The sequence below is a fragment of the Schistocerca cancellata genome, chromosome 6 (genome assembly GCF_023864275.1).
Source record: "Schistocerca cancellata isolate TAMUIC-IGC-003103 chromosome 6, iqSchCanc2.1, whole genome shotgun sequence".
In the NCBI taxonomy this organism is placed as follows: Eukaryota; Metazoa; Arthropoda; class Insecta; order Orthoptera; family Acrididae; genus Schistocerca; species Schistocerca cancellata.
The window spans coordinates 333,671,971-333,816,149 of record NC_064631.1 but is presented as its reverse complement, the minus strand read 5'-3'; the positions used below and the strand labels follow the sequence as shown (position 1 = coordinate 333,816,149).

The 144,179-nt window shown below is 42.7% G+C and overlaps 2 protein-coding genes across 4 annotated transcripts; one reads left to right on the top strand and one right to left on the bottom strand.

Annotated features, from left to right (window-relative positions):
- Positions 1-9,000: 9,000 nt before the first annotated feature.
- LOC126088313 (piggyBac transposable element-derived protein 4-like) lies at positions 9,001-10,755 on the bottom strand. Its single transcript, XM_049906444.1, has one exon. The coding sequence runs from the start codon at positions 10,753-10,755 to the stop codon at positions 9,001-9,003; it is 1,755 nt and encodes a 584-aa protein (XP_049762401.1).
- Positions 10,756-45,200: 34,445 nt separating this feature from the next.
- LOC126088564 (basigin) lies at positions 45,201-117,854 on the top strand. Of its 3 annotated transcripts, XM_049906752.1 has the most exons (8): positions 46,400-46,430; positions 46,635-46,949; positions 87,142-87,250; positions 88,702-88,850; positions 91,887-91,997; positions 92,122-92,313; positions 114,892-115,027; positions 115,909-117,854. In XM_049906752.1, the coding sequence occupies exons 1-8, from the start codon at positions 46,415-46,417 to the stop codon at positions 115,955-115,957; spliced, it is 1,077 nt and encodes a 358-aa protein (XP_049762709.1). In that variant the 5' UTR covers positions 46,400-46,414; the 3' UTR covers positions 115,958-117,854. The 3 variants fall into 3 exon arrangements, with proteins under 3 accessions (XP_049762711.1, XP_049762709.1, XP_049762712.1); XM_049906754.1 differs by lacking the exons at positions 46,400-46,430; positions 46,635-46,949 and adding an exon at positions 45,201-45,418; XM_049906755.1 differs by lacking the exons at positions 46,400-46,430; positions 46,635-46,949 and adding an exon at positions 82,937-83,003.
- The last annotated feature ends 26,325 nt before the right edge of the window (positions 117,855-144,179 follow it).

Sequence of the window (144,179 nt, the reverse complement as noted above, 5' to 3'; positions counted from 1 at the left end):
TGGCACAAATGGTCATTTTTATCTACCACATTTACATTGATATCACAACAGAATATAGATTATGAAGTACCAAAATCAAATACCAGTTAGGCCTACTAAAAAGCAAAAAGTTTTATGTTAGGAAATAGTTCCACATTTCATTCATATGCTCCATTTCTCAAGTAAGAGATCGAAAAGTAGTAGTAGTAGTAGTAGTAGTAGTAGTAGTAGTAGTACGAAATTTTTATGTAAATCTGGAATTGTCATATTCTTCCATATAATTTGTGTGATGTCCCTGTTTCTTCTCTTTCCTCATTCTAAAGGTACCTTCACCCTGAAAACCAACTCCAGTAAACTCAGTTGACAACTGTTTTCAACTCAAAGTTTGACATAGTTTTCAACTGTTGTGAACAGTTGTTTGAAGACACGAGCCTGAACAACTAGTTGAGAGAAGTATTGTCTCGAATTTGTAGTTTTTGGTCAGTGAGCGAAAGCATGGCAAAGTTGTGTGACTTGCATTTACTGTGTCATCTGCTGTGTTCCTTTCGACAATGGCAATCCACGAGTCGTCAACAGATCCAACAATTCAGTTTTTTTTAGAAATTGAAATGAGGTTACCTCTGTAGGATTATTCAGATTCTGCATATAAAGACATATAAAAGGAAAGATTTGTTGAAAGCAGTTTCGGATAACCACTTGTGGAGTGTGAAAAGAAATGGACAAATATAAAACACAGTGCAATCATGAGCGTTTAAAATGGTCCAAACTAAAAGTGGGTCTGAGACAACTAAGATCTACATTCCGAAATGGATATTTTACGAGCAATTAAGTATTTGGGACACGAGAACAAGCCAGGGAGAAAAATATTTACAATCGTGATTACTGAAACTTTAAGATTGTTGGTAGGAAACTTTGTAATTACAACCGTATTTTCACGGAAATTTATTTCTTTTGTCATATCATTTTGTCAAAATATGATATAAAGTAATTTGCAAGTTAATGGCTTAAATTGTTAATTAGTAAAGCTATAAGGGTTTTGTTTGGATGTTTTTCATTACATTTGCCTTTTCACTCGATATTTATTTATTCATATTCCTAATACCATTTCACTTTATGAACATCCGATACAAAGTAGACTGCAAATTTATCCCTTATATTCTTTGCGGTTCTTTTGCGTTGCCTTCCTTTAGCTGAAGTCATTTATTTTTCTGAGATATCCTGCAACTGCCATCCGAAACTCTGCCTGTTTCTGGATCTTCAACATCAGAACTGCCATCTGGGGAGTAAATTGTGGCACTTTCTTTAGTTCTTCTAAGGAAACTGTGCAAAGACACAGTTGCAGAAGTCACTAATGTTGCTTTTTCAGGATTTAAGTGCATAGTTGTTGTAAGTCACCGAAAAACTGTTTACAATATTCCAAAAAACATTCTCCATACTTCTTCTAGCGCACAGTATTCGGTAATTAAACGTTATTTCCCGGCTGCCTTTCTCTTGCCATCCTGCATATGGTTTCATCATGTATTCAAAGAGCAAAAGCATCATCTCCCACCATAACAAATGGCAAATCTTCTGTCAGATTCCATTTACATGCTTTTCTGTAACAAAAAATAAAAACGCCAAACTTATGTTTACAAGAGTTTGAAACTGTTGCTAACCTTTTTCAACAAATTTACAACTTTTGTATGGCTTTGTTTGTGGGAGTTGGTTTTCGATGGGACGGTATCTTAATAAGCAATCTTGTCATCACTAGTTCTGTAACTCTTCCTCCTATTGTCCAAACATATTCCCTGGTTAACTTCACTAAACCTGTCAGAATCGCCAGTTTAATTAACCCACGTTTATTCGTCACTTATGAGTTAGTATGTCTCCATATAATGCATGTTGTTGTTGTTGTGGTCTTCAGTCCTGAGACTGGTTTGATGCAGCTCTCCATGCTACTCTATCCTGTGCAAGCTTCTTCATCTCCCAGTACCTACTGCAACCTACGTCCTTCTGAATCTACTTAGCGTATTCATCTCTTGGTCTCCCTCTACGATTTTTACCCTGTACGCTGCCCTCCAATACTAAATTGGTGATCCCTTGATGCCTCAGAACATGTCCTACCAACCGATCCCTTCTTCGAGTCAAGTTGTGGCACAAAAATCTTTTCTCCCCAATCCTATTCAATACCTCCTCATTAGTTATGTGATCTACCCATCTAATCTTCAGCATTCTTCTGTAGCACCACATTTCAAAAGCTTCTATTCTCATCTTGTCCAAACTACTTATCATACCTGTTTCACTTCCATCACGCACTACTCCGGGAGTAGAAATTAAACGGCAGCTAACCAGGGACTTTACAACTGGACCTTAGTGCACCAATCTGCCAAAAATTTTCTGTCAAAATTTAATTTTCTTTGATACACCGAGAAGATAACATGTAATCTTTCTTAGCTGTTATTCCTGTCAGTCGTTTATTTCCCCTCTGTTCGTCTGTATACACTCCTGGAAATTGAAATAAGAACACCGTGAATTCATTGTCCCAGGAAGGGGAAACTTTATTGACACATTCCTGGGGTCAGATACATCACATGATCACACTGACAGAACCACAGGCACATAGACACAGGCAACAGAGCATGCACAATGTCGGCACTAGTACAGTGTATATCCACCTTTCGCAGCAATGCAGGCTGCTATTCTCCCATGGAGACGATCGTAGAGATGCTGGATGTAGTCCTGTGGAACGGCTTGCCATGCCATTTCCACCTGGCGCCTCAGTTGGACCAGCGTTCGTACTGGACGTGCAGACCGCGTGAGACGACGCTTCATCCAGTCCCAAACATGCTCAATGGGGGACAGATCCGGAGATCTTGCTGGCCAGGGTAGTTGACTTACACCTTCTAGAGCACGTTGGGTGGCACGGGATACATGCGGACGTGCATTGTCCTGTTGGAACAGCAAGTTCCCTTGCCGGTCTAGGAATGGTAGAACGATGGGTTCGATGACGGTTTGGATGTACCGTGCACTATTCAGTGTCCCCTCGACGATCACCAGTGGTGTACGGCCATTGTAGGAGATCGCTCCCCACACCATGATGCCGGGTGTTGGCCCTGTGTGCCTCGGTCGTATGCAGTCCTGATTGTGGCGCTCACCTGCACGGCGCCAAACACGCATACGACCATCATTGGCACCAAGGCAGAAGCGACTCTCATCGCTGAAGACGACACGTCTCCATTCGTCCCTCCATTCACGCCTGTCGCGACACCACTGGAGGCGGGCTGCACGATGTTGGGGCGTGAGTGGAAGACGGCCTAACGGTGTGCGGGACCGTAGTCCAGCTTCATGGAGACGGTTGCGAATGGTCCTCGCCGATACCCCAGGAGCAACAGTGTCCCTAATTTGCTGGGAAGTGGCGGTGCAGTCCCCTACGGCACTGCGTAGGATCCTACGGTCTTGGCGTGCATCCGTGCGTCGCTGCGGTCCGGTCCCAGGTCGACGGGCACGTGCACCTTCCGCCGACCATTGGCGACAACATCGATGTACTGTGGAGACCTCACGCCCCACGTGTTGAGCAATTCGGCGGTACGTCCACCCGGCCTCCTGCATGCCCACTATACGCCCTCGCTCAAAGTCCGTCAACTGCACATACGGTTCACATCCACGCTGTCGCGGCATGCTACCTGTGTTAAAGACTGCGATGGAGCTCCGTATGCCACGGCAAACTGGCTGACACTGACGGCGGCGGTGCACAAATGCTGTGCAGCTAGCGCCATTCGACGGCCAACTCCGCGGTTCCTGGTGTGTCCGCTGTGCCGTGCGTGTGATCATTGCTTGTACAGCCCTCTCGCAGTGTCCGGAGCAAGTATGGTGGGTCTGACATACCGGCGTCAATGTGTTCTTTTTTCCATTTCCAGGAGTGTAGATTTCGCTAATAACTGTAACAACGCTTATCATTCCCACATCCAGCCAATCACAGAAATAAACAGTGATTGGTATTCACCCGTTCGGGTTTATTTGGCTGAGCTCAAATAGCCCCATCTCCTTTTGTCTTTTTTTGCGTCAGGGATTCCCCTGGCAGAGACTTCACATACACTATGAACGCATTCAAAACATCAACTTATGATTCGTTAAGAAATGAACTTAGAATGTGTTAAATAGCAAATAGGGATGCATTTCAAAATCATATGAATAATCAATACACCTACATGTGCTGGATACTAGGCTCTTTGTGTAACAATCCTAATTTACACAATTGTGACTCCACGCTCGTCGAAAGCAGTTTGTTGCTACAAAATCTTGCACAGTCTAAGTACATTTTGCTTTTGGCAGACGCTTGTGTGTGCACTGTGTTTCTTTGTTGCAAATGGCGCACTTTCTTTGAAGTTTTATACTGATGTATCTCTCTCTCTTACGTTTTATTGCGATAGTGTTATTCTGTAGTAGCAGGATACAATAAAATTCTGTTAAGAGTATCAGTTCTTACCAGTCAAAATTACTAAAATTTAACTGAAAACTGAAACAATGAAAAATTCTTGGACTTCTAAAATGTTCTCAGGTTTCCCTTGGCTGAAACAATTCCCACGTTTTTCCCGGGACGTATATACCCTGATACGGCGACTGCTCACATAACATGGGAAATCCAGTTTTGAGTCTCAGTCCAAAAATGAATTTTGAACTTTCGCCATTGAATCATTTGATTGCCTAATGTGGCTGCCATTGTTACCTTCCCTGAAATATTCCTGCAGTGTCTTAGATAAATTGTGCATGGTTCCAAGTAACATTCCAACAGGAATTTTTGCAATTACTGAGCAGATCATAGCTTTCAATTCTACTGTTGAAGACTATAAACTGCAATACATTTTGCATTTAAAAAAGGAAATGCATGCTTACGAATCAGGGTATCTTGGAGATCAGTGGAATGTCACCGTTTCTTGAAATTGTACAGCTGTTTAACAATTGGGGAACAGCAGCCAGTGATATGCTTTGTGTGACGTCTGTGTTGCCGAACTGAGCCATTATAGAAGTAGTAGTAGTAGTAGTAGTAGTAGTTTATTCATCTAGCGACAATGTACCTTGTATGGATTTCGTTAAAGAACATAGTATAACAAAAATAAGTTAAGGGTGTACAGTTTCCTACATAACACAATGGTTCATTGTACCCATCACAATATTTTTTTGCACTACACCTTTGATTACTGTAATAACATAAAAGTATGAGAAGGATCTTTTACATTAAATACATTACAAGTAAACAACTGATTTAACACATTTTTAAGGCCTTTTACATGAAATATATTACAAGTAAATAATTGATTTAACACTTTTGTTCAGAACAATTAACACTGAGGCTATGGCAATCATTTGATTTATGGTACTATGAACATATAGTAAATGAACATAATTACTTGCTACAAGGTTACTGCACGGATTCATTTATACTATAATAGCAGTTGGTCATTAAGAATTTAAATATTGTAGACAATATTTTTATTTCTTGTAGCTGAACTGTACGTTTGTTGTACAAAATAGTAACTTGAACGTTGGTCTGTTTTTGTGTTAAAGCCTTGTTTACCCTTTTTATGTAGATGTCATTGCACATTCTTGTATTGTACGAGTGAAGATCTGAGTTGGTTTTATAATTATCAACGTGCATTTTCATATTAACAACACTATTTAATAGAGGCATGGTAAGCGTAGAATATTTAGGTGTTGAAATAACTGTTTGCAAGGCGTTAGCCTTTTACTTTTTGAAATTATTCTAACAGCTCGCTTTTGTAAGGTGAAGATGGTATTCATGTTTGATTTATTGTGACCCCAGAAGGGTAGGTCAAAGGTGATAACAGAATGGATGTAAACATAGTAGACAGTTCAGATACACTCTCTGCTACACATAGTACTAATTATGCATAATGCAAAGCAAGCAAAGCTTAACTTGATCGTGAGATAGAGAATGTGGGCTTTCTAGTCTAAATTTTCATCAATTTGCACACCTAAGCATTTTTTGGCAGCTACCCTTTCAATTTGTTTATTCTGAATGTCATCATGAGACTGTTTTCTTGTAATGTATATCATTAGTCTTTAAGTATTTAAAGTTGGCCTGGCCTGTTCAAATCGGTTTTGTATGTATTCTAAAACTCTGGTTGCAGGTGTTGGCAATACCCTATTTATGTCTGTTACAATATTTGTGTAATCAGCAAACAAACTTATGTGCATACCACTGATTGGGATCTTGATATCGAGGTGCTAGAACACTGCCCTGAGGTACTCTGACTGGTACAATCTGCATGTTCGATCTGTATACAATGATTTGGTCTTTATTGTTTACTGAGGTAATTTCTACTACCTGTTTTCTATTGTGGAGATATGACTGAAACCATTTTAATGTAACTCCTTGGATACCTATAGCTTCTCTAGCAATATATCATGATCAACAGTATCGAATGCCTTTGATAAGACCAAATTTATTCCTACTGTACTGTTATTTCTGCCAAGTCCTATTAGAAATTTTTCGATTAATTGGGTATTTGCTGTTTCTGTACTCACGCCTTTGCGAAAACCATGTTGGTTTACAGACAAGAGATTGAATTTTTCGAGGTAGTTTGTAATTATATATTTCATGACAGTCTCTATTATTTTTGAAAATACAGATAATAAACTATTGGTCTATAGTTTCCCACTTCATATGTATTACTCTTTTTTACAATAGTTTTATTTTTTAAATTTTGAATCTTTGTGGAAACGCCCCTTCTGTTAATAATATGTTTACGATACGTGAGGGTGGCTCTGCTATGACACAAGCACATTTAGTTATGACTGAACCTGGTACCTTGATAATTCCAGAGGACATCTTGTTCTTCATAGTTTTTATTATCTTAAGAACTAATTTATTTGTGGGACATAGCAATACTGAACTACCACTTTGCTCTCTTTGAACTGTAGTACTACTATTACCAGCAGAAGTTTTACTCAGATTGACTGGAGTGTTTATGAAATAGTCATTTATGTAATTTGCAAGAGTACCATTTCTGAGCAGCACACCACAATCATCTCATAATACAGTTTAATCTTGCTTTTCAATACTTTTCTTTGTTTCCTTTTTTACTATATTCCATATTGCCTTCGACTTGTTTGCTGTCCCTATGATTACTTTGTCATTTTGCATTGTCTTGGCTGTTTTAACACGTTCGCTGCGGTCGCCAGTGCGAGCCGCTAACGCGCGAGGCGGACGCTTGTAAGCGCACGTGCGCTGAGAGCTGAAATCATAGCCCTGCGAAACCTGTAAGTTTGTGGCGAATAAACTAGATGCCGCCAGCTGATTCGTTTGGAGTTCGTACGCTGGCTACCAGAGGCGCAGCGTTCCACTCAGTCAAAACAGTTCGGGGCCAGCTGCCAGGAGCGCTGCAATCACTTCTCTTTGCAGCCGCACGGCCTTCTATGATTTTTATTTCGAGGAAATAACTTTACATAGTTACCGACTTAGCTCGCCACTGTATCGTTTCATAATTCTTATGGATGAATAAAACTTTGTTCTGCAAGGGAAGTCAGCAGTTGCAAGTTATAATAAGATACTGCTGGAATTTATATTTCGTAATCCATACCTGGCTGAATACAAATTATGAACACGCCTAAATTTTGATCGCAAGACTAATGTCTAGTTTTGCGACAAATTCATGTTGTGCACGAACGTAATATTGGCAACGAATATAACGTCTGCGGAAGAGGTGCTAGATATAGAAATACAAGTACACTTTAGCTGCATGCCGATCATGTGATAAATGCTGCCTGCTGTCTGTCGCTTATAAGCGTTACATGCATTTATTGCAAACAATTCTAACAAAGCCCCTTATTTATTTATTGTATTGCTAACTGGACAGAAAATGCAATTCACACAAGTGACAAATCCACTCCATTGAAAAAGAATTAGTCGGAAAACACCAAAAGATGTATAAAACGAAGAAAAAGAAACAGGACTCGTCTGCAATGTGGTGCTATGGAAACCCAATCACAAATATATACATATTTTAGAAATGACTGTATGTGTATGTATGTATGTTCCACATCTCCTCCTACTGGACCGATTTCAACGAAACTTGGTACACATATTCCTATTATCGGAAAACTATCACTGTAGGGGTAAGAACCACATACGACACATACGTCAGGAGATATGACGTCATGAACAATGTAATTCGTCAAAAACGGCCGCATCATGTGACGATATTCCACATCTGCTCCTAAACTAGTACACCGATTGCAATCAAATTTGGTACAAATCTTCTCTAAGGTAATGAATCATTTGCTATCGTAGCAAAACCTACTTACGATATATAGTTCAGGAGATATGACGTCATAAACAATTCTGTTCGTGAATAACCGCAACATCAGGTTTGTGATTTCTATTTATTATGTCATTACTACTAAAGCTATTCGCGAAGAATTTTGCAGAGGATATGCATATATACCACTAAATGTAGCTTTGAAATTATATCATAGTATGACACGTAGTACAGGAGATATGACGTCAAAACTATGAAACGCACGAAAATCCGTCCCACTATGCATGTGGTTGTAATGTATTACGTCTGTAATACCAACTCCATTCGCAACGCATTTTGCAGTTTCCTAATATTCTTCCCGGGGAACATGGAAAATTATATTCTTGTGGGACACATAGTACAGGAAATATTATGTCATGAAGATTGACCTGTGTGAAAACGGAACTGAGATGAATGGAAAATAGATAGCGATAGAACAGGAGGCGATGGACAGAGAGAGAAGAAGCAGATGGACTAAAATAAGACAGGAATGAATACACACCCGGGCAACGCGGGGCACTGCAGCTAGTAACAAATACGTTTTCAAGGTGTAGAGGTGATGTTTGTATAGCAAACCACAAATACGTCCACATACGGTACTGTACAGAAACATCATATTCTGAGCAACCAATGTAACTATATTTACATGGCTATCAAATAAAACAAACACTTTACAAATCAAACACAAACAGATCTTCCTCTGTAGATACGACGTCCCATTACATTATGGATGTGTAATTGTGCAGCAGTTCAAACAGAATCCAGGTTGGTTTGGACACGTTATACACACGTATGGTGTATCCGTACGCTTGCCCCGTGCCGCGCACGTTTTACATCGCTTCCGCATAACTTGCTTCGTCCCTTCCGTTGCGTCCCGCTTTTGCACAACATGTGTGTCTTTACATTTGTTACGCACACCTTTTGTAACGTCCATTGGTGGAAGTAGTCCCTTTATTATTTGTATTCTATAATCATACAAAGTCATATTATGCCCTGAGTATTTATTATATAGGTAATGTGCATTGAACATTAGCATGTCAACTACATGGAAGAATAGTTTCTTTGGCCAGCGGATTGTCTTTCGTTCACATAAATAATAAGACAACATCTGGTCCTGCCTATCGGTCCCAGACATACAACTATTATATCTGATAATTGGCAGTGGTTTCGCGACTATTTGCTGGCGTGCATTCTGCACACGTTCCATTGTATTGGGGTATTCTGTGGAAATATAGGAGACCTCTCGTCTATCCTTCCATTTGCCGATCATTACCCCGTCCGAATATCGTGCTATGGTGTCCCCTTTCCCCAGCTTGGCGCATACCACGTCTTTAGGGGTATTTTTCCTATTTACCCTTAGTGTCCCGGTGCAATGTGTTTTTGCATTCAACAGGGTTTTAGCTAAGGCAAAGCTGTTGTAAAAATTGTCCATGTAAATGTGATGGCCAACATTCACCTTCTCTTCTAACAAATGCAATACTATCTTTTCAGCATGCCCTTTTCCCCCCATATCACCACGCATCCCTGTGTACACAGCGCATTTATTGATGAAGCCGTCTGGGTTATTTAGCATGTACAATTTGATGCCATACTTATTTCGTTTGTTTTTTATGTATTGTCTAAATGACAATCGTCCCCTCCAAAGAATCATTGATTCATCTAAAGAGAGATCCCTACCTGGATAATACACATTACACATTTTGTTGTTGAAATAATTCAATATAGGGCGTATCTTATACAGTCGATCATTTGGTTTCGGTTCTCCTGACTCTGGATTTTTTGCAAAATGCAATGCGCGTAAGATCAGCAAATATCTGTCTCTGCTCATACTCATCGTTATTCCTTTATTTTCGAACAGCGGATCCCTCTTCCAGTAGTCTTGTAGTCGGGCACATTTGACATTACCCATATGTAATGAAATCCCCAGGAAGACACGTATTTCTTCTATACTTACGGGTTTCCAATTACTAATTCTAGAGCCCTCTTGTGTATTTGCGCTCGCAAATATATTCCGTGCGTTATCATTTGTTTCGTCAACTATGAGCTGCAGTATGTCATCTGTAACCAGTAGCCTAAAGAAATCCATTGGCGTATTGCCAGCAGGCTTCATCAGCAAACATTCTGCTTTCGTAAACGGGTGATACTGCATCCCATGTGGTTCTTCATGCCACGTAACACCTGGTTTGCTTACCTCTGCGAGCGCTGGTTCTTTATCGTCGGCGATTTCCTCATCATCGTCGCCCGTATCGTCCGATTCCGAACTGTCACGAAACATACGGGACAGTTCTGCTTCCACACTGTCATCACTGTGGTCTGTTTCTGCAGTCTCCAAATGCCAGTCACCCTCATCTGGTTCGTCCTCTCTGAACTCTACATCACTATCTTCTAACACACGTAGTAACTCATGGGCAGTATATTGGTCACTCTTCCTACACTTTTTCGCGTTCGAAGGCCCCGGTGTCGGTTCAGTCGCCGCCATTGCAAACAATGCACAACACAGACGACAAAAAACGAAAACACACAACTGCAGACAGGAACACGTTACGTGATATGTCGTTGGTTACTTGAACTAACACGAGTGCACAGCCGAACAAACTAAACTGAGAACTCTGCTAGTGAACGCGCCGCTTATATGCGTCAGCCGCAGCGAACATGTTGACGGCGTAGCGTAATGGTCAAGCGCATTGCTCACGAAACAGTCGACCTGGAATCAATCCCAGGTGCTTCCTAATTTTGTGCAATTGTTGTCATTCTTATTTTCCTTGGTTTCGTCAGATTGTTCAACTATTTACCGTAGAATTTAAATACATTCAAGTAGTATATTTATATAACTAGGCGAAAGGTTTAATGAAAATAAAGATTTTAACGATTCTTGTGATTACGTGCGCTACTTTTTATTCATTACGACAGTAGACGTTTTGCCATTTTTATGGTGACATATCATAGAAACATGTGAAACATATATGTTTCACTCTAGGCACATTTTATGAAGGCATTGTTTGAGCAGTTACATTTCTCTGCAACATGCTTCATTGGAAAGCACACTTAATTCAAGTTTTAAAACTAAGGTGTTTCCTCTAATAGTTTGGATGCAAACCAAGCGTACTAGATCATAGGGGTGTCCACAAGAGCACTGAATTGATGCAGCACGGTCGAATGTATTTTAATTGCATCTTCTCTTGATGATACCTCTCGCTGTTGTTGGAGTTATTCAGGGGCACTTTGTAATCTTTTAATTAGATTTTTGACTTGACGATAGAAATATACATCTACCGTAAATAACCGAACACTCTGAAGATACGGAGTAAAATAGAAATGAGAAAACAAAATCAGGACGGACCTGGGATTGATCCCAAGGCGCCTGTTTCGTGAGCAATGCGCTTGACCATGACTCTACGCCAATAACGACGAACAGAGCGCTAAATAGGGTATAGCCTCCTATAGTGCTATCGGAACAACTTTCGAGAGCATGTTCTCCTTTCCTATGGCCAACTCAGGCGAAATATTTCGGGCACGTTATGTGGAGTCCCACCTCTTTCTAGAAACAATTCGGACGAAATCGGCGTGTCCCAGTTGGCGACCTCCCCTAGTGAAAACTCAGCTAGCGAGCGCACCGCTTATAAGTGTTACCCGCACTGGCTTGCTGATCGCGGCAACGCTTATGAGCGTCAGCCGCTCTGGCGTGTTGATCGCGGAAACGCTTATGAGCGTCAGCCGCTCTGGCGTGTTGATCGCGGAAACGCTTATGAGCGTCAGCCGCAGCGAACGTGTTAATTACTTTCTTATAAGTTTTAACACATTCTGCAATGTGTTCATCTTAGTTGTCTTGTCTCAGGTGATTGAGAAGTGTTAGCTTTTGACTGGATACAGGTGTTATCCACTGGCTACTGTTTCTTGGCATGACATTAATTCTTGTCAGTTTTTTTGGAAAACACATCTCAAATATGGATATGAAAGTATTATAAAATGCAGTTTATTTTGAGTATACATTTTCCAGATTTCTTTTGCTAACGACTAAATAAAAATATTAACCTTTTCTGGGTATAAGTGTCTTTTATATTCCCATTTGTATTTAACCACCTCAGGTACAGAAGGATTGAAGCATGTTACTAGTGTGTGGTGGTCTGAAACACCTAAGTTTACGTTTTGTGCCTCAGTAACATCATTTTCGATGTTTGGGGTCTGTGAAGAGTTGATTCATGTGAAAGCTGTTTGGGATACTAAAAACCTGTCTCTTTTTCTTCATTTTCAATTAACAGGTTGATGCTAAAGTCCCCACATAGTAATAAGTTCACTTCATTGTTATACAGAATGTTTGGCACTGCTTCCAAATTTAAAAAAAATGTTTTTGTCGCCTAGTGGTGACCTGTATGTTGATATGACAATTATCTTTTTATGCTTCTCATATTTTAGCTCTATGGCACATGATTCAAAATGTTTCTCGATATTTAGAGGATATGTTTTAGATCTAACTTTATACTGCAACCCAGCTCTGGTGTATATGCACACTCCACCATTTTTACAAACAATGCGGCAATAATGAGACGCTAATTCAAAATTGCTTATATTTGTAAGATTTAATTCACTGTTCTGATAGACAAATACAAGAGAAAGCTGCAAAGTTGTTTCTGGTGACTAACACTTTGTTTTTGAGACACTGAACGTTTTGACTCATTATCGTGAAAGTTTTGCAAGTATTTGTTATTTTGTCAATACCTGGTGACGTGCTGCTTTCTTTCTGACTTTTGACACTTATCTGCAATTTTTCAGGCTGATTTGTCGCAGTCTCTTCCTTTTCTTCATTTGGTGCCATAAAAAAATCAACGCTAAGTGGAGCAGCTGTACTTAGTCTTTGGCTCTTCAGGCAGTGTTGACCAGCTGCCACTGTTGTTGGAAGTTCAGCAGCTGCTGCTGTTGGTGACATGGTTTCTCGTACAATTACTGATTGCTTTTTTTACTGACGTTTTTTCTGCTGGAGGTGGGGCTGCTGCTGTAACTGATGTTGATATAGGTTTAGTTGTTACTGCTGTTTCTTCTGTTGTTGTTGTGGGGGTGGTACTGTTGCTGCAGTCATGTGTGTTGTACTTGCTACAGCTGGCTTTGGTGATTTTACTAATCCTGCTGTTTGTGTTGCAGATATTTGCAGGTGCTTCTTGATTTTTTCCAGTAACTTCTGGATCACAGTTTATTCCCTTCACTGTTCAAGTGAAGGCCATGTGATGTACGAAACCTGTGCCCAACGTTGGTAATATCACCAACACCAACGTTTTTCAATTGCTTGCATGTATCAGAAAGGTCGTTGGCAGCTCTGAACTCCTTGTTTACACAACACCAATGTGGCAAATCGTAGCGGTGGGAAATGGTCATAAAGAGAACATTTGTGTGCGACATGTGAACCAGTTGTTTTCTTAATTCTGAGCAAGCTGCAGATGTTTCGTTTCTGTATATATCGTTTGAGCCGCCAGACAGAGCTGTAAAGTCCCCTAAGATAACTCCATAATTTCTTGGTAATGGATAACATTCATTATTTCTGTGAGGGGCGCTCCTGGCTTGACAAGCTCGTGGCTTTCACAACTGCTGTCTCATTAACACGTCTCATTCCGCGTCCATAAGTACATGTTGTCTTAGTTTGCGAGTCTTCAGGGTGCAGAAAACGTTTGGTTTGGGTATCTGAATGTTTGCAGTAGCACTTACTGTAATTTGGACGTCATATCGGTTTTTTAAAGGAACTGGTGAATTTGGTAACACATTGCTGTTTCCGGTATAACATTTCCATTCCGGTATTGTGTTTTCGGCTTTTTTTGCGACGGACTGAGTTTTTCGTACCGTAAATTGAGCTCTCTTTCGCATACAATGCATATGACGCCATTTTTGCCACCTCTCGTAGTTTTTACACACACTGTAGCTTGTTTTAGTGTTGATACAAGTTCTTGTATCTGAGTGAAATTTATCATACGATCTACTTGCGTTCTGTTGTGTGTCTTTGTCACAGTCGTGTTTTAAAGCCTCTCTCTCCTCCAATAACACAGAGATAACTTGGTTTGAACACCGAACAGTCTTTTCCGTTAAAGTTTTTGAACTAAATCGTGTGCGAGACATTTTGAGCAGAACCATATCTTACGTTTTGGATCTGTATTTACACATTTCTAATGGAGCACAGTTTTACATACCGCGCATATTACACCTTTTGCTGCACGTTTCTCACAGATACAGGGGTCCGAACGTATTATTTAACTTGATTCGTCGTATGACGATGTGCACGCTCCATGTGTGAAGTTTTCTTCATATGTTCTTCTGGCTTCATTGTTCTTTTCCGATGATGTACCACGAAAAACACAAATACTCGTGATATACATCGATACTTTTACACATGTACACTTTTCCTCGTTTGTCTGGGTAGCATTCATCTCACGCTAGGTGAGGAGAACTTTACGTCATAGTGACGTAAATAACCTAAATCGACTACATAAGTGCCTATATCGATCTTTGCGGTTGTACCGATAACGTCAAAGCTAAATGTAAATACATGTGTACAAACAAAGTGACAGGAGTTATCTGTTACACTTACCCCAGTTGAATTAATTATTAAGGTGTAATCCCAACAATTTGGGATGGTATTGTGTGTTTCAGGAACATAATGAATGTCTGAACGAAGGAACCATAACGAAAGGAAAAAAAAAAGCTTTTAGTCAATAAAAAAAATCCGACAAATTTTGCATAAATCGTGTGGATAGAAACGTGAAATAATTAACTATTAAGCTGTAATCCAAAGAATGTGGGATGTTACTGTGTGTTTCAAGAACATAACGAATATCTGAATGAAGGAATCATAACTATAACGAAAGTGTCTAGGCAATTTTAGTCCGATTAATCGTGCATAAATGATGTGGATAAAATCGTGAAATACGTCACGTTGACGTAGGACTCTCCTCACCTAGCGTGAAGTGAATGCTACCCCGTTTGTTCGGACCAGGTAGCATTCATCTCACGCTAGGTGAGGAGAACCCTACGGCATAGTGACGTAACACTACGTCATCGTGACGCAAATAACCTAAATCGACTACATGGGTGCGTATATCGATCTTTGCGGTTGTACCGATAACGTCAAAGCTAAATGTCAATACATGTGTACAAACGAAGTGACAGGAGTTATCTGTTACGCTCATCCCAGTTGAATTAATTATTAAGCTGTAATCCCAACAATTTGGGTTGGTATTATAAAGCAGGACAGCAAAATGTAGGATATGTAAAAGGGAAAAGGTCAAAAAAACCATGGGTCACACAAGAAATGATTTCCAATGTGGAGGAGAGAAGAAAATTGAAAAACAAGAACACTGAAGATGCAAGAAAGATATACCGAAGGTTAAATAACGAACTGCGAAGAGAAACAGAGCAGGCTAGGAAAAAATGGCTAAAAGAGGATGTGATGAAATTGAAGAACTGGACAGGAAGGGAAGATACGACTTACTATACAACAGAGTAAAGACTATGACATGGGAACAAAACAGAGCAGGAAGTGCTACTAAGGAAATTTTGAGTAAAGACGAAGAGGTAGTGTACAAAGATCGTGACGATGTCCTCCAGAGATGGGAAGAATATATAAAAGAGCTATATGACACAAATAGCAAACCAGAAATTCTGGAGCTTGAATCACACAACAGTGTAAGTGCTGAAGAGAAAGGACCGACCATCATAATGAAAGAAGTAAAAACTGCCATTGCTGCAATGAAAAATGGCAAAGCAGTAGGTACAGATACAATACCGGGAGAAATACTAAAATGCTTGAACCACAATGGAATAAGAGAAATATTGAGATTCTGTAATAAAATATATGACAGTGGTGAATGGCCTGAGGACTTTTTGACAACAGTAATGATTCCATTACCAAAAAAACAAGGAATCAAGAAATGCAGCGAGCACAGGACAATCAGCCTCATTTCACATGCAGCCAAAGTGATGTTAAGAATAATTAATAAAAGACTTGAAAAAGTAATAGAGGAGAAAATCTCGGCGAGGAGCAGTTTGGCTTTAGACGGAATACGGACACCAGAGATGCAATAGGGCTCCTACAAATCTTGGGAGAAAGGTTTATTGAAAAAGGAAGAGACCTACATACACTCCTGGAAATGGAAAAAAGAACACATTGACACCGGTGTGTCAGACCCACCATACTTGCTCCGGACACTGCGAGAGGGCTGTACATGCAATGATCACACGCACGGCACAGCGGACACACCAGGAACCGCGGTGTTGGCCGTCGAATGGCGCTAGCTGCGCAGCATTTGTGCACCGCCGCCGTCAGTGTCAGCCAGTTTGCCGTGGCATACGGAGCTCCATCGCAGTCTTTAACACTGGTAGCATGCCGCGACAGCGTGGACGTGAACCGTATGTGCAGTTGACGGACTTTGAGCGAGGGCATATAGTGGGCATGCGGGAGGCCGGGTGGACGTACCGCCGAATTGCTCAACACGTGGGGCGTGAAGTCTCCACAGTACATCGATGTTGTCGCCAGTGGTCGGCGGAAGGTGCACGTGCCCGTCGACCTGGGACCGGACCGCAGCGACGCACGGATGCACGCCAAGACCGTAGGATCCTACGCAGTGCCGTAGGGGACCACACCGCCACTTCCCAGCAAATTAGGGACACTGTTGCTCCTGGGGTATCGGCGAGGACCATTCGCAACCGTCTCCATGAAGCTGGGCTACGGTCCCGCACACCGTTAGGCCGTCTTCCGCCCACGCCCCAACATCGTGCAGCCCGCCTCCAGTGGTGTCGCGACAGGCGTGAATGGAGGGACGAATGGAGACGTGTCATCTTCAGCGATGAGAGTCGCTTCTGCCTTGGTGCCAATGTCGGTTATATGCGTGTTTGGCGCCGTGCAGGTGAGCGCCACAATCAGGACTGCATACGATCGAGGCACACAGGGCCAACACCCGGCATCATGGTGTGGGGAGCGATCTCCTACACTGGCCGTACACCACTGGTGATCGTCGAGGGGACACTGAATAGTGCACGGTACATCCAAACCGTCATCGAACCCATCGTTCTACCATTCCTAGACCGGCAAGGGAACTTGCTGTTCCAACAGGACAATGCATGTCCGCATGTATCCCGTGCCACCCTACGTGCTCTAAAAGGTGTAAGTCAACTACCCTGGCCAGCAAGATCTCCGGATCTGTCCCCCATTGAGCATGTTTAGGACTGGATGAAGCGTCGTCTCACGCGGTCTGCACGTCCAGCATGAACGCTGGTCCAACTGAGGCGCCAGGTGGAAATGGCATGGCAAGCCGTTCCACAGGACTACATCCAGCATCTCTACGATCGTCTCCATGGGAGAATAGCAGCCTGCATTGCTGCGAAAGGTGGATATACACTGTACTAGTGCCGACATTGTGCATGCTCTGTTGCCTGTGTCTATGTGCCTGTGGTTCTGTCAGTGTGATCATGTGATGTATCTGACCCCAGGAATGTGTCAATAAAGTTTCCCCTTCTTGGGACAATGAATTCACGGTGTTCTTATTTCAATTTCCAGGAGTGTATGTGCTTCATCGATTTAGAAAAGGCATTTCACAATGTGGTTTGGGACAAGCTGGCGACTATTATGAGGGAAAAGAGAGTGGACTGGAAAACCAGAAGACTTATAAACTCATTATACCTTAATCAAAAAGTTTCAGTTAAAGTGAGAGGAGAAAGTACAAACTGGATCAGACTAGGGAAAGGAGTAAGACAAAGATGCTGTTTATCACCTACTCTTTTCAACCTGTACTTGGAAAATATGAGTGACCAATGCTCATTAGATGACAAAGGAGTAGAAATTGGAGGAAGAAGAGTAGGGTGCTTGAGATTTGCTGATGACATGGTCCTTCTAGGCACAGGGGAAAAAGAATTACAGGATTTGGTGGACACCATTGCAACTAACGGAAAAAAATATGGAATGAAAATTAACACAAATAAAACAAGAGTATTGGCAATAGGAGGAAATAAGAAAATAAAAATTGTGCTGAATGGAGAAACACTAGAACAGGTGCAAAATTTTAAGTATCTTGGAAGCAGGATAGACACCGACTGGAAGTGCACCACAGAAATTAAAACAAGGATAACAATGGCAAAAGAGGCGTTTTATAAGAAAAGGAGAATCTTCTGCAGCGGTCTGGACAGAGAACTCAGAAAGAGACTCATAAAATGTCTTGTATGGAGTGTTGTTCTATATGGCGCTGAAACATGGACTATGAGGAAAAAAAGACAGAGAAAGGCTGGAGGCTTTTGAGATCTGGACATGGCGGAAGATGGAAAGAATAAGTTGGATGGACAGAGTAAAAAATGAAGAGGTACTGAGAAGAGTGGGAGAGAAAAGACAGTTACTAGATGTAATAAAGAGAAGAAAAAGAAATTGGATTGGGCATATATTAAGAAAGAATGACGGACTGATAAAAACAGTTTTAGAAGGTTATGTAGAAGGGAAAAGGAAGCAAGGAAGGAAGAGATTCCAGATACCGGATGACATGATGGACGGTGCAACATACAGCAGCCTTAAGAAGGAAGCAATGAATCGCAGAAAATGGAGAGGCAAAGGACCTGCTAATATAGCAGATAACTGATGATGATGATTATGTGTTTCAGGAACATAATGAATGTCTGAACGAAGGAACCATAAGTAAAAAAAAAGCTTTGGTCAATTTTTTTTTAAATCCGATGAATCGTGCATAAATCCTGAAATAATTAATAATTAAGCTGCAATCCAAAGAATGTGGGATTTATTGTGTGTTTCATGAACATAACGAATATCTGAAAGAATGAATCATAACAATAACGAAAGTGTCTTGTTATTTTTCTAGCCTGAAATGACTGCTACCCCATTTTCAAAAAAAATCCGATGAATCGTGTCTAAATGCTGTGGATAGAAACATGAAATAATTTATTATTAAGCTGCAATCCAAAGAATGTAGGATGTTATTGTGTGTTTCATGAACATAAAGAATATCTGAATGAAGCAATCATAACCATAACGAGAGTGTCTAGGCATTTTTAGTCCGATTAATCGTGCATAAATCATGTGGATAAAAACGTGAAATAGGGAGAAATTAAAGTGTTTCGTATTTTTATAAAAGCCAATGAATTGTACGTAATTCATATGGGCAGAAACCTTGAGAAACTGAAGTTCGAAGTAATTCCGAATGTTGCTGGAAATATTAAACCATCTAGTTCCATTTAATCTTGCCTTCGTGTTGTAAATCAACTAAGAACAATGAACAGTGCAGATTCAAGACGCACACAACAGTCGATAGGACAACTCGTGAAACTCATGATGACGCGTGCCTACGTCACGCTAACGTAGGGCTCTCCTCCCCTAGCGTGAAATGAATGCAACCCGTTCGGACCTAGTAATCTGCAAATCTACACTCCGCGCCATGTTGCAATGCCTGTCAACAATTTCTGAAAATGTTTGTAGTTTTTGCGTAACAAATATTTTGAACATGGCGATGTACCGATCCGATGCAATTATAATTACAATGTCATTTTCGTCCTCAAACAAAACGAGGCAACTGAAGGTGTTAATACCATTCTGATTTCATACTGTGACTTTGTGTCGCTGTGCAGTGGGTTTCCTTGTGCAAAATAAATAAACTTATGTTCATTAACAAACCAATAAAGAAGGAAATGTGGTTCGTCCAACATCCACTGATTGTTAACAAACTCACTGTTGTCTGCCTTTTCCATCATTCGTTCACATAATTGTTGTTGTATTAGGTGACCATTGAGTTTCAGTTCCTGGACAATCTACAACTTTTTTGGGCGGTAATGCAAATCCTGTACTAATATTCTCTGAACACTTGAACTCTTCAACTGTAAAGAAGATGCATGATGATGGACTGAACGATGTGGGCTTCTTATGACCAGCTTGAACCTCCCATATCTCTGAATCACTCTGCATACTGGTAAAGACCCTTTGTCATATGCTTTATATTGGTTGCAGAGGTTGGAATTAGGCCATTTGGGTGTTGACCTCATGAGTTGCTCAAAAGGCATGTATTCAGAAATTTACCCAGTACTTCGATGTATGAAAAAGAGTAAATCTGAAACATTTGGCCCCAATGTACATAATGCGGCCTGCCAAGTGGAAGAGATGTTCTGAAAATTCACATTAGCTGATCAAATGTAAATATTTTTAATTACTGTTAATGAACTACAAACACCTGTGTGGTTTAAATGACTGACTTCCATGCATTATTTACAGCTTCTAGGTAAAATACTGTAAACCATCCACTGATCCATACCACCCTAGTTGCATTTCAGTTAACTATCTTTGTTCTTCATTACATTCTTCAAGCACGTGACACAATGCCTCCTGGTACTCTGAATATCTAATCAGGTGTAATTAACTACTTCATCTGAAATGCTTATAAACACTACCAAGGATCTCTAGCATCATTGTATGCTCTATTTGGCACTTTTAAGCCCAAAATGAAAAATTTCGGGAATATTCTTGTCGTTCTAGTGACTTTTCCATTATAAAACTACCTGCTCACACATCAATAGTTGATCTGTCAGAGATAGAAAAGCAGATTATAATTTCTATAGAAATATTTTGACACTAGACAAAGAGCAAAGAGAGAAACATAATTTGGAAATGCGGGATACTATTGTCATACCATCATGAATAACAAACTAAAAGATGAATGAGAGAGGAAACTGATTAGACACTAATATAAACTGACATTTAATCAGCTGAAATAATGAAGTCTGCCCATCTCTGTTTACATGTTAAAAGTAAGAAAGATTCAGACGGTAAAAACCTTGAAAATTTTTCCGCATTGATACACTCGAATCGAGCATGCAATAACTAACTTACATATTCTATAACAATGGAGAAAGTGTAAAAGAAGCTACACATAAGATTGAAGTAAAAGTAAAATGACAAAGGAGCTATAAGAAAGGAAAAGGAAAATGTCACTGGCTGACCACTTACAATAAACTTGAATGAGCCAGTTACCCTGTTAACGCATTAAAAACATCTCCCTAAACTGTTGTTAAAAATGGAAAATTCACAAAACTTTAAAACTTGAATCACATTCATTTGAACATCACTTAAAATAGAGGGCAGATCCATCGGCAAATCCACCACAGCCCACTGGTCAGACAATAAAACACAGTCCAATAATATGTGACACACAGTTATCTGTACTCCATATGCACCACACGTTGGAGGGTCCTCTTGTCAAAGCAAGAAGCCATGCATCATATGGCTGTGGCCATGTGAGACAAGTAAGGAGAACTGCGTACATTCTACGTGGCTGGAAGTATGTCCCAGTCATGTTGTGGGCTTTACTATACACCTGTTATTGTCAGTCATTTCGAGGCACTCGCCTTCCCACCGACACTTAAGTTTGTTCCTCAACAGCAAGGTCATAACATGCAAGGGTATGGCACACTGAAAAAAACTGAGGATCACGAAACACCTCCTTGGCTGCTAGATCTGTCCTTTTGTTCCCTGCAATACTCACGTGCTGTTACCAAGCAGAAAGACACCTCCTTCCCCAGTCGTCGTAGTTGGAGGAGGGCATCCTGGACATTCCAGATGAGTTTATCTGCTAGGTACAAATGTTGGAGACAGCGAAGAGCATTTAGAGAATATGAACAACCAAGAACTTTAGCACTGGAAGAATGTCTCATCTGTTGCAGTGCCCACAAGATCACATGTAACTCTGCATCAAAGACCGTAAATTCTTGAAGGAGTTGCACCTTGAGGACACGATATGGGGCAACGACAGAGCAACCAACGGAGTCCCCCTGCTTGGAGGAAGGGCGTTCCAGACCCAGACAAGTAGCAGTATGGTATGCAGGCGAAGTCACAGCTACGAGGAACTTACAAGCCTGACACACCATGAGGAGCTGCCACTGAATGGTGAGTGGCGGTTCCCCAGCCTCAGCACACAGAGTATGGGACTGGTCCTATAATCAGCTCTGGTCAGCGAAATCTCCTCATGGTGGACAGTGTCAGTGATATTCAAATAAGAAGGCATCGCCAATCCATACACCAAGCACCTATACTCCAGCCATGAATGCATGAAGGCCCTATAAAACTGAAGCAGATATGATCTGTATGCTCCCCAACACCTTTGGCTAAGGCACTTTATGATGTTCAGTGCCTTCGGGCTTCTGGCTTTCAGGTCTCTCAGGTGAGCTAACCACGACAAACTGCAAACAAATATGAGGCCTTGAAACCTCGCTGAATGTCTAAAATTTAGGATGACGTCCCTCATATGCACAACAGACAAATTAAAAATACAATGATAATGATTAAAATGAAAACTCACACACATTGGCAGAAAACTGAAACACTGTCTCTGCAGCCCACTCATCCAACCTTTGCAATACAAGTTGCAACTGACAGCTCTCTGTTACAACACAGGAGGAGGAGCAGAAAACAGCAAAACTGTCCACAAATAAGGAGCATTATACCGGACTCTTTACCACAGATGTGATATTGTTTATGGCTATGGCATAGTGGGTCACACTTAAAACACTGACCTTAGGGGCACCATTCTCCTGCTCGAAATGACCTACAGCAAGTTACCAAATTGCGCCCTAAAAAACCGCCGAGATAGGAAAGACCATATGACAATGGGGAGCTGGTCACGAAAGCCCTATTGATGCAGTTGAACGAGAATGTAGTGACTCAAAGTAGTACTGCATGCCTCACTGGTATTGAAGAACAGACCAATAATGTGATGTTTACATAGGAAAGCATGCTGAATAGCCACCTCTAGCAGGGTCAGGTTGCCGACAATAGAGCAGAATCTCCGTAATCCATTATGAGAGTGGCTAAGTAATTGCCTGGTCTCTAATAACCAGAGCAGATGATGGATAACCATTCACTCCAGGGTCTGTCTTACACAGCTCATTAAGGCAGTACACCTGCAACTATTGGGACGTGTGTGGTCCTTCCCTGGTTTGAGGAGAATTATCAATAGTGCCTCTCTCTCTAAGTTGGGGAAGTAACCTGTCTGCCATATAAGATTAAAATATTCAAGGAGGATATCATTTGACAATGCTGGCAAATACCAAAGCGGATTTGATCATGAACAGATGTAGTATCATGAGTATCAGACATGGCTAATACCAGCTCCTGTTTGGAGGAAGAGTAGTTGTAAGTTTTACAACTGCTGGATCTGAGGTCCAATTTTCCCCTCTCTACAGTTGCACAGTGACGACAAAGTGCTGAATCTTGGCTGGCACTGACAGTAGTTTGTGCACGATTTTCTGCCGGGGTCTGAGCAATTTCTCCAGGCGCTGTTTGGTGACATCCCTGTTTCAGCACAGCTGCTATTGGTAAATGGCTTCATTTACCGGAAATCCTCCTAATGTCTTCCCAGACTTTTGTAGAACAAATGGAACAATGGATGGAGTCCAGGAGCGCTTGCCATGACCTTTTATTGCCCTCCTGGATTACATATAGAGCCTTGGCCCTTGTGACACAAAATGCTGTGACGCTCTCTGTTGTCAGGCAGTACTTGAACTGTCAAAGTTCAGCATGCCTGACCCGGATTGCTGAGTGGCACTCATCTGTCTACCAACACACAATTCACCACTTAAGATGACTTCAGAACTTTGGAAAGGATAAGTCAATGACATGATGGATCATCGTGTGATGTGGTCCATCCATCCCTGGACAGACACAGTGTTCAAATACAGCTAGCTGGCTAATAACATCCAGTTAGCCCTGCTGACCGTCTATGTTGGTGGCTTCTCTTCAGGTAGTGCTCAATCCAGCAGGTGAATGCGGATTGGGAAGTGGATAAAAAGAGATTGATGGCTGAGAATAACCCAGTAACAGAGGGGAAATGAGTAAGAATACCTGTGTTGAGTAGGCACAGCTCATGAGATGGCACCAGGCTCTCCAAAACCCGACCCAGAGAGCAAATAGAGGTCGAGCCCCACTACACATGATAGGCATTGAAGTCTCCCTTGACTCTGTCCCCAATCAGGTCATCCTTTTACTGAAGGGTATAGCCCCTTAGAACAGGATTGTCAGCTGCTTTAAAATGGGTTCCTTGTAAACACAGGCACAGGGGGTGTTCTCGCACTAGTAGTTTCAGATCCTCCACGTGTCCTAAACCCATTAATGATCCACTGTAATTTGGAAGCTATCTATCATGGGAGTTGTGCTTTCACCCTGTCTTTCCGCCTAGAGAGGGGAGCCCATAGTGGGTGGGGGCTGTCTTGGGGTGAGATGACTGCCCCAGTCTGCCATCAGACTCCATTAGCTCTGCCTGAACAACACATCAGGTAGTATGATGGCAATGTCATGAAACTGTTCACTTCCCAACTCCATCAGGGGGGATGCTTGGCCTTTGATTTTTGTTCTGGGCAGACTTTGGAGCCACAACCACACTGGAGATAGATAGAGCACTGGATGGTGTACCAGACTGAACCATTGGGGAACAGGGAGCTCTGCAACATTAGTGACCACAGACTTTTTCCACTTTTGGGAGGAAGTGTAGGCTGCAAATTAACTGCAGCAGTAGAAGTACATTGACAATCACAGATACTAGTGCTAACACTAGCTGCCTTTGTCTGTGTAGCAGCACCACTTTTCTGTTCTGAGTGCTTAATAACTGACACAAAAGAGGTAGCGAATGTTGGGGTCTGCATGACGTTATAAATTTTCTGATGGGCCCTACCATAGGGGATCTATCGTGTGGTTTTAAGTCTCCTGTATCACCCATTCTTCACAGAGTATCTTCCGTTCTTCACGAAGACACAGAAGTCCTTACTCCAGATAGGGTGAGCCCCAGAGCAGTTCACACACTTTGGAGGAAATGAACATCTGACTTCTTCATGGGCATTCTTACAACATTTGCCACTAGTGGCTTCTCCCTTACATCCAAGTGTGGTGTGTCCAACTAGCTGGAATTTAAAAAAGCACATTGGATTGGGGACATAGGGCCGCACAGTTAAGCAAAGAAAACCTGCCTTTGTTCTGGGAGTTTTGTGTTACTAAAAGTGAGGATGAACAAGTCAGATTTAATCAGGTCACCTTCCACCCTTTTCATAATATTCTGCATATCTACAACGCCTTCTTGGGGCCATTCAACTTTCAGGTCGTCTTTGAGGATATCCATTAAGTCTCAACGCCTTTACTGTAGTTAAATTGAGTGATCTTCCACTCATTTTGAATCAAATCGTCAATGACATGGTATGTAATGATACTGTCCAGTGAGCTCTTCAACCTCCGAACCCAGGTCCCTACAAGGTTCCCATCCATTTGGTAAACATATTAAACATTTTTCCAAAGGGGAAGTATCAAACTGTCTCTGATCACTTTTGGATACAGTCACTGCTCCAGAGGGGACGGCCGATGACAACGTGAACTTATACGTGGCTCCATATTTTTCTAGTGACACACCTTCCAGTACACCAGTTTAGATTGGCCCTATGTGTGATACACTTAACCCACAAGAGGATTTGCAACTGCATTAGTGCCTTACAACCACTTCCCCCTACATAGTTGACATAACAGATTTCTGTCCTGAGCAGATCTGCAACTAAGTAATCGCATACACCTGGTGCTTTGCTGACACTCCTACTGCAATCGAGTATGTATTATCTCATTGCAACTGCCTGCTGCACTCTCACCAGCTTCCTACCAACATGGAAAAAGATAACAACGCAGCTCACATCACTTATAATGGCCACCTTCATGTTACTGTCCCATCATGGGCAACTGCACAGACATGAGGTACTTTGATGGACCTCCCAAGCTCTCACATGGGCCTACGTTTATGCCCATCTCATTTGGGGACAGGATTCCATCTGGGCAGATATACATGCTCCAGACAACCTCCAGTCCCCAACAAAAAGTCCAGTCAGCCTTTGGGACAGGCCGTGGCATGGCTGGTCAGGCAAACTTGCTCACCACCTCATTGGCACCGTCCCATCGCCACTTCCTCCTAAGTGACCTCACTCCAGTTCTGGTGGTGCATCCTTTCCCATGTGCTCTGCACTACCAGGGAGGGGGGACCCTCTGTGGCGGTGATCAAAAGTGGATCAACTATGGACTTCACCGACTCGAGTGATCTCTCCGAGGCTGACGGTCCCTGGACAGTTATTTCTTGACTTGCTTTGTATACACACACTCTTCACTCTGTTCTGTAAACTATCATCAATAAAATGTGTTTATCCAAAATTGCTGTATTTCTATTGTACATCAGTTGTGTGTAGTTCGGAACATCCAAAAATATATATAATACTATAAATGTGCTTGTGAACATGTGCCATTTTGATTTCTTCCTCACAGTGGATTTTAACTACAATATCAGATCATTTACAATATTAGACAAATTTTCTTGCATGGCCAATGCTATGTTAACTTTGGACTGATTGTTCAGAAAGCCAGATCATATTGTTACCACACAGTTTCCAAAACAAGAAAAATGTATATTCTGAAGTTTTGTAATTGTACCATGCAAATAAATTAAGAAACCTTATAAACAATAAAAAAGAAAACAAAGGAGTCTTTAAGATTCACGTTCTTTACGCTGTTTTTGAATTCCATAATCTTCAAAGATGACAAAGAGGTTACGAGGAGCTACAATTTGTGTCCTGTCACAATTCCCACAGATCTACAGATTAGAAGGTGTATCCAATTTCCACAGATACTTAGCAATTGCAAAGCACTGATGGGTTCATTAGTCTGTAATCATTCTCAAACTTTGTGCAGATTTTCTAATGTGTTGCCATGGTTCTTTGGCTGTAAGAATGCCTATAGAACTATCAAGTTAATTAGGCATGCAACATGAACTTTGTTGTGTACAACTCTCTTCCCTGGCAGCAGCCATGAGAAAACTGATGAAGTATTAGGTTGCTGCATAACTCAGTAACATTTTTCTGCAAGTTTAACAAACACAACAAACACACCTAACAAAGGCTTTAGTCACCAATAATATATTCTCCTTCACTATTTAAAATAGCCTGCCAATACTGGGGCAACTTCTCAATTCCCTGATTGTAGAAATGATGTGGTTTTGAGGCAAAGAACTCACTGAGCCATGTTTGGAGCATATTTTCATCTGAAAAGGAAGTTTCTTGAAGGTTCTTTGATAGTGGGCAGAAAAGGTAAAAATCTGAGGGTGCTGGGTCAGGTGAATAAGGTGGACGCAGAGTGACTTCCGAACCCAACTCCTGTATAGTGTTTTTGACATTCTAACAGGATGCAGGTGGGCATTATTGTGAAGTAGGATCACTTCAACAGTTTTCCTTCTTGTTGTTTTTGGATTGCGTGTGCCAGATGTCAGCAGTGATGGTTACACTTCAGGGAAGCAATCATCGCTGTTCCACCAGATGCATAACATCTTTTGTGGATGTGTGCAGGTCTTTGTTTGGGCTCAATCATTCCTTTGTTTTCCTCATATCAGCATTAAGACACCATTTCTCGTCAGCAGTAACGATACTGGATGGGAATGGTTGGCACTGTTCATGAGCCACCCAATGACATGCAAGCAGAGATGCACATAATGCCCAACCTCTGATGTTTGTGATTTTGGCTTGGTGCATGCAGTACCCATACACCTGATTTTTGAATCTCCTCCATTGCATGCAAAGGATGTGCAATGGTGTAATGATCACAATTAATCATGTCTGCCAGTTCTCCAGTACATTGACATGGATCATTATAGATTAATGCATTTAAATTATCTTTATCAAACCCTTAAGTCTTCCCGAATGTGGAGTGTCACTAATGTCAAAACAATCCTCCTCAAAACAAGAAAACCATTTTCTTACCATGCTCTGTCCAGCAGTTTTATCAGCATACATTGCACAAATGTTTCTGACTACCTGTGCTACTCTCACCCCTCTATTGAAATCAAACAGAAGAATATGTCAGAAATATTCCAATTTCTCCACTTGACACTCCATTTTCTAGTGTCCACAGCTGCACTTACTATCTCCAAATCACAACATGTAAACTCATAGAGCAAGAGGGATCTACAATTAATAATGACAATCTGTAAATAAACCCATAACAGCAGAAGTTCGTAAATGCAATGAACTTATGTATCAACCTAACAGTTTTAGGAAAAAGAAGCACAGTGAACACTTTTGACAGACATAAATGATGTACTTGAAGGTACTGAAAAACCAAAACTTTGAGCAAAACTTAGACAGAAACCCTGATTTGAAAGGCATGAAAGTCAACAAGAATACTGATTCTTATTTAAAAACAAAATACCCACATCGTGTCAGTTTATGTATGTAAGTGGATGTATAATGTTCCTTTTATACTTAACAACATTTGCTGAGTGAACATTGACATTGGCACCTTTTTTTGCCTAAAACACCACAACTTATTCATTACATTTTTGCCCTACAAATACTAAGTCTAGATGTAATTATCAGGTGTTGAAAGAAAGTAAAACCTTATTTGTAAGGGCTAGGGGTGATGGGTGACGCAGTGGTCAGCTAATTTCTCCCCATGTCCATACTATTTTCAGTTTTTCCACACACACTGATTTTGACAGTGCAGACTGTGCAAAATGCAAGTACTGGCTAAATGTGACCGATGCAAGGACTTCCCTGTGCCGAATTAGGAAGAACGTAAACAAATATGGAAGAAGAGTGAAGGAAGATATTGTGGCATTTCTTGCTTGTTTCTCACAGGCAAGTGGCTCTTGCCTGTCATACTTTGAATGCACACACCAACAGTATACTGAAATGAATGTGAAGTACCAAAAAGGTGTGTGGTTGTTAATCAGTTGTCTGCACTTTTTTCTGAGAGTCTAAAAAATATTTAGCTAGATTTAACACATAAGCATTAAAGAAAAATGTCAAGTGTGATAGAATTTAACATTTTTGTTTCACAGTCAGTGAGAATGTTGCCAAAGAAAGGCAATGTTTTGAGTTTGAGTCCTAGTCTTGCACATAGTTTGAACCTGCCAGAAAGTTTCAAACACTGCATAAACTGGTGCACAGTGAGTTCTGCGGGACATGCAGCTAGGATTTCTGTGAAGTCTAGAAGGTAGGTGTTAGCAGAAGTAAAGCTGTCAGGATGGGTTGCGAGTGTTCCCTGGACAACTCAGTCATGAGGAGCATTGCCCACGAAAGGCAAGATTCCAGGCTACAGCCCCAGTCCAACGTACAGTTTTAATCTTCCAGCAAATTTCAATAGGGATCTTTCCAAATTTTTACATGACGGACTTTGCCAAATTTATCATCGATACCCTCCACAAGAAACATAGGTTTTGTTACTGTGGAGCAATCACTGTCTGTCTTTCTGCAAAGTAAACATTGAGAAAATTATTTGATTACTATCTTTCATCCCAAGTTGCGATTATGGAAATGAAGGGTGAGGTGTAACAGGAGTCTACATTAAACTTCACATTAGTCACTGAGAGTTCCTGCACTGCCATTATCTGGTGCCACTTTAGCTTTTTTATCTACGAAAGTCCACTTACTGTAGCCAAGGCCCCTCCCACAGTTGACATCCAACGACTGCAGTGAATGTTTCAGTTGACAGTCACTGCTAAGAGCTCCATTGGCTTACATGAGAATGTGAGCCACGTGTTGTCAGAGGACTGTTCCAGCACGAGCTCCTGCAGGCAGGAAGCTGCTGGACACTCATGGACACAGGTGAACATGGATGGGCAAAAAGCTGACACAAGGGCAGTCAGGCAGCATAATTGGAGCCTATGCAACTGTTCTGCACTGGCTGAGCGCTTGCAGGAAGGTTGGCCATGTGGTTAGCATATACGTGCCAGGGATGCTTGGTGGGTAGCTTATACTTGTTGCGCTTGCCCACAAGCAAGCTGAGGGGTGTTCAGCACTGTCTTCATCCTATGGGGCAGTGTCAGAACAGCCTATCTTAGAGAGAACCTGACAACCACACCATGTTAGATTTCTTACCTCACTGGCTTGATGGCAGGAGTAGTTGTAGTTGTACTGAGAAAGGGAAATTGATTATTATATTTTGTGTATAAGAGCCACCTATATGGAGCCATTCCACAAACAAGCTGCACTACTGTCAAAATTTAGGGAAGAAGGGGGGAGGGGGGGGGGGGGGGAGAAGGATAGTCAAACCCAACAGTGGGGAACAGTCTTTAATTTACTGAAAGAATGATATATCTTTCCCATTATATTTACATTCTGACAATTGATGAGTGTTTTACTATCTGTATCTTCTCTAATTTTTGTTGGAATCTGTTCATGGTTGTTGAACACACAATTCTCTGGCTGAATTAGTTATTACAGAATGGCTCATCCATACTGCACTAAGTATTAGTTAGAAATAGTGGTATTCATGTGACTAATTCTTTCCAATAGTTTACAGATTAGGGCAAAATTAGAGATTTTTTTAAAAGTGCTAAAATTAGTATTTTTAGTACACTTTTACAAAAAAAGTATTTTCACACTCTTTCAAACCTTTTTCATTAGAAAGATCATGTTCTAAACCACCTGTAAAACTAGAGTTGGTTTAGCAATGCCAGCATATAAGACTTGAAAAAATATTGCTAATGTGAAGGTGCAGTGAAAATACACCCTTATTTTGCTGGTACACAAATTAATTTTTGATATTACCTTCCCAAAAGAGTGTTAAACAACTGTAAAAGAAAATTAAAAATGTCAGATTTAATTTGAGTACCAGCACAATATGGGCATATTTTCACTGCATCTTCGCCTATCATTATTTTTTAAAGCCTTAATCAATGACATCAAAGTATTTTAATGATGTGTTTGTAAGGGTCTATGGGTTGCATGCAGCCGTACAGTACATAAAATGCGCCAGCCGACCTGTTTGGAATGCTGACAATTTGCTTGGTCAGTACACGTGTATCCGGCTGCAGTGCAACGCAGGGAGTAAGTGACTAGCCGCCGCCCGCAGTGCGCTGTATTAACTACCGTGGCCTCAGGTGCGAATATATCTCTTTTCTTAGTTCTCCATGGAGCCTTTCGATACGACCGTAATTCGCTGTAATTAGGATGTCAGACACAGTGATGATGGGTGCGTGTAGCATGCATGTTTTGTAATCAGCCTTTGTTAATAAAACTGTTTAAACTTACTTCTCGGTGTTTACGTATTGCCGTACCTCAAGGACCCACTGCTTACAAATCCTGACAAATATTTCATCTAATTATCATCGGTGGCAACAACTTAAATCATGTTTAATGATTTTTAAGATGCAAACACTTCCCATAATCATAAAAATTAAATCTCTCAAAGACTGTTTATTCTGGATAGTTTGTCTTTCGTTTCTAATCACAATCATTGTCAGTACATTCTCTGCACACTAACATATGAACTTGCAGCAATTATTCCAAGTAGCTTTGGTTTTGCGATCCTTTCTCCTGAGACACTCCTCACATCTCCCAGAAGACGGCCTAGCTTTCTTCTGCCTTGGTCTTCCACTCCAGTACAGGGCTCACAGAAGATTTGATAAAATAGGCCAAGTGTTTCTTGGTAGTGTCAAAGAAGGCCATCATTTCTGTACAGGTTGCTTGAGATAGTGCATCCACATGCTCTGAAACATCGTTATCTACCTTTTGCTCAGTATATATATTATGATTACACACTAAAATGTGATGATTTTCATTCTCAGATTTATTATTTACCTCATATTTGTATTGTCTTTATGACGTTCAAATCTGCAATCTATTCCCACAGCTTGGTGGCTTCATTATCACATGTGCAGCAGATTTTTTTTTTACCAAGGCACTAGAAGACACCCTTTTACTCAACATCGCAATGTATCAGATTGGGAAACTTGCACACTGTTACAAGGTGGGACAGTTGGTTGAAACTGTATGTGGAAGGCCAATGTTGCAGAATTTAACTAACAATGCTAATAACATATCAAAGTTACAGTGGGACATATTTTACCCCAGACTTGGGCGTACAGACTGCCACCACCAGGTTAGACAAATCCTGGAAAGTCTGACAGCACTCCCTGATTTGCTCAGCATTTGACACGACTCAGGGACTACACGTAGGTTATTGACTGCTATGGGATGCAATGATACGAAGCGTGTTTTTTAAGTAGGTACAGAGGCCTCTGTACTTCCGCCTCGACTGACATCCCTGCCCAAACTCTTTGCCTTTACAAATGTCTGCTTGTGTCTGTATATATGCGGATGGATGTGTGTGTGTGTGTGTGTGTGTGTGTGTGTGTGTGTGTGTGTGTGTGTGTGTGTGTGTGTGTGTGTGTGTGTGTGTGCGCGCGTGCGCGTGCGCGCGAGTGTATACCTGTCCTTTTCCCCCTAAGGTAAGTCTTTCCGCTCCCGGGATTGGAATGACTCCTTACCCTCTCCCTTAAAACCCACATCCTTTTGTCTTTCCCTCTCCTTCCCTCTTTCCTGTTGAAGCAACCGTTGGTTGCGAAAGCCTGAATTTTGTGTGTGTGTTTGTGCGTATATCAACATGCCAACACTTTCGTTTGGTAAGTTACATCAGCTTTGTTTTTAGACATATTTTTCCAACGTGGAATGTTTCCCTCTATTATATATATACACATATGAAATAAATGAAGTATACAACCTGTACAAAGACCAAATAATTTGTTTTTCATTCAAAATTAATCTTGCAATCTAGGCAGCTAGTAAGCAAAATATACAAACTGGGTCGTCCATGCGTAAGATAGGCAATATTAAGGGCAACGTGAGGCGAGGAGCTCCGTGGTCCCATGGTTAGCGTGAATAGCGGCGGAAGGAGAAGTCCTTGGTTCAAATCTTCCCTCGACCGAAAATTTTAACTTTTTATTTTCAGTTTATGTGAAAAACTCTTATGTTTTCATCACTTTTTTTTTTGGAGTGATTATTACATCCACAAGAAAACCTAAATCGGGCAAGGTAGAAGAAACTTTTCACCCATTCGCCAAGTGTACTAGTTAGGTGGGTCGACAACATATTCCTGTCATGTGACGCACATGCTGTCACCAGTGTCGTATACAAAATATCAGACGTGTTTTCCTGTGGAGGAATCGGTTGACCTATGACCTTGCGATCAAATGTTTTCGGTTCCCATTGGAGAGGCACGTCCTTTCGTCAACTAATCACACGGTTTTGCGGTGCGGTCGCAAAACACAGACACTAAACTTATTACAGTGAACAGAGACGTCAATGAACGAACGGACAGATCATAACTTTGCGAAAATAAAGAAAGCAAAATTTTCAGTGGAGGGCAGATTTGAACCAAGGACCTCTCGTTCCGCAGCTGTTCACGCTAACCACGGGACCACGGCGCTCCTCGCCTCACATTGCCCTTAATATTGCCTATCTTACGCATGGACGACCCAGTTTGTATATTTTGCTTATTTTTTCATAGTTCCACACAACTTCTTCCTGTTTTCTCGATTGATCTGTGTTCAGTTTTTCAAGGCCTATCCATTGTGCCAACTTATAACTAAATCTGAGGGGGGGTGCGATGGGGATGTTCCCTTGTAAGGACATCACACACATTCATGCCCGAGGCAGGATTCGAACCTGCGACCGTAGCGGGCAGCAAAGGAACTGGAAGTGCTACAAGCAATGTGTACCACTCTACATGGTATGCTTTTGAAAGTATGCAGTTCATAAGAGACAATTACAAACCACTCTTTCATAGGAGCAAACATGAAGTAGTACCAGTAAATAAATTTGTTATATTATTTTATTAATCATATATTTGGCAACATTTTTTTGTGCTAATGCTTTACATAATGTGAATATTTACAACTTCACTGAAAAACATGATTCTCCATACTGCTATGGTTTGAAGTCCTGAATACTGCAGGATAATAGAGTATATTCCTTTATGTCATCATTTAACAATGATGTGGAACTTATTTTCCATACTGCCATTGGATGGAGCCCTGAATACTGCAGAAGTATTCAGCATATTCTCTTCTGTTGTCATTCAGCAATGAAGTTCTTCGACCAGTTCTGGGCAGTGGCTCCAGCACAGTAGGGGTTTCCCTCCAGGACCCAGGTATTACATTGCCATCATCTCCCTCTTGTCGTATGTTCCTGCTGGACAATACCTTTGAGATTTTCTGTTTTGAAGAAAATTATGTAAATAAACACAGGCTAGTGCCATCACTGTAGCCCTTTCCGGACTGAGAAGCATTTGCTTCCTCAGCACTCTGTAAACAGCACTTATAATCCCAAATACATTTTCTATTACTCTTCTTGCTCTGCATGCTCTATAGTTAAAAATACGTTGCCAACTATTTTTTTCATGCAGGCCTGGAAATGATTTCACAATATTTTCCTCTAGGCCAAAGGCTTCATCAGCGACGAAAACATATGGAACAGGCTTGCTCCTACAAGGAAGAGGAGTTGATGGTGGTATACTTAGAGTTTTGGTTTCTAACATTTTGTAAAATGTGTCTTTAAGGACACCACCATCTGAAATCCTCCCCTGTGTGTCAACATCAGCGTAAATTATTCTATAATTAGCATCAGCAATTGCTAGCAAAATAATGCTGAAGCACTCTTTATAATTAAAATAAAAAATAAACTGTTCCACTGTTGGGTGGTGCCACAATGTCAATGTGCCTCCCATCTATAGCTCCCAAACACCTGGGGAAACCCCACAAGACATTGTGGAAGTGGAAACCACTCCAGTCATCTCTGTGCCTCCACATGAAAGTGGATGTGCAACCGTGTCACCCTGTACCACTCCAAGTCCGAGTGGAAGTGGTAGATCAAGTGCACTGAAGAGAGCCAGGAGAGACCTGGATGAAGACCGAGAAGGTCTTTTACAGACCTTAAGAAAAGTTGGCGACAATTTAGCAGGCAGAAAAAGGGACCAGTTTACCCACTTGGGTGACTTGGTCACCAATAAGCTCAGATTTCTTTATGAAAATGGCCATATTAGAATTATGGCAAGACTTTAGAACGGAATATACAGATGTTTGCAGGAGGCAAACGATGAACTAATAGATGCAAATGCATCATAATTTATGGATTCTTTAAAAACATGTATAAATGTTGAAATATGCATGTAATGTGCTGTCAAGTACTACTTAATAAAACTAAATACAAATTAATGTTGTTAGATATCTTTACTGTGCAGAAAGTGTCGTCAGATATTGTGATATTGTATTACTGGGTGAAGCATGTCAGTTGTTCCAAAGAACTAAAAGCTAACCCATTTCAGCAAAATTTGAGAAATTTATGGTGCAAAATGTATGTGCCGTTAAAATTTTAGTTCCTATCCCAGCAGCCTCACGTGGTTATGTTGGCAACATCAACGACGCGGTAGAAAATTTGTGCTGCTGTTCCTGGCTGACAGTATCCTCGCCCGCTCGTTAAAAGTAATTGCCCTCGTAAAACGAAGATTTCATGACAAAACATTTGCATTGTCGCGCGATTGCTAATGCCAACGTCTCACACACGATTGTCGGAATTAGCATCCGTTGTCAACATTATCACGCAAAAAATTGATATACGTGCCAGATGCATGAAAAAATTATATAATGTATTACATCCTCTGATATATATAAAACTTTTACCTTCACTTCTTGGGATAGAACTTGCACAATGGCCTCGCAAACACGAAGAATAATGTTGCGTATGGCACTTTTTGATATTCTATGCAGATACATTAACATCTAAAAGGAATCCCCAGTGGCCAAAAAACGGAGTGTTACTGCCAACTGATAGTCTGGTGGAATCGCTTTCCGAAAGTTTGTGTTGGTTTTGGACACAAGAGGAGCCACAAGAGATAACAAACCACGGAAATCCTTCATACTCATCCTAACATAATTTCTAAAATATGCGCCATCCTCTAGCGTTAATTCTTGAACGAGCATTACGTAAGCTCCGTGAGTAGCGCGTTTGCGAAGAAACACTCTCTGCCACCATCTACGCTTGCTCCGCCTTTTCTTCCTATCATCTTCCAAAAGAGCAAGTGTACCAGAACATAAAAATGTGAAATCTTCAAAATCGTCGTCGGAAGCCATCGCACAGTGATACAAATCAACCAGTGTAAACGCACGCTCATACATGTATGAGGTTGATGCTTGTCGACTCATACAAGTCGCGATACATGTCACAAAGTCACATATACATGTATCTCATACATGTGCCGATACAAATCGCAGTGTAAACGCACCTTGAGAAGCACATGGTGCTTAATGTGTATAAAACAGAACTTTTACCTCCAGAGCAGTCGATGAGTGATATTGTTTCGAAAACAGCTGCAGCTACAGGTGTTGGACGTTCTTCAGTGTATCGTGTGATAAGTGAGTACAAGGCCACACACTCTTTGAAGTCTACCAAGAAAGGAAAATTACGACAAACTTTCTGAAAATGTTGATGACTTCGATGGAAATGCGATACGAAGGAAAGTACACAATTTTTTTTTTTTCGTAACAAAATGCCATCAATTGACAAAGTGGTTACAGTCGTGAACGAAGATGCAGATCTGGCCAATTTTCGGAGAACTACATTTTATAAGTTATTGAGAGAAATGAATTTCATATATGTCCGGCGTGCGCGCGATAGCATGCTAATAGACAGGGATGACATCTTTTTATGGAGCTGGCGCAAAACGAGCGTTTCTGTCCGGGTTATCCACCGGAAGCAAGGGCCCATCAGGTAAAGGGAAACGTCTGATTATTGCACACATTGGCAGCAAAGCAGGGTTCGTTGAAGGATATTTGTGGTCTTTCGAATCCAAGAAAAGTGGAGATTATCATGAGGAGATGTGCGCCGAAACCTTTGAGAAGTGGTTTCAATATGTTCTTCCTCGGCTTCAGGAAAATGCAGTTATTGTTCTTGATAACGCGCCGTACCATTCTCGGAGAAAAGAAAAAGTTCCCAATGCGAATGCCAATAAGCACGAAATGTCAGAGTGGCTAAAATCTAAAAACATCCATTTCGAAGACACTATGTTGAAGAAAGAACTTTTATAGTTAAAAATCACAGAACAGCGCACAACGAATACGCAATAGATGAAATGGCGAATAATGCAAGGAAAACAGTTCTCATAATTCCTCCGTACCACTGTGAATTAAACACCATCGAGTTAGTGTGGGCCTGAATCAAAGGCTATGTTGCAGCGAAAAGGAAAACATACAAAATGCCGGAAGTTGAAGTACTGCTAGAAGAAGCAGTAAGAACAGTGACTGCAGAGGATTGGAACAAGTGCGTCCTCCATGTCGTAGAAAAAGTGGAAACTCAAATGTGGAAATTAGACTGCATTATAGAGGAGAGAGAGGAGCGGTTTGTTATAAATCTCAATGAAAGCAGTTCAAGTTCGACAGAGTGAACCTTGTTTCATCCTTTCTCATTATTATTACTGGTATTGTTATTAAAATTAACAATTAATTGTGTTTTAATGGAGCGTTTTGTTAGCAACCTGAATGAAAATAAATCTGCTCCTACAGAATGAACTCAGTTTAACATTATTGTTAAATTTATTTCGTACATTGTTGCCCAGGTTTCAACCGGTCCGCTGTGACAGCTCGGTAGCCAGCCGAACGCTGCCAGCTGCAAAGTGTGCGCCAAGGATTTTCCACACCCCTATGTATCACGTGAACACCGAATGCTTTCTCTGGAAACAAGCGTAGTCGCTCACGTGACACTGTTTATGTTTCGTCCCAGCTCTCGGTGAATAGACTTTAGGTCTAACACTTTATATGGATATGAAATGGAATGATCATATAGGCTTAGTCATGGGTAAAGCAGGTGGTACACTTTGGTTTACTCGTAGAATACTGTGGAAGTGCAATCATTGTACAAAGGAGACTGCATACAAATCACTTTCGTGACCAGCTCTAGAATATTGTTCAAGTGCGTGGGATCTGTACCACATAGACCTAACGGGGGATACTGAATATGTACAGAGAAGGGCAACATGAATGGTTACAGGTTTGGTTAATCCATGAGAGAGTCACAGACCTCCTGAAGGAACCAAACTGGAAGACTCTTGAAGACAGATGTAAACTATCCTGAGATAGCCTATTAATAAAGTTTCAAGAACCGTCTTGAAATGATTACTTTAAGAATATACTACAAGCCCCTACATATCACACTCATAAAAATAAGACTGGAATAACTATTGCATGCATGGAGCGATCAAACAATAATTGTTCCCATGCTCCATATGTCAGTGGAACAGGAAGAAACCCTGATAACCGGTACAAGGGAACATGCCTTCTGCCATGCACTTCACTTCAGAATGGTTTGCATAGTGTACATGTATAAGTGAGTGTTTTTACCCAGAAAGTTATGGTCATTTCAAGTTTTGATAGTCATGAAATATTTTATTGCCACGTTGTAGTGGCAAACACATGAATAACTCGACAAAACTACAGGAATGTTCCCAAAACTTCGCAAGCCCATGTCATATGCAAAAGACCACGTGTCTGTGAAACAGTCTGGATGCTGAACAATGATAATGTACAGCCGCGTACTGCAAATGTTCTTATTGAATATCTTGCAAAAATCAATGTGAAAATGACCCTCACCCTCCCAATAGTCCGGATTGTGGCCTGTGTGACTTTTCTCTATTCCCTAATCTGAATAAACACCTCTGTGAGAGGCATTTTCATTCATCAGAAGCAGTAGTCAAAGCTGCAAAGGAAATTCTGGAGGACTTTTAAAAAAAATGGTTTCCTGGACGTCTTAGCAAACAGGTAGAAACTCTGGGACAACAAGTGCATTGCATCAAAAATAGACTATTTTTGGAAGAATCATCTAAATTATGAGTATCAGTATTTTTTTTAAATAAATAATGATCATTCAACATCATACAGTCATAATATAGTCACAAAACCATGCCACAAATTACAATAGCTACAATGCAAATTCTGAGCCATATTTTCCTTGTAGAAATCAGAAGCACCAATATGCCTGGAAGCTTTAGTGAAGCTATAGGAGTATCAGTATTAATTAATAGTAATTGAAGTTTGATACCTTTACCTTTTTGTTGTACAATCTTTTAATTAAGGCAGTCAAAAAGATGCAATATTTCTCAATTTACAAAAACATTTCACTTAGTAGCACATCTGTGCTTCTTAAACAAAAGTAGAATCATATGGGGTATCAAGCACAATTTGAGACTGGACTATGGATTTTTTTGTTGAGGAGGAAGCAGCACATTATTGTGGATGAAGCATTGTCAACAGGTATAAAAGAGTGTGCCCCAGGGAAGTGTTTTGACATCATTCTTGTGCATGTTGTATATTAATGACCTTGCAAACAATGTTAATAGTAATCTCAGACTATTCATAGGCAATGCAGTTATCTGTAATTAAGTACTGTCTGAACAAAGCTGCACAAACATTCAGTTTGATCATGATAAGCTTTCAAAGTGGTGCAAACATTGGCAACTTGCATTAAATGTTCAAATATGTAAAACTGTGTGTTTCACAAAAAGAAAAACACACAGAACCAGTATCACTCGACTACAGTAACAATGAGTCACATTTGGAATCTGTCAACTTCTGCATATACCTAGGTAGGGTTATGAAGTGGAATAATCAAATAGGCTCAATTGTACGTAAAGCCAACAGCATACTTCGGAGAATGCAGGAATACAAAAGCTTATGATTTCACCCGTCCGCATGGTGTCACCAATATGGCGGAAATGACCATTCTCAACGTCTCCAATATGGCGCCTATGACGTCATTAAATAAACGACAACAAACAGAAAATACATATCAAACACACACACACACACACACACACACACACACACACACACACACACACACACACACCTCTCCCAAAATATAATCAAACTAATGGGACCAGTGCGGGAAATTGGGGGTTTTTGGGTGGGGACAAACTAAATATAAACACATACAGACACACACCATGATCACAAACCACACAAAATGACGACATAAACACACCACAAAATTCCCAAGTTCCGCTACACTTACAATATATACAGGAATTGGTCACTTCCCTTCACCTACATAGCTCAACCGCAATTGCCGATACCACAAAATAAAAACCAAGTACCCCAAAAATTATACACTGCAACTATCGATACCACAAAACCAACACCCAAAACAACAAAAATTGGAATCGGACACTTCCCTTGATCTATGTAGGTCAACAGCAGCTCACGATACAAAGACACAAAGCTACAATGATAAACATGGGAAATAAGGAAGCGTCCGATCCTGCCCGTCTGCTTTGACTCATGACGTCACAAATATGGCGGAAACGACCATAAACCACGATTCCAATATGGAGCACATTAAGTCGTTACGTACACATTATGAGGGCGAAAATACATCGAAAAGCAAACACACCCATGTTCCACAAAAAGCCTAATGACACTAATGGGACAAGCGGGGGAAATAGGGAATTTTTGGGTGGGGACAAACTAAATATAAACAAATTTAGACACCCATCCCCATACGAAACCACGCAAAATGACGAAAAAAACCGACATCACAAAACTCCCCAAATACCACTAAACACAGTATCATCTGGAATCGGACACTTCCCTTGACCTATATAGCTCAACAGCAGCTCCCGATCCCATAAATTAGGACCTAACACTTTCCTTGACCTACATAGCTCAAAAACATCTCCTGATACCAAAACCAACATTCACAGCCACAAATTGGGATCAAACACTTCCCTTGACCTGTTATCCTTACATCATCTCCACATACAGCCATGCCTGGTCCGAGACGCCGGAACTTTAAGTAAGCCTCATTTCTTCACAGCATACTTAACACTTCACGACTTCATCCAAAAGTCCGAATAGTTGAAGAAATTTTATTAGAGACAATGCACTGTCCCCCATCATAGCCGACAACCGAAAACTGTTGACCCTGTCAGTCATATCCATACCTACCAAAGACATAAAAAAAGCAATTTGCCAAAATTCACACACGACGCCACACTCGCAAACTAAACCAAAAACATCACCTAACACACCACCAGAGAGCATCACCGATTGCATCAAAATGACACCTACAAACACGCCACTCTCACAAACTAAATTCCGCGCGGTCGTGAGGTCACACACCACAACAGCCTTACGTCACGGGTCAAAGCCGACGGGTGGGATCGGACGCTTTGGTCGACCCTACACATGGGTATCGCACAGTTCCCTTGAGTATATAGGTCATCAGCAACTCATGATACCGGGTCGACAGAAGCGTCCGATCCCACGTGTCGGCTTTGACCCGTGACGTAAGGGTGTTGTCGTGTGTGACGTCATGATGGCGCGGAGTTTGGTTTGTGAGTGTGGCGTGTTTGTAGATGTCGTCGTGTTGTGGTTTGCTGTCTCCCTGGTGGTATGTTCAGGGTTTTCATTTGTGTGGTGTAATGGGCTCAGTTTGCTTTTGCTCATTATCCAGAATTGCTTGAGTGTCGGCTGTGTTTGTAGTGGAATTCGTTTCAGTGAGTTAACGATTTTGTGTCAAGGTTAATTTAGTGTTGTTCGCTGTACATCGTGTGGTAATTTTAGTAAAATTAATCGGATAAAATTAAGTGCGCAGGTCAATGGAAGTGTTCGATCCCAACGTGTGGCTGTGTATGTTGATATTGGTATCGGGAGATGTTTTTGAGATATATAGACCAAAGGAAGTGTTTGATCCTAATTTGTGGGATCGGGAGCTGCTGTTGAGCTATATAGGTCAAGGGATGTGTCCGATTCCAGATGATATTTTGTTTAGTGGTATTTGGGGAGCTTTGTGATGTCGGTTTTTTCGTCGTTTTGTGTGGTTTTGTATGGGGGTGGGTGTCTAAATTTGTTTGTATTTAGTTTGCCCCCACCTGAAAACACCCCATTCCCCGCGCTTGTCCCGTTAGTGTCATTAGGCTTTTTGTGGAAAGTGGGTGTGTTTGTTTTTCGATGTATTTTCGACCTCATAATGTGTACGTACAGACTTTATATGTGCCATATTGGAATCGTGGTTTATGGTTGTATCCGCCATCTTTGTGACGTCATGGGTCAAAGCAGACGGGCGGGATCGGACGCTTCCGTATTTCCATGATACCAGAACACAGAGGTATGACACATTGGAATCATACGCTTCCCTTGACCTATATAGGTAAACAGCAACTCAAGATACCAAAACACACACAGCTACAACAACGCATTGGTATCGAACACTTCCCTTGATCTATATAGGCCAACAACAGCTCACGATACCAAAACACACACAGCTACGGTGACAAATGGTAATTGGTTACTTCCCATGACCTATGCAGCTCAAATACAACTGACGATACCAAAAAAATTGATATCAAGTACTTCCCTCTAAGATACATAAATCAACCACAAGTGCCAAAACTAAAACATCAGCCACATGCAGTAAATAACACCGACCGAATAACACACAAAAACCGCACTGAACATCATAACACACGAACAATAGACCCAAAAAAATGACTACTTACCATAAAAATCGCATATACACCGCATTTCATTATCTCCGTCACAAGCCCAAGAAAGTTGCAGAAACTTAATGACAGACAACATGTCGTCCCCCATTTCAGCCCGCAGTTGCGCACTATTAAACTTAGAAGTCACAAATTTAATTAAATGACTTACCGTGGAGAAACAGCAAACCAATAACATCAAACGACACCTACAAACACCCCACTCTCACAAACTATACTCCGCGCTGTTGTGACGTCACACAACAACAGCCTTACGTCACAGGTTAAAGCCAACGGGTGGAATCGAACACTTCCGTTATCCCGAGAATTCAAACGGAACAATTACCAAACACAACTAATGGGGGACACTGAGTGTATACACAAATTTGTCTGATCTGTTGGGAAGTGCCAACAGAGACGCTGAAGAAACTGAACTGTTATACACTTTTAGATAGACGCAAACAACCCTAAGAAAGTTGATCGCACAGACAAGATTACACTAATTACAGAATGCTGAGGCATTTAAACAGTTATTCTTCCCACGCTCCATATCTGAATGTAAATGGATGAAGCCCTAATAACTCGTACAATGGGAAGTACCTTCTGCTTGCACTTCATAATGGTTTGCCGAGGGTGAATGTAGTTGCATGAAATTTTGATCAATGCACTGCTTTTGTCAAACTACTGGTATATATATTCAGATTGCTATTCAACATGCTATTTTAATGTCAGTGTACTGTGTACCGGACCAAGACTCGAACTCGGGACCTTCGCCTTTCGTGGGCAAGTGCTCTACCAACTGAGCTACCCAAGCATGACTCATCCTCATAGCTTCAATTCTGCCAGTACCTCGTCTTCTACCTTTCTAACTTCACAGAAGCTCATCTGCGAACCTTGCAGAACTAGCACTTGTGGAAGAAAGAATATTGCGGCACACAGTTTTAATCTGTCACGAAGTTTCATATCAGTGCACACTCTGCTGCAGAGTGAAAATCTCATGCTGGAAACATCCCCATGACTTTGCAATATCCTTTCTTCCAGGAGTGCTAGTTCTGCAATTGCAAAAGAACTTCTGTGAAGTTTGGAAGGTAGGAGACGAGGTACTGACAGAAATGAAGCTGTGAGGACGGATCGTGAGTCGAGCTTGGGTAGCTCAGTTGGTAGAGCACTTACCCGTGAAAGGCAAAGGTCCTGAGTCCGAGTCTCGGTCCGGCACACAGTTTTAATCTGTCAGAAAGTTTCAACTAAGAAACGCACGTGTTTGGTCGCTCTTTCTGTCCTGTACACAATTATGTCACTCTTCTACCTGAATGACAACTGTGGCCTGTAACTATATGCTTTGTTGCTCTATTGATATGTTTCTTTTAGAGAATGTGCAAAACTCCACAGGAAAACGGTAAGACTATTATGAGCCTGCAAAGAGAACTCAATATTACATGTTAGTGGGGTACGTATGAATGTTATCAGTACGGAACTGTTCTGCTGCTGCTGCAAACTGACAATATTCCCCCTTTCCACACTAAGTTGTCAATCACTTTGCTTTGTGCAGTAGAAATCTATTGTAACAATGTTTTACTATCACTTGCAGAAATATAAGCCTTGTGTATTTCATTCTTATCCTTGGCTTCATTCACTGTAGATCTTGTTATCAGGAAGCATAATTTTTAGCACTTTTAATTTGCTAAGCAAAATGGCCGTAGTTCTGAATATCAGAAATTAAGGGGTGAATCATTTATTTATTTAGTACTTGTGGCAAAACCATTTCAATGTGTGCACATAGCCTACATGAGACTAACAATTATTAATTTATTTGCATGTACTGCAACGAATACATTTTAAGATAGACTTTATACATGTTACCACACCATCTACCTGCCATATTTTATAGCAAAAGTTAAAAAAAAAAGTGTACCATTGCCCATAGAGCGATAATAATAAGCCTGTAGATAGTTAACGACGCTACTGTTAAAAAGCTGCCCCAATACTTACACTCATATCCCTCCTTTATTTTTCCATGATTCAGTTTTAATGTAACTACATATCTCATAACGTTCGACGTACATAACTTGGGTATATCTCGAGCCTCGCTGCTTCACCACGAAAATCGAAACCTACTACTGTAGTATCTCAAGTAAGCCTCCTCCAATAGCAAACTATAAGAAAATTGCTCACTTAATTTCTGTTGGTCAACAATCTCAAACTCTGGAGTACAATACAGTGACCTTGTGTAATGTGTAGACATCCGATGCAGCTATCTACATCACACTACTATAATTGACCAGTTTCCATACTTAAAAAGAAGTGAACCATTCCACATATTCGTTTTGCGTTCACCGAATACAACGACTGTACAATGCAAAAAAAAAAAAAAAAAAAAAATGATGTATCCGTTCACACGTCCACAGTTCCATTTGTGTATCCATTAACTGATAAACTCATCTTTCACAACATCTAACGACTCAAGAACTTAACTATTATCCTTCCAAACAATAAACTACTGTGGCCGTGTGGCGTCTTTGATACTGTATGCGATATCTTTGACAGTATTGCTTTTGTTATAAAATCTCTGGTTTTGGTCTATTTTTGCCTTGTACTCTGTGCCCGATTAGATAGTTAGTGTCTCTCAACGCCATCTTGCGGTAGAGTGTAAAATTGTTGTGGGCTGGGTTTGTGAAGTGTAGTCACGTTGGAGTTAGTTATAGCAATATTATCATGATATTAACGTTAAAGTACAGGAACTGTATACTTAGGTACAGTTTCCTAAGCCTTCTGTTAATTTTTGTATCCAATATAGTGTCTACAAGAGCAGCAGGTAAGTCTTTTGATACTCTTTTAAGTGTAATGGGTAAATATTAATAAATGTGTTTTTAAATGTTTTAAATGTATGTGGTGATAGTACAGTGTTAAAAGTAGACTGTGACAGCTCTGTTGTGAGGAGCAGTCTCTACGCGTAGTCGTCCTCTATTTGAAGGTTATTTTTAAGTGTTACGTGAGTCAGTTCTCATTACCATAATATGGCAGAGAATTCCCTTCTCGTCTCTTCCTTCTATCACCCTAATGTTAAGCGCAAACTCGGTCGAGAACTTACGATTTTAATGATAGGATCAGCCACTATGACAACTTTCTCTGCAGTGGATTGATTAGCTACCATTTGGGTGTCGGTGCCAAGAAAGTAGCCTATTCTTGACACATACAGACTTCTGTCTGGTGTCGTTAGAATGTAGCTCCTGAAGTTCGTTAGACACAGTGGGAATTATGAAAATATCAATGCTAAACTGTTACACGTAGGGTTTGTAATCTGAGGTAAACACTTATAATGGTAAAGATTTTTAAATTCGGATATACTTTTTCGTTTGTGGCATGTGTTAGTTGTCTGCTTCATTTGGATGCCTTAGTCTCATATGCAGGCGTCTGACCCAATTCCCTTTTGTATGATTAATTCAGTGTTCAATTCAGTTTCTAATAGACTGACACCGAACACGAAGAGAATAGTTTCAGAACACACAGTATGGTCTTCTGTCGTTGAATGCTTGGTCAGTTCCCGAATTAAAGACCGTGAAGGAATTGATTAAATTTAGATGATAATTTGATTCTCATGGTTCAGAGTAGTGTTAAGTTTCCGATTTGGTTTTCACATTAAAGCTGTGCTATTTTTGAATATTTTTTGTGATAGTTATTGGTCTAATGTTCGTATGAAAATCCTGAGTTAAATGAAAATTCCATTGTGTATATAATACAAACAAGGCTGCAGTTTTTTCGATGACTTTTCCCTATTACTAAAACATGGGGAGCCCTTTTCATTAGAGAGATGCAACTGTTTGTGTGTAAGTAATCGGGTTTGGATTGCAAAATCGTAAGGCTTTGTGAATGCAGTTATGTTTGTGGTATTTTCAAATATGAAATTGTTTGATAAATTACTGTAATCCTGCGATTTACTAAGAATCGTGCTTTCGATATAAAGTCCTGATATTGAACATTTGATATTCGTGTAACTGTTTGCAGTTACAGTTTGTTAATGTTTTATTCAGGCTACCCACCAGTTAAATATCAGGGTAATCATCACGTCTTTGAAGGCTGCCCATTCACGATAGTGTGTGAAGCTTCAGTATTTGATGCAATAAAATGGCAAAAAGATGGCTACACTATCAAATTTGACCATGTATCTACGGTCAATGGTGTGAAAGTCATCATCGATTCGGACAAGAATTACACTATGTACAAAAAAGAAGCAAATGGAAGGATTTTCTTTCACCTTAATGTAACGCATGCACGTGCATTTCACTCTGGAACTTATAGATGCAGTACTTTTCATAATAATTCTCACAACCTCACTGTTTTGAGTGGTAAGACTTTTGAATCCGATTTCCACTTTGCAGTGCCTTAACAAATTAATCGGACTTGACACAGTTTAACGTTTGTATTGAACATGTACCTTTTGAACTCTTCATTCAGCTTAAAACGAAACTAATTATTGACTTTTGCTAGCGCCAGTTAACTGCATGTTTGTGGTATTTTAGCAGTCAAAACAATTTCATTTATCGCTGTAACCTTCTAGGTTTCCCGGACATTTCCAAAAAAGTGAAATCTTGAGAGTTGAAATTAAAGAGGTTATATTCACCCTCTTACACTATGCTAGCAACATTGTGGTATAGATGCTTTGTAATGTTGTTAAGTAGTGCTTACCCACTTCTACAGTGGGTTGTCGCGTAGCAGAGGCGTTGCGGCAGTAGAGAACACAACAAATGTCAAAACTTAGATTTGTGGGAGGAAACTTATGCTAGTGGATTAATGATGCAGCAGGAGTGAAAGGTTCTGTTACGTGTTACCTACGCAGTGCGCGTTCAGCTTAAGAATACAGTATTCTCGTGTCTGTTACCGGGGTATTGTTTTTGTGGCACGTAACGAAAAGATTAAATTGATCGTACTGCGCCGGCGCGAAGAGTCAGCTGGATGCTACCGGTTTTTACCAATTTTAACAGGAACTTGGCTTGAGTTCCCGGAATCTAAACTTAAAGGCATTTGCATGTACGTCACAAACTCTGCATGGACTGAACTGTCATTTCCTAACATTATAATGGATGCTCATGTTAAGTCAGCTACCTTTAACAGTACTCGTAAAATGTAGCCTTCAGCTGAATTTCGAACAGTGACTCTCCACGGTTAGTGAATGTCGCCGAACTCTGCTACATAAAATGGTATTAGATAATCAACAGATCTTTCAACCATCCTTGCTGTGAAGGTGATTTGTGCCATTAATTAGGATCATTCAGATCATGTATGGTGAAAATTGTCGGAAAATGGGTACATAGTTGTATTGTGCAAGTGTCGAAGTATTTTTTTTCCCCCTCAAGTCAGTACTGTTTGGTGAAAGCTTTTATATCTCCTTGCTTACGTGGATCTGATCATGGTAAGAACTTTTATCACAAAAGTATTAACTACGGAGTGACCCAATTTGTCAAACTCAACATGACGCCAGCACGTGTCGCTGTATTTGTTACTACAGTTTCACCGATGAACAACAATCCAACTATCATAGTAAAAATACTTGCAAAATGCTTGATTGCGTCATCTGTGTTTGAAATAATTTACTGTGGATAATTACAGACTCTGGTGACATCTCAGCAGGTTGAAGCAAACGTCTAATTCTCCTCGCAAGTGACAAAGTATGCGTATCCCGCAAACCTTAACACTTTGTGAAATTTATTGCCTGTCAAAGCAGTTATGCGTTCCTACAAGCTCTACCAACATAAAAGCAAAATACGATGTTCATCAGTTAAGAAATGTGATTATGCTGAATGTTAGTGGAGTAATGTTTTATTGGTCAGTCGTGGACCGCAGTTCTTGTACAGCTGCCTACTTAAGTACGAGCACGGAGAATTATTCCTATAGAGCATTCCCTTTCTGGAAAGAGTTTGGGGAATATGGATAGTAAGAGCAAGAAATTTTGCGCTCGTTGATAATTTGTGACCGATTTTGAGTGACGAGAGAATCGAAACAAATAGCAAGTTAGCGAGTGCATGCCTATTTCTGAAATCTTAGCTATTTGAAAGAATTGGCAAACTACTGTACAGTATTTTTTCGTATTAAAGCTCGACAAATGTTTTCTTGTGTGTTTGATAACTTCGTATTGGTTTTCATGTCATTTCTACTTGGATTACATTCTTTTGAGTGGCCTTAAACAGAAGCTGGTTAAGAGGCTAAACTCACGAGCATTAGATTAACGTATTTGCCGTTGGTTTTCTTATAAATTACCAGTATCCATTCCCTTATGGTTAAGAGGATGCCGTCCACCCACGTTTCGGAGCATGACTATGTAGCAATTTTCTACTGATTACATTACCGTCATTTATTCCAGAATGACAAATTAGTTTCATATTGCACGTCAGCATGACTTAAAAGAAGTCGTCAGCGGTATGACTCACGTTTTGAAACTATCTGTATGGTGAGGTAGGTTAAGATCCTATATATCGTACACTGCAGCCATTCATCCTTGCGAGCCCTCATTTACGAGTAATGGACGAAACGAAAAAATTCGGAATTTCTTGACACGTATTCAAAAAGTTAGACTACATAGTCCTGTTGCATGGTGTATTGGATAGCACAACAGCTTCGCATGCAGGAAGTGCAGGATTCAAAACTCGGCAGGTACACAATTTTTAATTTTAACGAATCACGCATTTCCTCGAAGAAAAAAGGCCCGATAACGGTAGATGTGGTAAATCCAACCCATACCGTGACTTTCCCGTCGTGCAATGGAGTTTAGACAGTTCAAAGATTTTCGGTAGCCCACATTCTGCAGTTGTGGGCGTTGACAGAGCCTCGGAGCGTGAAATGAGCTTCGTCGGTCCACAACGTTGCTCAACCAATCATCTTCTGCCATCTTTTGAAACGCCCACACGGCAAATGCCCTCCGCTTCACTAAATCGCCAGGTAACAGTTCATGATGCCAATGGATTTTGTACGGATAGCATCGGAGGGTATGCCTCAGTGTATGGAATGCCGGTGCGATGTGCGAGTGCACGAGCGATGACTTCCCCGTGCATAGACAAACCCGCTAATTTCCATTTCTTCCTGAACTGTCTCAGCAGCATTACGCCTTGGGCTCGGTCGGCCACTACGGGGTCTGTCGTCTAAAACAACCCGTGGCTTCGAACTTCGAAATCATTCTTGCCACAGCTGCATTTGTCAACGGACTTTACCGATGCGATAGGATCGTAACGCTGAACTAGCACATTCCGCATTCTGACAATACAGCTTCACTAAAAGCGCCTTATCAGGTAACGTCAACATACTGCGACTACTGGTGCATCTGATTCTCTCGTTACAGCTCCTTTTATACAAGATTGCCATGCGCTGTCACTGATGTTTTCCTGGCCAGCGCCATCTGTCGGACATTTTGTGAACTTTGTTTTTTTGTTCTAATTTTTTGTCAGTTTTTACCTCTCTTTCTACATTATTTCGTGGTTTATTAAGTTTTCAAATTTGTGCTGACTTTTTGATCACCCAGTATATACTCTGTAAACCACTGTGAGGTGTATGGCAGAGGATATGTCCAATTGTACCAGTTGCTAGGGTTCCTTCCTGTTTAGTTCATGTCTGGAATGTGGGAAGAATGTGTGTGTGTGTGTGTGTGTGTGTGTGTGTGTGTGTGTGTGTGTGTGTGTGTGTGATACATAGAGGATTATAATATATTCCTACAGTCATAACTTAAAACCTGTTCTTGAAATTTTCAAGACTTCTCATGATAGTGCATGTCTATCTTAGTCTGTTTCATTCCTTATGTATCTTTGTGACATTCGCACAGATTTAACAAACCTGTGACGATTCGTGCTGCTCCTCTTTCTGTGTGTTAAACATCCATTTAGCCCTATCTGGTACAGGTTCTAAACATTGGAGCAGTACTCTGGAACTGGTCGCACAAGTGATTTGTAAGCAATCTACTTTGTAGACTGATTGCACTTTGCCAGTATTTTACCAAAACCCAAGTCTGTCTTCTGCTTTACCAACTACTGAACCTATGGGATCATTCCATTTCATATCCCTACAAAGTGTTAAAGTATTTGGAGTTGGCCAATTCAATTACTCATTGATATTATAGTCATGGGGTACTGCTCTTTATTTTGTAAAGACTAAAAGTTTACACATCTCAACATTCAAAGGAAGTTACCAACCTCTGCACCACTTTGAAATCTTATCAAGATCTGACTGAATATTTACACAGCTTCTGTCATAGTATTTGATTATAGATAACTCCATTATCTTCGAAAAGCCTATTAACCATTCAGGAAAATGGTTGAGCTCTCCTCCAGACCAGTGCACTTTCATTGTTACTTTTCACAAACAAAAAATAGAAAATTTTATTTTGATGGTACTTCTCAAAAAGGTTCCTTTTGATCCAGTGCAGTTGTTCCAATGTTTCTGCGAGTTGGCAAAGATGTGCAGGAAACTACTTTCTGTAAGGTCCTTCAGAATTTCCTCTGCTGCTTTGATGACTGCTTCTGATGAATGAAAATGCTTCCCACAAGGGTGTTCATTTAGGTTAGAGAATAGAAAATTCACACTGGCCAACATCCAGTCTATTGGAAGGGTGAGGGATAATTTTCACATTGTTTACAAACTGTTCTTACTGAACATTTGCAGTACGTGGCTATGCATTATCATGATTCAGCATCCAGACTTCCACAGTTATGTGGTCTAGCTGACATGGGCTTGCAAAGTTTTTGGAACATCCCTGTAGTGTTATCCAGTTATTCATGTGTTGCTGTTACATCATGGCGATAAAACATTCCGCGAGTATCAAAACTTCAGGTGACCGTAACTTTGTGCACAAAAGCACCCACTTCTGCATCTACACTCTGCAAACCACTATGAAGTGCATGACAGAGGGTATGTCCCATTGTACCAGTTATCGGGGTTTCTTCCTATTCCACTGACATATGGAGCATGCGAACAATTATTGTTAGATCCTTCCATGTGTGCAGTAGTTACCCAATCTTATTTTTATGAGCCGTATGTGAGTGATATGTAGGGGCTTCTAGTGTATTCCTAAAGTAATCATTTCAAACTGTATCTTGAAAATTTATTAATAGACTTTCTCGGCATAGTTTACATCTGTCGTCAAGTCTTCCAGTTCGCTTTCTTCAGGATCCCTTTGACACTCTCCCGTGGATTAAACAAACTTGTGACAATTCATGCTGCCCTTCTCCATACATGTTCAGTATCCCCCGTTAGATCTGTCTGGTATGGGTCCCACAAGTTTAAGCAGTATTCTAGAGCTGGTCACACAAGTGATTTTTACAGTCTCCAGCTGGATTATTGCATTCTCCCGTCCTGGGATTACTGCTTGCACAGCTACAAAATAGATGGTCCCCCTGCAGGTCTGGGGATTAGAATAGGCCCGAGCAATTCCTGCCTGCTGTAAGAGGCGACTAAAAGGAGTCAAACACGTTTCAGCCTTCGTGATGGTCCCCTGTCGGGTTTGACCTCCATCTTTATAAATTTCCCTGAAGAGTGAACAAATTGCGCAAGGGTGCCTTACATGGTGCATTGGGTCCATCAGGCATAGAGATCTTTAGCCCACTTTCTCGTCGTCGCATTGCAGTCCCGCTAACTCTCCATCTCTGGGACAAGGACACCTTCATGGGTGCGTTTTCCTCCACCCACTATGCACTGTCATTCTGTGTGCCAACGATGACCATGGAATTCTTTGCACCTCATAGCCAGCATGGCAGCCAGTTCGTTGTGGTGGGGCTGCCATGTACAGTGTTGCTTGTAGCCCCCTGACAACACAGGGCTAACTCTGCTGATGCCTGCACCATGAACTCCCCTCATACGCGATTGACTAGAAGTCCATCTCACAGGGGCATCGGTACTCCCGGCAATGGCCATCCAGCCAGGTGGCATCCTGAGGCTGAGTGGTGCCTGTGGGGAGGTCACATGGTCAAAGTGTGTGGCATCAGGAGAGATGACATACTATGAAGTGTAATACGTCATCTCTTGCTGATGGTCTGTCGCCAGCAGTCTGTAAGTGGGCAAAGTCTAACTTCAGTGCTAAGAAATATGACCCCCCAAATTGTTCCCCTCTCTGGCCTCACCACGGGAGTAACACCAGGTTAAGGATGGCGGAGAAACTTATTAGCCACGGTACTTCGTATGTTAGTGTTGATGGGGAATCTTTCATGTCCATGAAATCTGTTTTCATGGAGCAAGGGCAGTCCCTTGGTTGTCGCTGGAAGTTGCTGTAGCAATTAAGGAGTGTTGGTGAGCTTTACAGCTGTGTAGGTGGCTCCTTTTCCTGGAGCACGTCCTAGCCTTTAAACAGCTCCGTGCCCACATTTGCCAACTTACCAAATGACAGAAGCAGGAGTGTTGGGAGAGCTGTCTCGACCATTGGATGCCATGTCACCTTCCCAATTCTGGGTAAAGATCAAACATGTCTTCAGGTACCAGACCCCAACAGGTGTTCCCGTGTTAACATAAATGGTGTGTTATCTACTGATGCAAATGCGATTGCCAAGCACTTAGCTGATCACTATGCTTGAACCTCTACATCGGAGAACAACACAACACCCCCCCTACCCCCAGCCTTTCGCACTCTAATGGTGGCTGGAAGGGAAAGTTATCTCGTTCACTAGATGCCACAGTGAATCCTATAACACCCCATTTACAGAGTTGGAGCTCCTCAGTGCCCTTGCACATTGCCCCGACACTGCTCCTGGGCCAGATCGGATCCACAGTCAGACGATTAAACATCTCTCATCTGACTACAAGCGCCATCTCCTCATCATCTTCAACCAGATCTTTTGCGATGGTGTCTCTCCAGTGGAATGGCGGGAAGACACCATCATTCTGGTGCTCAAACCCAGTAAAAACCTGCTTGATTTGGATAGCTATCAGCCAACATTCTTTGTAAGCTGCTGGAATGTGTGTGTCAATGGTTGAGTTGGGTCCTGGAGTCACGTGGTCTACTGGCTCCATGTCAGGGCAGCTTCCACAAGGGTTGCTCTACCACTCGAGTCTGCCATCCGAACAGCCTTTTCCAGATGCCAACATCTTGATTTACAAAAAGCTTGTGACACCACCTGCCGACATCATATCCATGCCACATTATACGAGTTGGGTCTGAGGCCCACTCCAGATTTTTATCCAAAATTTCCTATTGCTTCTTTCTTTCTGTGTCTAAGTTGGTGCTTTCCATAGTTTCCCCCTGTATCCAAGAGAATGGGGTCCCACAGAGCTCTGTATTCTCTCTCTCTCTTCAGTGGCCGTTAATGGTGTAGCAGCAACTGTAGGGCCATCCGTCTCGCCCTCTCTGTATGCAGACAAGTCCAGCATTTCGTATTGCTCCACCAATACTGGTGTTGCTGAGTGGCACGTACAGGGATCCGTCCAAAAGGCGGTAATGGTTTCCAGTTTTGGCTGCGAAGTCGTGTGTTATGCGCTTCTGTTGGTGTTGTGCGCTTCTGTCGGTGTTGTACCATTCATCTGGAACCAGAACTTTACCTCAGGGATGATCCACTCACTGTAGTGAAGACATATTGATTCTTAAGACTGGTTTTAGATGCTTGATTGACTTGGCTTTGTCAGCTCAAGTGGATGTGCTGGCAGCACTTCAGTGCCCTCCGCTGCCTGGGCATCACCAACTCGGGTGCATATCACTCAGCAGCAGTTGTACAGAGTCCTTGTTCAATCTTGCCATGACTATGGGGCCGTGGTTCAGTGGTGCCCTCAGTGTTGCATTTACTTGACCCATTGCACCACTGGCATTTGCCTAGTGACAGGACCTTTTAGGTTGAGTGTGGTGACCATTGTCTTAGTGGAGGCTGGAGTCCTTCCATTGAAGGTTAGGAGTGCACAACTGCTCACCAGTTACGTTGCACACATTTTTAGTTCTCCTGCTAATCCAAATTAGTCTCCTTTTCCCACACACGGCAGTTGATCTCCCACATCAGCGGACCAGATCAAGGCTTAAAATTGCAGTTCTCATCCGATCACTTCTATCTAAACTGGAGTCCTTGCCTTTACCACCTACATCTGAGGTCCATTCACATAAACCTCCATGGTGTACACCTTGGCCGCAGCTTCACCTGGACCTTTCCCATGGCCCTAAGGACAGTTAACCCTGCTGCTTTCCATTGCCACTTCATCTAGATTCTTGACTTGTACTGAGACCATGAAGTGGTTTACATTGACGGCTCGATGGCTGAAGGTCACATCGGCTTCGCGTATGTCCATGGAAGACACATTGAACAGCATTCCTTGCTTGATGGCTGCAGTTTTTTCACTGCAGAGCTGGAGGCTGTATCTCGTGCTCTTCAGCACATCCGTTCATACCCTGGGGTGTCATTTCTTCTGTGTACTGACTCCTTGAGCAGCCTACGAGCTATTGACCAGTGCTACCCTCGTCATCCTTTGGTAGTGACCATCCAGGAGTCCATTTATGCCCTGGAACAGTCCAGTTTTTCAGTGGTGTTTGTCTGGACCCCAGGTCACATTGGAATCCCAGGCAATGAACTTGCAGACAGGCTGGCCAAACAGGCTATGCAGAAACTGCTTATGGAGATTGGCTGCTCTGCAACTGACCTGCGTTCAGTACTATGCCACAAGGTTTTGTGGCTTTGGGAGATGAAATGGTATAACCTCAGCACGCACAACAAACTTCGTGCCATTAAGGAGACTACGAATGTGTGGCAGACCTCCATGCAGGCCACTGGCAGAGACTCAGTGGTCCTCTGCTGGCTCCGCATTGGCCACGCTTGGGTGACACACTGCTACCTCCTGCGCCGTGATGACCCACCTTAATGTCAGTGCGGTGCCTGGCTGACAGCGGCCCATATCTTGGTGAGCTGTCCTTCTTTGGCTGCCCTGTGACGGACTTTTCAGTTACTGGACTCGTTGCCATTAATTTTAGCTGGCAACACCCCATTGGCTAATTTAGTTTTATATGTGATGGTGGGTTTATCAGATATGTTTTAGCGCATGTCCTTTGTCCCTTTGTGTTCTCCATGCTAATGCTTTTATGGTGGATGTTTTAATGTGTCGCCGAGAGGCTGGCCTTTCCTTTTTATTCTTGTGGTCGGTCAGCCACGGTCATGTGCTGTCTTCTTTTTTCCCCTTCTATCTCAGGGTGCATACGACCCGGGAGATCCGGGAAAAACCTGGGAATTTTTTCATTCGGGAGAAAACTGGGAAAAATCCAGAATTTTTCATTGTTTTAGTTTTTAGTTAAATTTTTGTGTTTTTGAGTGGTAAGAACCAATACTCTAACAAAGGATATTACTGTACCCCGCTGCTGCAGAATAACACAGCTGCTACGAAACATGAACGAAAAGAAAAAAGAACGTAATATAAACTTACGTTGCAAAGGAAATGTGCCGTATACAACAACAAAACACAGTGCTCATACAAGTGTCTGCCAACAGCAAAATGTGTCGAAGACTTTTGGAAGACTATGCAATGCTTCATAACAAATTGCCTCCGATGAGAGAGACGTGACAACTGTTCAAATTAGATTCCTTTGAGCAGTTACGGACGGGCTCATCGGCATGCGTAGTTGAGTCACGTATGAGTAGTACCTTCTCCCGCTTCTTGTTACAGAAGTGTGGCTTGGCGCCACTACGTAATATTGCCCCGGTTCGGAAATATAGTAAATCCGGGCCTGATCCACAGAGTAGTCTGAGTTGCGGTGGGGAGGTGGGTCTTCTCCACCTGACCAGTGTTTACATTCAGTGATTTTGTTGTTTCCTCTTCGTTTATTGCTCTCACGTTAAATGATAAAATGGATTTTTGTGACCAGTATATATCAAATGAATTAAAATACGTTCGCATAATTACGGCTGGCTGAAATATGTCATTAGTTTCAAATTTTATTTCCACCTTTCTGACAGTTAAGTATTATTCGCCTTGCAGAACAATGTAGTTATCTTAGTTGGTTTGCTAAAGAGATTTGGCTTTTATTAATCTTTTCTGCTGAGGCAGTCAGTTTATTTGAAACGAGCTGTTTAATTTCACACTGTTGGCTGGTCTGGTTTAAACTGTTCACTGATTTCAAGTGCACGTATGACTTTATGCCATAATAAAGAACCAAACGTGAGATAATACAATATTAGTACTCCAAGAAAATTTACATCCGAATCTGGACATACGAATGTGCACTTTAAGCCAATTATGCATTTTAGTATGGTTCACGAAATTCCGATGCTCTTGAAGTATCCTTTGATGTCTTGTTTGTTTTATGACCTATTTACACGTACAAACATATGGCCTCCCTGCGTCATCGCGTGGTGACGACTGTTATCTGGCGCTCTCTTGCAACTGCTGAAACGAACCTATTTCTAACAGGTAGCAGGAAAATATTGCGAACGGTGGTTTGAAAAGTGTTACATACAGTAAAAGCAAATTTTCTTTTACGCAAGATAAACTGTGCGAGAATGTACGATGAATTTCGTAAATAACAAAGCGTTTGACTCTCTTCTAAAAATAAACTCCTTGAGGACGGCCATTTAGAAGAATTTCGAACTCAGATCACACATTTACGTCATTATTAAAAATTTTACTGGCACATTTGTGTGATGTATCTTAAAGTGTATCACGGGCAGAAAAGATCAACATTATATGTGGAAGCTGAGCTTCTCTTCCAGCTTATTAATCTTGGAAATCAATATTATATGTGAATGCTATGTATATTAATTTAAACCATTAACTTTTCTTATTTGTGCTTTCGAACTACTTAAGAGTGATCTTGCTATTGGCTGACTACATCACGTGCCCTATGTTGTCAGCTGGCGAGATCACGTGACACGAGTGATGAGTAGCTTACAAAAGCGCATCGCAATCTCGATTTCAATGCTTCGGAAAGTAATGTGCGGTATTTGGTGGAATTCGAATTTATACTTCCGTAATATGAAAATATGCAGCGTACATATTGCTGCACATCAAAGGTGTTTAAAAACGTGTTTTTGTTCCCCCTGGGTTTCGTTCTCTAAAGTGGCAGGAAATTCTACGTCGGTATATAAAACCATAAACATTCAAAGGATTGATGAGTTTTACAGTGCCAAGGAATAGTATACGGTCACTTAACACGGAAAAAGTGTGTTTTCGCCTGGGAGAACACATTTTTAACCGGGAAATATCCGGGATTTTTTTCCTTGTCCACGTAGACACCCTGTATCTGTTTCTTGCTTCTCTCTGTGGTTTTCTTTTCGTGTTTTGTCCATTGTAGTGCTGGTTGTTCTGTCATTCTTCTTGTTCTTCCTTTCTCCTGTTATTGTGCTGTATATCTCCTATTTTTCTTTCCCTTGTGTAATTATTTTGCTGTGAACAAGGGAACAATGACCTCACTGTTTGGTTGGCAGTGTGTTGCATCGTCTGATGAATCAAGATACCTTAAACATGCTGATGGGAGGTGGAGACAAGCTGGCAGCAGCTCCATTATGCTGTGGGGACATGCACATAGGCATCCATGGGTCTGTCAGAGCTTGTGCAAGGCATCGTGATGGTCATGACGACCATGTTTCCTGACAGCAGTGGCATTTTTCAGCAAGGTAATGCACCATGTCACAAGGTTAGGAGTGTATTGGAATGGTTCAAGGAACACAATGGAGAGTTCATTGATGTGCTGGCTGCCCCAGCTGGCCAGATCTGAACATGATCGAAGACCTCGGATGTGATTGAACGCCGCATCAGAGCTCATCCCCCCTCCTTGTGACTTGGTTGTGCAGACGATTTCAACTCCCTCCAGTGACCTACCAAAGCCTGTTTGCTTCCATGCCATGATGCATTGCTGCTGTTATCCATGCCAAAGGTGGACATATTGGCTATTACGTAGATGGTCACGATGTTCTGGCTGATCAGTGTATGTTATTGACCTCATTTTAAGAATGGTGTACAATCTTGAAATCACTCATTAGTGGCCGCCAGAAATAAATTTGAGTCAGCTGAATTTAAAACTTGGAAGGAACATGAGTAATTGATGTAAAATAATCAGATTGATGCTTCATATTACCTCTTAGAATGCTGCTAAGTTCCACTCTCTTCCTTAGTGTATTATTGGGTGTAATTGAGATGCATAAGGCAATTTTTGCTGCACACTTCTTACATGGCAAACAGATATGTGATTGAGGCTGTATAGCAGGCTGATAGGCAAGAACAAAATCATTTGTCATTTGAAATACATGGAAGACATTAAACTGTAAAGTTGTTATAAATATGGGTCAGTTAATGTAATAGTACCTAATTCTAAAGTTTTCCAAATTTTATTATTGTCAAGGTGTTTTATATGTCTCAAAAGTAAGACAATGTTGCCATGCCGCTCAGAAGCTTACTTCTTGCATGCTTGTATCCTCTCAACAACAGATTGTTCTTCAAGCATGACTCGGAACAAGTTACAACAAACATTAAAAATCTCCCTGGAGACATTTAAGAATTCCCATACATTTTCCTGGATTTTCAGTAAATTAAATTTCCCAGAAAATTCCAGAGTTTAAAGATTTTTCCAGGCAAGTTGCCAACCTGGAAATGGTAAACAGTGGGCAGAAATGTAGAGCTGCTAACTTGACAGTGTGTACTGAAACTGTGTATGAAGTGCTATAAGAGGTGACAAACAAGAGATGGCAAACAGCTCATTGCACCCCATATGAAAGATCTGTGTTGAATAGCTGCTATAAGCTGGACCAGCTGCAGTGAGACAGACGAAGCTCTCTGCCTTTCGTGAGAGGACACAGTGTTCAATTCAAAGCAAATCACTTCAGCTCTACCCAGCTGCATGGTCAGCCTCCAATGTGAAAAGGCCCATAAAGGTAACCTAAATATGCTAAGAATAACCATAGTCTCGTCGTCTTGCCCATTGACATTGCTCATTCCAGTTCACGTTTTGTCTATATAGATATTTTACCTGTATGTGATGCAGCACACCATTAACCCTAAAAAAGTGTAAATTGTTTTTTTGGATCTGGATTCAAAACTTCTTTGTTACCAGTCATCATATATTCAGTATCTAAGATACAAGAAGTTGGATCATAACTTACGCCATCCAAAAATATTGATCTTCAGGGAAAGTGCTGTTAGGCCCACATTTTACACGAGTTCTGTTTATAGTAGTGCATGGTATGTCAAAACTCTTCTCTCTCTTCTGAAATAAAGTTTAGTCATTTTATCATTCTCGTTTATTAATCACTGCTGGGTCTTACAGTAGCATCCTAGCCTCCAAAGGCCACATCATTATTGACCAGAACGGTTTGTTTCCTGTGATGGTAGTATGATATAGTGTGGTATACTGGGCCAGCTTCAGTCTTGAAATTTTTTGTGAAAGTTTGTATTTTCTTGCAATGAAATCTTTTTACTCATTCGATCATTTTCCTCTAGTGAACTTCAGGCAACAGCGATCGGTTGTCTATTTTCCAACTAAAATACTGTTTTGTTTTGCCTGGTAATATTAGACATACCATTTTCATTTGCTTTGGACATACAAATGTGCAACTTTCAGAACTCAGATTACCCTTTTGTCCCACCTGTCCAATAAGTCCTTTGTAGTACTTCCCTGTCCACTGTTTTGTGAATATCCTCAAATAAGTGAAATATTTGCAATACGGTAGTCCATCTTTAAGTAAAATGATACCCAGGGAGGAGAAAATAAGTTAAATCTTCCTCTCATTGTAGACTACACTGAATTAAACAGACCATCCTGATGTAAACAGCAGTTAGATTTCTAACAAATAGAAATATGAGCAGTATGAGGTTATCTGAATAGGTTTGTGATATAGGCTTATGTCACTAGTCATTGATGAGATAATACTGTATACAAACATTATTGTAATGTTTCTCTTATAATTAAATTCTTACATTTGATGCATTGTATGCAAATCATCCCTAATACTCAAAATGTTCATGTAGGACCTACATGTAAAGTGACAAGCACATGCAGTCCAGGACAGTGAAGTACAGGAAGGGTGCCTTACAAGGTGCATCATTTCAATTGTGCATTGAGATCTTTAGCCCACTTTCTCATCGTCACATTGCAGTCCTGCCCAGTCTCCATCTCTTGGGCGAGGACACCTTCCTGGGTGCATTTTACACCATGCACTATGCAGGGTAGATTCCTGTGTCAACGATGACAATGAACTTCTTTGCACTTGATATCCAGTACGGTACCCAGTCCGTTGTGGTGGGTCTGACATGTACACTGTTGGTTATAGCCCCCTGACCACACAGGGATCACTCTTCTGAAGCCTGTGCCATGAACTCCCCACGTATGCCAAGGGGTAGATGCCCATCCTCCTGGGGCATCGGGACTCCCAGCAATGGCCATCCTGCCAGGTGGCCTTTGCTGCAGCTGTGTTGTACCTGTGAGGAGGGCACCTGGTCGGAGTGGGTGGCATCAGGACGGATGACACATGATGAAGCATAGTCAATCATTTCTTGCTGGTGGCGAAACACCAGCAGTCTCTAAGTGATTTCAACGCACAGAAGTACAACCCCAAATTGTTCCCCTTCTTGGCCACACCATGGGAGGAACATCAGGCTAAGGATGGCAGCAGATTTTATTCGACCCGGTACCTTGTATGTTACAGAACTGACGGGGAATCTTTCTTGACGATGAAGCCTGAGTTATCTGTTGAGCATTTGGAGGACAAGTTCGGGGAGATGGAGGGCTTGTCCAAAATGAGATCTGGGTCAGTCTTGATCAAAACAGTGTCTTCTGCCCAGTCACTGGAGTTACTCACTTGTGACAAGCTGGGGATGTTTCTGTAACCATCACGCCCCTTAAGAGCTTAGGCGTGTTCAGGGTATCATATTTCACAGAGACCTTTTACAGTCCGAAGATGAGCTGTGCGCCAATTTAAAGCGGCGAGGTGTACATTTCGTCCAGTGTATCCACTAGGTCTGAAGGATAATAAAGTTGCCACCAGTGCCTTCATCTTGGCCTTTGAGGGTGATACATTGCCCGAGAACGTCAAGGTGATGGTCTACCGCTGTGATGTAAAGCCCTATATCCCTCCCCCAATGCGATGCTTTAAATGCTGGTAGTTCAGCCATATGTCTTCTCGCTGTACTTCCAGTGTCATACGCCGAGATTGCAGATGCCCATCACATCCCAGTACTCTGTGTGCTCCACCTCCCATGTGTGTCAGCTGCGGAGAGCTCATTTGCCTTACTCTTCTGACTGCAGTATTTTCCTGAAAGAAAGGAAAATCGGGCAGCACAAGACCATGGACAGACTGACCTATACTGAGGCTAAGAGAAAATTTGAACGCTTGCATCCTGTGCGTATGACATTCTTATGCTGCCGCTACAACAGTTGTGGCACCATCAGCTCTGTCAACCTAGGTCACCTCTCACAGCCAGAAGACTACACCTGCCCTCCTGAATGCGGGGGGCATTTCCCTCCCTGTTGCTCCTGCACCACCTACTTCAGGAGCAACACCCCTCCAACCATCGGGGACGTCCGTCCCAACTTCTAAGCCGGAGAAGCCTGTCTTCTTCTTCGGCTTCTGTCACTAGGAAGGGGTCCCTTGGGTCACTCCCTTATCAGGTTTCTTCTAGTGAGAAAGAAAACTGCCAGTGGCTGAAGAGCCCAAAAGCATCTGGTCATAGGGCTTCACGCTCATCCTCAGTCCCATAGACTGAGCCAGTGAAGTCCTCCTAGCCAGGGAAACCCAAGGAACAGCTAGAGAAATCCAAAAAGAAAACCCCCTAAGACCAAGGAAAAGTGCAGTGGCACCCACACCACCACAAAGCTCTGTGGCTGAGGATGGAGTGGAGAATGTGGTGTTCGCTGAGGACCTATATCTCGCCAGACCCTCAGACACAACGGATGTAGACTGCTCAGGCAATAAATCAGTGGCAGCAGGTGACTGAGGTGTAAACTGCCTCATTTAATGTTCCAAGCCTTCCCAGTCTCATGTCATCCTCCAGTGGAACTGTGGCACTTTTTTTCTGCTGCCTGTCTGAGCTGTGGCAAGTGTTAAGCTTTACACCTGCTTTCTGCATTGCATTCCAGGAAACCTGGTTCCTGGCAATGCAGACTCCTGCCCTTCCCGGCTACAAGGGATATTACAAGAACTGTAGCAACTATAGTAGTGTCAGGTGGAGTTTGTGTTTGTCCTGAACTCGGTATGTAGTGAATTTGTGCCCCTTCAAACTCCTCTTAAAGCTGTGCTTGTCAGGATACAAACAACACAGGAGATAACTGTCTGCAGGGAATATCTCCCTCCAGATGGTGTGGTATCCCTGAACATATTGGCTGCACTGATTGATCAACTCCCTAAACCTTTCCTACTATGGCGAGATTTTAATGCCCATAACCCCTTGTGGGGTAGCACCGTGCTTACCGGCCATGGCAGAGATTTCGCATCTTTACTGTCCCAACTCGACCTCGACCTCTTAAATACTGGGGCTGCCACACATTTGAGTGTGGCTCATGGTAGTTACTCGGCCATTGATTTATCAATTTGTAGCCCATCTATCCACTGGAGAGCACATGACTATCTGTGTGGTAGTGACTGCTTCCCCAGCATCAGGCACATTGACGCCTGTCCAGATGGGCTTTGAACAAGGTGGACTGGTAACTTACACCTCTGCTGTCACTGCTGAATCTCCCCCATATGGTAACATTAATGTGATGGTTGAGCAGGTGACTAGCACAATTTTTTCTGCAGCAGAAAATGCGATCCCTTGCTCTTTAGGGTGCCCGAGGCATAAGGCAGTCACTTGGTGGTCGCCAGAAGTCGCTGAAGCAATTAATGAGTGTGGGCAAGCTCTACAGTGACATAAGTGACACCCTTCCCTGGAACACCTCATAGCCTTTAAACGGCTCCGTGCCCGTGTTTGCTACCTTATTAAACAATGGAAGGAGGAGTGATGGGAGACATACTTCTCCACAGTTGGGTGCCACTTGTCACCTTCCCAAGTCTGGGCAAAGATCAAACGTCTTTTCGGGTACCAGGCCCCAACAGTTGTCCCCGGTGTTACCATAAATGGTGAATTATATATCGATGCATATGCGATTGCCGAGCACTTTGCTCGAGCCTCTGCGTAGGAGAATTACTACCCAGCCTTTTGCACACTCAAACGTCGCCTGGAAGGAAACATCCTCTCATTCACTACATGCTGCAGTGAATCTTAACACCCCAGGGAGCTCCTCAGTGCTCTCGGACGTTGCTCAGGCACAGCTTCTGGGCCTGATTGCATCCACAGCCAGATGATTAAACATCTCTCATCTGACTACAAGCGGCATCTTCTCGTCATCTTCAACCTGATCTGGTGTGATGGTATCTTTCCATCGCAATGGCGGGATAGCACCATCATTACGGTGCTCAAACCCAGTAAAACCTTCTTGATGTAGATAGCTTTTGGCCCATCAGCCTCACCAACGTTCCTTGTAAGCTGCTGAAACGTATGGTATGTCGGCGGTTGGGTTGGGTCCTGGAGTCACATGGCTTGCTTGCTCAATGTCAGGGCAGTTTCCGCCACGGTTGCTCTACCACTGATGATCTTGTGCCCATTGAGTCGGCCATCCAAACAGCCTTTTCCGGATGGCAACATCTGATGGCCGTCTTTTTACTTCCATAAAGCGTACGACTCGACTTGACGACACATCCTTGCCACATTGTATGAGTGGGGTCTCTGTGGACTACTCCCTATTTTTATCCAATACTTCCTGTTGCTCCGTACTTTCCGTGTCCCAAGTTGGTGACTGCCATAGTTCCATCCATATCCAGGAGAATGGAGTCCCACAGTTCTCTGTATTTAGTGTCTTTCTGTTTTTAGTGGCCATTAACGATCTAGCAGCAGCTGTCGAGCTCTCTGCCTCACCTTCTCTTATACAGATAACTTCTGAATTTCGTACTGCTGCTCCAGTACTATTGCTGCTGAGTGGCCCCTCCAGGGAGCCATCCACAAGGCACACAGTCATGGGCTCCAGCCCACAGCTTCCAGTTTTCAGCCGCACAGTCATGTCATACACTTCTGTCAGTGTCATACTGTTCATTCAGAACCAGAACTTTACCTTAATGATGATCCACTCAGTGTTGTGGAGACATATTTATTCTTAGGACTGGTTTTTGACTTCCAATTGACTTGGCTCCCTCACCTTCATCAGCTTAAGCAGAAGTGCTGGCAGCACCTCAATGCCCTCTACTATCTGAGCAACACTAACTGGGGTGCAGATTGCTATACACTACTGCAGCTCTACAGAGCCCTTGTTCCATCCTGCCTTGACTTTGGGAGTCTGGTTTATGGTTCGGCGGCACACTCAGTGTTGCATTTAATCGACCTAGTGCCTCATTGTGGTGTTTGCCTAGCGATGGGAGCTTTTAGGGCGAGTCTGGTGACCAGCGTCCTGGTGGAGGCTGGAGTCCCTCCATTGCAGATTAGGCATCCGCAATTGCTCTCCAGTTATGTTGCACACGTTCGTAGTTCTCCTGCGCATCTGAATTACCATCTTTACCCGCCCAAAGTGGTTCATCTCCCGCATTGGCGGGCCAGGTCAGAACTTACAATAGCAGTTCGTGTGCGATCCCTTCTCTCTGAACTGGAATCCTTGCCTTTACCACCTATACTTGAGGTTCATTCATGTACACCTCCATGCTGCACACCTAGGCCACGGCTTCGTCTTGACCTTTCACATGGCCTACGGACTCAGTTAACCCTGCGACTTTCCGCTGTCTCTTCCTCTCGACATGTACCGCGGCTATGAAGTGGTTTACACCGATGTCTCGATGGCTGATGGTCACGTTGGCTTTGCCTATGTTCATGGAGGGCACATAGAACAGCACTCCTTGCCAGATGGCTGCAGTGTTTTCACTGCAGAGCTGGCAGCCATATCTTCTGCTCTTGAGCACATCCGCTGATGCCCAGGCAAGTCATTTCTCCTGTTGTACCGACTCCTTGAGCAGCCTACATGCTATCTACCTGTGCTGCCCTCCTCATCCTTCGGTAGTTACCAACCAGGAGTGCTTCTGTGCCCTGGAATGGCCCAGTCATTCAGTAGTGTTTTTGTCTGGACCCCAGGACACATCGGAATCCCAGGCAATGAACTTGCCAACAGGCTGGCCAAACAGGCGATGTGGTAACAGCTTCTGGAGATAGGCATCTGGCATCTCCGAAGCTGACCTGCGTTCTGTCTTAAACCGCAGGGTTTTCCGGCTTTGGGGTACGGAATGGCAGAACAGCAGCACAACAAACTGCGTGTCATTAATAGACTATGAATGTGTGGAAGTCTTCCATGCAGGCCTCTCGCAGGGAATCAGTTGTCCTCTGCCGGATCCGCATTGGCCATACATGGCTAAGGCATTGTTACCTACTCAATCGCGAGGACCCACCTCAGTGTTGCTGTGACTCCCAAATGACAGTTGTCCACCTATTGCTGGACTGCACACTTTTAGCCACTCTGCGGCAGACTTTTAACTTTCCCAGCACTCTGCCTTCGGTGTTTGGTGACAATGCCTACACAGCAGCCTTAGATTTGTTTTATCAGTGAGAGTGGGTTTTATACTTCTATGTAGGTTTTAGTGCATGTTGTTTGCCCCTCTGTGTCCTCCACCTTAGTGCTTTTAGGGTGGAGGTTTTAATGTGTTGCAGAGTGGTTGGCTCTCTCTTTTTTTATTCTCGTGGGGCCAGCCACTGTAATCTGCTTTCATCTTTTACTCTCTTCTGTTTCTAGTGTCTTGTTTTCTTGTCCTGTTTTGTTCCTTTTAGTGTTCGTAGCTTGCCCTTCGTTCTTGTGGCTTTTCCTTTCTTTCCATTTTGTGTTATATGTTTCGTCCGTATTATTCTCACACTTGTGGCATTGTTTTATTAGTAACAAGGGACCAGTGACTTCGTAGTTTGGTCCATTTTCCTGCCTTTAAACGAACCAACCAACCAACATCTGGAGCTCATCCCTTGCTTTCAGCATTGCCATTCAGGAAACATGGTCTCCAGCAATGTAGACCCCACCCTTTGTGGCTACCATTGATATTTTAAGAATTGCAATATGATAAGGTGTTTGTTGGAGTTTTCACATGTTCTGGACTCTGTATATAGCGAATTTGTGCCTCTTGGTACAAAATGCTTTCACCTCCACTGTTGGTGTCGGCTCCCTGCTACATGCAGGCTTTGATTTGGCAATCCAGAGTGCAACAGCAGCCATTCCAGCTGACTTAGTGATCTGCTGTTCTTCAGGGTTTCTCTCCCTTCCTCCCCCCCCCCCCCCCTTCCTTCCTCTCAGAAAATAGTACCTTGGTGGACCTTAGAAATTGCTGAGGCCATTAGAGATTGCAGGTGGGGCTCTTAGATATCGATAGAGTACCCATTGCCTTTAAATGGCTCCTTGACTGGGTCTGCCACTTAATAAATTGAAGGAAGCAGAGCTGCTGAGTACAGTGTGTTTCAACCATTTGACCATGTACACTTCTTTTCAGGTTTGGGCAATGGTTAGCTGCCTCTACAGGTACGTCATCTGGAGGTGTAGCTGATATTTACTTGAATGATGTTTCCACTGACCCATATGCTGTCTCTGAACATTTTGCTCTCCATTGTGCTCAAACATGTCTGAACTGTGTGTGCCTTTTGTGGATGGAACGAGTGCTCTAACCTCACTACATGCTACCAGGAACCCTGTAATACAAGAATCAGTGAGTGGGAATTTTTTGAGGCTCTAGCCCTTTGCCCTGATCCAGCCTTAGGGACAGACTGCATCCACAACCAACTGTTCAAACACCTATCAGTGGATTGTCAGTGTCATCTTCTATCTCCAACCACATCTGGAGTGAGAATATGTTCCTGTCTGAATGGTGAGACAGCATCATCCCAGTACTGAAACAGGTAAGCATCCCCTATAGATGGACAGCTATTGTCCAATTAGTATCTCCAATCTTATCAATTACTATCTCTGATGTTATCAATAAGTTGCTCAGATGCATGGTGAGCCAGCAACGCTTCTGGGTCCTTGAGTCTCAGGTCTTTCTGGCTTCATTCCAGGGCAGTATTTGCCAAGGCCATTCCACTGCTGCTGATTTCATTTGCCTTGAGTCTGCCATATAGACAGCTTTTGACTGATGTCAACTCCTTATTGCTGTCTTCTTCGGCCTACAAAAGGCTGACACCACTAGATGACACCACGTACTTGCTACTTTATGCGAGTGGGGTCTCCAGGGTCCATTCCCAATATTTGTCCAGACTGTCTTGTTGCACCATATTTTCTGGGTTAAAGTTTGTGCTTCCTATAGTACCCTGTCCCAATATAAAAGAGAATGGGGTCTCACAGGGCTCTGTATTAAGTGTCCCTCTCTTCCTAGTGGCCATCAATGGCCTAGCAGCAGCTGTGGGATCTTCAGTATCACCCTCCTTGTACACTGATTGTTGCTTTTACTATTGCTCCTCTAGTGCTGGTGTTGAATGCAAACTGCAGGGTGCTGTTTGAAAGGTGGACTCTCATGCATGACTTTAAGCTTTCAGCCATTAAGACTAAAGTCACGCACTTCTGTTGACATTGTGCTGTTTGGCCACACCCAGAACTTTCTCTCAACAACCAATTACTCCATGTGCTGCACTTACATTTTGGGGAGTGGTCTTCGATGCCCAGCTGATGTGGCTTACCCATATTGAGCAATGGTGCTGGCAACACCTTAATACATTTCACTGCCTCAGTAACAGCAGCCGGGACATAGACTGCACTACCTTTCTGCAGCTTTACAAAGCCCTGATTCTTTCCCATCTTGATTATGGGAGTCTGGCATATGTTTCAGCATCACTCCCAGCATCATGGTTACTGGAGAAGATATACCACTTTGGAGTCCAACGTGCAACAGGAGCCTTTCGAGCTGCCCTACTACTACTACTACTACTACTACTACTACAGATCCAGAACTGGGTCACAACTGCACTTGGGCTACAGTGGGTCATTTCTGAGCTCAGTTCTCCATGTCACCTCTTGTCAGGGAGCAATCCTGTATGTCCCCATGGCATGTACCCTGACCTCAGATGTCTGTTTATTAGGCCAAAGGATTCAGTTGACCATGTAGTTTTTTGCCACCTGTTCCTGGCTGTCCTCGATGCTTCTGGGTTCGGAAGTAGTATACATTTAACTCCACAGCCAGTGGACGAACAGGTTTTGCAGACACATGTGTAAGGTGCAGTGATCTAAGCTACGTGGCAAACGGATGCAGTGTCTTCACAGCTGAATTGGTGGTAATCTAATGAGCCCTTAGCCATGCTTGTTCTTTCACCAGCTGTTCCTCTGAGCAGCCTTCAGGCTACAGACCGATTTTACTCTCACCATCCATTAGCCATGACCATCCAGGATCTTCTTCCTGACCTCCAAGCTGGATGACTGGCCATTTTTGTGGAATCCTGGACATGTTGGGTCCTCAGGGAATGAACATGCTAACCGGTGGGCAAAGTTGGCTACCTGAATGCTGATTTTGGAAATGCAGGTCCACAAATGGGACCTTCAGTCAGCTCTATACCATCAGTTGTTGGTCTGGAAATCAGATTTGTTCACCTTGGACTCACCCAAAAGAAGGTCATAAAAGTGACTATGACCACACTTCTTGCAGAGAATCCGCTGTTCTGGTCTCCCCCCCCTCCCTCCCTCCCTCGGCACTCACTGATCTTCGGCGGGTTTGTGCTTGGGTGCTTGGCTACCACGCGACTCCAGCCTTTGCAGCATCTTTTCCTTTCCATGCTCTTGCTATTTTCTTTCCCCACCTTAGGAACACACATTGTGTTTCTGGGAATGTTTGGCACTGTCGGTAGCTGACTTTTTATGTCTTACCACTGTTTCATTCCTTTTCCCCTTCTTTGTTCATCTTCTATCCTTCCTCCACTTTGGCATTTGAGGCTTCTCCTTGTCTTCCTCCTTCTGCACTCTTGAAGGCTGGCCCTCCTGTCTGATGTGTAATAGGTGACTAGGTAATGTAATTCCCAGTCCTGGTGGACAGGTAGGGCTCACACTTGTCCCCTGGTACAGCAGGCCAGGTCCAGGGAGGGGTGATAGCCTGAGTTGCCACATTCCCAAATTGCCGATTGGTTCATCTGTCAGGTGTTCAAAGGTGCGACCTTGAACAATCGCATAAGGCGGGAGTGTCTCCTTGTGAAGGAGGTCCCTCCAGTTGGAAGGAGCATGCCATTGGAGACACTGGTAATCACGGGAATTTTCTCACAATGATCCAATCATCTTCAAAATCCGTCTCTACAAAACTTAAACGGAATGAGACTAATGATTCAAAGACCCTCTCAGCTGCACCACGGTTTGTGGTTTTCCATACTGGAAAAGGTCAGTCCTTTGCAATGGCGAATCAGTTTATTATTCAGAAAGGTGATGAAATTGCTGGCCCTGTGAAATACTGTGCGCATTCATGGAATGGCACTTTGCTTTTGGAGACTAGTTCTGATTCTCAAGCACTACTACTGCTTGCCGCTTTGCTTCCTCACGGCTAACCTGTTTGTGTCAGGGCCCATAGAACTCTAAATTCTTCCTATAGTTTTACACTAGGCTGCTCGACGGTCTGACAGACTGAAATCCAAACTTACCTCTCTGATCAGTCTCATTGTTGTGTATCAGGTGATGAGCAACACAGATGCCTCCTTAGTGCCCACCCGCAATATTTTTCTCATGTTTGATAGTAGTGATGCTGTCAAATATCAAAGCAGATTATGAAGTTATGACAGTCAGATTGTATGTTCCGAACCCGATTCACTGCTACCAGTGTCATTGTTTCAACCACTCTTGAATGTCCTGTTGACACCCAGCCAACTGTGTAATCTGTGGTAGGGATGCGCACGAGGGTGATTGTCCACTTCCTTCTCCCCAATGTATCAGTTGCAATGGCGACCATGCTCCCTCATCTCAAATCTGTCCTGTGTATCTTGAGCGGGATGTCCAGGTGATATGGGTAAAGGAAAAAGTTCCTTACCTGTTCGCTCCCAAGTTACTGCCCAGCCACAGACCCTGCGTTCTAGTCTGGTGCTTGCAGCACTTTTCTTGCTACGTCTCGCTCCGTGAAGAACATTTCCATGCAGACATGCCACCTCAAATTCAGATTTGAGGTTCTGAAATCACCCAGTGTCAAGGTAGCATACCTGGTGCCCCTCCAGCTGTGCAGCAAATCATCACACTTGGCCCTCACAGGGCAAAGTCACCAGCTATACAACTGGCAGGCCGGAAAGAACAGAAGGAATACCCCTGTGAAGACTTCCTAAATCTCTCCAGCCAACCAACACCTGAGTCTTCCTCTGCTAACTGGGGGGGGCTCGAAGTCCAACAAAGGCAAATGGTCTTCTCCTTCACAAACTTGAAGATCCTCTTTGATGGTGTAGCCACAAGTTACCCTCGCCTGGCTGGCCTCCGTGTCACTGGTGCACACCACTAACCATTTTTCAGTGTTGGGCTCATCAGGCTGATACTGGAGGAAGCAGATGCTTCTGCGGACCTCATCAGCAGGATCCTGCTGTCTCTGTTCTGCTGCAGCAAGTCTTCGAAGGCTGGCACTCTGCAGCCGCCAAGGTAACACCCTCGTTCATTTTTTTGTCATTACTCTCCTCCAATGGAGTGTTTACAGCCTTAGATGAAACAGAGGATTTATGGCTGCTTTTAGAATCACAGTGTCCACTTGTACTCTTCCTTCAGGAAACAAAACTGCATCTTTACGGCCACTTTGAGCTTTTTAATTTCTCCCTAATCTGTTTTGACCTCCTGCCTGAGGTCAGCATTCCATCTCCTGGGGAGTCATGCTGCTCGTACAGGATGACATTAATAATAAACCCATCTCCCTGACCACCATCTTCAGGTTTTTGAAGTTCCTTTCCCCCCCTCATTTGGCCTTTTCACTTTTTACCATTCACATCCCTCCATTGTCACCAGGATTGACTTCCTCCAGCTTATTGGGTAGCTACCTCACCTATTCCTGCTGCTCGGTGACTTTAATGTGATCCATCCCATTTGGGGTTCTCCCAGAACCTGTCAGAGTTGCCCTGACCTTCTTAATCACCTAAACCTCTTCTGCCTTAACACAGGACCTGTCTCGTTGAGCAGCATTTTCAGTGATGTCTTGATTGTCTTTACTTGTGGAACATACAGTGGCTTTCTTTTTTCCACTGACAACTGTTTGTATGAATTTCTGGTGGTGCAATTGGTTTCTTCCGGCGTCTTTACATCTTGGACCTGTTGCTCTTCCGTTCATTGAAACTACGAAATACCTGAGATTCCTGCTTGATAAGAAACTTTCTAGGTCCTCCCATGTGTCTTACCTGGCAGCCTGCTGTGTACAGTTTCTGTCAGTGTCCTGAATGGTACTTCCTGGGGTGCTGATTGAACCACCCTCTGTTTTTACTAGTCTCTTGTCTGTACAAGACTCTACTATGGGTGCTTTGTTTATGCATCTGCACGTCCATCTCTTATGCTGCCTCAGTACTAGCCACCATTGTGGCATCTGTTTGACCGTGGGCTCCTTTTACACTAGTCGCATTCTGTCTGTGCTCTGAAGCTGCTGAACTCACTGTCCTACTGCCATGACTTTCTCCTCAGTAGGTACGCATGCAATTTGTCTGCCATGTGTGGCCACCTGTCTTACGCCTCCTTTGATTCCTTTGATCATCAGTATGTTGCACGGTACTAACGTGTAGTCGTTTTCAATTTTTCTGACTTTGTGTTCTATAATTTTGACTAGGGCACGCGTGATCCCAGTTGTCTGTGCCCTAAAGCAAAAACAAAAACCAAAACCAAACCAAATAAATGGTCCCTCAATGTCCTATGTGTCCTCAATAGTACTTCCTGCTGTGTAGATCAAACCACCCTCCTCCATTTGTACTGTTCCCTTGCCTGTTCAAAAGTAGACTATGAATGCTATGTTCATGCATCAGCATGTCTGTCCCTCTTAAATCATCTCTATACCATCCACCATCGTGACATCCATTTGGCCACTTGATGCCTTTCACACCAGCCCAGTGGAGAGTCTGTAGGCAGAAGCTGCTGCACTACTGCTGTCCTAATGCCAGCAGATATGCATGCTGTCTGTTTGCCATGCATGGCCATCAATCATATGCCTCCTTCAACTCCTCGTCTATCATCGGTATGAAGCACATCCCTCTTCTGTTACCTTCTAGAGTTTGCTTTTGGCTCTTGCTCTGGCAGATTAGCTTCACACTCCCTTCAACTTTTCCCAGTGGGTGTGAACCCTTCACCACTTTGGCTTTCTGTGGTGGCCAGTGTTCACCTTTGCCTTCATTCGCTTTTTAAGGACGCTACACCAGCCTCGCTATGTTGCCTTCAGTTTCACTGCCTTTGCATGGAACCTCAGGCTGACCGTGGTGATGGGTGTGCCTTCGTCGTTTGTTTGTTTGTTGGCTTCCGGTGCACTGCTCAGTATTTGCAGCAGAGCACCCTGTATCAGGCCGTGCACTACATCTGGCAACACAGGCGTTTCAATTGTCATCTGCTCAGATTCTCTCAGAACCCATCAAAGCCTCTGTTTGCTATATACCATCCATACCTTTGTGCAGTGGGCCCAGGAAAACTTTCACTTGCTCCCTGTTTATGGAGCCACTGTGATATGAGTTCAGGGTCAGACTTTTTGTGGAACCTCAGAAATATCTTTTGCTAACACACAACACTGGCAACTGTTGTTGCACATAGCTCTTTAGACACTCAAATTTCTTCTAATACAGCCTGTATGCAGTTCTGGTGCAACCACCTTATTTTCTCAAACTTCTATGATCAAACTAGGTGGGGCCTTTCCTGTCCTTAACGTTGTGGCAGCCAAGTCGGAGTAGAACTTTGTGTGCAATGCTGTTTCCAAAAGACAGCACTAAAGTACAGCTTGGGGCAAGATTTTCTTGAAGTGTGAGCCCTCAGGGTCAGCATTAGTTTTCTGAGTAAGTGCTTGGTGACAACAGGATTCCTGACCTTGGGACTAGTAAGTGCTGCCAGTCCTGTCACCATAAGCCCTTGGCATGCTTAGTGACCACTGTGTGGCACATGTTGTGCAATGGTGTTTCACAGAGACCAGTAATCTTGGCTTCAACTGCTGGAGTTGCAAGGATGGAAAAAACCTCTATAAAAAGCTCCTCATGCTGCACTGTGTGGCTTTTGTGGAGGAATGGGTGGCAGTGTGCAACCTCTGGGAGACCTTAAACACCTCAATTGTATGTTCTGTGCTCGTTGGCGGTTTTCTGCATGGCTGCCACAGGGCACCAGCCTTTGCAGGATCTTTTCCCTTCTGTTCTGCATGTCTATCCTCTTATTATTTTTACCCTTCCTCGGGAACATGTCTGGGATGTTTTTGGAAATGTTCTGAATATTCAGTAGCCAATATCAGAACAGCCTCTCCACAGTTTTTTGTCCCTTTCTTCTTTCTCTGTTCCTCTTCTCCTGACTTCCTCCGCTTTGGTGTTCGAGGTGTCTCTCTTCTTCCTCCCCGTGTGCTCTTCTTGCAGGCCAGCCCACATGCCTGACACATAACAAGTGACAGGTAGCATTCACACACACTCCCTGGTACAGGCCAGGCCCAGGGAGGAGTGATTGCCTGAGCTGCTACCTTCCCAAATTGCAGATTGGTCCCTCGGTCATGTGTTCGGGACGTTTGACCTGAGGGGTGAACAACCACCTAAGGTGTGTGTGCTCCTTCTGAGGGGTGGCCCACAGTTGGAAGGAACATGCCATCGAGGGTGCTGGCATTCATGAGGGATTTTCTCGCAGTGAGCCAATTATCTTCAGTCAACGTCTACGAAACGTAAACGGAATGAGGCTAACGATTAAGACCCTCCCAGCTGTACCATGGTTCCTCATGGTTTCGTGTAATGAAGGTGGTCAGACCTTTGCTATGGTAAATCCGTTTATTATTGAGAAAGGTGTTGAAGCAACTGCTGCCCCTGTGAAGTTCTGCTCTCATTTACAGAATGGCACTTGGCTTTTTGAGACTGCTTCTGATTCTCAAGCACAACTACTGCTTGCAGCTTTGCTCCTCCACAGCTATCCTGTCCGTGTTGAGGCTCATCAAACACTGTATCTTTTCACGGTGATATTTACACTAGACTGGTTGGTCTGACTGAGGCAGACATCCAAACATACCTCGCTGATCACTGTCACTCTGGTCCATTGGGTGATGAAAAAGGTAGTTGCATCCTTAGTGTCCCCACACTCTCTTCTTATCACTTCTGATAGTGGTGCTTCTGTCAAAGATCAAAGCGAGGTATGAACTTATCAAAGTCCAACCATACATTCTGAACCTGATGTGCTGCTACCAATTTCATTGTTACCACACTCGAATGTCTTGTTGACACCTGGCCAAATGTGTAGACACCTGGCCAAATGTGTAACCTATGGTAGGGATGCTCACGAAGGCAATTGTCCACCTAAGTCTCCCTGCTGTGTCTACTACAATGGCGACCATGCTGCCGCCTTCTGAGTGTGTTCTGTGTATCTTGATGAGCAGGCTTTGCAGGAGATATGGGTGAAGGAGAAAGTGCCTTACCCAGTGGCTCACAAGTTGTTGGATACTAGGAAACTGAGTTCTACCATCTGATACTTACAGTATTATTCGTGCTGCACCTTGCTCCATGAGGGACATGGCCATGCATACATGTGGCCTCAAATTCAGTACCATGGTCGTGAAATCACCTGGAGTCATGGTAGCATTCCCGTCTCCTCCTCCAGCTGTGCAACAAGCCACCAAATTTTCCCTTCTTGGGGTAGTCACATTCTACACAACTGGCAGGCCAGAATGGACAGGAGTACTCCAGGAAGACTGCCAACATCCCTCCAGCCAACAAATAGTCTTCCTCCACCAACTGGAAAGGCTCAAAGAAGACAAAGGCAAATGGTCTTCTCCTTTGCCGACTTGGAGATACTCTTAGACTGTCACCATGTGATACTCTCACCCGGCCGACCTCCATGTTGCTGTTGGGCACCGCCAACTGCTTTTCTGCCCTTGACTCTGCAGACTGATAGGAGCAGAATGCTCATGCTTCTGTAGACCTCTTGGAGCAGGATCCTCCAATATCTGCACTGTGTAACAGTGAGTCTAGTCTTCGAAGGCTGGCATTCGGCAGCTGCCAAGTGGACACACCTTCATTTTTTCCCTCCTCCCCTTTTCTCGTCACGACTCTCCTCCAGTTGAGCTTTCCTAGCCTTTGATCCAACAAAGAGGTCTTACGGCTGCTCTTAGAATTGCTCCATCAGCTTGTTCTATGCCCCAGGGAACAAAATTGTGTCCTAACAACAGCTTCAAGCCCTTGCATTTCTTCCCGATCTGCTTTGATCTTCCCCTGATGTCGCCAATCCATCTCGTGAGGGAGTCTTACTATTCATGTGGGATCATGAGTTAAGCCATCTCCCTGACTACCCAGCTTCAAGCTGTTCCTGTCCGCATTTTCCTTCCACACTGCATTTTCCCTTTGCCCTTGTGACATCAAATGGAGGGATGTAAATGGTACAGAGTTCTTCCACCTTATTGGGCAACTCCCTCACCTGTCTCTGCTGCTTCATGACGTCAACCACATCATCCCCTTTGGGGTTCTCCCAGAACCTGTCAGAGGTGCCCTCTTCGCTGACCTTCTCAATCACTGTAATCTCATCTCCCTTAACACAGGAGCACCCACGTTCCTTTCAGACTCTGCTCACACCTGTTCCCATTTGAACCTCTCCTTCTGCACTGCCCAACTTGCTCATCTCGATGGTCCGTTCTGACATGTCCGCAAGCGATCATTTACCGTGTGCTATCAGATTGCTGAATCCTACCCCACCCATGTGCTCCGTTACACGCCTCTGAATCGGGCACTGTCCCTTTATACAGAGCTTTATACGTAGCCTCTTACTCTGGTGCGAGGATGACCCATTCTGTGATGCAAGTGACTTGCAAATCGCTGTACACCATATTTGAAGTGAATTTCGGTGGTAATCTCCCCTCTGTTTTAGCTGATTAGGTGTGCCCAATGTTTTAAGGTGTTTTGATGTCTAGACTGAGTCGTCATTTAGGCTGGAAGTTTGTCTGGCAGATTGGCTGGCTCATCCTTGCTCTTCCTGTGATCGGCCCCCGACGATCTGCTATGTTGGTTTAATTTCTCCTATTTTCTCCTATTTCTTTTAATCTTGACATGATACCTTTTGGTGATTGTGTGGGTGCACGCAAGGTTTGCCACGATTTTGTTACTTTTAATTTCTGTTGCTGTGCTGTACTTCTTTGTGTATTTTGCTGCAACTCGTGTCTACTCTTGTCCGGGCTAAAGACCTTGTCGCGCAAACCACTGCCCACATCCATCGACGCGCGAGCCACCTTACCGCCCGAAAACTGAACTTATTTCGCATGAGAATGTACGGACGTCTTGGTACCTGTCGTTTAACAGGTTCTGCCTTCTGTTTAAATTTCCAGAAGTATTTCGAAGAAATCATTAGAGCACGTAACAGCAGCTTTCACGAATGGCTCAGCCCATGTGTGATTGCGTTGGCGTAATTTCGTGTGTGTACTCATTAGATTTCGCAGTTTGCCGTAGTTTCGCTACAAATACTTGTCGTTTGTTGACTGATCAAGAAATTTTGGAAGCTCAAGAGGAAGAAATTGCTTAGTAATATACCTCGATTTTTCGGAAGGATAATTATTAGAACATGGCGTTATTTTAAAATTTGCAATCCATCAAAGAACTGGAGTCTTGAAGCTTGGTCTTTTGTTGTATGTATTACTCTTGAAGATACAGCAACGTGCCAGTAACTTTTTAAATAATGGCATAAATGGCTGGTTTTCTAGGCACGAAATTCTTCGCAGTAGCTGTGTTGCTTCTGGAACGCACATTTATTCAAAGCGGAATGCACGAAAAATTTAAACGTTGCCCAGTTTCTCCATGCCCATCTCATAGAAGAAAACAGTTGCTTGCGTCATACATCGCCTGCTTCCATGCCTCGCCCGACTACCCAAACCGCAGGCTCCTTAAAAACATCTTCTGCACTCCCCTCCCCACGACGGCGGCCTAGGTCGGGTCTCCAGACCGCGGTCCGCGTTCGTTCCCTTCTCTCGTCACTAGAGTCCTTTCCACTTCCTCTATCCTTCCGGCCCTCTTCTTCTACCCGTCCTTGGTCCCTCCCTCGCTTGCGGCTTTGCTTGGATTTGTCCCGCGACTAAGTCCTCCGTTCCACCTGTGTCTCAGGTAACCGGCATAATTTCTCTTCGAAAATTTAAATTTGTGCGGTATTGCAGCCAGGCATTGTATGAAGTTAGTCTAATAACCAGCTAGAAAGAGGCCATTACCATTGCCTGTTACAGATATTTATCCTGTACTGATTCACATGTATAGCCATTCGATAAGTTCCATTCATGTGCTTGTTGTAATAAAGGGATGAAGCGTCCAGGAAAGTTAAGCATGTCTTCTTGACTGCTGAGGCTATCATTCAACATTAGACACTAGATTATCAGTTTTGATGATGCAGAAAGAACTCAGATTATTTCACCATTTACACAAAGATAATTTTCTTTTTGTGTGGCAAAATTAGCACCTCTTCCAACCTTCTGCCACATTCAGATAGGCGCAATTTTGGGTGAAACTACTTTCTCACAGTTCCAGTTCACCAGAATGAAAGCAAATTAAAAAGCAATTGATGTACTAGAATCCGGCGTAAAAATTAAGTGCTGTCTTAGTGCTTAGCATTACTTTTACGTAACGCTGAAACTGTATCGTGTCCCTGTGGTACAAGTGTTGCGTAAATTTAAATAAACGGCATATGATTGTTGAATTAAGGAGCTATTTACAGTTCTTAAACCTGAATTACGAAAATGACTCGATATTCAAGCCGTAGGAACATGTATAAATTCAATTTCCAATTGTCTCTAGTAAGACTGCTTCTCGCAGCAACGAACAGAGGAACTAAAGAACAAATGTTTAACAATCCTTAAGTATGCATTACAAGATTGAGCTCATTGTTCAACAATCAGGAAATACCTAATCTTGTCGCATATACCGTTAACGCTGGATGCTAATAGGTTAAACAACGGCTACGCAGATCTATACGAGTAAATCGATCTGCGTGGCGTTTGTTGAACAGACAGTCTGAGAGGGACGGAAGTTAACAGCAAAGCATCTGCGAAATCCGGAAGGTGTGTGTGTGTGTGTGTGTGTGTGTGTGTGTGTGTGTGGTAAACTGAACTAAGCTTATTTACAACTTTCGCTTCTGAGATCTGGCGAAGTCGCTGCTTGTGACATACAGAATTTAAGCACAGCCTTCACTGAAATCAGTTATTTCGGGTTGTTCCCGTGGTATTTAGTATGAAGTAACCCTGCTGCAGGCCGTCTGCAAACTGCCTGTGGTCTGTGCTATAGGCTGTCCGAAAAATATTGCATTGCCAGTAGACTTCATTGTCAGTCGTTTCATTGTTCACCGTATATGTTCGTTACGTACAACACGGGCGAGAAAGAGGAAAACTCAAGTTTCGGTAAAGTGACATTGACCAAAGTTTTCCTGCAAGTCGTTGATACAGATGTTGACCAGCGTTTGAAAGTCTTTCAGAAGTTGTCAGTCGCTGTGCGGCACAAGTGTTGGATAAATACTTTCTTCAGCTGCGGACAGATGGATCCTAAGAGTACTTTTTAAATAACTTGCGTTCGTAGGCATTCTTCTTAACATGTTTATATCTCACTCCAGACAAATGTGGCCTCTTATGTTGTGGAATTCGTAGACAATAGGTAATTTTCACTTCATTCGTGCACCTCAATTCCTAAATAAACTCCGTGACATCCTTAATGGCTCTTGAACAGGTTAGTGCCTCTTGAAAGATCTATGATCCTGAATAGAGTACCCAAGAGTGGCTACAGCAGAGAGATTCTTTTTCAGCATGTAGCATTCGTTTAATTTCTGTGGTTATAGGTTACAAACTTTTCACCACAAGCTTCGCGAGTAATTATCTCAATTGATGGAATATCTCACACTTTACTTAAATCAGGCATTTGTTTTGCATTGAACATTTCTGCTGGTGTACTGATGTGGCAGTTTATTGATTGCAAGGCGCAGGTTTTTAAAAAAAATCTGTCATATTAAAATGTTGCATTTCAACAAGTGGAAACATCGTGAATCAACACCGGATTTTTTTGCTTTAACTGGTCACTAGAGGCAACATATTGTTTTGAAACATGTTGCTATTCTTTTAACTACTGCTATTAATTCAGGAAAATTACGCGTTTTTTTAAACTGATTTTTGTGTCGCCAAATTCAGCTTGGGTCATAGCAGTGGCAGTATGGTATTGTGTTAAATCATAAACTCTAACGTTATAGACTCTGTTCCTTATTAGAAAACAAGTCACCCTCAAACGCGTGTCCGTCCAGTGTCTGATGATAGAAAAACTAATTTTCTGAAGTTTTTCTTTATAGTGTTCTGCAGTATCACACTTGGTTTGTAACATTCGTTCATTAGTATATCGTAAAGGTATCTTGGGTAATGGGCAAGCGACTATAATTAAATTCAGAAAACCTTCGTTTTCTAACATTTGAAATTGTTGTAAGAGCTTCCAAATCATGTGCAAAATACTGTTAGTCATCCGAATCCTTTGTGACCCCCATATCAGCGTATTCGGACGTGTTTCGACAACTAGGGCGTGGGGTTGAGTAAGAGAAATGGTTTCTGGCACTGCGTGTATCCCTTCTTTCCCAATCACAAATCACTCGCCGATTCGGATCTTCCGTTAGACATTGCGTAAGGTTTTTTTCTGTTAGATTGATTTAAATAATTGGTTCTTTCCAATTCATTCTGTACTTAATTACATTCTTTGTGAGTTCGAAGATAATTTGGAAGAATAGTTCTTCATTTAGAAGTATTTTTAGTCTATTTTCTTTTGTAGGTATGGATTTATCTATTCCCATGAATATGTAAGACTTAAAGCAGGCTTTGGGCGTGGACATGATGGCAACCATTCGATTTTTGCAAATGTCTGGTCTTCTTGCTGATTACGTACTATATCGTGAGTGCAGCGAACATATGCGCCTGATGAGTGTATCTGCTCGTCGTACTCAAGATTTATTCATATGGATGTGTAGCAAGGATTGACTATGGCGCTCAATTAGACGAACATGGTTTCAGAAATCAAAGCTGGCCGTGAGGGCTGTAATAAAAATTACCTCAAACACCAACAGTATGCATCTTGTGTGTGGTTGTGTGCCTCAATGTCGTGAGTGAGCGTACCGTTTTAGACTGGTGTTTGTTTTGTAGGGAAGTTTGTAAGGGTGTATGAAGTGCAGGAGGCCTTTGGAAGGGGTGTTACAGTCGAAATCGGTGTCTCATTTCGGCAAAACCAAGTACAACAGGGGGAACCTGCGGTGAGATTATGGGTTTGGGGGGCTGTAATTTCAGGTCCAGAATGTGATGCAGTTTTTAAAGTAGTTCCTAATTAACGAAGAAAGTGTTGGTGAAATTATTTGGTCATTTTGCAGAGGGTAGTTATTTCCGACGGTTTTTCTTCAGTCAGTCATATTGCATTCAAATCTTCATCAACTGGGGCTTGTACCAATAGTATAGAAGGTTGTTGGTCAGCCATAAATTCTGTTGTGGGGAAGGGGAAACGACGTACTTAGACATGACAGAGCTATTTAGATGAATATTTATGGAGGCGTAGAGTACCCGATACATATCCCCGTTTAAGTGTTTCATACAGCAAATGTATCCTCCAAGATTTGTTAATTTCAGGTTGGGGATAGGGTTTGGGGAGGGGGTAACTGATAAAGAAAAAGGTGGGTTTGGTCGGGATTGTTAAAATATTGATTTTGGATTTTTTGGATTAATCCATCATTCGTCATTTACTTCTGTGAATATTTTTTAATTATTTTACTTTATTTCGTTGATGTAAACTTATGGGTTTATATATTTATAGGTATGTGTATGTGGATGTGTTATTTTTCTTGACGTCTTTCAACACAAGCTTTGATTTTTTGCGAAGGATTTTGTGCATGGTAAATTTAGTCTTGTATTTTTATGTTATATTGAATCCGTCTGTTTTGAGCTATTTCTTTGTCGTATTATATTGTTCTGCCTTAAGTGCTGTTAGTCAGCTGCAGTAGGAATACAAATTTTGCAGTTGTTGCACTTTTTCCCCTTTCCTAGTACTAGTATCACTACGATCTTTTCAACTCAAGTCTAGCGCTACTGAAGACGAAAAAGACTGAGATATTAAAATCTGTATCCCAAACTTCAGTCGACGTATACAAGCCAACTAAGTACGGGATACTCGTGCTAGCTTGATGAAAAAAGCTACGTACGTAACATTGGTATCATTTACGTATATAGGTCAACCGAAGAAAAGGATACAAATGGAATGTCTCTATTTTTCGCCTAACCTAACACTAGTATCCTATTCTTCAGGTGACCTACATAGCTCAACTGAAGAATGGGATACAAAATTTATTGTCCGTTTTTGGCGTCACAAGACTATCATAATTTTCAGTCAATAGTATTCGTATCGAAGGCAAAAATTGCATCCCATACTTCAATTTACCCATAGAGATCAATTGAAATATGGGATACAAATTTTGCCTTTTTTCCGCCTTCGCGACGTTCAACTCACGTACAGGATGCCAGTGTTACCAATAGGAATGAACAATGATGCTAATGAAAACGAAGAAATCGACGTACGTTAAATTTATATCCCATACTGCAGCTAATCCATACAGATCGACGGAAGTTAAGGATACAGCTCATATGTTGACGGAGGTATTTCATGCTAACGTTACTTCCATCGTTTTTTTCTTTTTTGCACAAGAACTAAGACTCGAACAAGCGATATCCTTAACGTTATGTTCAAAATCTTAATGCACGTGAAGTATGTCTACCATCTTTCTCTCTCCTCCGTTCCTTTGTATACGAACACCCGTCTTTGATGTTAAATTTGTGTTAAAAAGCGTCTAACAAATTCTGACGTCATTCGTCAAAGCAGACGGGTTGTATCCCGTTCTTCAGTAGTCCCCACTTTTCGATGGCATCTTTAAAAGCTAATAAATTAAAAATTATTCGCTACAGTTATTTACCACCGCATAAAACAAATTAACGGTTTTAGACAATATTTCATAACCGTGCAATACAAAAGGCGTTTAGCATTAAATTCACCTGCATCGAAAGCCGTGTACACCGAAAACAAGCCCTTGCTGTGACGCAAAACAAGAGTATATTTACTCTTGGACGATTCAAGCAGTTTCCTCACATCATAACTTCAAAAAGTAACAAGAAATAATATAATAAGCAAATTAATGGTAAAATGACTGTTTAGTGCAAAAGAGTGTACTGATAAAGTTAAATATAAATATCGATTTTTCCCCCACTAAACATCGATGTATAAGATAGGTGAATGTCGATCATTCGTCCAACAATTTTGAGTCACTGTGAATTATAATGCATCCTTTTTTACAATGGCGCCTGGTGTTCTGCAAAGCATTATAACCGCGCCGAGTCTTATCTGGGGTGAGTAGATTAATGGCTACTTTCCCACAGCATCACTTCGTTCATGCAATAGAAGGAATTGATTTTTTCATGGAACCTGGTATCTGCCGACAATGCCACGGCATTCAGGTAGCGGTAATTAAGAATGTAATTAATTGCTGTGTGCTTACTGATAAGGTTAACGTCAGTAATTATTATCGCAAAGGCGCATGTTTACTAGACTAACAGTGATGTAATCTCTCGCCGCACGTAAGCTTGGTTATGCGTCACTTAGATAAAGCAGACTAATAAGTTGACGATCTGTACTTATCTATCTGGTTCCTACATGCCTTCTATTTGATTCTGATCTTACAATTCTACAGCCATTAGTGCTTCACGTAGGCAATGAACATTGTTAGCTCACAGCCTGACAGTTTTTTCTTTTTTTGAGCGTGGTTAACAAATGTTGAGAAATTGTACTTCCCAAAAGGAAGTTAAATTAGGGTGACCCGACGTTCCGTATTTTTCGTGATCGTCCCTTATTGTTTCCCGTTGCCCCGACAAAATAAATAGGACCGTGTATTGTCAGCGTTTTCCATTAGCCTTCCCGTGTATTTTGCAACAGCCTGTCTTTAATGTGTTGCATAACCAGATGGAGAACAAAGTGGTCATACCCAAAGAGTAAATATAATAATATTTCACTAAACCAACTGGAACTATGTCTACCATTTTCAGCTTCCTTCATCTCAAGAGAACAGATGAAAAAAAATTGTAGCTCTTTTCTGCATTTGTGATACTATACCTGGCACTAATGTTCTTTAGCAAGCTCCATTAATTTTTCCTGCTTGGAACATGTGACTTGGAACATCTGGTGAGCTTACCTAGCATCAAAAATACATCCCATTTGCCACTTACAGTAATAAATTTGTTTGTTAATAGTCTTCATTGGTATGCAGCTGGGCTTTGTCCTGATGACACAGTATTTGGATGGCCCAACTGGCTGGCATTTTCGGGTGAGATTGCAGATGCAGTCAAGCCAGAACTAGTCGATGATAGCCACAAATTTTTTGATATACCTTTTTCATCAACGGGATCTTCATTACTACACTGTCAGTTTAAGAAAAATGTGTTTATAACAGAAAATTAATGTTGGCCATTGCTTGCTTCTGGCATGATTGCGCACCTGCAATCTTACCTGAAGATGGTGGCCAGTTGGATTGTCGAAATGTCGTCTGAATGGCTAAATCCAGCTTCATACCTGTGAAGTGCATAAACATTCATTAGCCAGAAAATGTATGTAATCACAATTGCTGTTTGTAATTATATAGTCAGTTTGCAATTGCACCTTCTGCTTCTTTGGTTTTTGCCAGTGCATGTAATAGCTTGTCATATTTGGTATTTCTCTTGAAATTTTTCAGTCAGTTTGCACTAGCTTTCACAAAGAAATTTTCCAATAAATATGAGAAATTGGATGGCCCAGTACTACAGAGTTCCTCAAGTCTTGTTCCTTTCTTGTAGATGTTCTTTCATTGTCTTTGAATTCTTTCTCTTCAACCAAGAGAATCCACTCCTGTGAAGTGATTTAATGTATTTTGGAGCTTCTTAGTGGAGGCAACTGCTTTGGCCTTTGACAGTGGGATTAAATCTGGTTGAGCCCCTTTGTAACTGGTGGGCTCAGAAGACTCAATATCATCAAGAGTGTACTGTCAGTTCAAGGAAAATGTTGTCAGAAAGTTCATGGAAGAAATTGACGGAATTGACTACTAAACATTTCATTCAGTTCCCTGTTGTATGTCATGTTCAGTATCAGCTTCTCATTCTTCACAATAATAAATTTGGTAGTCAGATCATTGTCTCAGGAATTTAATAATCCATCACTGCAGCATCATGGCAAATCAAAAACTATAGAGAACTGTCACAAATATGTACATAAACAGGAAATGGGTAACAGAGATAGTAAATATGCTTCTGAAATATTGGAAGCAGTCTTTATTCCATTGACCTTGTTTGGTTGTAGGATGTGTGTCACAACATTTGAAATGCACAATTGTCAGTGAACCAAAAATGTTAAAACTAATAACAGATATGAACTGTCATCACCATTACATCAGTTGTCACCTCTATAGGTTTTTCTCTGAGCACCTTTAAACCCTAGGACTCAAAGTGCATGGAAAGAGAACGAGCTATGTAGCTGGTGAAAAATATGAACTCTGCCTTTTTTGGCCTGTGAATATTTTTTACTAATTAGATTTTTCATCTCTGGTATAAATATGGCTTTCGGTGCTGTGATTTTTTCCACACCAACATACTATCACAATTAGATCGAATTTCTAGCTGCTGTCACTAATGGACTAGGGAAGAATGAGGGAATGTCCAGAGCAACCCCCCCCCCCCCCCTCCCAATTGAACGGTGTTAAGGAAGCAAGCAAAATAACAAGTTTTCTGATGGTCTTCAGTTGGAAGATTGAGTTGATGCAGCTCCCCACACTAACCCCTGTGCAAGCCTTCCCTCTAATGACAATTTAACCCTCCCCCTTTCCTCAGTCTACCCATACCCCCAGCCCCAGCCTGCACTCCTCCCATTAACAAATTAAAATTCCTTAATGCCTCAGTGTCTCTTATCAACTGATCCTTTCCCCCTTTTTTTCCAGGTTGTTGTTAGCTTTTGGCCCTTTGAGAATTTAAGTGTTTCTTTAAATTTACCCAGAACCAATCTCCATGTCCTTTCTTGCTATGCCAAAAATTTTAATGTGCAATTCATAACCAACAAATTATGGTCTATGTACACATCTGTCCATGGAAATGTTTTGTGGGTTAAAATGTGGTTTTGATACCTTATTATACAGGATCATCAGAAACAGTCCAAAAAGCTTGTAAGAAAAACTTCATACATTGATCCACTTCAGATTAAGTTAGCCAATTATGTCCTAATGCCAGTGCTGACAGAAACGACACTTTTCTTAACAATTACTTCTCAGTACAGTCTACCCTGTAACACCCTTACAAGCTCGTCGGACTCTGACCACCCTGTATAATCGGTCTGAAACCATCTGGTATTTCTAGGTCCTTCTGTTCAATCTATTTTTTCCTTAGTGCTGTTCCACAACTTTACATGTTTTAGACAGTTTTTACTGAGTTCTTTGTGCAGTTGAGAGGAAAACTGGAAAGCAGGACACTACTGTTGAATAACAAAAAGGTTATGATCTGGTTCGTAGCAGTTAAGACAGTAATATTAATCACTAATCACATTTCTGCAGCTGTAATAACTAATGTAATTTGATGTTTGTAGTGTTGTTCAAATTCTAATAATCTTATTAAAGTAAATTTTTGAGAATTAATATCAAAGTATGATTAGTGTAACAGAAAAATATGCAAACTACTTCCTATACAACTTGACAAAATTTGTTATATTATGGAAGAAAGTGTGAATCTGTTGTTAACTGCTGCTAAAATAGCAACAGATCTGTGAAGTAACTAGTTAAAACTGTTCCAAAATACACAAGAACAATTCTTTATTTACTGTAAAATGTGTGAAGAAATCATTAGGTGCCTTACAGTATTTTGTATAAGGTTTCTTGCATGTGCATGGTCAGGTGGTAACCATGAGTTTGAGGGAGTGTTTCAGTTATACATTAATGTGAAGTAGTGCCCAATTGCAAAATCTAACATAAATTTGAGAATCTCGGAGAACTCTCATTTCATTGTATACTAAAAGTAATTTGTGAATTGTTGAGATGGGTTAACTTGAGTGCTAAGTTTTAGGCCTGGGAAAGTGTAAGGATTAACATCCATGCTAAATCACAGACATCATTTGTGTGAGTATTGACTGTTGTTACTAGTTTGTGATCATAGTAATGCAACTTCCCTCTTTTTTTCACACAAAAGATTGCTTGCGACACAGACACATTGGCATTTTACATTATTCTGATATACTTGTGACCTTGTCTACGGAAATGGACAATTTTTAAACGCTTATTTGTGTGGTAAAGTTTAAATTGGGGAATTATGTATTCATATGTAGCTCATAATAAAAAAAATTCTTCCTTCTCTTATTGGATATTCATGTGTTGAAAGCAACTATTAGTGTAGTTGCTAAGGACTGTATAATTTCCAGTTGCCCACAATAAAGTGCTGATAAAGTTACTCACAAATTCCTTGAAAATATGCATTATTTTTTCAGGTCCACAACTTCAACCCATATATGATTTTGAGAATTACAAGGTAATGGAATGGAGGCAACTTAAACTGGTTCTGAAATGTACTAACAGTACGACTGCAAAACTGGAGTGGTAAGTAATTTATATCGGTGAGTGACTTTAAAGAAAAATTAAGATAATTTGCATGATACACTAAAAATTAATTTGCGGTCTTCTGTTCAAGATAGATATGAGATGTTGCATGTACATGAATACCCATGCCATAAATTTTTGTTGCATTTAAACAATGTTTGTTTTCTGCACAGTGTGTGAAAAATTTCTTTTGTGTGGCAATAATAACCAAACCAGAATATATTTTATTGATAATCACACGAGATAAAATTTTTCAAAAAATTGTGAGCATGTTAAGAATCATGGGTGGCCTTAGCGTTCATCACGGGCAAGCAGTGCAGCCTTTTGTTGTAGTTCATCTTAATTGCTGATGGAATTGTGTGTGTAGCCATGAGCTTCGTGATTAACACTGAATTCCAGTAAGGTTGCTGGGAACCTTAATTTCCCAAACTTTTAAGAGTGAAATTCTGAACTGTAGCTCATCTCTTGAAAAACACATCGTCTGTTTCTATGATGTGAACAGTTGTGTAAGGCAGGGAGAGTGGGATTGGTTGTTAAGTGTGTCACATTAACAAAACTTGTTTGTCTTAACTTTAGGCTACATTGTAGGTGTGTTCTGTTACTATAGTCTGTCAGTAAACTGGATAGCAAGCAGAGAAGTTTCCATTCACTATCCCAACTACATCACAAGGAGCACCTACAGGCTGTTTACCAACCAGTGTGCCTTTTTAAATGAGTTGCAATAAGTCCTCACTCGGGTGTGTTTAAATGTATTAACAGATATGGAATAAACAAATTAGTAGCTTATAGCTAATATATATGTACTAAACATTGGAAAGTAATGGAACAGCAAAATTTTTTTACCACATAGAGGTGCTGAGTTGCACACTGGAAAGGCTATTAAACATTTCACCTTTTGGTGCCCACATGTGCAGAATTCCCACTGTGGCCTGACTGCAGAGTCCACAGTGGTGAGTAGCAATCCATCCTTTTGATAATGTTGTTAATTGTCAGCAAAATGTGTGTAAGTCACTGCATGCTGCCACACCACTGCTACACGGGAAACTCAATTCTTACTCATCCTGTGGAGGAGGTAAGGTGCTTATTTGGTAAGTGCCACTTCCTCACCACAAGTGATTCACTCTTCAGTGTAGACAGACTGTATAGTAACATTTTATTAAACCTGTGAAGTGGAGCTTTTTTATTTACTTGTTGTAAGGTAGCAGGTAAGTGACTTGATACTACTTTGGAAGTTCTTGTGTTTCTGAAAATTTCAGTTGGTCATAGTTTTGAAAATATGTAACGGGGATTTATTAGGATAAGACACATGTTCCATAACAATAAATGTGCATATTAGTTGTAGGTCATAGTTTGTTGCAGTTTATCTTAACTCTCACTGTGTAATTCAGTTTTTACCTCTGAAATTTATGTAGAGACATGTACTATCTATGCTGAACTGAATTTGTTTTCAGGCGCAAAGGAGACACAGTAATCAAAGAAAGTGAAAAATACAAACTTGAACCAACTTCTCTGGTGATAGAGAAACCAACAGACGATGAGACTGGAAATTACACTTGTACTGATCTTGCTTCAAATGCAAGTGTTCCATTCATTGTTATCTGTAAGTTTCATTGTGCACTGTAAAAAAATTACAGAAAGTCAATTTTTATATTTTGACTTCTAACTAGGAAACTAAAAATATTTTTGTTACATGAAATTTCCTGTTGTAAAATTTTGAATCAGTACTTTTTGTTGGAAGGATATCAGGTATGAACATGCCAGTAATGTCATGCCAGTAATTTCTTTGCATTTTTGTTATTACGCCTGATAAACCTGTAAATCACAGATCATGTGCTGGTGTAGAATGTTAGTTGATCAGTGATTTAAGAAGTTGTCATTCTACTTTAATGTACGGAGACAAATTGTATTTTTACATTATCAAACCTTCCTATAAACTGAAAGGAGATGGGTCTCTTTCATCCTGCGGTCTGAATTACTTACCCTTCTGTCTTTGGCAATCCTCCCCAACCTATCCCTCTTGCCTCTGAGATAGGAACTAGTAGTTCTGAAAGCTAGTATTGTTTCTTGTCCTTTTCTGTACGTATACAAGTAGTATTAAAAATTATAACCCCCCCCCCTCCCCAAAAGCAAGTACTGGCCATTCTCACACTCATATTTTTTACTGTAAAACATGACCTCCACAAATATTGGACCAAATGGTCAGTGTGGTTCATTGCTTTATCAGCAGTCAAAAGTTAACTTCTGTCAATGCCATAAACAACATTTTATGCCATTGTTCCATCTGTTACTGCTACTACCTACATTTCCAGCCTTTTTGTGGAGTAACAGTTTGGACGTGCGCGCGCGCGCCCACACACACACACACACACACACACACACACACACACACACACACACACACACACACACACATAGAAGGAAACATTCCACGAAGGAAAAATATATCTAAAAACAAAGATGATGTGACTTACCAAATGAAAGTGCTGGCAGGTCGACAGACACACAAACGAACACAAACATACACACAAAATTCAAGCTTTCGCAACAAACTGTTGCCTCATCAGGAAAGAGGGAAGGAGAGGGAAAGACGAAAGGATGTGGGTTTTAAGGGAGAGGGTAAGGAGTCATTCCAGTCCCGGGAGCGGAAAGACTTACCTTAGGGGGAAAAAAGGACGGGTACACACTCGCACACCCACACATATCCATCCACACATATACAGACACAAGCAGACATTTTTTAGAAGTGCAGAGGCAAAGATGTTGTTGAATGACAGGTGAGGTATGAGTGGCGGCAACTTGAAATTAGCGGAGATTGAGGCCTGGTGGATAACGGGAAGAGAGGATATATTGAAGAGCAAGTTCCCATCTCCGGAGTTCGGATAGGTTGGTATTAGTAGGAAGTATCCAGATAACCCGGACGGTGTAACACTGCGCCAAGATGTGCTGGTCGTGCACCAAGGCATGTTTAGCCACAGGGTGATCCTCATTACCAACAAACACTGTCTGCCTGTGTCCATTCATGCGAATGGACAGTTTGTTGCTGGTCATTCCCACATAGAATGCATCACAGTGTAGGCAGGTCAGTTGGTAGATCACGTGGGTGCTTTCACATGTGGCTCTGCCTTTGATTGTGTACACCTTCCGGGTTACAGGACTGGAGTAGGTGGTGGTGGGAGGGTGCATGGGACAGGTTTTACACCGGGGGCGGTTACAAGGGTAGGAGCCAGAGGGTAGGGGAGGTGGTTTGGGGATTTCATAGGGATGAACTAAGAGGTTACGAAGGTTAGGTGGACGGCGGAAAGACACTCTTGGTGGAGTGGGGAGGATTTCATGAAGGATGGATCTCATTTCAGGGCAGGATTTGAGGAAGTCGTATCCCTGCTGGAGAGCCACATTCAGAATCTGATCCAGTCCCGGAAAGTATCCTGTCACAAGTGGGGCACTTTTGTGGTTCTTCTGTGGGAGGTTCTGGGTTTGAGAGGACGAGGAAGTGGCTCTGGTTATTTGCTTCTGTACCAGGTCGGGAGGGTAGTTGCGGGATGCGAAAGCTGTTGTCAGGTTGTTGGTGTAATGCTTCAGGGATTCCGGGCTGGAGCAGATTCGTTTGCCACGAAGACCTAGGCTGTAGGGAAGGGACCGTTTGATGTGGAATGGGTGGCAGCTGTCGTAATGGAGGTACTGTTGCTTGTTGGTGGGTTTGATGTGGACGGATGTGTGAAGCTGGCCATTGGACAGGTGAAGGTCAACATCAAGGAAAGTGGCATGGGATTTGGAATAGGACCAGGTGAATCTGATGTGTCTGTATATGTGTGGATGGATATGTGTGGGTGTGCGAGTGTGTACCCGTCCTTTTTTCCCCCTAAGGTAAGTCTTTCCGCTCCCGGGACTGGAATGACTCCTTACCCTCTCCCTTAAAACCCACATCCTTTCGTCTTTCCCTCTCCTTCCCTCTTTCCTGATGAGGCAACAGTTTGTTGCGAAAGCTTGAATTTTGTGTGTATGTTTGTGTTCATTTGTGTGTCTGTCGACCTGCCAGCACTTTCATTTGGTAAGTCACATCATCTTTGTTTTTATATATATATATATATATATATATATATATATATATATATATATATATATATATATATATATATATATATATATATATATACACTCTTATAATAGAAGGAAACATTCCATGAAAGAAAAATATACCTAGGTGTATATATATATATATATATATATATATATATATATATATACACTCTGCTGCAGTACTTGGAATAAATATGAAAAATGACTAAAAGGGATAAATTGGTGGGGGGAAGGTTGATTTGGAATGCATCCTTTATGTATACTCAAATATTAATCCTAATCTTGGTTTGTTCAAAGTGGAAACTGTTTTGTTGAAAATATAGTAAACTTTCTCCAATATTTTTTTACTTGTTAATCAGTAAAGAACCTCAATTAAAAGTGACTAAAAAGATTGCAGTAGTACAGAACTTGTTATGTGTGATTTGATACTGTTCTGAATTTGGCTGTAGTGCATTGAGATAGTTTATTACTTACTAAAATTAAGTGTTGTATTTATCAGTTGTGATATTTAAGCATAACTCATAATTACTGTATCTGCTATATAATGTTTTTCTTACAGCTCGTCCATTTGCGCGCCTACCTGACAACACAATAGTAATAGAGGGTGAGAGTTTGACATTAGAATGCCAGACTGGTGGTGTCCCTACTCCAACAATTAAATGGAAAATAGGCAAGTGTAAAAAATACATCCTTTTCTAAAAAGGACAACACAAGTTTTAAAGATAAACATGTAGTGTGCTTCTCAAGTTTCTTGATTTCCTTAAAATTGTGTGTGTAAATATCTTTCATTTCAGGCAATGAAATTTTAAATGGAAGTACAGATCGTATCACTCTGAAAGCAAAAGGTGACATTGCTGATGCAATTCTGTACATAAAAGAAGTTACAATGGACGATAGAAATAATTACTATTGCATTGCTTCCAATATTGGAAATTATAATAATATGACGACGGCTGGGACAGCAAAATCAATGGTGCGCGTAAAAGGTTAGTTCTGTGTACAGTCACATTTGGAAAAAACGAATTTATCACCGTGTATGGGGATTACTAGTAGTAGTGCCTGCTTTGCCCTTGGTAATAGCTAATGTAATTGCCAGTAAATTAATCTTAGAGCCTGTAGTTCATACCTTTTACCAAAGGTACAATTAAATTTCTATTATACTTCTTTACAAGGTAGGTTTCCCAACACCTATAGGACAGTTACTTGCACAAAGATTTTTGCATTTCAAATATTACTGCCATCTGTCTGAGCCACTGAATCGAGCCTCAAAGCCTCATCTACTGGACTCAAAGCTTAAGTTTTTGCAGTAACTTCTTAGTTTCCACTTGGACATCATTGAAACTTTGACTTAGTGTGAAGAGTGCTTGTATGGCTGAGATAAGACATTGCACATAGAAACAGTATATTTACATAATTCTTGGAGTTATTTTAAATTTAGGTAATCAATAAGTTACTGCTTCATTGACAATATAGGAAAAGACAGATTGCTACTTGTCATAAACAAGACACATTAAGTTGCAGACACAGCTTTTGGCCACAGCCTTCATCAGTTAACACCCCCCCACCCCCCCCCCCCCCCCCCCCACACACACACACACATAATGGCAAACTCCAGCATCTTAGGCTGGAATGCCAGAGATGTTAGAAGTGGCAGTCATTTGTGGATGCCTCTATCTTTACTGATGAAGGCTGTGGCCGAAAGCTCTATTTAAGTGGTGTTGAAATGTGTCTTTCTGCAACTTAACGTGTCTTTACGGTAAGTAGCAGCCCTTATTCCTACAGTGTTAATATTTCTACCTGGAGCTTCCATTGTTATTACTTCACTGTTAAAACAGCCTGGTGAGCTTACTGTTAGTATGAATGCACTGTAGTTATTGTACAACAATTTAATTTCTAGTGGAATATTTGAAAAGTGGAAAGTGAATTGTCTCTTTAAAGTTCACTAACACACAAGGTTGTATTCCTCCTGCTATACTGTTAATAATTCTGCTGTGTATTTACTAAAGTTCTTCATACGTACAGAATTAAATTTCACAACCTCCAAAAATTTCTTGTGTAATTAAGTTTTAAGCCCAAAGAATAATTTTTTCATTACATAGGTCTTGATTTTTAAATATGGGATGTATCAAAAAGAATCATCAGTATTTAAAAAAAGTGACAAGTTATTTGAGATACATGTGTGAACAACGTACTGATGGAAAGAGCAAACCTCTAAGTTTTACATGGTTCTCATTAGGTAGCAGCCGTGTGCCCTCTTCAGTTCTAGTAAAAATGGTGTCAGGAAAACAGAAAGCATTTTGTGGTCTACATTTTGCACAGTGTGGGTCAGTAATAACTGTTCAGTGTGACTTTCGTACTAGGTAGGGTGTGGACCATACTACAGCACAAAGCATTAGATGATGGCCTGAAAAATTCCAAGAAACAGATTGTTTGTGTAAAGGCAAATTGCCGGCCAGTCCTCGCGTGCCTGACACACATAGATGTTGAAAGCAGCTGCCTTAGTTTCACACAGTCTGCAGAAAGCCGTTCGCTTTACAGCTCAAGATGCCCAATGTCTGTCTGACAGGTGTTGAGTTGAGGTTTACACATGAAACCATACAAAATTCAGCTAACGCAAGCTCTTCTTGAAGGTGACAAACAACAATGTGTGGAGTTCTGTAATTTTGTGTCATGGTGATGGATAACTGTTTCTTTCCACGCTTCTTGTTTAGTGAAGAGACAACATTCCATTTAAATAGAAAGGTAACAGTTGTAATGTGAAAATATGGGGTATGGAACAACCACGTGAATGTGTAAAACATGGGAGGGACTCTCCAAAATTTAATGGTTTTGTGCAATTTCATTGGAAAAGGTGTATGGGCCAGTTTTCTTTGCTGAGAACACTGCACACTGCATGAAGCACATATCTCAATATGCTTGAGAACTTCCTTTTCTCACAGTTGCAGACTGATTCGAAGGACTTCATTGGGGCACTGGCACACTAACGTCTGAAAGTGTGGGCATTTTTTAAATCAAAGAATTACTGTAAGATGCACTGGTGATAATTAGTTTCAGAAATATAGATGTGCCAAATCGGATGATTCTTTTTGATACACCCTGTGCATTAACAAGACTCTGGGAAGAGGTACAAACGGAGCTGCTGTAAGAAAATGTTATTCCAGGGATCATTTTGAGTTAGTGCATTTAATGCTGGATAAACTAGAGACAAGAACAGTAATACAATGTACAGAACAACTTAAATAACCAACAGAGCTTCCAAGTGGTGAAAATGAAAGTACTTGCTACAAGCTTGCAATGCTTTCGGAAACACAAGTGTGTGATGAAACTGATCCGAGCTAGTAGTTTTTGTCGATTTGTTCCACAGCTTCAATAAATTAGACGTGTCCTATTGTAACATGTGAAGCACCAGCAACAAATTATTTTTAGTTGTGCGCATGGTTTTGGTTGGACAGTTTCCCAGTACAACATTCTTAATAGCATGTGCTGCATGCACTGTCAGAATACATTATTTGTAAATAATATTCTTTGTTATGCAAAGGAAGATGCATGGTATGTAGTTATAGAACATCCAAAGGATGTCATTTCTACAAGCCTCACTAAGTTGGGATAGCATTTTCTTGTGCCTACCTCTTGAGTTTTAATAAGCTTAAAGTAATATCTGGGATGCACATACAGAAATTTATATGAAGCTGGAACACAATTCAAATTTAAAGTTGCAACAGTATTTCACAAGACAGGTGTTAGGGGAGACAAATCAACAAATCTCATAAGTAGGATGATTAATAGGTAGAAGAAAGGAAAAACTGAATAATGATATAGGATAGAGGTTAAAATGGAATAAGAAAATAGACGGAAGAATAAAAAAGGTAAAAGCAATTAAAACAGTAAAATTTTGGCACTGTGGGCAAAATAGATAGGGTGGTTGAGGTATTAAAATGAAAGGCAACAACAAAGACTTCTGTAAATTGTGAGCAGTGGCTGAGGTAGGAATCCAGCTTGAAAGGATAGATCCAGGGTGCCCTTCGGGAGCAACAGGCACCCATGAAGCTGTCCATTGTGTAATAGAGAAATTGAGAAAGGTACATTAAATATACATGGTGCTAGTCTGAGTGTAAATTGAGATGCTCGTACTACCACTTAGCAATGTAAAGAGTGGGTTATTTTATAATATCCATTAGGATTGACTTCATTACAACATCTCTATTGTGTAGTGCAGCAGGAGAGTACTCTTACCAAGTGCAGGTACTGTCTGGTATGAGACTAAGGTCCATGAAGTTAGATACTCTGTGCGCACATAGCCTTCTGGCCCCCCCCTCCCCCCAAGACAGCTCGCCACACTTCGGCGGGTTCGTGCTTGGCTACCACGGGGTACCGAACTCTGAAATTTTTTCCCCTTCCATACTGCATGTCTATCCTCTTGCTATTCTTTTTCCCCTCCTGTGGGAGGATGTCTGGGGTGTTATTAGGATGTTCTGCATTCTGTTGCTGACGTAAGAACAGTGTCACCTTTGTTTTTTGCTCCCTGTAACTTTTTCCCTTCTCTCGTGCCTCCACATCGACGTTTGAGTTCTTTGTCTTCTTCAGCTTAACTTCACATTACCTGCAGGTTTTGTGGTCTGTATGAACACTTCACGACCTTGGCTTCGTGAAGCGGCCAATGTTGACCTCGGCCTTCATTTTCTTCCTGAGGACACTACTCCAGCCTCGATCTATTGCCTTCAGTTTCATGACCTTCGCATGGAACTTCGTGATAGTACCTTTGTGTAAACTGATGGCTCTGACTGATTGTGGGGTCAGGTGTGCCTTAGTCATTGGCACCAGTGTCTTTAGATTTCAGCTACTGGCAAACTGCTCAGCATTTAGAGCAGAGCTCTTCGTCCTGTATTGTGCCACGGAGTACATCAGGCGACACAGCCTTTTCAATTGTGTCCTCATTCAGACGCACTCAGCACCATTCAGTCTTTGTCGCTGTACACTGCCCACCCCTTCGTGCAGCAGGTTCAGGAAAACAGTCACTTGCTCACTCTTGCTGGAGCCAGTGTGATGCTTCTGTAGGTTCCTGGTCATGTCGGTCTGCCAGGCAACAAGTTTGCAGTCTTCGTACCTCAGCCCACGATTTCCTATGTTTCCTCCGATCTCTGTGTTGCCGTCTCTCAGTAGGTGGTGGTGTCCCTTTTGTATCACCAACGGTCCTTGGCGGCTGGCTGCAGCGTTTACACTGCTGAGCTAGTCGCCATCTTTAGAGCCCTAGAGTATATCCGCTCCTGCTCAGGTGAGTCCTTCGTTATCTGTAGCGATTCCCTGAGCGGTTTACGAGCTCTCGACCAGTGTTTTCCTCGTTCTCGTCTGGTGATGGCTATCCATGAGTCCCTGCATACTCTTGCGCGTTGCGGCCGCTCTGTGGTCTTTGTGTGGACCCCCGGTCATGTCGGTATCCCGGGCAATGAACATGTTGACCGCCTGGCGAAAGAGGCCACGAATAAACCATCTCTGGATGTTGGCCTCCCAGAGGCTGATTTGCGGGCAGTCCTCCGCCGAAAAGTTTTTGCGCTTTGGGACACTGAATGGCGCGATCGGATTACACCCAATAAACTCCGTGCCATTAAGGAGACGACGACTGTGTGGCGGTCCTCCATGCGAGCCAACCGCAGGGACTCAGTCGTCCTTTGTCGGCTCCGCATTGGCCACTCCCGGCTAACACACAGTTATTTACTGCGCCAGGAGGACCCTCCTGTATGTCGCTGCGGGGCGGCTTTGACGGTGGCCCACATTCTGTTGGCCTGCCCCCTTTTAGCTGTGGTCAGGCAGACATTTGCGCTGCCTGATACGCTCCCTGCCGTTTTATCCGATGACCCTGTTATGGCTGCCTTAGTTTTACGTTTTATTCGGGCAGGGAGTTTTTATTCTTTCCTCTGAGTGTTTCTGTTTTATTTTATTTTTTGTTTTGATTCTGGCCTTTGGCCTATGATTTTACACTGATCTTTTAATGTGTTTCTAAGTGGTTGGCTTTTCCTTTTTTATTTCTATGGTCGGCCAACCACTGTCACACTCTGTGTGGTTTTAGTTCGTTTTGTCTTGTCCTTGTCTCCGTTTCTTTTGTTCTGTATCGTCTGTGTCTATTCTGTTCCTCGTTTTTATTCTCTGTGGATGTTCTTTGTCTTTGGAAAAAGGGACCGATGACCGTAGCAGTCTGGTCCCTTTCATCCCCCAAACCAACCAACCAATGGCCCTCCCTTCACGGGAATGAGGTCAGGATTATGAAGCCTCTCCCAACGGCTTGGATGACCACCATTTCGCCCTCCCGCCGAGAGGTGGTCATTTTAACTAGGCTGCATATTGGGCACTGCCTGTTTAGTCATCATCATTTGCTAAGTTATGCTTCCCCACTACTTCGTACACATTGTACCCAAGTTTTTACTGTCCACGACTTTCTTATGGAATGTCCATTTTTTAACAGTCCCACTCGGGTTTGCCGTATGAGTTATTGTCTGTTTTAGCAAATGACGCGCGGGCTGTCGACCACGTTTTACTTTTTATCCATGAAAGCAATTTAATTTTTAGTTTCGGACCTTTGTATCAGTATATGGTGTTGTTTTTAGCCGTTTTTCCACATGCCTGTTTTTAGCTGTCTCCTGACATATAATTGTTTTTTTCAACTCCTCTGTCTTAATGTTCTGTAGTTTAAACTTGTCTATGTGTGATCTTTTTTCTTTTCTTTTTTCTTTGTGCTCTACAGCAAAACAAGGCCAAAACCAAACCAAGCGTGTCACATAAATGCTAGAGGTAAATGTAATATTATATTTTTGTGAAATGGCATTTTAAAAATACACATGATACCAAGAAAGGGGAGAAGAGCTTCCTAAAAGAGCAGTTGTTAAGTCAGATTTTTGTTGAAAGCTGTAAAATCTGAGAGTCTTATTAGATAGTATAGGATAAGGAGGTTATGTGAAATTGACTGGTTCAGTCATTCAGTTATTAGTAATGCTTGTGACATACTAATCATGTATGAAAGAATTTGATGCATAGTATATAAAAATGAACTGGTAGATTGCAGATTTCTCGACTTGTGCCAGAGGGTGATTGTGTTTCGGGTTCTGCTGAATAGGTCAGGTGTCCACTATACGCAGGAGGTGGCTACACGGGTAGCAGGGGCTATGTGGCGTGGACTTGGCAGTTTTTTAGGTTAGAGGGTATCAGGAAAACACAAGAAGGGCTTGAGTCACAAAGGGCGCAGGCTGAACACAGGAAGAACACTGATGCCGGAACCATTGGCGTAATAGTTGTGAATTGTCATAGCTGTGTTGGGAAAGTACCAGAGCCCAAGCGCTAATAGAAAGCACTGATGCTCAAATCGTTATAGGCACTGAAAGCAGGCTAAAGCCGGATATAACCTCAGCCAAAATTTTTGCGAAGAACCTAACAGTGTTCCAAAAGGATAGGCTAAACACGGTTGGCGGTGGCGTGTTTGTTGTTGTCAGAAGTAGTTTATCTTGTCACGAAATTGTAGTAGATACTTCCTGTGAGTTAGTATGGGCAGAGGTCATTGTTGGCAACATGAATAAAATAATTGGATCCTTTTACCGACCTCCCAATTCAGATGATAGTTGCTGAAAAGTTCAAAGAAAACTTGAGTTTGATTTCAAACATGTACTCATCTTGTACTATAATAGTTGACTTTTTTACCCTTGATATGTTGGTAAAAATACATGTTTAATTCCGGGGGTAGGCATAAAACATCATCTGAATTTGTGCTAAACGCATTCTGTGAAAATTATGTCGAGCAGTTAGTTTATGAGCCCATACATATAGTAAAAGATTTTGAAAACACACTTGACCTCTTAGCAACAAATAATCCTGAGTTAATAACGAGTGTCAAAACTGATTCAGGGATTAGTGAACACAGAGTTGTAGCGAGATTGAATACTGTAATCCCCAAATTGTCCAAAAATAAGCGAGAAATATACCTATTTAAAAAAGCAGATAAAAATTCACTTCACGCCTTCCTAAGAGACAATCTCCACTCATTCCAAATTAATAAGTGTAGACCAGATGTGGCTTAAATTCAAAGAAATAGTATTGGCAGAAATTGAGAGATTTATACCAAATACCAGAGCTGACACTCTTTGGTAGACAGAATGGGTTAGAACACTGTTGCAGAAACGATGAAACAAACATACCAAATTTAAACACATGCAAAATCCCCAAGACGGGCGATATTTTACAGAAACTCGAAATTTAGCATGGACTTACAAGGTGAAATGCCTATAACAGTTTCCACAATGAAATTTTGTCTCGAAACGTGGCAGAAAATCCAAAGAAAAGTGATTCTGGTCATATGTGAAGTATGTTAGCAGCAAGAAACTATCAATGCCTTTACAAAACAAGACGAAGTAAATATTCTAGAATTCAAATCGAGAACAGCTGCCAACATGAGTAACATAGAAGTAAATATCCTCTCAGTAGTGAAGCAACTTAAATCACTTAATAAAAGCAAGGCTTCTGTTCGACTGTATACCAATTAGGTGCCTTTCGGAGTATGTTGATGCATTAGCTCCATCCTTAACAATCAAATACACCTGTTCACTCGACGAAAGATCCATACCCAAAGACGGGAAAGTTGCACACAGGTCACACCAATATTCAAGGAAGGTAGTAGGAGTAATCCACTAAATTACAGGCCCATATCGTTAATGTTGATATGCAGCAGGATTTTAGAACATATATTGTGTTTGAACATTATGAATTACCTTGAAGGAAACGGTCTATTGACACTCAGCCAACATGGATTTAGAAAACATCGTTCCTGTGAAACACAACTAGCTCTTTATTCACATGAAGTGCTGAGTGCTACTGCCAAAGGATTTCAGATCGATTCTGTATTCCTGGATTTCCAGAAGGCTTTTGACACTGTACCACACAAGCGACTCACAGTAAAAATGGCGTGCTTATGGAATATCGTCTGTTATGTGAGTGGATTTGCGATTTCCTGTTAGAGGGGTCACAATTCATAGTAATTGATGGAAAGTCATAGAGTAAAACAGAAGTGATTTTTGTCGTTCCCCAAGGTGGTGTTACAGGCCCTTTGCTGTTCCTTATCTATTAAATGAGTTTGGAGACAATCTGAGCAGCCTTCTCCGGTTGTTTGCAGATGATGCTGTTGTTCATCGACTAATAAACTCATCAAAAGATCAAAACAAACTGAAAAACGATTTAGAAAAGATATCTGAATGGTGCAAAAGTGGCAGTTGATCCTAAATAATGAAGTGTGGTCACCCACGTTAGTGCTAAAAGGAAGTAGTTAAACTTCGGTCACATGATAAATCGGTCTAATCTAAAAGCTGTAAGTTCAACTAAATTCCTAGGTATTACAATTACGAAAAACTTAAATTGGAAGGAATGCAGAAAATGTTGTGGGAAGGCGAACCAAAGACTGCGTTTTATTGGCAGGACACTTAGAAAATGTAACAGACCTACTAAGGAGACTGCCTACACTACACTTGTCCATCCTTTTAGAATGCTGCTGCACTGTGTGGAATCCTTACCAGATAGGACTGACGGAGTACATCGAAAAAGTTAAAAGAAAGGCAGCACATTTTGTATTATCGCAAAACATGGGAGAGTGTCACAGAAATGATACAGAATTTGGGCTGAGAATCATTAAAAGAAAGGCGTTTCTCCTTGCGACGGAATCTTCTCACGAAACTTCAGTCACCAACTTTCTCCTCTGAATGATAAAATATTTTGTTGACACCAGCCTACATAGGAAGGAACAATCACAATAATAAAATAAGGGAAATCGGAGCTTGTACGGAAAGATATAGGTCAGGGGCGGGCAGGAATCCTGCACGTGTGCGGTGCACTTGCACGTGTGCGGTAAACAGGTGTTCTGCGTGCACACAGGGGCAAGTTGGCCACCCGCTTCTCTCCCCTCCCCACCATACCGTCTCTCTGCTTCTTCCACTGTAATGCATTTTGTTTCCTGGTCTGTTTTATTAAATGAAGGAATAAGGTTAGTACGAGTGCTTGAAAGAAATCACGGTGTGAAAGAGTACCTATTAACTAAGATACGTTGTATTTAATGATCACAGGTGGAGTTTACAATACGTTTAATGTCTTGAACAAAATTTCTGTATACAGAGGAACACAAACAGTTACGTAAATTTTCATTACTGATATTTGCTCTTAACCGAGACTTATTAATTTTCATAACAGAAAAAAAATCTCTCTCAAACGTATGTTGAGCCAAACAATTATCTTCGCGGCTTCACGATGGAGACGAGGAAACTCTTGCTGCGGAAAGTTGTGATAAAAATCTGTTACACATCGTGCCAAAAGGAACTTGTCTCTCATACGATAATTACGCTGTATTATCTACAGGGTAGATCTATTAATTCCATTTGCAAACTGGGATGAATATCATCTACAGAAACAGCAAATTGTCTCGAACTATTCAGTACCTTGGGATATGTATGATATATCCCCAAATCGCTTGAGAATTTCCTCTTTTATTGCACTACATACGGGAACATATTGAAATTTATTATCATGGCGTTCAATATTAAACTTCCGCTGACCAGCGAGAATACTGTCACATATTATACATTTCGAATTTTCACGTTTTTGCACAAAGAAAAAATGATTCTCCCATTCCTTTTTAAAAGATAGCAAATCTCCACTTCGCCGTTTCCTTCATTCACTCTGCATTTTTTGGTTCTTGAAATAAAACGTTCACCACATAGTGGTCGCTTCGCTTAAACGTCCACAGCTAGCCTGGTACTAAACTTCCGCAACCTGCCAGCTGTCACCACTGTCCCATTCAACGATTGCACGCGAGCAGCACACGTGCAGCGCTGTGTGCTCATGAGCCGCGTGCAACGTTTGCCCGCCCCTGATATAGGTGATCATTTTTTGTGCATGCTGTAGGAGATTGGAATAATAGAGAATTGTGACGGTGGTTTGATGAACCCTCTGCCAGGCACTTGAATGTGATTTGCAGAGTATCCATGTAGATGTAGACTATACTAGCTTTAGGACTACCACTTTTTGTTGTTAAATTTGTGATTGTGCTTAGTCGTGCAGGAAGAATGTGACCATGTTGCTAATCAATAGTACTACATGATTGGTGTATTGGCCACTAAATAAGCCACCAGCTGTTAAACCAGTGAATTTATTTTATGCATTTAGAGTAGAATCTGTCCTTAGATTGTCAGGAACATAGTGATCAGATGTGTAAAGGAGTATGTGACAGTCAACACTGTCTGACAGCTTTGTAATGTACATTCTTTATATACGTGATAAGAATGATGTTGATGACAATGCATCAAATAGTCACTTGTCTATAGCTGGTGGCATGTTATTTAGTGACCAACACAATACTTGTGCAGTATTCCCATTGATCACATGCCCATCCATCCATCCATCCATCCATCCAGCAGTGCTTTCTCGTCTAGTTGGAGGCTCGTCAGTGACAAACTTTTTGTGGACCATGACCTGTCTTTTCTTAGCAATGGTTTCCCTTGTCATTTTACTGCTGCCTATGGCACTTTCTCTGCCATTGATCTTTTTGCTTACTCCTCTATCCTTCTCCCTTCCTTCCTCTCACAAATCACAACACTACTACTTCTGTGACAGACTACTTCCCATTTAATCTTAAGCAGCACCCATCTTATTACTCCTAAACATCTTTGCACCAAGGCCCAATACTTAAGAGCAAATGGGTATGTTGAGAATGCTTCTTCCCTTTCCCACATTCTTCTGTCCCTTTGTCGCGGCTGAGGGCTACACTCAGCACCCTCAAAGTTTGTCAGCAGGAGTCTTCCATGCCGTGCTCCCCCTGCGGGTCCGGGGGTTGGAATAGGCCCGAAGTATTCCTGTCTGTTGTAAGAAGTGACTAAGGAGTCATGCACCTTTTGGCCTTTGTTATGGTCCCCTGTATGGTTTGACCTCCATTTTTCTAAATTTTCCTGAAGAACGAGCCAATTGGGGAAGGGTGCCTTACATGGTGCATCATGTTCATTGTGCATAGAGATTCTAGCCCATTTTCTCGTCTTGGAATTGCAGTCCTGCTCATTGTCCATCTCTTGACTGAGGACACCTTCCTGGGTGCGTTTTCCTCCACTCGCTATGCAGTGTCATTGTGTGCGCCATCGATGACCATGGAATTCTTTGCACCTCATATCCAGCATGGTAGCCAGTCCATTAAGGTGGGGCTGCCATGTATCCTATTAGTTGCAGCCTCCTGACTGCAGAGGGGTTGCTCTGCTGATGTCTGCGCCGTAAACTCCCTACATATGCCATGGAGTAGATAACCATCTCCCAGGGGCATTGGGACGCCTGGCAATGGCCACCCTGCCAGGTGGCTCTTGATGAGGCTGGGTGGCGCCTGTGGGGAGGGCCACTAATCAGAGTGGGTGACATCAAGGAGGATGATGCACAATGAAGTGTACCACATAATCACTTGCAAATGATCAAATGCCAGCAGTCTATAAGCATTCAGTCTCAGTACAATGCAACGTGCACAAACCTGTACTGCCCTTCTCCCCCCCCCCCCCACACACACACACATCCTGCCCTTCTCCCCCCCCCCCCACACACACATCCTGCCCTTCTCCCCCCCACACTCACACACACCTATCCTACCCTTCTCTCCCCCCCTCCCCCCCCCACACACACACCTATCCTACCCTTCTCTCCCCCCCTCCCCCCCCCACACACACACCTATCCTACCCTTCTCTCCCCCCCTCCCCCCCCCACACACACACCTACCTGTCCTGCCCTTCTCCCCCCCCACACACCTGTCCTGCCCTTCTCCCCCCCCACACACCTGTCCTGCCCTTCTCCCCCCCACACACCTGTCCTGCCCTTCTCCCCCCCCACACACCTGTCCTGCCCTTCTCCCCCCCCACACACCTGTCCTGCCCTTCTCCCCCCCACACACCTGTCCTGCCCTTCTCCCCCCCCACACACCTGTCCTGCCCTTCTCCCCCCCACACACCTGTCCTGCCCTTCTCCCCCCCACACACCTGTCCTGCCCTTCTCCCCCCCCCACACACCTGTCCTGCCCTTCTCCCCCCCCCACACACCTGTCCTGCCCTTCTCCCCCCCCCACACACCTGTCCTGCCCTTCTCCCCCCCCCACACACCTGTCCTGCCCTTCTCCCCCCCCCCACACACCTGTCCTGCCCTTCTCCCCCCCCCCCACACACCTGTCCTGCCCTTCTCCCCCCCACACACCTGTCCTGCCCTTCTCCCCCCCACACACCTGTCCTGCCCTTCTCCCCCCCACACACACCTGTCCTGCCCTTCTCCCCCCCCCCACACACCTGTCCTGCCCTTCTCCCCCCCCACACACCTGTCCTGCCCTTCTCCCCCCCCCACACACCTGTCCTGCCCTTCTCCCCCCCCCCACACACCTGTCCTGCCCTTCTCCCCCCCACACACCTGTCCTGCCCTTCTCCCCCCCACACACCTGTCCTGCCCTTCTCCCCCCCACACACCTGTCCTGCCCTTCTCCCCCCCACACACCTGTCCTGCCCTTCTCCCCCCCACACACCTGTCCTGCCCTTCTCCCCCCCACACACCTGTCCTGCCCTTCTCCCCCCCACACACCTGTCCTGCCCTTCTCCCCCCCACACACCTGTCCTGCCCTTCTCCCCCCCACACACCTGTCCTGCCCTTCTCCCCCCCACACACCTGTCCTGCCCTTCTCCCCCCCACACACCTGTCCTGCCCTTCTCCCCCCCACACACCTGTCCTGCCCTTCTCCCCCCCCACACACCTGTCCTGCCCTTCTCCCCCCCACACACCTGTCCTGCCCTTCTCCCCCCCACACACCTGTCCTGCCCTTCTCCCCCCCACACACCTGTCCTGCCCTTCTCCCCCCCACACACCTGTCCTGCCCTTCTCCCCCCCCACACACACACCTGTCCTGCCCTTCTCCCCCCCCACACACACACCTGTCCTGCCCTTCTCCCCCCCCACACACACACCTGTCCTGCCCTTCTCCCCCCCCACACACACACCTGTCCTGCCCTTCTCCCCCCCCACACACACACCTGTCCTGCCCTTCTCCCCCCCCACACACACACCTGTCCTGCCCTTCTCCCCCCCCACACACACACCTGTCCTGCCCTTCTCCCCCCCCACACACACACCTGTCCTGCCCTTCTCCCCCCCCACACACACACCTGTCCTGCCCTTCTCCCCCCCCACACACACACCTGTCCTGCCCTTCTCCCCCCCCACACACACACCTGTCCTGCCCTTCTCTCCCCCCCCCCCCCACACACCTGTCCTGCCCTTCTCTCCCCCCCCCACACACACCTGTCATGCCCTTCTCTCCCCCCCCCCACACACACCTGTCATGCCCTTCTCTCCCCCCCCCCCACACACACCTGTCATGCCCTTCTCTCCCCCCCCACACACACCTGTCATGCCCTTCTCTCCCCCCCCCCCCACACACCTGTCATGCCCTTCTCTCCCCCCCCCCCACACACCTGTCATGCCCTTCTCTCCCCCCCCCCACACACCTGTCATGCCCTTCTCTCCCCCCCCCCACACACCTGTCATGCCCTTCTCTCCCCCCCCACACACACCTGTCATGCCCTTCTCTCCCCCCCCACACACACCTGTCATGCCCTTCTCTCCCCCCCCCCCCCCCACACACACACACACACACACACGTCCTGCCCCTCTCCGCCCCCCCCCCACACACCCGTCCTGCCCTTCTCTCCGTCCGCCGCTCGTGGTGTCGCGGTAGCACGGGGTCCCGGGTTCGATTCCCGGCGGGGCCAGGGATTTTCACCTGCCTCGAGATGACTGGGTGTTTGTGTTGTCCTCATCATTTCATCATCATCCAGGAAAGTGGCGAAATTGGACTGAGCAAAGGTTGGGACATTGTACGGGCGCTGATAACCACGCAGGTGAGCGCCCCACAAACCAAACATCATCATCTCTGCCCTTCTCCGCCCCCCCCCCCACACACACCCGTCCTGCCCTTCTCCGCCCCCCCCCCCACACACACACACACACACACACACACACACACACACACACACACACACACACACACACACACACACACACACACACACACACCCGTCCTGCCCTTTCCCCCCCCCCCACACACACACACACTCCCGTCCTGCCCTCCCCCCCCCACACACACACCTGTCCTGCCCTCCCCTCCTGCTCTCCTCCCCCTCCCCTCCCCTCCTGCTCTCCTCCCTTTCCCCTCCCCTCCTGCTCTCCTCCCTTTCCCCTCCCCTCCTGCTCTCCTCCCCCTCCCTCCTGCTCTCCTCCCCCTCCCCTCCTGCTCTCCTCCCCCTCCCCTCCTGCTCTCCTCCCCCTCCCCTCCTGCTCTCCTCCCCCTCCCCTCCTGCTCTCCTCCCCCTCCCCACCCCTCCTGCCCTTCAGCTGCCCTCTCCCCTTCTGCCCCCTTCCCCCGTCCCTACCCCCCTTCCCCCGTCCCTACCCCCCTTCCCCCGTCCCTACCCCCCTTCCCCGTCCCTACCCCCCTTCCCCCGTCCCTACCCCCCTTCCCCCGTCCCTACCCCCTTCCCCCGTCCCTACCCCCCTTCCCCCGTCCCTACCCCCCTTCCCCCGTCCCTACCCCCCTTCCCCCGTCCCTACCCCCCTTCCCCCGTCCCTACCCCCCTTCCCCCGTCCCTACCCCCCTTCCCCCGTCCCTACCCCCTTCCCCCGTCCCTACCCCCCTTCCCCCGTCCCTACCCCCCTTCCCCCGTCCCTACCCCCCTTCCCCCGTCCCTACCCCCCTTCCCCCGTCCCTACCCCCCTTCCCCCGTCCCTACCCCCCTTCCCCCGTCCCTACCCCCCTTCCCCCGTCCCTACCCCCCTTCCCCGTCCCTACCCCCCTTCCCCCGTCCCTACCCCCCTTCCCCCGTCCCTACCCCCCCTTCCCCCGTCCCTACCCCCCCTTCCCCGTCCCTACCCCCCCCTTCACCCGTCCCTACCCCCCCCCTTCACCCGTCCCTACCCCCCCCCTTCACCCGTCCCTACCCCCCCCTTCACCCGTCCCTACCCCCCCCTTCACCCGTCCCTACCCCCCCCTTCACCCGTCCCTACCCCCCCCTTCACCCGTCCCTACCCCCCCCTTCACCCGTCCCTACCCCCCCCTTCACCCGTCCCTACCCCCCCTTCACCCGTCCCTACCCCCCCTTCACCCGTCCCTACCCCGCCCTTCACCCGTCCCTACCCCGCCCTTCACCCGTCCCTACCCCGCCCTTCACCCGTCCCTACCCCGCCCTTCACCCGTCCCTACCCCGCCCTTCACCCGTCCCTACCCCGCCCTTCACCCGTCCCTACCCCGCCCTTCACCCGTCCCTACCCCGCCCTTCACCCGTCCCTACCCCGCCCTTCACCCGTCCCTACCCCGCCCTTCACCCGTCCCTACCCCGCCCTTCACCCGTCCCTACCCCGCCCTTCACCCGTCCCTACCCCGCCCTTCACCCGTCCCTACCCCGCCCTTCACCCGTCCCCCCGTCCCCCCCCCCTTCCCCGTCCCTACCCCCCCCACCCTTCCCCCGTCCCTACCCCCCCCCACCCTTCCCCCGTCCCTACCCCCCCTTTCTTTCCTTCACCAGGTTTATTTTGTCCTCTTTTTTTGGGATGGCCTGTGTCGGCTTTCCGGAACTACCACCCACTCCCCGGTATTTGGACTGACTGTGGTGGGAAAAATCATATTTGACACTGTGAGTGTACTTTGCAGAGGTTTCAAGCTCCACCCACTACCATCCTGCCTGCCTGCCTTCCTTCCTTCCTTCCTCGGAAACAGGTGGAGGAGGCTCATGCAGTCTCTTTCCTCTCCTTGAATCGAGAATGCTTCAATACTCATTTTTACTGTGAGGGAGCTAAAGTGTGCTCTGTCCTCATCAAAGTCTTGTGCTCCTGGGCTTGATACAATCCACGTCCTCATGCTGCAGAATCTTCCTCCTGTGGGGAAAATGCTTTCTCCTCGATACCTAAAATCATATTTGGACTGACGGTAGCCTCACACCGAAGTGTGGCAAATACACCATTATTCCCCTACCTAAGCCTGATAAAGATAAATCTGTTCCTTCCAGCTATCGTCCAATTTCCCTTACCAGCAGCATTTGTAAGGTAATGGAATACATGGCCAATGGTAGATTAGTGTGGTGGCTGGAGTCGCACCATCTTCTCACTAATGATCAATGTGGCTTCCGAAAGCACCACTCCGCAGTTGATCATCTCGTCACCCTGCCGACATTCATAATGAATAATTTTCTTTGATTTGGAGAAAGCCTATGAGACCTGTTGGCGAACAGGCATTCTACATACTATGCACACGTAGGGCCTCCGCGGTAGTTTTCCCACTTTCATTTGGGAATTTTTTAACGGACAGTTTTCCGGGTACGTGTGGAGTTCCTCCTTATCCACACCACACCTGTTCACAGGAGAGTGGGGTGCCTCAGGGCTCTGTATTCAGTGTTGTCCTCTTTGCCATAGCCATCAACCTCGTTATAGACTGCCTTTCTGCCTCTTTTCGTGGACGACTTTGCTATTTATTGCAGCTCCCAGCTGACGTGTGTCTGCTACCAAATCCGTTTGCGTCAACTTCTTGCAGTACAAGGTGTTTCTTCCACTGTCCTTGCACCCGGGGCCGAAATGCTCTCCCGTTCGTGGATGCAACGAAGTTCTTAGGGCTTATGTTTGATAGGAAACTCAGTTGGTCTCCCACGTGTCCTACCTGGCTGCATGCTGCACCTGGTCCCTCAGTGTCCTTCGTGTATTGAGTGGTACCTCTTGAGGGCTGACCAGACTCTCCTTCGCCGCTGTGGATCTCTTGTCCGCTCCAAGTTGGATTATGGATGCATTGTCTACTCCTCTGCACGGCCTTGTATCTTACGCTGTCTAAATACACCATTTGGGGCTCCGCTTTGCCACTGGTGCCTTCCATACCACCCCTGGCGAGTCCCTAAGCAGAAGCCGGTGAACTACCAATGTCATACCGGCGCGACATCCTGCTCAGTAGGTATGCGTGTCTGCTTCCTTCCTGCCAGGCCACCCAACCTTTGACCCTTTTTTTGATGACATTCTTGACCACCAGTACGAGATGTAAATGTTTTCTCTGTGGCCTCCTTGCGTTCGCTTCCGTCAGCAGCTGCAGTTCACACTTCCTGCCACTTTCCGAATGAGGGCAGCCCTTCACCACCTTGCCTTCAGACACAGGTTTGCGTTCATTTTGACCTCAGTTCGTTCCTGAAGGATTTGACTCCCGAGCTGACCTATTTCTCGAACTTCGCTCACAAATTGCCAATAGCATACTCTTCTACACTGATGCTTCAAAGTCCGCCCATGGCATTGACCGTGCTTTTGTCACCGGGACTGATAAGTTTCAGTACTGGATTCACGACCAGTGCACAATTTTTACAGCAGAACTTCTTGCCCTCTTATCAGGTTGCTCACTACATCCATTGTGTGATCTGCTCTGACTCCCTCAGTGCTCTTGAGAGTCTAAAATGATCCTGATCCAGTACACCCCTTCGTCCATTTGATCTGGGACTGCTTCCATTTGTTCCCAGATGGGGGAGCCCAAGTGATGTCCATATGGGTTCCTGGCCATGTTAGTTTTCCTGGGAAAGATGCTGCTGATGATGCAGCCAAGGCCGCCGTCCATTTGTCGGCCTGCCTCTTACTCTGTTCCCTGACAAGATATTTGTACTTTTATCCCTCAGTGTATCACGTTACTTTGCCGTCTCATGATCACATCATCCTCCAGTGGAAAGGTCGCGGTTTCTTCCACCACCTGGCTGAGCTTCAGCAATTGGTAAGCTTTACACCTGCTTTCTGCATTGCACTCCAGGAAACCTGGTTCCCGGCAACGCGGACCCCTGCCCTTCGTGGCTACAAGGGATATTACAAGAACTGTAGAACTACAGTAGTGTCAGGTGGTGTTTGCATTTGTCCTGAACTCGGTATGTAGTGAACCTGTGCCCCTTCAAACTCCTCTTAAATCTGTGGCTGTCAGGATACAGACAACACAGGAGATAACTGTCTGCTGTGAATATCTCCCTCCAGATGGTGCGCTTCCCCTGAACATATTGGCTGCACTGATTGATCAACTCCCTAAACCTTTACTACTTTGGGGAGATTTTAACACCCATAACCCCTTGTGGGGTAGCACCATGCTTACTGGCCATGGCAGAGATTTCGCAAAATTACTGTCCCAACTCTACCTCTGCCTCTTAAATACTGGGCTGCCACACATTTGAATGTGGCTCATAGTAGTTACTCTGCCATTGATTTATCAATTTGCAGCCCAGGACTTCTCCAACTATCCACTAGAGAGCACATGACTACCTGTGTGGTAGTGACCACTTCCCCCATCTTCCTGTCACTGCCACGGTGTCATGCCCAGATGCCTACCCTTATGGGCTTTAAAAAAGGCAGACTTGTTTTTGGTTACCAGACCCCAACAGGTGTCCCTGGAATTACCATTGATGGCTTGTTATCTACCGACGCAAATGCAATTGCCGAGCACTTTGCTGAGGATCTCAAAAGGCGGATGGAAGAGTGTCCTCTCATTCACTACATGACACAGTGACCCCTATGACCCTTCATTTACAGAGTTGGAGCTCCTCAGTGGCCTTGCACAGTGCTCCAACACAGCTCTTGGGCCAGATAGGATCCATAGTCAGATGCTTAAACATCTCTCATCTGACAAGTGACATTTCCTTGTTACCTTCAACCGGATCTGGTGCAATGGTGTCTTTCCATACCAATGGTGGGGGAGCACCATCATACCAGTGCTCAGACCTGGCAAAAACCTGCTTGATGTGGATAGCTATTGGCCTATCAGCCTCATCAATGTCCTTTGCGAGCTGCTAGAATGTGTAGTGTGTTGACGGTTATGTTGGGTCCTGGAATCACGTGGCCTACTGGCTCCATGCCAGGGCGGTTTCTGCTAGGGTCACTCTTGTGTCCGTAATGTGCCATCCGAACAGCCTCTTTGAGATGCAAACACCTTGATTTACGAGAAGCTTATGACACCACCATGCAACATCATATTGTTGCCACATTATACAAGTGGGGGTGTCGGAGGCCCGCACTCATTTTTGATCCAAATTTCCTGTTGCTCCGTACTTTGTGTGTCCAAGTTGGTGCCTCCTAGGGTTCCCCCCCCATATCCTGGTCCTGCAGGGCTCTGTATTGTGTGTATCTCTGTTTTTAGTAGCCGTTAATGGTCCAGCAGCAGCTGTAGGGCCGTCGGTCTCACCTTCTCTGTATGTAGACGACTTCAGAATTTCATACTGCTCCACCAGTATTGGTGTTGCTGAGTGGTGCCTACAGGGAGCTATCCACAAGGCACAGTCATGGGCTCCAGCCCACGGTTTCCAGTTTTCAGCTGTAAAGTCTTGGGTTATGCACTTCTGTTGGCCTAGTACGATTCATCCAGAACCAAACTTTATCTTAATGACGATCCACTCACTTTAGTGGACACACATCGATTCTTAGGACTGGCTTTTGTCACCCGATTGACTTGGCTTCCTCACCTTTGTCAGCTTAAGTGGAAGTGCTGGCAGCACCTCAATACTCTCCACTGCCTGAGCAACACCAACTGGGGTGCAGATTGCTCTATGCTGCTGCTCCTGCTCCAGAGTCCTCCTTCAATCCCGCCTTGACTATGGGAGTGTAGTTTATAGTTCAGTGGCACCCTTAGCGTTGCGGTTACTTCACCCAGTGCACCAGTGTGGTGTTAGACTAGTGATGGGAGCTTTTAGGATGAGTCTAGTGACCTGTGTCCTGGTGGAGGCTGGAGTCCCTCCATTGAAGGTTAGGCGTGCACAACTGCTCACCAGGTACATTGCACACATTTGTAGTTCCCTTGCACATCCAAATTACCATCTCCTTTTCCCACCCACGGCAGTTTATCCTCCCACATCAGTGGCCCAGGTCAGGGTTTACAGTTGCACTTAGTGTCTCATCCCTTCTATCCGAACTGGAATCCATGGCCTTTACCACCTATACTTGAGGTCCATTCATGTATACCTCCATGGTGTGTAGCTTCACCTGGACCTCACACATGGCCTTAAGGACTCAGTTAACCCCACAGCTCACAGCTGCCCCTACTTGTCAATTCTTGACATATACCGAGGCTATGAAGTGGTTTACACAGATGGCTCAATGGCTGATGGTAATGTCGGCTTCGTGTTTGTCCATGGAGGACATATTGAACAGCATTCCTTGCCCGATGGCAGCAGTGTTTTCACTGCCGAGCTGGTGGCTATATCTCGTGCTCTTGAGCACATCTGTTCATGCCCAGGCTAGTCATTTCTCCTGTGTACTGACTCCTTGAGAAGCCTTCAAGCTATCATATCGACCAGTGCTACCCTCGTCATAGTTTGGTAGTGACCATATGGGAGTCCAACTCTGCCCTGGAATGGTCCAGTTGTTCAGTGGTGTTTGTCTGAACTCCAGGTCATGTCGGAATCCCAGGTAACAAACTTGCTGACAGGCTGGCCAAACAGGCTGCATGGAAATTGCTTATGAAGATTGGCTTCTCTGAACCTGACCTGCGTTCTGTCTTACGCCGCAAGGCTTTGGGAGATGGAATGGCATAACAGTATGCACAACAAACTCACTCTCATGAAGGAGACTACGAATGTGTGGAAGTCCTCCATGCGAGCCTATCGCAGGGAGTAAGTTGTCCTCTGCCGGCTCCGCATTGGCCATACATGGCTAACGCATATTTACCACCTCTGTCGTGAGGACTCGCTTCTGTGTCGCTGTGGCTCAGAGTGACGGTCATCCACCTCGTGCTGGACTGCCCACTTTCCGCCGCTCTGTGGCGGACTTTTAACTTTCTCAGCACTCTATTTTCGGTGTTGGTCGACAATACCTCAACAGCAGATTTAGTTTTAAATTTTATCTGTGAGGGTGCTTTTTATCGTACGATCTAAGGGTGGGCTTCTTGCCTTCTCTCGGAGGTTGTCACCCTCCCTGCATTTTAAGTCTCGCACTTTCTTTGCATTTGTTTATCTTGATGGTCACCTTTTCCCTACATGTGTTCAACGCGCTATGTCTTTTTGGGGTGGACATTTTAGTGTGTTGCAGTGAGTCTGGCTCATCCTCTTTTATTATTGTTGTCAGCCAGCCCAGACCACATGCTCTATGGTTTTAATACGTTCTTCTACTTTTCTTTGTGGTGTATGTTTTCCCCATTTTTGTTTGTTCCATTAGTTTTCTTTTTAGGTGTGGTTTTGGGTGTTTTTGTTCCTTGAGCCTTGCTTGTGTCAGGAAAAAGCTACTGATGACCCTGCAGTTTGGTCCCTTTATACCACAAACAAACCAATCCATGCCGGGCCTTGCTCTTCCAGGTGGCGTCTGTACCAATCCATCAGGTCTTGCAGAACACATAGTGACTCATTCGGCAACAGCAGCAGTGAGCCTCCTAACCAGTTGCCTTCCTCCTCCAGAGACAGTGGGCTGAAGCTTTCCTCCTATGTTTTACCCCTTGTCAGGAGGAATCCAACAATAAAACTTTTACTGGATGAGAATTAATTCTGATTCTATCTTCTTAAGATTCAGCCCTAGGTACTGATTCCATCCATGAGTTGCTTCAACACCTCAGTCCTCCACAACGACAATATCTTATCCGGGTGTTTAGCAGTATAGTGGTGCCTGACCTAAAGTTTGACGCTGTCATCTCTTGATAGCTACTGGCCAGTCAGTCTGGCCAGTGTCCACTTAAAGTTACTAAATTGATGGTGGCTAGTTGGCTCTATTGGGTCCCCAAATCTCGGGACCTTTTATCTCCTTGCCAGGATGACTTTCAGGAGGGAGGTCTCATATCGACCATCTGCTTCAATTGAAAACCACATATAGGCGCGCCTTTTCTCAGTACTGCCGCCTTTTCAGTTTCCTTCAATCTTTACTTAATGCTCAAATGCCTCACTTAGTGTACTTCTGGTGCAAGCACATGTGTTAAAACCAGAAGTGTAATGTAGATTTTGTATAATGTAATGCAATTGGATGCTGTGACTGGAGTAGTTGGCAATTTGTGGTTGCATGAGAAATTGTATAGCAACAATGTTTTAAGAGATTGGAACCTTGGGTAATTCGAGAATTTTGTAGAATTTGACAGTTGTTTCAGAGGTTGAAGGGTGATTGAAGAAAATTCTGGTTGATACAAGGAAAATATTAGTGATACCAGTATATATTCATAGTTATGTCTTAAGAATAATTATTGTATTGCCGGACTTAATTTCTGGTGTTCAAATTCCAGAACCAGCAGGTGAACCATATTGAATAGGCTGTGCCATGAGAATAGAAGTGCCCAACTGTAAATATCTGTATAAAGCCCAAATTTAAAACCAGAAGTGTAATGTAGATTTTGTATAATGTAATGCAATACTAGTTTTACACACACACACACACACACACACACACACACACACACACACACACACACACGAAGCCAGACAGCTACATTCCAGCCTGGATTTTCCATTATTTATTATTGTTATTATTATAACAGTTGTGTCCCTATTGTGATAGTGCTAATAAACAGTGCTTCTGTTTCTAGACAAACTTGCTGCTTTATGGCCATTCCTCGGCATATGTGCTGAAGTGTTTGTACTGTGTGCCATTATCTTGATCTATGAGAAGAAGCGCAATAAGGCGGAACTTGAAGAAAGTGACACAGATAACAGTCCAGAGCAGTAAGTAAAAATGCTGTTTGAAAACATTTATTCTGTGGCATATTTCCAAAATAATGTAAAGGCATCTTATTCAATCTTTTTGAGTCCAGTAGTTTGTGCATAGATTGATTGACCAGATTGTCACCAAACAAAATGGATTTTGAACAGGCAGGTAATGGTGTGCCGATGGGGTTATTGGATTGTGTGTTGAATCTGTAGAAACAACTGCAAATTAGTCTTATCATGTAAGACAGTGGTTCTTACGTTGTGGTTTTGGGTGTCTCATTACAAATTTGTCAAGAACACTATAGGCTGATAGCGGGATAATTAGTAGAGGACATGGACCTGGCAGGCTTCTGTGCCCACCTGCAGCCACTGACAAATTCATTGCCTTTGGCCCCAGCACTTGCCTCTGTAGGTCTGTGAAGGCATGTCTTTGGGTTCCTTTGAACAGGTAGGATACTATCCATGATGTACAAAGGACTTCCTTTGGGATCGCAAAAAGCTTGTCGGTGTTGCTTAAAAGATGATACTGTTACTTGGTTGATAAACAATAATTGACTTTTTATTTAAAACTGCTAGTATTTCTATTGCTGTAGAGTTGAAAGTTAAGTTAGTTCAGTTATTTTTACATAAAGTTTCTTGAATGATCTAGTTAATATCCGTGTAAAAGTTTCGTAGTAATGTCTTACACTGGAGATTACAAAAGGAAGCACCATATTTGGAGCTCACTATTCTCGACTGGAAGTTATTCAACTTTTGTAGCTAGAAAACTCTTTAAACATGTAGTTATGTTGCAGATCAATTCCTCTGTTTGCTTCTCATCAAAAGGTACTTATTTTTGTATCTAAATAGTTTCATTCATGGTAAATGCAATATTGACTTCTCTCCATTTGTTGCAGGAAAAACACACCTGACCATGGGAAGGATTCAATCAGGCATAGAAAGTGAACAATGCCAGAAGGCATAACTGTTACCTTTTTGTTGTTCTTAATAAAGTTTTTAACAATGTATTAATGTTTTGGTGACCTGAGTGTGTGTTCTCCGTTTGAAAAATAGAACTCAGAAAGAGAACATTCATTTGAGTCATAAAAATTCACAAAATAATATACCATAAAACACAACATTGTTTGTACTTAATTCCAGTGTTGCACTTTTATACTCTTTAATATTTTATGTAATGGGTTATTGTTATGGACAATCAGGAACTGTAAAGTAGTTTACTGATTGTTCAAGTAAGAAATGTTGATACAGACATTTATATCTGCAATCTGCTACAGTTGACTCCATACAATGCACATTCAAATTGGTTACAAAAAGATGCCAACAAGAATACTTCCATTAAGTAACAAATGTAGATAGCAACAAAGTTTATAACATGGCATTTTAAGAAACAGTTTGTATGTAGTTGTTGAAATATGTGCCCATATGTGCTGTGGCCTCCTGATTGAGGAAAGCTGATATATATAAATATATTATATATATTTCTATGCAGTACATAATTTATTTGTGCCTTTCACTTGTTTAAGTGGCACTGTCCTTGTTGGTCTCATGTTTAACTGCCATATTTGACTGGACATATTGTAAATATTCATTGATGAGTGGAACAAAGACAGTTAAATTAACTAGTTAATACTTTTTATGATGTCATTAATGCAGTGTTTGCTGCTATTTATATATATTTACATATAGTCATCTTCAACAGTTTCATTACTGGGAACCATAGTCATACAAATCACAATTTAATGTAGCCTAATGATATGTAAATATTTTTTGTTATAATGTGATATAAAATATTTTAATCTCACCAGGAATGTGATAATTGCTGTGAACGTCAGTCTGCGAACTTGGTGCAGTTCCTGTAATAAATCCTGGAGATCATATATTGGCCACCTACAAGTGGTACTGCTTAAAATTTCAGGTTCACGTAAAATCGGAGGAAGGATATTTTGGCAAGTTACTTGTCATTGTCCTAGTGCCTCATGTAGCAGTCTCATCTTATTATAGTACATGCTTTTTGTAGATGTGATGAGATCTGAATTTAAAAGCAATAGGTTATACAGTGAAGAAATTTGTATTCTGACTGGTGTACCCATGGAGAGTGAGCATTTGCTAACATTGTTAAAGTGTGCAAGTTTTTATTGAACCAAATTCTGATGTGTGAAAATTTTAAAAATTGCAGTTCTGGTAGAATTGCTAGGTTTCTTATAGAAATCTTTGTAATGTTAGTGAGAAACTGAAGTAAGGAAAGTGACATCTCATTGCCTTTGCTTAAAACTTGAATATAATAAATTGGTCATGTAAGTGTAGATCTTGACACTAGAACACTCCCAGCTTTATTACATAATATAAATTTTAGGAGGACCATGTTTCACAAACTTGCTTGCTTTTTAAAGCATCTCCAGGTAGCTAAATTATGAACTATGACATCTAAAGTGATGATACATGGATAGGTGAACAGTATTGATACTAATATAGCTGCAGTGTGAAATTGTGTTATAAAAGTGTTTATTTCTTGTGAATGTCAAGATACTTTATTTTGTTACAAAATAAAGGGCTATCAATATGTGTGGGGTCAGGTAACAAGCCTCAAACTGTTGTGGGATTTTGTTTGTGTTTAAAGAACTTTTATGCTCGTGTGATTCATAGTTGTTGATAGAAGTTGGTTACTGAATTTGGTAATCCACTTTCTTATTGGATTCCTCAGTTGGAAGGTCAGCTTGTGCCCTTGTACCTCATTTTGTTAAAGCTGTGTGAATCCTTTCAGATGCAGAAGATTCCACATCGGAGATTTATTAACTTATATTGTATGCTATTGTTACACAAATAAACTGGTTACTTAAAAACATGATCATGTAAATTTGTGTATGCTTGGGTACATGTGTGCAAGTTGTTGTTGATTTACTTCGCAGCAAATATACGGCTGGTGTCAATATCATGCTGGCAGATCCCAGCTTTGTTGTGGTTGTGGGACTAAAATAATAAAGTTGGCAAACATTATACTCAGCAATGAAACTACTAAGTGCACTTGAAGTTTAGAGGCAATTTAGATCCTCTTAAGCTTTCATATGACATAAGCCTTAAAATTGAAATTGTTCATTAAACTTTAAAGCATCTGCATACTAGTTATTAAACTGAAGAAATAAACTGGAATTCATGAAAATAACAAAGCCTGGTGTGATTGGTACAAAAATGTGCTATAATGTAAGGTGCCATTAAGAATATTTATTGAATTTTTTTATTACAGGTGTTGCAAAAAGGTTTATAGTGTCCTTGCCCTTTTATCCAAAAAAAGTCTAACAAACATCTAACATGTTTTTAGTTAAATGGTTGGGAAAATGTTCTCAACTGTGCTCAATGAGGTGGTGTAGTGGTTAAGTCACAAGACTTCCTTGGAAGGACAGTTTTTTTAAATTCCCTTTTGGCCAGCCAGACAGTTTCTCAGTTTTCCGTGCAGTGCTAAAGGCAAATGTCATTCCTTCGAAAAAGACAGCCAGTTTCATTCTCGGCACCAACTGTGTTCAGTGACCTCACCATTGATGTGACATTAAACCATAATCTCTCTTGTTACAGTTGGAACTGTTTGAGCCCTGGAAAAGATGAATGTAATTACAAATGGCATTGGGTGTATACGTCCTTTGTAATTGAGGGAATACAATAATTCATGTCAAATATTATTTACTCGTAAGAACTACTTCTGCAGTTAATGAGGCATTTTCCTCACTGGTTTTATTGCCTTTGCAAAACGCAATTGGCACTACTTCAGCTTTCTAGATGAGTTTCGCCCTGTATCCTCTTTCATCTGTTCTTCCTGCTCTCCCGTTCCCACGAGTTCTTTTGCCAGTTTATGTATGAACTTTTCCATTTCTTGTTCATTACTATTTTGTAGATGAGACACATTTATTGTCACCATGTAAAAGATCATATAGAAGATATCAACCATACATTGAACAGTGTAATCACAGTATGAAGAATATAGATTGTAGGTTGCCACAGAGAGGTGGTGTTGAGTCAGACAGGCACAGTGAAAAATGAATCATAAATTAAATGTGTAAGCTTTTGGACAAGTCGCCCTTGCAGGAATAGATCTCTCTCTCTCTCTCTCTCTCTCTCTCTCTCTCTCTCTCTCTCTCTCTCTCTCGTGTGTCAGCTCCATTTATTGCTTATGAAAACAAAAAAATTGCAAGTTGTACAATAATAAATCTGCTGTACCTCCAGTACCCAATAAAATGTCATATTGTATTGATGCATGCTTGTATTCATCGTGGAATACTGTCCCTAGATCATAAAAGCACTGTTGGTCCAGATTGTCCCAGTTGGTGGCAATGTGTTGTAGATATCTCATGAGTAGCCCCAGGCATGTTTGACAGGGTTCATGAGTGGAGAACATGCTGGTCATTTTAGTCTCATGATTTAGTTATCATGAAAGAACATATTCACAAAATGTGCACTGGAATTGTCATCCATTAAGACACATCCCTCTAGAAAATGCTGCCCATTTGGTTGCACTACACGTAGGATGTTGTCATCCCTGTATCATATAGCCATTTGATTGTTTTCAGTGACTGCCAGTGGCGTATGTTTACCCCACATAATACCACCCCAAAACATCAGGAACCACAACCATGCCGGATTCCATTTCTGTCAATTTTTCTACCATAGTAAATTCTGAAATTAATCGACTAGACTAGATTAACACTTCTGACTGCCAAGAGGCCCCTACCAGCTACAGCAGAACCACTTGCCTGATGCAGAGGCCTGGCAGTGAAACATCTGCCGATAAAAGATAAGTGTTTAGAACTTCTTGATTGTTGCCCTTATAGGGATGATTTATAATCCAATATTAACTTGGGATAACGAGGAGGCACATTTATAGTGTAGTACTTACCCACGGGATGAGGAATAAATTGACAGTGTCTTCCAGTTTGCCTTCAGGGGACAAAATTCTAAGTGCTACGAGTAAATACAAAAAATATAGGAAACTATTTTTAGCTTTTCTGACTTTAAGGGCAGGAGAGGTGGTGTGGTGCTCCTGTATAAATTCCAACCCTGTCCAGTGTTGCATGTAATGATAGCATGTGGCACTTTTGGTAGTGAGTCATCCATCAAATGGGGACAGTAATCTTGGTAGCCCCAACGATGCTGTTAGAGAGGAGAAGGTTGTGTGCTGGCATCTGGTTTCACCCTGTCCCTTTTGTCATAATGTTACCAGCACACGTGTATTCATTACACACCTACATAACACATTCACTGATTGTATCACCATGAGCCAAGCAGTTGAGCCGGAAACTTAGTGTGCATGTGCTAAAAGCTGAAATAGTACTGAGCAAAATCCTGATATTAGTAATGTAGTACTGAAAGCTGATTAAACATAAGTGTCACACGTGGATCATATTAAAAGCATTGTGCCAGTGAAACTTCCTGGCAGATTAAAACTGTGCTGAACCGAGACTCGAACTCGGGATCTTTGCCTTTCACAGGCAAGTGCTCTACCATCTGAGCTTCCCAAGCACGACTTACGACCAGTTAAGGCAACAATTCGCATAGAGTGGGAAAGCCTGGTTCGAATCTTGGTCCAGCAAAATTTTCATTGTCAGTCCGTTATACAGCTGATGGTTATATATATAGGGAAACATTCCACGTGGAAAAAATATATCTAAAAAGAAAGATGATGAGACTTACCAAACAAAAGCGCTGGCAGGTCGATACACACAAAATTCAAGCTTTCGCAACCTACGGTTGCCTCATCAGGAAAGAGGGAGGGAGAGGGAAAGACGAAAGGATTTGGATTTTAAGGGAGAGGGTAAGGAGTCATTCCAATCCCGGGAGCAGAAAGACTTACTTTAGGGGGAAAAGAGGACAGGTAAACACTCGCGCTCGCGCGCGCGCGCACACACACACACATATCCATCCGCATATACACACGCACAAGCAGACATTTGTAAAGGCAAAGAGTTTGGGCAGAGATCAAGATGTAGTTGAAAGACAGGTGAGGTATGAGCGGCGGCAAATTGAAATTAGAAATTAGCGGAGATTGAGGCCTGGCGGGTAGCGAGAAGAGAGGATATGCTGAAGTGCAAGTTCCCATCTCCGGAGTTGCAACTGTGAATGTATTTCATGTATCATAATGAATGCCCATGTAAATATGATAGCCAATATTATGCTTCTTATCCTCCAAGTGAACAAAAAAAAACCTTTTCAGCATGAGATTTTCACCTGTATGTAATGAAATACCCAAGAAGATAAGTATTATGCCAATACCAAAAAGTTCAAACCATGGACTTTGTGGAGGTGGTAGCTTGCATTTCTTAATGACACAGGTACCATAGCACAGTGGCTATCTGTGGAGAGGCCAGACTGACCTGTGGTTTCTGACGATGGGCATCAAGACTTTTTCCATAGCTGCTGGGGCAACAGGCTGGATAATTGACTGCATTTACCAACATTTCCTTCCTATGCAATGGGAAATTACAAGTGTTTATATTTTGGGAGGGCATATAGGAAAAATAGTCCCCCATTTTAATATCTGGGTGGAAGAGACTATGCAGGAAGTCATTGGGAAAAATAGTACTACATATCAGTGTCAAATGTTAGAGCCCTTAATTGTGTACTTAGGCTAGAGAATTTGAAAAGGAAGATTGATAGTTTGAAATTAGGTGTAGTGGGAATTGGTAAGTACAGTGGCAGGAAGAACTGTATTTCTGGTTACAAATACAAAACCAGGTAGGGGTAATGCAAGAACAGGTTTAATGAGTAACAAAATAGGAATGTTCTTATAGCCCAGACAACACTCACCATAGTAGTGCAATATTATATGCCAACTAGCTCCACCGATGAAGAAATTGAAAGAATGTATTGAGATAAAAGCAATTATTTGGATAGTCGAGAGGTGAAAATCCATGATGGACTGCAATTCAGCAGTAGGAGAAGCAAGAGAAGAAAACACAGTGAATGCGGAATGGCAGAAAAGAATGAAAGAAGTGTGTGGTAGAACTTGCACACATCATAATTGAACCATTGCTAACAATTGGCTTAGGGGTCATGTAGGAACATTGTATAGGTGGAAAAGAACTGTGGGCACCAGAAGGTTTCAAATATCTTACATGATGGTAATACAGTTTCAAAAACGGTCTAAACTGTAAGACATTTCCAGGAGTAGATACAGTCTTTCAATGTAATATATTGTTCATGGACTAGATTAAAACTGAATAAATTGCAGAAATTGAGATGGAACCTGGATGCATTAAAAGAAACAAACTGAACCTGGGGACAGAAATGCAATTTAAGAGGAATGGGTTGCTTTGATAAATTCTTGCTCTAAGTCCAGGTAGAGAAGCCAGCACAGGAGGTACAAGCACAGTATCTTTGATTTACGCATGACAGCCAATCGATTGACCTGGAAAGGGGTCACTGAGAAAATCTGACATCAGCCAGGTAGTGAATTGGTGCACCATCTAGCATGAAGTAAACATCCCCCCCCTGTGTGCTCATGAAGGATGGCCCGTGCATTTGATGCACAACAGGTGACGGTTATGCGTAATTCCCAGCCCCAGGTTGACACATTGGGTTCGCACATACCCTGTGGTACAGGCCAGACCCAGGGAGGGGTGATTGCCAGAGCTGTTACCTTCACAAATTGCCAATTGTACCCTCTGTCAGGAGTTCAGGAGGTGTGAACAATAAAGCATGTGAGTGCCCCTCCCGCCTGAGGGAGCCTCACAGTTGGAAGGATGTGCCATCAGAGATGCTGGCAATCGTGGAGGATTTTCTCACATTGAGCCAATCACCACCTCAGTCTATGTCTACTAAATGTAAACAAAATGAGGCTAAAGATTCAAAGAATCTCCCAACTGCACCTCAGTTCCTCATGGTATCAATTACTGTAGGCGGTTAGTACTAATCCATTTATTATTCAGAAAGATGCTGATGCTGATGCAGTTGCAGGCCCTGTGAAATCTTGCCCTTATTTACATAATGGAACTTTGCTTTTGGAGACCAATTGTGATTTTCAAGCCCGCTATCTTCTTCACGTCGAGGCCCATCTACTGCTGAATTCATGTGGTATTATTTATGCTAGATTGCTCGATGGTCTAATAGAGGGAGAAATCCAAACTTGGCTCTCTGATCAGGGCATCACTGCAGTCCATCAGATAATTGAAAAGGTTGATAGAACCTTAGTACCTACATGCACTCTTTTCTCTCATTTGAAGAGTAGTCCTTCCATCGGAGATGGAAGCAGGCTATGAAGTCATCACGGTCCGACCATACCCGTTGCTTTGCTGCCAGTGTCAGCATTACCACCATACTTCCATGTCCTGTCAAAACAAGGCCAAATGAGTTACTTGTGGTAGGAATACTCAAGAGGGCGATTGCCCACCTCCTTCCCATATCAGTTGCAATGGCAAAATGCACCCTCATCCCGAGAATGTCCTGTGTATTTCAATGAGCGAGCTGTCCAGGAGATCTGGGTGAAGGAAGAAGTACTTTACCCTGTCACTCACAAGTTGTTGGCTAGTCAAAAGCCCTAGCACTTAAAGTACCATTCTTTCTACACCTTGCTCCATGGAGGTCATGACCATGCAGACTTTTGACCTCAGATTTAGCACTGCAGCTGTAAAATCGCTGAGTATAACAGTGGCATCCCTGTCTCCTTCCCCTCCAGCTGTGCAACAAGCCATCAAATCTTCGCCTCCAGTGGCAAAATCACCTGCTACACAACTGACGGGCCAGAGAGGCCAAAAAGGATACTCCTGTGAAGACTTTACATTCATCCAGCCAATAAACATCTGAGTCTTCATCTGCCAACTTCCAAGGCTTTAAGAAATGAAAGGCAAATGGTTTTTGCCTTCCCTGACTCAGAGATAGTCTTCAGCAGAGTCGCAGTGTTATAGCCTTACCTGACCGACCTCCATTTCACCAGTGCATACCACCTACTGTTTTTCTGCTGTGGAACCCGCAGGCCAACCCAGTGAGAATGCTAATGACTGTAGATCTCGTGGAACAGGATCTTCCAGCCTCCATGCTCTATAGAACTGAGTCTTTGAAGGCTAGCACTTGGCAGCCACCAAGATGACCCCTTTCCCAGTTACATCTCTCCTCCATTGGAATGTTCCTTCGCAGCATTTAGATCTAACATGGAGGAATTATGGCTGCTCTTGGAATCACAGTGTCGACTTGTTTTCTGCTTCCAAGAAACAAAATTGGCTTCTTGCAACCACTTCCACCTCTCGCATTTCCTTCCAGTCCACTTTGATCTTTCCTCCACAAAGGACGACATTGCATCTTGTGGGGGACTCGTACTACTCATCTGAGATGACATTCATAAGCAAACCATCTCGATGAACATACAATGTAGGCTTTCATGGCTGGTATTGTCTTCATTTAAAACTTCCAGGCTGATAGGCCATGGTAAATGTATAAAACTCTCCCCTGATGTGTCGTCTCTTGACTGTAGGAGACATCCTCCTAGGTAAAGCAGTGAACTGTAAAGAGAACTCGAGGAAGCTTTGATTATATAGGCAGTACAGAGGGCGCCACTGTCCATCGCGTGAAGTTGGCTAGAGACTGTCTCTGGTAGTGCCATTATTCTCGATTAAAAGTAATCGATTGCCATGCTTCCGGTGCAACGGAGACATCCAAATTTTATCTAGTTTAACACCTTCCACTTTAAAATTATTATGCTGTTTATCAATCTCCGTAGCCCCTCTATACATGCGTGCATAGTAATGCGAGGTTTTAGATATGATGCTCGTCTCACTGAATTTTATTTCATGATTATCTTCCTGGTAAACATGTTCTGCTATGGCCAATTTATCTGTGAGACCCAACAAGATGGGTGCTGAACATTTCTCTTTATGTTGCCAATATAAACCTGTCCATGACTAAAAGGAATTTTATGTACTTCAGAAGGATCAGACTATGAAGATTTTAAAAATGGCCAATCTACTGGTGAGAGTGCCTTCATTCTCCTCTGACAATAAGAAGCTGCTTTGTAAAACAGAAGCGTACCCACCTAGACTCCATGGATTACCCAAAGTGCATAAACCTGATGTTTCTTTGAGGTCAATTGTCAGCACTGTAGGTGGTCCCACCTACGAGTTAGACACATTGCCATATTGCTGCAACCTTATGTTGGTAGGAAAGAATGTGGGCCCAGATGATATCCTCATTAATTTTGATGCTATATACCATGATTCCAGTAAACAAGGCTATCCCGTACATAAAGGATATTTTTCCTACTGATATTGTGGCTGTGGACAGTCCTCTTAGTCCTGCAGGGGCTAACTTGTTTATGGAGACTTTTGAACAACGGGCATTGCAGACTGACAGTAAGAGGCCAGCCAGATGGTATTGCAATGTTGATGACACTTTCGTAATATGGACACATGGAGCAGAGGAGTTAGATGCCTTCCTGATACATCTACACAGCATTGATCGAAAAATCCAATTTACTATGGAGACAGAGAATAATGGGCAACTGAATTTTCTGGATGTGTTTGTGATTAAACAACAGGATAGAATGTTGGGCTATAAGGTGTATAGAAAGGCCACACATTCTGATCATTGTCTGCGTAAAGGTTCTAACCACCACCCTAGACAAAAGAGGTGTAATAAAAACATTGGTAGACTGGGCATATGAAATTTGTGAACCTGTTCATTTAAAAGATGAGACTGAACATCTATGGTCAACTTTCATGAAGAATGGCTATTCTAGCAAGGAGACCAATTGAGCACTTTGATCTAGGGAGAGAATCAGGAGCAACGATGAACAGCCGCCTCAACGGCAAGATTTTTCTTCCACTGATTAGTAAGGTCACAGATCACATTGTGAATGTGTTAAGCAAGTATGGGGTGGAAACTATTTTCAGACCCACGAGGAAATAAAAGAATATTTAAGATCGGCAAAAGATGCATGACATCCTTTGGCTACATCGGGTGTATATAAAATTTCTTGTAATTGTGCACAGGTTCACATCGGTACCACAAAGAGAAGTGTTAACACCCATCTTGATGAACGTAAGAGTAATTGCCACCTGGGTCACACAGATAAATCGGCCTTAGCAGAACATGTTTACCAGGAAAGTAATCATGAAATAAAATTCAACAAGATTAGTGTCATATCTAAAACCTCACATTATTATGCATGCAAGTGTAGGTAGGCTATCGAGATTGATAAACACCATAACAATTTTAACACAAAAGAGGAATATAAACTGTATAAAATTTGCATGTCAGCATTGCACCAGAAGTGTGACGATCTATTACTTTCAGTCGAGAATGTTGACATTACCAGAGACAGTCTTGTAGCCGATGCCAAATGACTGACAGTGGCGCCCCCTGTACTGCCTATATAATCAGCGCTTGCTAGAGTTCTCTTTTCAGTGTGCCGCTTTACCTCGGAGGATGTCTCCCGCAGTCGGAGACGAAATGTTGGGAGAGTTTTATGCTTTGACCATGACCTATCAACCCGGAAGTTTTAAGTGAAGACATCTCAGTGAACACTTGGTTGCAAGCTGTTGTAGCCTGCATTATCCTTCCTTGCTTCACCTTTCATCTTTGCATTGTCTACAACCGTCCATCATTCAGTGTTGCCAGGGCAGACTTCCTCTAGCTTATTGGTCAACTCTCTCACTACTTTCCACTGCTCGATGACTTCAATGCACACCATCCCCTTGGGGGCTCTTCCAGAACCTGTCAGAGAAGTGCCCTCTTGGCTGACCTTCTCAATCAACTCAGCCTCGTTTGTCTTAACACTGGAGCACGTATGTTCCTTTCAGACTCCATGCACAACTATTCCCATTTGGACCTCTCATTCTGCACTGCCCGCTTGCCTGCCCTATCGAGTGGTCTGTTCTCTCTCATATGTAATCAAGTGACCATTTCTGTTGTGGTATCTGTTTATTGACTCCTACCACACCTACATGTAAAACCAATTAGCAGTTTTCCAAGACCAACTGGAGGCTAAATTCGTCTGTGGCAACCTTTGGCAAACAACTTTTCCCCAGTTGTGATGACCAGGTAGAGTACCTCATGAATGTTATACTTACTGCTGCAAAAAGTTCCACGTCGTGTCCTGGTCCCCTAGTAGACTGAGGCACGTTGCAACACAATTTGCATGCAGAGATTTCCTCTCTTTCTTTTTAACCATCATCATACGATGGCAAACTGTATTCATTATAAACAGTTGCATGTGCAGTGTTATCACATTCTTTGTGATAGTAAACTAGCTATATGGATTTCGTTATTGCTTCTATGAACAGTTCCACTCTCTCTTCCATCATGTGGGGCAACCTCAGTCAGCTCTCTGGACCAAGGTCCATTCCCTGATTTCTGCCCTGACTGTAGTAGATGATATCCTTGCATACCCTGTAGCTATCTCCAGCACCCTGGGCCGCCATGTTGTGGAGATTTTGAGCTCTGCCTATTATCACCCCACCTTCCTCCCTCAGAAGAGAGTGGAGGAGGCTCAGGCAAAACAAGTGGAGGGGAGGATCAGGTGGTACCCTTCTCCTCTCAGAATCATGAAAGCTCCAATTCCACATTTACAGTGAGGGAACTAGATCATGCCGTCACTTCATCCCGACCTTCTGCCCCATGGCCTGACAATGGTCACATTCAGATGTCGCAGCACCTTTCTCACACAGCCAAGCACTTTCTCCTTCATATAACAATCACATTTGGGCAGTTGGCAAGTTTTCCAAATGCTGGCATGAAGCCACTGTCATACCCATACCTAAGCCTGGTAAGGACAAACACCTTCCTTAAAGCTACCACCCCAGTTCTCTCACCAGCTGTGTTTGCAAGGTGATGGAACGCATGATTCATGGCTGGTTGGTATGATGGCATGAATCTCGCAATGTGGATTTCAAGTGCACCATTCTGCAGTTCATGAACTTATCACCTTGTCAACCCAGGTCATGAAAGGTTTCCTGCAGAAATTCCAGACTGTGGCCGTGTTTTCCGATTTGGACAGCTGCTGGAGGACGGGTATCCTCCATATTCTCTACATGTGGGGCTACGAGGCCAACATGCCCCGTTTCCTTCAGGAATTTTTAAAAGACCAAATTTTCAAGGTATGTGTGGGTTTGGCCTTATCGGATATCTTCATCCAGGAGAACAGGGTGCCTCAGGGCTCCGTCCTGAGTGTCATGCTCTTTGCTATAGCCATTAACTCTATTATCTCCTGTCTACTGCCAGCATCTCCATCTCCCCTTTTCTCAATAACTTTGCGATCTACTGCAGTTCTCCACACACATGTCTCTTGAGCATCTTCTTCAGCAATGTCTCAATCGTCTTTGCTCGTGTCGATATTGGGTTTTGCTCTTCCACTGACAAAAGCGTTTATATGAATTTCTGGCGGTGCAATCAGTTTCTTCCACCATATTTACATCTTGGGCCTGTTGATCTTCCATTTGCTGAAACTATGAAATTACTGGGATTCATGGTTGATAGAAGATTTTCTTGGTCCTAGCATGTGTCTTACCTGGCTGCATGCTGTACCCGGTCTCTCAATGTTCTTTGTGTTCTAAGCAGTACTTCCTGGGGAGTAGATCGGACCACCCTCCTCCTTTTGTGCCAATCCCCTGTCCGTTCAAAAGTAGACTATGGATGTTCTGTTTATCAATTTGCACATCCATCCATTTTACACCATCTTAATAGAATCCACCATCGTGGAATCCACTGGCCACTGGCAACTTTTACACTAGCCCTGTTGAGTGTGTCTACGCATAAGCTGGTGCACTATTTCCGTCGTACCAGCATGATGTTCTCCTCAGCAGATACGCATGCTATTTGTCTGCTATGTCTAGCCACCCATCCTAGGCCTCCTTTTTCGATGACTCCCTTGACCGGCAGTATGGGCCGTGTCCCTTTTCTCTGTTACCTCCTAGAGTTCACTTCTGGCTCCTACTCCAGCAGCTTAACTTCATGCTACCTGTCACGTTCCTGACGGGTGTGATCCCTCCGTCACTTGGCTTTGTGCAGTGGTCTGTGTTTGTCTTGACGTTCATCCACTTGCTAAGGAAACTCTTCCAGATTTGATTATCGCAGTAAGTTTCTCAACTTTTGCCACAATTTAGTGAGAGCACTTACATGTACAATTACGGTTCTAAGACTGAACATGGTGTTGGGTGTGCCTTCATCACTGGCACTGACATTTTTGGTATTGGGTTACAGAACACTGTTCAGTATTTACAGCCGAGCTCTTTGCCCTCTATCAGCCCGGCCAATACATCGAGTGACACAGGCATTTTAACTGTGTCATACAGGTATGCTCTGGTTCTCTCTGTGCCCTTCAGAGCGTCTGTGTACTGTACACAGTCCATCCCTTAGTGCAACGAGTCCAAGAAAGCTTCCATTTGCTCGCTGTTGAGGGAGCCACTGTTATGTTCATGTTGATTCGAGGCCACGTCAGTCTGACAGGAAATGAGGCTGCTGCCACGGCTGCAGCCCTACCTCAGTCCACTAGCTCTTCCACCCCTTCAGATCCCCATGTTGCCATCTGTCGGTAGTTTGTCACTTTGGCATCACCACTGGTCTTCCCTTCATGGGAATGAGCTCTGGGAAATTAAACATCTCCCAGCAGCTCGCCCAAACTCATCTCAGCCCTCTTGCCGCGAGGCTGATTATTTTACTAAGGTTGCATATTGGGTATTACTGTTTTAGCCATTGCCATTTAAGTGGTGGTGCCCTCCCTACTTTGTGCTCACTGTCATATATCTTGGACGGTTCACCATTTCATGACCAAACTCCCTTTTTTTTTAACCACTTATTTCTCACATATGTTTTCTGCCTGAGTTAATGGTTGTTTTAGTGAACAACACATATGCTGTCAGTGTCGTCTACTTTTTATCCATTGCAGCAACATGGTGAAGGACATTTAATCTTTTGGTTCAGGATCTCCACTGTCTCTACAGACCTTTCTACATGAGTAAGTCCTTGTTCTTAGTTTGCTTTCCTTCCACCGATTGGGTCTCACGTGTAGTCACTTTTGAGTTCTTTTCCTTCCTGATGATCTAAGGTTATGACATGGATGCCCTAAAACCATAAAACAAAACCAATTAGGGCAAAACTATTCCGCCTGTTGTGCAAGATATTGGATTGGTGCATAAGTTTGTAGCATTTTTCCACAAGTTAGATAAACAAAACCGATACACATAACAGAGACTTTCGTCCTGAATAATATATTTTCCTTTACTATTTACAACAGTCTGCCAACAGCGCAATAACTTTTCAATTTTACGACTGTGGAAACGACATGGTTTTGATGTGAAGAACTTGTCAAGCAATGTGCGTAGCACATTTTCATTTGGTAAGGAAGTTCCTCGAAGGTTTCCCAATAGAGAATAGAAAAGTTGGAAATCTGAGGACACAAAATAAAGTGAATTACGTGGATGAGAAATGACTTCCCAACGCAGCTCTTGTATAGTGTTTTTTGTCAGTTTAGCAGAATGCGGGCAAGCATTATCGTGGAATACCATCACTTCATGCAGGCTTCCTGGTCATTAATTCTTGAACTGAGTCTGCAAGACATCTCAGTTGTTGACAACAGTGACTGTTATACCTCAGGAAAGCAATTCTTAGTTCACTACACCATTGCTGTTCCACCAGATGCATAACATTGTGTTCTGAATTTGCATGCATGTCTTTGTACAGGGAATTGCTGCTTTGTTTGGGCCCATCTATTCCTGTCTTTTTCTGGTGTTAGCATAAAGGCACCATTTCTCATCACCAGTAATGGTACAGGATAAGAGTGGCTGGTGTTGTTCACGAGTCAGTTGATGACAAGCAAGTAGAGATGCACGTATGGTCATCCTCTGATTTTAGTGATTTTGGGTTAGAGCATGCGTTACCCAACCAATTTTTGAACCTTTTTTGTTACATGTAAATGTTGCATGATCACAGTTAATAACATTTGCCAGTTGTCACGTACACTGGTGTGGATCTTTAGGGATTAATGTGTTTAAACAATCTTCATCAAACCCTGAAGGTCTTCCTAAATGTGGACAGTTACTAACATCAAATCGATCCTCCTTAAAACAAGAGAACCATCTCCTTGCCGTGCTCTGTCCAACAGCATAATCCCTATACACAGCTCAAATGTTTCTGGCTGCTTCCACTGCTGTCACCATTTTACTGAACTCAAACAGAAGAATATGTCAGAAATGTTTCCACTTGTAATTCCATTTTCCAGTGTCTACAGCTCCACTCACTATCTCCAGATGACAAAATAACATCATGTGAATGAAAACAATGGGAGGGGTGTGTGTGTGTGTGTGTGTGTGTGTGTGTGTGTGTGTGTGTATTGTTGACAAAGGCCTTAATGGCCCTAAGCTTTATTTGTGACAGACTTTTTGTTGTGCCTATCTGTGACTCAGCACCTCCGCTATATGGTGAGTAGCAACTTTCCTTTTCATAATATGTGAACTCAAATAGCAACAGTGAACTAAAAATAAAAAATGACAATTGATAAATAAACCTATAGCAACTGGAATACCAACATGAAAAACGAAAACGCTATGAACATACGCACCCACCTAATATATGATGGGGATGAAATACCTTCAAGCATTAAGAGGGCCATAATAATTCCAGTTCCAAAGCACACGTGTAGACAGGCTTGAATGATGCTGAGCCATCAGTTTAATCAGTAATTGTTGCAAAATACTGACACAAATTATTTAGAGAAGAATGGAAAACCTAGTAGAATCTGACCTCTGGGGAGATAAATTTGGATTCCACAGAAACTTAAGAACATGTTAGGCAATAGGTAAACAACACAACTTACCTTAGATGATAGGTTTAAAAACACGCAAACTTATTTTAGAGCATTTTGGAAACACTTTTAAAACAATGCTGAATGAAGTACACAGTTTGAAATGTTTAAAGTAGCAGGGACAAATTCTAGGAAGCAAAAGCTTATTTCCAATCTGTGTAGAAACCAGACTGCAGTAATAAGAGTTAAAGGCCACAAAAGGGAAGAAGTAGCTGAAAGGAAGTGAGTCAGGTTGATTTTATTCAAAATATACTTTGAGCAAGCTGCTAAAGGAACCAAGGAGAAATTTGGAAAGGGGATTTAAGTTAATGTAGAAAATATAGAAACTTTGGAGTTTGCTGATGAGATAATTCTGTCTGAGACAGCAAAAGATTTGTAAATGCAGTTGATAGGAATGTGTAGTGTCTTGAAAAAAGATTGTAAGATGAATATAAAGAGATGTAAAACAAGGACAGTGGAATGTAGTTGAATTAGAACAGATGATGGAGGGGGGGGGGGGGGGGGAATTAATTTAGTAAATGAGATATTTCCATGGCTGAGTGGTTAGGTGCAGAGGGTGGTAATGTGTGTGCTTGCGCATACACACGTTTTGTTTGTTTGTTCCTGTCAGCAACTCAACGTCTCTGCTGTATAGTGAGTAGCAATCTAACCTTCTGTTATGATCGTCAATAAATGTTATCTGGTAAAATTCATGCTCTGTCTTTCTAGTTAAGACAGTTATTTTCAATTAATTTTATATGTCGTCAACTTTTCATTGCTGTCTACCCGAACCTCAGGAATAAAAAATCATCTATACATTCACCAATCAGCTTAGCAATCCTGAAGACTGTGGATTCAGCATTATAAGCCATTTTAAATTTCTGGTATATGCCAGACGATTCCCACCCACCTATAGGATTGTCTTACACTGTCATTTAAAAACCTTTGACGTGGAAGGTGTATGTGATAGACAGGAAGAAAATGGAGACCTCCCATGATCAAACTGATTTCAATCACTGCTCCAAGGATTTTTTGTCAGCATTTACACAGTTAAAAGTCAGCATTGGGCATGTACTGCACTGTACTGGTACACTGGTGTGTGTATATAGTGTATGCAGTGTGTACATAATCTAAAACGAGGAGCTAAACGATACAGAATAAAAGGCAGCTGCAGAATTCAAAATGCAATTGCCACACATATAATAATAAATGGACAGGGTGTTTTATGAATGATGCTAGTGCTGTGAGAATGAAGCTTTTGCAGTGGCTCTGTTGCATAAAACATTCATAGACATCTTGCCACATCAGTTCAGGGTAAAATCTCAAGCTTTTGATGATTACTTCCATCTTCATCAGGAGCACCTAACTGTCAAAACTGCTGCTATGGTGGCCTTATATAGCCCTTAGACAGCTTCTGATTGGTTGGTAATTATGCAGCGCCATTGCAGGTGGTGTCAGCATTCTGTGCTGATAGTGCCACCACTCCCATCATAGCATTAACATTTTGACGAATATCTCTGGCATCGAGAAGTTGCTTCCATGTACCACTGAGATTATATCTGCAGTCAGGGTTCTTTTCTCACACTCTTATTTCTACAGCCTCTTTAATTACAGAATTCCTGTATGTTGGAGCCTGAGACAAAACTTTCGTTTTGTCAAATAATATTTCCTGTTTGTTTGTGAGGCTGTGATCAGCAACTGCAGATTTCTCCAGTTCTCGATTTTTAATATGCCATTGACTTTCTGCATAGCAGTCAGAAATGGTGTGGATGGACTGACATATGCAATTGTTTCTACACTCACAAAGGATGTCATAAATTCCAGGAAAAAATCCTGAAAGAATGGCTGTGGGTCATGTGATATGAAGACTGTATTCGCCAACAAAAGGGAATGTCAAAATATTGAACATTCATGTGATGAGCCACCAATTGCATGCCTTCCTTTCTGCACCACTACATCCAGCAAAATAGGTAGAGCCCTGGGAAGATGAAGTATAAGATCTATTTTCCGACCTCCCAAGAAGATAAAGGAGATGCTATGCCCTGTTACAGACAGTCTCGGCCTCAGGATTCCTGGGATTTGTAACATCCCTTGTGAGTGCTGAAAAAATTATGTATGTCAGTCCATCTGTACTGTTTCCAACAGCTGTGCAGAATATAAATGGTACATCAAAAATCGAGAATTGGAGAAATCTGCAGTTGCTGAGCACATCCTCATAAACAAGCATAAAGCATTGTTTGATGAAACAAAAGTTTTATCCCAGGCTCCTACGTAGTGGGACTCTGTAATTAAAAAGGCTGTGGAAATAATGTGCAAGAACACCAACCATGACAGCAGATATAATCTTACAAAACACGCCTTGAGTGAGAGGTTGCAAATTCAATTTTGAAGAAGACTCATCTGAAAGTGTTGTGTCAACAATTTTACAATTATGACAGGATAAAGTATTAGTTGCTAAAGACTTACGATGTGCATCAGGAGGGCGACAGAAAATGAATGTCTGTGAGATGCAGAGGTCAAACTTCTTTGGGATATATGCATTACACTTCACAAAATGGACATCATCGACATTCAAGAAATGTTAAAAATAAACCATTAACTTGCACCATGCACACTGAATGAAAAATGGCACACCATTGATCAAAAAGGTTCATACCATCAAGATCAAAGTCAACTCCTTGGGAGTTAAAAACTGTGCAGGACGTTCATCTGGGTATCTACTCTTACAGAATGCATGTAGAATCATATTGGTGCAATGGGGAGATGAGAACTAACGGAATATGATGGCTTGCAACGAAATGCCAAACAGTCTGTCATGAAGCCTATTGTGAAACTGGCTATGCTTTAAGGCATAGCTACACATACTGCAATAATGCTTTATAGGCATGAAAAAAACAAACATCCAGAGGCTGAATTTGTCCAGTGGTTCTAGGTGGTGTGAATTGCAATGTCACACTCTTTTCAAGAGGGATAATTTTTGAGTATGATTTTTACATGCAGACCAGGAATTAAGCAAAAGCAAGAGTCTGTTGACCAGAAACGGTACCCATACCTTAGTTGTAGTTCTCTTATGCCCATTTTCCCACTATTGCTTGCTGTGACATAAATATTCCCTACTGCCTTTGCAAGATCTCACACACAAGGAAGAATCATAGGGAACAGAGCATCTCCAACTTCCTGGAGCACAGTAAATAACTTTCCAGCCAATTTACCATCCAGATTAACAGTCGGCATAATTTATATGAATGCATTAAGGCAATGATATTAGTTGATCTTTCTACAATTCTCATTGTACCTCTAATTTCCAGGGTTCTTTTCATATGCATTTTCTCTTCAAATCCCATTTGGTTGGAGTTGAAAACAAACAATGGAATAAGAGTGTTTATCTCGTCAACAAATTTTTGGGCTGATTCCGCAGTTTTCTTTGCATTGTCAGGTTGACACTTTGTTTGAAATTTGGTTATTTTACATCTTCCAATTCTGCAGCACAGTTTGAAGTTATGCAACCATCCACTGCTTTCCTTTGAATCACTTTAATCTGTTGTGCATGATTTGATGTGCATAACATAGCAGGTCACTCTCATGCACATCCTGTAAATTGTATCGAGCATCCTTGAAATGCATAAATATCAGTTTTTGTAACAAGTGTGCCTTGTCTTTTCCTGACCATCCATAGTTTTTCTTATGCACTACACAGACATATGTCTGCTGACTTATTCAAAATCTGTTCATAATTTTCTTTTCTATGCTATGAATGATCTTCCATGTACATAATCGTGTTTAGTACCCGCTCCTTGGACAGCGATTGTCCTTCACTACGTTTCATTGGAGATGGGATTTGCTGCTCCCTGCCTGACAAGGAAGATGAATTACATGGCTCGACCCCTGTTACAGTATCCCTTTCACTTGCTAAGCACGTATTGTCATAATTGTACTCTTCATGTACATTGTCCTCACAGTTGAGCATATATGACATCACGTATTCCACTGACTCATCTTGCAGAAACACTAATATTTCATCTGCCACTTCTTTCTCACACTGCAAAATTCCTTTGGTTTCTTTCTGACAAAATATCAATTTTGGCAACTGTAGTTATAGATGTAATACAACATTTACTTTGTTTATCATTGCCATTGCCATTGCCCTGCTTTGTATCAACACTACTAGCACTGTTGGAGTTTCTCGTCAACTAAGCAGTTCAACCAAGCTCCATAGCCCCATGCCGTGCTCATTACTGGATAGCTCCAGTCCTACCCCCTATTGCCATTAGCAGCCAATACTGTGGTTGCATGGCAGACAATATATGGGGTGTCAAATGCTATAAACATCATTGGCCTTTTGTGACCTCACACTCGAGGGGTTCTGTGTGAGTGGAGCATGGGAATGAAATATTTGTTGCAATATTTATGCAACACCGTGAGCAGTGGCACCACCAGTGCAGACATTGACACCCTCTGCGACAGCACCTTGTAATTACCGACCAATCAGAAGCCATCTATGTGCTGTATAAGACCACTACAGCAGAAGCTTTGACAACCAACTGCTCCTTTCGAAGATGATGGAGGTAACTGTCAAAAGCTCAAGGTTTCACCCTGAACTGAAGCGGCAAGAAGTCCGAGAATGTTTTATATGTGAGCAAGAGTGGTTTCCTTTACTGAGTGGGACCAGTACTAGGGGGAGGCTGCCTTAATGGATCAAACACAGGTGCTGTATGAAATGTTGTTATAAACGCATCTTTTTTATCCAATAATACAGTCACACTTTTAATATTGCTCACCTCTGTAGCATTGTCTTCATATCATTCCTTCTGCAGTTAAGTTATGCCCACAGACTGAATGTCAAGTCTTTTTACAAATCTGGTATACTGAAACATTGACAGTTCTCCTAGAAAGATGCCAATACAAAATCCTTTTGGATATTTTAAGTCTTGTGTTGCTGCTTGTAAAAATAATGGTGGAATATAATATGGAAACAATTTATCAGATGTCCTCTCTTCTTGCTACCAGAAAGACATTTTGATACAAATGTATGGTGATACTATTGACAGGTACATTTTAGAGGCTCACCCACTCAAGCTCTTTTATGAAAATGACTTTACACGCAAACTCATGTGAGCCTTATAGTGAAGTATTCTCCCTTTGCCTACATTGCTTGGAAACAGACACACTATATTGTATAAACAAAAGTAATACATCTCTGATCACCAATGTCTAGGCAGGTTTTATAGCTGCCATTAGAGAGATGGGCCTCTCCAATACGTAGAGCAAACATGTTTCTTCAATATTTACTCAATGTGATCTCTACACACAATTTTCATTTCCTGGAAATTACAGTGTTATGCAATATCTTGATATACTTGAACAACATAGTGAATGCATTATCATGGCCAAGATAAGAACAGAATCAATACCCATAGTACATAGTTATTTGCATAACTAGCTGTGCAAATGATGGGACTGATAAAATATATGAGGTGATAAAATAAATTATTCACATCATTAAAGGAAAAGACAATGTGGTAACAAAAATTTGATAGCAGGATAATATAGACTGAGGAAAGGAAAGAGAGGGAAGCCACTTTGGAATTCTGCACAGTCCATAGTTTAATTGTTGCTGACATTTGGTTTATGAATCGTGCAAGAAGGTGTTTATACAGTATGTGATACAGACCTGTATCACATACACCAGTAGACTTCAGCTTATACTATGGAAAGACAGAGATTTCAAAGCCAGATATTAAACTACGAAACATTTACAGGTGCAGATGCAGGTTCTAGTTATTATTGATTATGAACTGCAGATTTAACCTGAAGAAATTTGCAGGAAGATAAGAGATGTGACCTGGATAAATTAAAAACACTCTAGTTATGGAGAGTTTCAAAAGAAAGCATTAGGCAACAATTACCTGAAACTGAGCAAAAGAATTCAATTGAAGAAAAATGGGTAGCTTTAAGAGTTAAAAATAGACAAGGCTGAAGAGGATCAAAATGACAGGACCTAGCTGAAATCTATGGATGTCACATGAAATATTGAATTTAATATAAAAGTGAGACAGTGAGATCAACAGGAAAAGCAGAATGGCAAAGCAGTGATGTGTAAAGGAGGAATGCAAAGCTGTTGAAGCATGCATGACTTTGGGAAAGATAGATACCTCCAGCAAGAAAATTAAAGAAACCTTTGGAGAAAAGAGAAGCAACTGCATGCATAGTAAGAACTCATGTGGCAAGCCAGTACCAAGCAAAAATGAGAAGGCTGAAATGTAGAAGGGCTTAACAAAGGAAATGAATTTGAATGCAGTATCTTGGACAGGGAGGAGGAAGTAGTAGATGAGAAATATGATCTGATAGTGCAGTGGAAGACCTAAGTGAAGACAAGGCACGTGGAGTACATGACATGCTTTCAGAATTACTGAGATCCTCGGGATGACAAAACTATTCCACCTGGTGCACAAGATATGAGATGGAGGGGGGGGGGGGGAGGAGGAGGAGGAGGAGAGAGAGAGAGAGAGAGAGAGAGAGAGAGAGAGAAATACTCTCAGACTTTAAGAAGAATGTAATAATTAGTTCTGAAGAAGGCAGGTGCTGAGAGGTCTGAATATTATTGCGCAATAAGTCATGGTTGCAAAAAACTGACAGGAATTATTTATAGAAGAATGGAAAGCCTGGTAGAGCTGAATTCATGGAAGTTTTAGTTCTGGAAAAATGTACAGGGGATAGGCAAAATAATGTGAGTAATGGGATGGTTATGTCTGATGGCCAATAACAAGTAAGGCACATGTGGCGCTGGACTCTGCATGTTCAGTATGGACTAGGCATCAGTGGAGGTTTTTTGCGAATGGTGCACACTTCGTATTTGCATTCAGAGGCCAAAGTCAAAGTGCAACGAAAAACCTAACAATGTTCCAAAGACGACGGATTATAGGGGCCCGATTGGCTGGAGCATCAGTAACCAAGACGGCCAACTAATTGAATGTTTTAAGAGCAAATTTTCAACGGTCATGACAGCCAACACAAAACATGGAAAAACATTATAATGTAAATGTAATAGTGGGCAAAATCAAAACTAAATGACAGAAATCGTCATATGCTAACATGAATTGTGTCAAAACAACTCAGAACTGTGGTGGCTAAAGTGACTGCAGAGCTCAATAGCTATCTTCAAGACTGTCCACCAAGAACTCCATAAAGCGAATATTCATGGACGAGCTGCTAAACCAAAACCATTAGTGATGACAACCAATGCAAAGAAGTGTAAAACATGGTGTCAGGAGCATAAATCCTGGTCAGTTGATCAGTGGAAACACACCCTATCGTCCGACAAGTCAATGTTTTCATTATTTTCAACATCGGTTCGGGTTTATGTCTGGAGAACACCAAAAGGAGCCCACAATGGTTAAACTGGAGGTGGAAGTGTGAAGGTGTGGGCAGCCATATTATGGCATTCTGCTGATCCCATCATTACTCTCAAAGGCCGTGTTACAGCCAACGATCATGTGAACATTTTAGGTAATCAGGTGCACCCAATGATTCAAATGTTGTTCCCCAATGGTGATGCCATATTTCAGAACGATAATGCACAAATTCACACACCCACACAGGACAACTGTGGTATGAGGAGCATGCAACTGAACTGCAGCATCTTCCCTGGCCAGCACAGTCCCCGGACTTGAACGTTATCGAACTCGTGTGGGTGGTATTGGAGTGCAGACTCCAGAGCAGATTTATGCCTCCCTTGTTACTACAGGAGTTAAAAGAGGTTATGTTTGAAGAGAGGCATAACATTACGCTGGAGACTCTACAATCATTATATGCCAGTATTCCAAGAAGAATCAAGCTGTATTATGGGCAAATGGGTGTCCAACCCCATATTAATAAACCATTCTTAGGTAAGTACAGGTGTTCACATTATTTTGCCTATCCCATGTGCAGGAATACTTGAGGTATTGCTGACCCTGTGGCTTACCTTAGAGCATAGGTTACAGAAAGGCAAGCCTACATTTATAATATTTGTAGGTTTAAAGACAAATTTGACAATGTTGAGTGGACTACATTCTGAATTTTGGAGGTATCAGGGATAAAATAAAATGAGCTAAAGATTATCAACAACTTGTACAGAAACTAGACAGCAGTTAGATTTGAAGCACATGAGAGGGAAGCAATTGTTGAAAAGGGAGTGAGACCAGATTTTAGCCGATGACAGATGTTATTCAGTCTTTTTATTGAGAAAGCTGCGGAGGAAATCAAGGAGAAATCTGGAAAGGGAAAGGGAATGGACGTTCACGGAGAAGAAATAAAAGTTTATATATGATGTTGAAATCCTGTCAGATGTTAAAGGATGTGGTAGAGCAGTTGAGGAGCATGGATAGTGTCATGAAAAGAGGTTATAACAAGAATACTAATTAAGGTAAAAGAAGAACAATAGAATATGTCTGGATTAAATCAGGTGATACTGAAGGAGTTAAGTTAGGAAATAAACCACTAGAAGTAATAGATTACTTTTGTTATTTCAGCAGGAAAAAACTGATGATGATCAAAGCAGAGATGATGTCACATAAAAGCTGTCAATAGAAAGGGATGTGCTTCTGAAAACAGAAATTTGTTAATGTCAAATATAAATTTAAGTGTCATGAAGTCTTTTCTGAAGCATAATTGTATTTTTCTGAAGGTATCTGTCTGGAGTGATGCCTTGTACAAAAGCAAAAGGTTCATACAAGTAGATAATAGAAGCTGCTGAAATGTGGTGCTACAGAAGAAGGCTGAACATTAGACGGGTAGATAAAATAACTGATAAGATGATACTGAACAGAACTGGTGGGGAAAAAAAAATTATGGCACAAACTTGACTGAAAGAAGGGGTTTGTTGATATGACATGTTCTAAGGCATTAAGGAATCATCAGTTTGGTGAGGTATAAGATTTGTAGAGGGAGACTACGACATGACAGTAAGCAGATTCAAATGGATGTAGGTTGCAGTAATTATGCAGAAATGAAGAGACTGACACAGGATAGACTAGCTGGAGAGTTGCATCAAACTGGTCTTTGGACCAAAGACCACCACAACAATACGATGGACAATCTTTTTCCATTAGTTAGTATCACGAGTCTCTGGAATAATATATGTCCTCCAGTCAAACATTACAGAATATTAGATATTATTTGGTCAACTCTCTTGATGTTCTTTATAGATAGCACCAGTTCACAAATAACCTTTATGTTGTAGAAATATGCTGTACGAGATGGCAGGTAAGAGTATGTGTTACATTATCATTAAACATGATTACAGCAACTTTCATTATTGTTTGGTTTGTATTTTTCAGACACTTACAAAGTGAGCACTCAAATACTAGTATACTTATTGTCTCAGGATCTTCGTGAAGCTTAGATGCAGTATCTTGAAGCAAGCTGTCTTTTGATTGGCATTTATTTAGAGTAAGATACAGGACATGCCAAATGCATTCAAAGAAGAGTGATACGAATGGTCATAGGTTTGCTTGACTTGAAGGGGGATGTCACATAAATGTTGCAAATACTGAATTGTCAGAGCCTTGAAGACAGACAGAAATTATCCCATGAAAGCCTACTTTAAAAAATTTCAGGAACCAGTATTAAGTGAAGAATTTAGAGATATTCTTTTGTCTGCTATGTATTGTTGCCCACAAGAACTGTGAATATAAAATTAGATTAAATACAGCTTATACAGAGGCATTTAAATACACATTCTTCCCACATAATTGGAACAAGTAGAAGATTTGCAGTACACGTTACCATGCTAAATACCATATGCCATGCATTTCACAACGGTTTGCAGAGTCTATATGTACATATATATGTAGGTAATGTATTTTACTGACAGGTATTATTAATTTTGATTTCTTCATTTATGCAGAATATACACTATTTCTGGAAGACAATTTGCCGCTAAAGCCAAATCTAATTTCAGAACTTCTGTACTGGCTTAATTTTTCATGTAATAGTTGTTTTTGTAAATGCTTACAACAGCTTATGGATTCAAGAATGAGATTTTCTCTCTGCAGCGGAGTGTGCACTGATATGAAACTTCCTGGCAGATTAAAACTGTGTGCCAGGCCGAGACTCGAAATCGGGACCTTTGTCTTTTGCGGGCAAGTGCTCTACCAACTGAGCTACCCAAGCCCGACTTATGCTCCGTCCTCACAGCTTTACTTCTGCCAGTACCTCATCTCCTACCTTCCAAACTTTACAGAAGCTCTCCTGCAAACCTTGCAGAACTAGCACTCCTGAAAGAAAGGATATTGCAGAGACATGGCTTAGCCACAGCCTGGGGGATGTTTCCAGAATGAGATTTTCACTCTGCAGCGGAGTGTGCACTGATATGAAACTTCCTGGCAGATTAAAACTGGGTGCCAGGCCGAGACTCGAACTCAGGACCTTTGCCTTTCGCGGGCAAGTGCTCTACCAACTGAGCTACCCAAGCACGACTCACGCCCCGTCCTCACAGCTTTACTTTTGCCAGTACCTCGTCTCCTACCTTCCAAACTTTACAGAAGCTCTCCTGCGAACCTTGCAGAACTAGCACTCCTGAAAGAAAGGATATTGCAGAGACATGGCTTAGCCACAGCCTGGGGGATGTTTCCAGAATGAGATTTTCACTCTGCAGCGGAGTGTGCACTGATATGAAACTTCCTGGCAGATTAAAACTGTGTGCCAGGCCGAGACTCGAACACGGGTCCTTTGCCTTTCGTGGACAAGTGCTCTACCAACTGAGCTACCCAAGCACGACTCACGTCCCATCCTCACAGCTTTACTTCTGCCAGTACCTCGTCTACTACCTTCCAAACTTTACAGAAGCACTTGCCCGTGAAGGGCAAAAGTCCCGAGTTCGAGTCTCGGCCTGGCACACAGTTTTAATCTGCCAGGAAGTTTCAGCTTATGGATTATATACGGGGTGATTATAATTAAAGTTAAACTTTCAAAGTGCTGTAGAAATAACACCACTGGTCAGAATGATGTTAAATTGCAACGGGATATTATCGTAGAAGGAGAAAATGCATGGCAGAAGAAAAATAGTTGAAAATTGATCAATAGATGGTTCTGTATGTGTCAGAATATGTAAATGAAAATACCTGTCATGCACACGACCCACTGAAGTTGCTACAAACACGCTGTGTACATGGCTTTTCCCCCTTTCGCGTCTGCAACGTTCGCCATGACTGTCTCAATGCAGGATCGTGCTCTGCTTGTAAAACTGTATTACAAGAATGATTACTGTGTATACGTCTCTCTGCGGAAGTTACAGACACTGAAAGGTTTGAAAAAAGGTGTTGGTTCAGTGACTGCTGTGGGTCTGGAGAAAATGATTCAGAAATTCAAAAAGACAGGTTATTTTGGTGTGCAACCTTGTAGTGGGAGGAAATGAATTGATTCAATGTCAGTTGAAGCAGTGGCCACAGCAATGCAGAAATAGACAAGTGATGGTGTGCGAACGTGTAGTGCATGGAGAATTGCCCGAACATTGGACATACCCGTGAGCATGGTGTGTAATATCTTACGAAACATCCTTCTTTGCTATCCATTCAAAATTACTCGTGTGCTTGAGTTGCTTCCTGTTGACCTGCCAACAAGAGAGACCTTTGCTTTAGAACTTCTTGCTCACATGGAAGTGGACAATGATTGGCCGTGGAAGATTTTGTGGAGAGACGAAGCCCACTTCCATTTAACAGGATATGTCAATACACAGAATTGTCAATTGTGGGCAAAAGAAAATCTGCACACAAATCAACCAGTATCACTTCATCCTGAGAAGGTCACTGTGTGGTGTGGGTTTACGGCATCGTTTATCGTAGGGGCACATTTTTCGAAGAGACACTCGCATCCGGTCCTGTTACCTGTACCGTGACTGGTAAGCGCTATGAGTGTCTTTTGTGCAACCACATCATTCCAGCTCTCAAACAGCATGGATGTGGAAATGGGGTCATTTTTGTGCAAGATGGTGCACCTCCGCACATTGCAAATCTATTTAAGCAGCTGATGAAGTGCCATTTCGGAAATGCTAGAATTATCAGCCACCATTTCCCTACAGCTTGGCCGTCCCAATCCCCTGACCTTAATCCATGTGACTTCTGGCTGTGGGGCTATCTGAAAGATGTCATGTTCAGTGTTCTGATAGCAAACCTAGCGGCATTGAAGGCACACATTGAGCAACACAATCTGAATGTAACCCCACAAGCACTTCGATCAGTTATAGAACATGGTTTTTTTTTATTTCAACTTGTTGCAGAAAACGGTGGACAGCATATCGAATATGTTTTGTGCCAGTCACATGGAAATTAATAATTCAATTTGATTTTGACTTATGCTTTTTGTGTGGTTTTTGGCCTTGGGACAATTAAAAACCAATTTTTCCCACACGATGTGATGTGACATGACCTTGCTATGGTGGAT

Coding starts and splice junctions, on each gene's coding strand:
- LOC126088313 (XM_049906444.1), bottom strand. CDS start 10,755: ATGGCGGCGACTGAACCGACACCGGGGCCTTCGAACGCGAAAAAGTGT.
- LOC126088564 (XM_049906752.1), top strand. Junction 46,950..87,141: donor CAACCTCACTGTTTTGAGTG/GTAAGACTTTTG, acceptor TTATTTTTTCAG/GTCCACAACTTCAACCCATA. Junction 115,028..115,908: donor ACAGATAACAGTCCAGAGCA/GTAAGTAAAAAT, acceptor CATTTGTTGCAG/GAAAAACACACCTGACCATG.